At 34.8% G+C, this 112,713-nt stretch overlaps 2 protein-coding genes and 2 long non-coding RNA genes across 6 annotated transcripts; 3 read left to right on the forward strand and 1 right to left on the reverse strand.

Moving 5' to 3' along the window:
• The first annotated feature begins 1,423 nt into the window (after positions 1-1,423).
• LOC129000730 (uncharacterized) lies at positions 1,424-5,682 on the forward strand. The gene is made up of 3 exons (XR_008491354.1): positions 1,424-1,856; positions 4,190-4,279; positions 5,469-5,682. It is a non-coding gene; the product is annotated as an uncharacterized LOC129000730 (long non-coding RNA).
• Positions 5,683-8,293: 2,611 nt separating this feature from the next.
• Positions 8,294-44,942, forward strand: LOC128999550 (uncharacterized). Its single transcript, XM_054426121.1, has 12 exons — positions 8,294-8,626; positions 14,881-15,354; positions 25,687-26,189; positions 26,792-26,970; positions 27,567-27,731; positions 31,284-31,479; positions 31,889-32,017; positions 34,629-34,728; positions 35,443-35,582; positions 38,256-38,468; positions 42,167-42,279; positions 42,689-44,942. Exons 1-12 carry the CDS (start codon positions 8,527-8,529, stop codon positions 43,401-43,403), a joined length of 3,027 nt encoding a protein of 1,008 aa, XP_054282096.1. The 5' UTR covers positions 8,294-8,526; the 3' UTR covers positions 43,404-44,942.
• Positions 44,943-48,842: 3,900 nt separating this feature from the next.
• On the forward strand, positions 48,843-112,148 carry LOC129000151 (uncharacterized). Of its 3 annotated transcripts, XM_054427084.1 has the most exons (12): positions 48,843-48,910; positions 77,183-77,223; positions 94,548-94,659; positions 97,161-97,231; positions 99,777-99,883; positions 100,010-100,130; positions 100,790-100,972; positions 102,046-102,261; positions 107,840-107,939; positions 108,620-108,715; positions 110,484-110,611; positions 110,849-112,148. In XM_054427084.1, the coding sequence occupies exons 2-12, from the start codon at positions 77,188-77,190 to the stop codon at positions 111,683-111,685; spliced, it is 2,007 nt and encodes a 668-aa protein (XP_054283059.1). In that variant the 5' UTR covers positions 48,843-48,910; positions 77,183-77,187; the 3' UTR covers positions 111,686-112,148. The 3 variants fall into 3 exon arrangements, with proteins under 3 accessions (XP_054283059.1, XP_054283060.1, XP_054283061.1); XM_054427085.1 differs by lacking the exons at positions 48,843-48,910; positions 77,183-77,223; positions 94,548-94,659 and adding an exon at positions 95,437-95,452 and having other exon boundaries at positions 110,849-112,147; XM_054427086.1 differs by lacking the exons at positions 48,843-48,910; positions 77,183-77,223; positions 94,548-94,659 and adding an exon at positions 96,501-96,511 and having other exon boundaries at positions 110,849-112,147.
• LOC129000152 (uncharacterized) lies at positions 88,380-91,187 on the reverse strand. The gene is made up of 2 exons (XR_008491345.1): positions 91,056-91,187; positions 88,380-88,573 (listed from the first exon to the last, which is right to left on the reverse strand). It is a non-coding gene; the product is annotated as an uncharacterized LOC129000152 (long non-coding RNA).
• Positions 112,149-112,713: the final 565 nt, after the last annotated feature.

A 112,713-nucleotide genomic window follows, 5' to 3' on the forward strand; every position in this document is an offset into this window, starting at 1 on the left:
ATACGTAATGTACTCACTTATCTATTTTCACCCCACACTGTAAATAAAACATGTGATTTGAGTTTCTCCCATTTGTTTTGGTTTTCTGTTTATATTTCGTTGTTATTTCGTTACCAGCATGGCAACGCATAAGATCCATGTTAATATTTTCAAATTTTTAAACTCATTTTTTGTGCTTATCTTTGAGCCTATTTAAATTTATAAAGGATTCTGCACACCTACAGGAAAATAGTTTTCTAACGGTATGCGTAGATTTTCCCTACGATGAACACGAGCTGAGAAAAAAGGTTTTAAAGAAACATGCTTGCCTATTAATATATAGATAACATAGCAATTTAACATTTCCAAAAATAAAAATAAGTACTGTAAATTGGCTGTTACGTTAATATCGACGTTTACATGCATTGTAACATGTAAACGTGGAGACAAAGTTTCCAATTAAATATTTAGATTCCTCCATGTTAATCTTATGGGAGAAAACCTAACTTTGATGAATAATCCTGCCCAAACTAATAAAGATTTTAAAAATTTAAAAACACTTTGCAAAACTACAGATCAGGCCAATTTTTTTTACACTTTAATCATTAAAATCGAAATTCAATCTATGCCTGGCTTGTTCTCAGCCAGGTCTTTGCCCATGAGAACGTGACTTGAACTTGAGATCTTGCGATCATCTTTACTTTTCATTCCTATGAGGGGTCAGCGAACGTTTTGTATTGTTCATGAGTTTGTAAAGAAAATGATTTAATAATTTAAATTTTTAATTTCCATATGTTTATAAGGGCATTTAACAACTGCGCAATTAATAAGTACTGTAAACCATATCACTGTAAAAGGCCGGTCTTTATAAATTATATAGTTCTAAAAGAAATTTCTATTTGACCTCTTTGTCACAAAAACATACTTCTTTGTGTAATGATTGTTATGTAAATGCAGTTGTCATCGTAATTTACAATTATTGATCTGTCTAAGTGTAATTTTTTCAATAAATGTAAATATCTTGTTTGGTAAACAAAGGATGTAATTGAATCTGTAAGTTAAGACAAGTATGCGAAAACTACAGTTTTCCATTAGCTCAAGCCTAAATTATATTGTATGTAATGTAGCTTGTTATATTTCGTTATTTTGTCACGTAAAAACATTTAAATTATGTATGATGTATAAATATAAAAAAAATTTAACAACAAATCCATTTGAAAGTAAAGTTTAGACATTGTTACGGTCGACATTGGTACATTATCATTGGCGAAAATGCACGTGCACATGACATTAATGCGGCTATGTGTTTAAGTTGAGACACGTTTGTAGAAAACACTAAAAAGGCAATCTTCTAAACAATTTTAAAATATTTACAACTTTAATTATATAGAAATGTTCATAACACAGTAAGTAATTCCATCCCAGATAGCAAGGACCCTTGATTCAAGGTAAACTTTTCCCTACAATTTGCATTCACAATTCAAGGTTGCAAATATTAGGAACATTGTGGCTGGATTCAAGGACAACAAAATACTGCCCTTTTTGAGTTCATAGATTCCGCCCTGAAACAGAGTCAACAAAACAACAGCGCGAATTCCCATGATGCAGTTCGACCAAGCGACGCCAGCCAGACGCCAGGATCCACCCCTAAACAATCCTAACCTCTTTGTCTTTGTCTTTGTGTGTCTTGTCAGTTTGTCTTTTTGCGACGTTTGTTTCTCGCGTTATTACTATATCAGAGTTTTTAGACATAAAGTATTCATATTGAAGTTAGTTTTTGTCAATTTTCAATTTCTTTGTTCATAGTTAATTCCATAGTGTTCGATTTTAGAAGACTAACTGCAACAAAAGTGCTTGTGAGCCAACGAAACATAAAGGTGAGTCAGCTAATCTTTTCATTGTATTCATAATATTTTTTCCATTCTTATGATAAGATATGTGTGTTAGAATGCTAATCATACTGACATTAGAACCTCAAGTTACAAATGCTCTGAAAATTATCTTACAACAATAAACTGCCAAATTTGGACTAGGATCCAGAATAATTCTAGGCCTGTGCTTGCCCTAGGCCTCATGACTGGTGAATTGTTTTATAGTTGGCCTAGAAAGTATTGTGATCCGTTGGAATATTGTATCTGGAATTTTTCAAGACCTAGTTACTTATTTTTGCCAAATCCGGTGGGCTACAATATTATGAACACACAAGCCAATATGTAACTTAATGATGCAGTTTTTTATCAGCGTAGATTGTCTTAAGTTATCATAGGCCGAAGTTATGAAGTTTCATTTAAGAATGAAGAAATGATTTTTGATGGATTGGATAAATAGACCTAGGCCTATAGAAAAATATTTTAATTTAGCTTAGGCCTATGTCTTAAGTTATAGACTTGGTACTGTAGCCTAGGTCTAAGGGCTTATCCTAGTCCTATGTCCTGATGCTAGGGTTTTTCGGCAAACGTTTAGATGGGTTAAGATTAGCATCTCTCAAAGATTTTAAGTTTTGTACGCCATACCCATTGATTAAACTAAGTAAAGGTAGGCTACCGTAATGAACTAATTTAAAACAACCTTCTACAAAATGTCACTTGACTGGAGACCTGCCATTTTGGTTTTATGTAGCTGTTAACTTTAAATCATATCCTGGTAACTTGTGCCTATTTAAGTTACTAAAGATGTATATTGCCCATGCTGTAAGTTGTAAAGTTATTGTAACAAGGTTACCTAGGCTGCTGTGTTATTTTTCAAATTAACTAATTAGCTTCAGCGAACACAGATTTAAAACAAGTGGCTTGCCGTTTGAACAAACGTTACAAGATGAGTTGCCATCTTGCTTTGCATCGAAATTTGCAGAATTTAGAAATGTAATTTAGACATTATTATGAATAACTTGGTCTGTGTGCTGCAATTTAACTTACGGTACCGGTATTAACAATTTTGGAAAAATTCTGAAATTTTCTGCTTTAAATAAACCTTACCATTTGTAGGCCTATAGTTTTTAAATTTTATTGATGATTTGTAATTTAAAACAAAAAATATTAATAGCCTAAATCATAACTTAATATTATTAAAACCTTAGAGTAAGAAAGTTAGTAGGTTAAACTTACTAAAACTTTCGTTTGTTGGTCAAACAAAAATTCACTTGGAAGAAAGTTGTTTAAAAAAAAATTAATGCCAGACTTATGGTTTACTTCTTTTTCCATCTTGCTTAATTTAGCCAGAATTTCAGGTTGAACAGAGAGGCAAGACCATTGAACGAGTCTAAACTAAATTTTTTGTACTTGATTCATTTGGTAAATCCCACTGTACACCCCTGAAAACACACACTGACCAATTATGTCTATTCTGTACTTTACTACAGAAGTGAGATTGTCAAAGCTAGTTTGTTAAATACAAATACATGGCATATTCTCTCTAAAAGCTGATTGTTTTGTATTTTTCTTCCAATACTAGCTGTAACCCGCGGGCTTTGCCCCGTTTAACTTCTTAATTTTCAAGATGATCTCGTTCGCATGGCTCAATCACGTCCTGGTTGAAGTTTGTTCGCTACGCTCACTCACCTTTAGATTGGAGCTCGTTCGCTACGCTAACTCGCCTCCAGGTTGAAGTTTGTTCGCTACGCTCACTCACCTTTTGGTTGCAAATTAGCTGTTGTCATAAATGTAAAAGAAATAATAGTGCTGCACCCTGTTGGTAATCCTTGTAACTTTAATGCTAGTAAACATCATAGAACAGAACCAACTTGTTTAATTGAAACAGCTGTTAAGATTCAATAATTCCATTTCTCATAAGGTTAACATGGGAAACTCCAGAGCCACTGGGGCGGAGCCCAGAGGTCGGAGGGTAAAATCCTTTCTTAGTGATCGTCTACTACCCAAAAGGATGATGCCTGCCAAGATTCAGGTTCCTAGGTCTTATGGTTTCTGAGATTTCGTGATGAGTGAGTGAATGAATGAGTCAGTGGTATTTGAGCTTTATATAGATTTGCATAACAAATTCTTTTGTTATTGTTATCTATTATGAGCCGTTTCACTTAAACTGTTTCAGTTGTAGCCAAGAGACTGTTGGCTGAAGCCACTGAATTGAAAGTAAAAAAAAACTGCATCCGTGCATGGCTGTGACAAGCCAAATTTAGGGCCAGTACCTAAAAGGTTTGTAGAGCATATTAGTTATAGAACTGTTTATTTCATAAGGTTTACTTTTGTTGTTACAGTAGAACCTCGATAGTTCGACACTCCCTGTAGTTCGACACAGGCCGTGATGACAAGACATGGCATCAGTGGCCGATGACGGGTTCACCAAGGTTAAAAACTAGAGCATTCTTAGTGTTTTCGTACATGGAAAAACTCAATAGGTAGCCTACTTAAAATATCCCATTAACATACATTTTTTCTAAGATCCAAAGTCTAAAAAGCATGTGACGTAAATTATGAGGGGCGAATAAGATTGTATTTACTGAGCAGCCTACCCCTAGTACCAGCCACGCTCAAATTTCTTCCCCGGGGTGCTGAGAAGGATTCACGGTTTTGACTGATTAATTATTTTAATTTAATCTAAGGTTCAGAGCTCTAGAAGCGCTCAAAAGATCCTGCAGACGCCCAGGAGGAGAGCAATATCATCCTCGCCTTTGTTAAAATGTTATTGCGAATTTTGGCTAACTTTTATAATAACTGTAGGACAGACGAGTACTCTACCCTGGCCAATTCGATAAAACTACCTACTCGTTTAAACTGTTGCAACAACGGGTTTTAGAATTCTAATAACAAGTCTCGGGTTTGTTAATTTGGTTTATTAGTAAAAGGAACATACAAGGGTGGTTTTTCAAGTAAGAGCCAGTTTCTGCGTATAAATCCATAATTCGCTTAAGTACGCTGCAGCAAGGCTCCTCGCCACTTGCTGGTATCATTTGTGAACAGAATGACACAATTTGCAGCTCTGTAGCTGACATGTACCTACATTTCGCTGTGTGTTTCAACAATTTTTTAGACTTTTTGTCCCCGTACGCTAGGCTGGAGCCCGGGATTGTTTTTCACATTACTTCAGGCTAGACCTAGGGGTTACGGCATTATCACTTAGTTAAAATCCATTGGTGATTTGGCGGGATTTGAACCCTGGACCCCAGGAACCGGAATGACCGCGCTCTAACCACTAGACCTGCTCGCTCCCCAATTTTTTAGACTATTGATAATGTCAATGATAATCAGGGCCGGAGAGAGCCATCATGGGCCCCTGGGCTCAGCGATCCCGGGCCCCCCTATTTACTTGATTTAGTGTCCAGCCGTCTCCGTGCCGTTTTGTCACACAAATAACTATATTAATAAATGTTTGCTCACAGTTTCAGCTTTAATCACAGTCAAAACAATTCAAGTAAAAAATTACTTAGTGAACTGGAAAACCATGCTGAAGCAGATTACATGTACAGAAAAAATTTAAAAAAAATTAGATAAAACATACTCCCTTAGTCGATACTTTATGATTTTTTTTTGTTGCAGGAAAAGAGGAGTTATTGGTGCACAGAATAGGAACATCAGGCTGAGGTTATGCGACAGTAAATAATGTATAAGTAAAATGTCACTTAATTTAACTCATGTTCTAATTTTCAAGTTTGTTTTATACTTTATATTTTCATAAAATAAATTTACTATAACCAATGTCACTTGCTACATTTTATTTATACCCCCACAAATAGTGATATTTTGGCTATGTTTGAAGAACTGTTTTGAACTTTTAAACTTTTTGTTGATCACTGAGATGTCTTTTCTAAAGCAGGGTCTGGTGTAATTTGATGAGGCCTTATTAAAAATTAAATGCTCTCACCCTTCACTCGCAAGCTTGGCAGAATAGGCTTATTATTTTTAACCTAACTCAGTTATCCTATACAACATTTAAATAAAGTGTTATAGCATCATTTATAGGTTTCTAGCTGCCCCTCCCCTTGGGCTTCACAACAGAATTGAAAAATTTTCTTTGCTACAAACAGTTGTTTTGCATTGGTTTTGCTTAGAATTTTCCTAACAGCGGTTTGGTAGCTAATACAATTAAACGAAAGTTCTGTCAAAAGAAAAATATGTTAACATTGTAATTTTAAAGCCAGTGAGCCAGAGCCCTGATGGAATCTCTCAAAGCTACTTCTTGTACATATTAAGTGAAACCTATTATGGAGGTTAAGTGAAACCTCCATGCCACCAAGTTCTGAGTACATATGCATGGTAGTTTTTGAGGAATAGTGATCAATGAGTGAGTGAGTGGTAACTGTATTATAATATAGATTATAAGGTCAAATTATGTATCCACCCAAAGTTTTCTGCGTAGATTAAAGCTTAAGGTAATGTACCTTGCGTTTAATATTTTAAGGCTTAACTTACTGCCATAAAGCAACCAATATTTTGATGTCCTAATAGATAGCTGTCCCCGCGCTTAGTAGGCATCATTAAAGTTCTTGAGTTCACAAAGACAAAACAGCTAGGCTATCCACTAGGACATTAAAATATTGGACTACTTTAAGACCGTAAGAATGCCGTAAGTCAAGTAAAATTCCTTGTCAGTCAATCACTTGTTACTGTATGTACTGAGTTGATCATGATTATGCTTTTATTTAACCCGAATTCAACAATATATTTTGATTTCAGCCAAAAATCTTTACCTGAATTAACCTTAAATTTTCAGGTTATGAGTCCTGAATTGACCATGATTTTACCTTAATTTAAACATACTTATACCTTAATTCAACCTCAATTCAGCCTTGATTATGCATTACTGCCAGAAACGTTTACCTTGAATCAACCTAAAATTTTCAGGGTTGATTCAGGTTTCACAAGTGTTCAGTAGGACCCTTGAATTAGCCCTGAATTAGGCTTGATGGCTTGATATTTTAAGATTAATTCAGGCTTGCATCTTTGAAAGTTTAACCTTGATTTAATACTGAATCAGGAAAAAATTGCTATCTGGGATTAGTTGCATAAGCTTTTACGTGCGTCTTTTTAATTAATTGAAAATTAAGTCTGTAATAACTCTTAAAATAGCTCCTGTAATACCGGTACTTGATAATTGCTTGATTTCTAGCAACGAGTACACAAGTTAAAAATTCAACAATGCATTAACATAACAAGCTCTCTTTCACGCTGCAAGACTAGTAAACGGCAGAAGTAAGGCAGAACGGCAGAACTGCGGTATTGGTTTACCATAAACGCCTGCAACGATGTGCTGCAAACCGCGCGACGAGTAGCTAAATGAACCGTAGAGTAAGTGAGCCTTCTAATATTTGTAGAGGGTTCACTTACTCTACAGATCATTGTGCCAATGAACTGTAGAGTAAGTGAGCCGTCTTCTATTTGTGTAATAGTTATCATGAAATAGGCTCGTATAGTATACGAGCCTACTCCTGTAATTTATTTAAATTCAGTATTTTGGCTCGTATACTATACGAGCTTATTCCTGAATTATTCAAGAATTCATACGCTTGGCTCATAGGCACAATGATCGGTAGAGTAAGTGAACCCTTTTCATTTATTTGATATTTTAGATCGGCTCGTATAGTATACGAGCCTGTAGTGCAAGTGAACCTTCAATATTATTTACGAAGCTCGTATAGACTATGATTTGTAGAGTAAGTGAGCCATGTGTTTTAAGTATTACATATTTGGAGGCTCATTGTGTCAATGATTCGTAGAGTAAGTGAACCCTAACCCCTCTGTGTTTCTTCAAATGTTGTAAATAGAGTATTTCTGGCCTAAATACGAGTTTCATGCAGTTAGAACTGCTGTTGAAAATGGAAACATGCAAGCATAGATAATATTGTGATTGCTTATTAGTATCTTTGACCTTTGTATACATTGCATAAAGCCAATAATGATGATGCTGTCACCCAAACAGGGATTAAATCCGATTTGTGGTAATATTTCAAGTTGCTCATACAGTACAATCAGAATATTTGGGATTTTTATAAATGAGGCTCAAGGAAAATATACCTATTAGAGCTCTAAATAGTTTAACTATGCTATAACCTAATACAGTTGATATGAGTTTAACAGAACACAAAAATACTTAATATGCATTTGACAGAACACACTTTTTTCAACGACTGTAAGCTCCAAAGAATGTAGTATCATTTATTTTACATCTTCCACGAGGGAGACTTATAATCCATGACCGTGTTCAAGAATCAGCTGTATCAATCCTGAGCGTATGGCAACACTGATATTTCTTCTTTACAATCATTACAATTTCCTTCTTCTTCTTATCTTTACTGCTTGGCAGCACACAGAGCATGTGTTATACATAACCTCAATCTTTATCGTGATTAAATTTTGATCCATCAGACTAGGACTCATTGATTTATTATTAATTAAATACATTCCAGTTTGTGGTCGTATTAAATTTTATAGGCTTTAAGTTAATATTCTTATTATGGCTATTTGATTTTGGTTTTGTAGTTGCAGTTGAAAGAATATACCTACTACTGTACATAAGTTAGGCTTACTTTCGTAAATAGTTTGTAGTCCCTGAACTAGTAAGGCCTAGGCCTATTTACTGTTGACCGCGGAGTCCGTCATGGGAAGGAAAGCTAAATTTACTGATGAACAGAAGCCCAAAAAAGGAAAAGGAAGGAAGGCAAAGAAACAAAAGGATCCTATTTTCCCGGCTAGTTTAAGTAAGTTATGATATTATAGTCCCTAAATCCACTTAAGTTTTAGGAATTTTAGGCCTACTTAATTCCTACACCCAACCATGTTATTTTGTAAAGTATAAAGAGTTGTGGCTGCACTTTACTTGACGTCCTACACTCATTCGATTGTTTTTTCGATTTGATATTTTCATTCGATTGTTTCATTCGATATATCGTTTGAACCAAACGATATATCGAATGAAGCAATCGATTAATCGATATATCGATTGATATTTTCATTCGAATGAGTGTAGGACGTCAAGTAAAGTGCAGCCAGAGTTGTCTCTTGCACTTCAGTTTAACATATTAGAAGATAGTCGAATGCATGATTATTCTTTCAAGATTGTTCGGGTAGGCCTACAGTTAGGCCTATGCAGAGATCCAGATTCAGGGTGTCCACATTCTGGAAAGTCATGAAAAAAAATTCTGGTCATTGAAAGTCATGAAAATAGGCAAAAGGTCATGGAAAGTTATTAAAATCTCCAATGATGGATGAATTGTAGGGAACTTGGGTACACTTCCATATCTGTTGGCACAAACAACCGAATGAGTAATATTGATTATTTGATTGTTTAGTTCGAGTACCTGGGGACCGTGCTTTGCTCGGGGAAAATCATTAGTTCACTCTGAAAGCACCTTAGTATTGGAGATGCATAAATCCATTCCCAAACTCCACACGGCTCCCCTTTACTACGCCCTACACCATTTCCTACGTCATGGACTTGTTTCCCTCCATTCCCATTGCATTTAAAGATTGCAGATACCTTAATCTAATCGTCTTAAACAGTTCCCACACTCCGGACAGCTCACCTTGACAACTTCCTTCATTACTTCCTACGTCACGGACCTGTTTTCCTCCCTTCCCATAGCATTTTAGGTTTGCTGATACCTTAATCTAATCGTCATTAACAGTTCCAACACTCCGGACAACTCGCCTAGACTACTTCCTTCACCACTTCCTACGTCGCGGACCTGTTTTCCTCCCTTTCCATATCATTTTAGGATTGCAAGTTACCTTAATCTAATCATCATATCGAATAATCGATATATCGATCGATATTTTCATTCGGTTGTTTGTGCCAACAGATATGGAAGTGTACCCGGGAACTTTTCAATACTCTAATTTAGTCAGCTGTGACCCCGACTATTGTAGCATTTTTCAGGATTTTCCACAAATGTTTTTAGTACAAATTTATTACTGTTGTATCAAGTTAGGCCTAGTTTATGAGTTTTGAAGAATGAAAGTGGAGAGAACTTGGCCAGCTGTGGGGACGGTGGAGGCTGGGTTTACTTTTTTCCTTCCTTTTTTGAATGCATATTTGGGTACAGTTTCTTAACTGGGCTACGCTAATATTGATTGAAACTATCAATTTGATTAGTAAACCGTCATGCGATTTTTCACCATCAGCAAGTTTGGTTGGTTAGGTTGGTTATGATGTTTAAATTTATATTTAGATATAAGAGACCTGTCATCGATGATCGAGGGTTCGATGAGGTTTCATACATTATTAATCAATATTTTCAATTCGATAGTTTCAATCTTATTAGCGTAGCCCAGTTAAGAAACTGTACCCGCATAAGTTATTTTAGCAAAATGTACTCCATCTATATATTAATACGCAAGCAGTTTTCTTTTCACAGTCATAACTCAATAACGGCTTGATGGATTTTCAAGTTTGAGGTGTCAGATTAAAGGTATCTTCACGTAGATGTGCAAATACGTCTCAGAATATTTAGAAAGGGCACCACTTAAGTACACTTAAGGGCTTAAGTCTGGAAGGCGGCGCTATCTGTTGACATTTGATCAAACTAATTTCCCTTTGTTTACAAATAACATATGGACGTAGTTTGAAATAGTTTTTAAGGTTAACCACAGACGGCAGGACTTAAAACTTCCAGAGCAAAGCTGGAATTTATATTTTGTTTCAATCTGTTAACTAAGTCTGGTTCATAATGAAGAGCATCATATCAATACTAGACAACAAAGTGTTTAAGAATAAATATTTAATTCTTTTTAGTTTTTAAGTTTGACCATAGACTGCAGGACTTATTTATTCCAGAGCAAAGCCGGAATTCTATATTTTTATCTAAACATCTGTTAACTAGCTGTTTCTTAAGTTAAGAGTTTCCTAGCAAGACTTAACAACAAATTGTTTGTAAATAGTTGAATGTATTTACCTTACATCATATTTTACCGAATTATCGTGTTGTTTTGGTTACAGTTTGGTGTGATGAAACGAATGTTTTAAAGTGATTATTTCCAGTGCAGTTACATCACAATATCATGTAATTTACAATGTGTATAACAATTCCGTTGTAGTATTTTCTGCTGTTTTGTTAACTTTCGTAATTCATCTAAATTAAAAATAATATGCTACCAGTAAGACGAATACTGTGAGTGGCTGGAGGAAACATATTTGTACTGTTTATTTCAGGCCAAGGTCACCGTTAGTAGCATACCAAAGATTTTTTGATTGTTTTTTACAGTTAAATTCATTATCGAACTGTGATATTATTGTATTAGGTGATTTTAATATTTCAATCTATGGTCAGGACTTTTGCTTGGATCAAGGTGACAATATATGTAAAGAATTATTTATTTTTTTGAATTTGCATGGTTTAAGTTTAAAGAATGATATTCGTAACTTTCAAAATAAGACATTGGATTTAGTCATATCAAATTGTGAGGAAGTAGTGGTGACGAGAAGCGGTGAACAATTAGTTAGTGAAGATCTTTATCATCCGGCTTTGGAGGTAATTGTTGTGTCGGCTACTCCGTTATCTGGTCGTTCAAGGTCAACCCAGTCAGCTGGTTATTGTTTCAGACAAGCCAATTTTTTACGAATATACGAAGATTTACAACATGCTGACTGGTCAAATTTATATTCTATTTTGAACGTTGATGATGCTCTAGATCGTTTTTACAGCACACTTTATGAAATAATTGGTAAAAACTGTCCATTAAAGAAAAATAAAAAAGCAAAATATCCCTTTTGGTTTACTCCTTCTATTATTTACAATTTAAAACGTAAAGAAAAACTTAGAAGAAGGTGGAAAAAAGTAAACACTGATGAAGCTTATAACTTATTTAAAGTCCAGAGAACAGCAGTAAAAAATGAAATTGATCTAGCATATCGCAATTATGTAAATGGAGTGGAAGATAGTATAAATATTGACAGCAGTAAGTTTTGGAATTTTATTCAAAGTAAAAAATCTGAACGAAATAAAATTATGATAATGGAGCACAATGGAGTAAGACTGGATAACGGAGGAGCGGTTGTAAATGCATTCGCGGAATATTTTAGTTCTGTGTACGAGAGTTACACTACAGAGCCTAGTGTGGAGTGCGCGGTGGAGGGGCCGTGTCTGGGCGGCGCGTCTTGCCTCACACTGCCTCGCCTCAGCTGTCAGGATGTGCAGGACCAGGACGCCATCAAACATTTAAAATCAAAATGCACTACTGGTCCAGATTTACTCCCACAATATTTATTTAAAGGTTGTTCTGAACTTTTAGTTGGGCCTTTAGAATTTTTATACAATTTAAGCTTGAAAACTAATATATTTCCCGAAAGATGGAAAACAACCAAAGTAACTCCAATTTTTAAGAGTGGAAAAAAATCCAAAGTCTTAAATTATAGACCGGTAGCAGTGTTATCTGTACCGGCAAAGATATTTGAGATTATTATTCACAAATATTTATTCAGACATTTTCAAAAATACATTTCAAATGACCAGCATGGGTTTGTCCCAGGAAGATCAGTCAACACAAATTTATGAAATTTTACTAGTTACGTTTCCTCTGGTCTGGATTCTGGGGCTCAGACAGACACGTTATTTCTTGATCTGGCCATTGGCCAAAGCGTTTGATAAGGTTGACCATTCAATTTTGTTGCAGAAACTGCATTGGTATGGCATGTCAAATGATTTATTGCATTTTTTCAAATCTTACATTGTTAATAGGAAACAATTTGTTTTCTATCATGGATTTTCCTCTGCTGTATTCAATGTCCAATCTGGGGTTCCCCAGGGTTCGAATCTAGGGCCTTGTCTTTTTACAATACTAATTAATGATCTAAGTGACTGTATTTTAAATTCAAATTCACTTCTATTTGCCGATGATTTAAAAATGTTTAAGCATATCAATAGTCTTGATGATGCAAATAGCTTACAAGAAGATCTTGACAATGTTTATAGGTGGAGTGTTTCAAACAAAATGACTTTTAATGTTTCTAAATGTCAACTAATGACTTTTACTAGGACTACAAATTTTTTACGAAATGACTATTTTTTAAATGGCATTTTAATTAGTAGAGTAAACAAAATTAAAGATTTAGGTGTTCACATGAATTCTGCACTATCTTTTAATTTTCATATTGAAACATGCATTGCTGCTGCAAGTAAAATGTTGGGGTTTATAATTAGACAAAGTACAAATTTTAGAAACATTGAAACATTAATTATGCTTTATCATTCGCTGGTCAGATCAATATTAGAAACCTGTTCCATAATTTGGAATCCATATCATTTACAGTTTAAAGATGCTTTAGAGAAAGTCCAGAAAAAGTTTTTAAGATTCTTATTTTACAAATGTTTTAATATTTATACGTTCGATGTTCCATACCATGATTTATTACAACTGTTTGGGCTGCAGAGTCTAGATCTGAGGAGAACGATCATTGGTCAGGTGTTCCTGTACAAACTGGCGCGTGGAGAGGTTGACGACGCTGCTAGCCTGGCCGGCCTGTCTTATCGTGTACCCTGCTTCAATAGTAGAAACAAACATCTCTTCTCGTTGCCCTACAGCCGCACCACTGCCCATGCCTCCTCCCCCCTCTATCGATTAATGAAAGACTACAATTACGTAATAAAAAAGTGCAATAATATTGATATTTTCTCTGACAACATAAACAATTTCAAATTGAAATTAAAAACAGTATTAATCAATCAGTAAATGTCAATTTATATATTTTTCGTTGTTCTATTTATTTTTACTACTCAGTATTTATATATTTATATAATTTATCATTGTTAATCTTTTTTAAATATATATACATTGTTGTTATAGTTATTGATAATTTTGTTTTTATGTTAGTATTAAATGCATGGCATGAAAGTGTAAGTAAAAATGAAGTGAAAAGACAAGAAGAAACCCACTGAAGCAACAATATTATAAGTGCATGAACTGCTTCAATGTAAATGGTCTTTAAACTGTATTGAAGCATGTAAATAAAATAAAATAAAAATAAAATAAAATAAAATAAAGTTGTTTTTATTTACTTTATTCTTAGTTTTTTTTTTGTTATTGGAAGTTACGACTAAAATAGGCCTAGCAACATTCATTATTATCGATGATTTAACTTACTTTCAATATATCAATATTTTTGTTTTCCTATACCGTACGGATCATATTCCTTCCGTTTCCGTATTTTGCATTTTAATTGCGAATGAAGAATAAGCATAATCTTGTTTAGGCAAAAATATTATTTGGGCCTATGGATTATAAGAAATGAAACTAACTAGGCCCTAAGTTTATTCTTCACTAACCTAACATAACTAACCAATGTTGCTGAAGGTTAAGTTGCCGTTTAAAAATTCCGTTTGATAACTTAAAAGGCATGTGGGAAATAGGCTTTCAAACGGAAATTTGGAAATTTTACAACAAGTTTGGTTTTAAGTTAATTTATGACAGTTTTTTAATTTCAATAATATTGATAGTAGGCCTATATAATTTATTATTACATCAATAAAAATGTAAACAGATCATAACTCAATTTAATGTTTAGGTTACATAATAAATTATAATGTAGAAATGATCCATCAAACTGAATCAATATCAATTTGTTTATATTTAAAAATATAATACATCAGTTTCTCTGCGGAACTGTACCTGATTGTTAAATAGGTCATCAATGAGTCAGCTTAGGCTAGGACTATATGCAAAGATGCTGCATTTGCGCCCTGAAATGAGTTAGTCAATAAATGCACCCAACATACCAGTTGTGTGTCTCCGCATCCGGTTTAAAAGCCCTGACTTAACTCAGTTCACTAACCAAGCTGTATGTAACAGTTCAAACAAATATTTTTGGTTAAATTTGTGTATTATAGTAAGTTTTTCCTATCCAAAAATTGAATTTTTAGGGTACTGAGTGTGTGGCAGTTAAGTTATTTCAGTAGCAATAAATTAACTCACTTTACTTCCTGGCCTACCAAAAAAATGTAATGACTTGTATGTGTTTCAGCTGAAGGTGTCTCTAAAACTTTGAGCCATCGTCAAAAGCAGAGAGCTGCAAAACGAGCTATTAAAACTGCTTTGAAACAAGAGAAAAAAGCAAAGAAAAAAGAAAACCGCTTAGAAACATCTTTGAATGACGCTAAATCATCCCTTAACTCTCCACAAGATTCTAGTTTTAAGGAGAAGCAGAGTGACAAGTTGACGAATAAAAATTCATCCAGTGCAGTTGATCTTGTATCAAAACAGAAATTAAATGGTAAACAGAATAATACAACTCCCAAATTCAAGAAAAATGAACCAGACTTCAGCTCTATTTCTGGTAACTTCATCAAGTCAGAATCAAAAACGCCCAATCGCAAAAGTATTACCGGTAACCAATTTGTTGTTACTCCATCACATCTGGAAAATGTAAAGGACTCTAAAAAAAGTTTGGCCAAGGGTTTGAAGAGAAAATTGGACGATGAAGATTCTGCTGAAACAGGTTGGTACTAGGCCTAACTCAAATCCTATATATTTGGTAGTCAGCATAAATTATTATTACATTAATAACTAGCTGTTTGCCCGTTCTACTTACTGGAATCTTGTAGTAAGTTAAAACCTTATATTCAGAACAGGAGTTGGTTTGCATATTTAGTGTGCATTTTTCCAGGTATGATGGCAAAACTATAATTGTTTAGGAATACATATAAACCTTCTCAAATACAATATCTGACAGTTTCAAAGCCAAAACAAATGCTTCGCAATTAAATGTCACCCGATCGTGTTAGTCCATATTTTATATCTAATGATGGAAGGAATTGCTTTACAGTATAGATCTATGAGGCATAGCCCTAAGGTAGGCTTGTAATTGAAAGAAAGTTACTTTTCACACTGGTTAAAAGTAGTTAAAACACTACCTCAACCCAGACCTCAACCTCACTACTGCACACTTTATTCGGGTTGAATTTTGTTATTAACAATGGTGCTCTTGTCTTTTCCACGAAAAATAAGGACATTAATGCGACCAATAGACATACACACACAAATACAGAATTGAGTCCACACAACATTTTGGAGTCCACACAACATTTTGGAGTCCAGACAGAAAACGCTAAAAATTATACTGTCACAGCGGCCCTCTTTAGTCTTCGTAGCGGTTGGGAGCAGGAAGAACGAACATTAAAACAAGCGAATAGGGATCAACTAATTTTATTAATTATCGAATAATGAATAATGACTTTACATAACTACAAACACGATGGTACAAGAAAATACAACTAACACTTTGTACTCGCGACTAACAGAATATTAAATGATTTTAACACTGAATTTAGAACGTACACGGACTCATAGAAAGAGTAAGAGAAAGAAAGGGCGCGAGACCGCGCGCGGCGGACCTTACCGTCGTTCGCTACATTCCGGCGCGATCTGATTGTTTCAGCATCGTCCGAGCGAGAGCCTCAGCGTGGTCACATGACCATCGCCAGCCAATCAGCGCACGCTGAGCGCTCAGCCCATAATTCAACGCGTGGACAGTTGCTTGACAGGTGCTGCAGCCAAACGATTACAATGGTCGTTAATAAAACTAATTGAAGCGAGGAACCGAGTCTAGAAGTGTAACATCGCATATCGCGACACACGTGCATGCAAAGTCAGCACATTCCAGGGTACATCCGGCCAAGCCACGACGTCTAGTTAGGATTATTGTAGGGTTACAAAGTAATGAAATGAATTGGAATATGAGTTATAAGGTTCACTTGGAGACTTATTTGAAGTTAAATAAAATTCAATATTGCTAAATACGGTTAACACATCAACCTAGCAAATATTCGGTGATAGCCAACGGGCCAGGTTTAGGGAGTAAGGCCAATCAGCTTAAGCTCAAAGTTAACAAATTACAACAAAATGAGGCAAATATGCCAGGGCCGTCACACTCCCCCCACCTCAAGTTCATGCCATCCTCGGCATGCAGTCTGCCCTTCCAACTGGGCCCTCTGCCGCAGCTTCAATCTATTGAAGTACATTATACAAATTCTGTCGACGTAGCTTTCTCTGTCTCCAAGTTATGCCAAGATTTGGAAAGGTTTTTGGAAGGTATCTGTCATGTGGCTTGGGCGGATTTAAATTTTATCTATTCCCAAAAATTTAAACCCCCCTCAAATTTTGATAATACGTCTCTTACTCTTTTCTTCGAATACAATAACAAAAGTTACTAAACAATTTTCCAATACATTAAAATTAATAGTCCTCCCGAATTTACAAAGATTACTTAAGTAAATTACTACAAAGAAAAAAAAACTTAACTACAAGGTCCACTTAGCCATCAATCAGGACAACGGTAACAAAAAAAACGCTTACTACACTCAATACAAAACAAGACACCTGGACCAATTACCGTATTGAACAAAAAGAATTCACAGTTAAAATTTACAAGATACAACAACTTAAAAGGTAATATAACTTAGTAAAGCTTAACCCCTCATACTAAACTTAATAAAAAAAAAACATTTCACGCATACTCATTATGACTCGTTAAATTATGTCCCGACATTAAACAACCTAACGCCTACTAACCCCGACGGTGATACAACATGTATCCCTAACACTTAACATACACTTAACATGTATCCTTAACAAACATTTACCCGCAGCACACGGCAACAGTAGGTAAATCGAATTGAATTAACGCCCCAATTCACAAACAAAAATAAAATAACTAACAAAAGGAAACTTACGGTTGTCACTTTCTGTGCAAAACTTCCATATCAATTTAGTTCCCACCGAAATTAACATTCACAACAATTTACATAATACAACAATACAATAAATTGAAAATCATCGTTAACACATCAGTCACACCGTCATAGATACAACCAAGGGGAATTTAACCACAATTTATGCCAACGGTCCGGCTGAGGTACTGCTATTCCTAACTAACCTATTACAACGATTGGTCCCTTAAACTAATTTATCATGGAGAAGCAAAACTTTTGGTAGCGGTTAATTTTGTGCTTCCGCCATATACCTAGCTAGACACATTCTCCAGTACCTCAGTCGAAATTTGGGTGGGAGGTCTGGTACGGTATCCTTGCGGAGGGGGTTCCGGACAGTTCCCCTCAGCAAGTAGTTTCACTTATCTTAAGCTTAGTAATCACAATAAAAAAGATTTTCTATGCAAGTCGCACTAGGTGGCCACAAGAGAGGAGCACGGCCGTTGCACCTCCCTCCGTACACCCGGCTCGACTTGGTGTTGGTTCTTGCCCAACATCTCAACATCTAGGTCTTTGTCGATTTGTTTATTTATTTATCTTATTTTTTCCAACAAAACAAAACGAAAACACCTTTACCAGCCTCCACCTTGGGCAAAACAACTTACAGCTGAAAACTCTAAACAATGAAACAAAAGAAATACAATACAACACAAAATAAAATTACGACAGAATAAAACTAACACAAGAGAATAAAACATTAAAATAATAAAATAAAGTTAGCAACCCATGGGTACCCATTAAATAAGGAAGACAAGTCCACACTGCCTCTCCGAAGACAATAGTGTTCAGTAGTGCACGTAATGTTCGAGTTTTGTCGATGAACCGGTTACCGCATTTACACAACGTTCCGCTCTCGGAAGAGGTATTGTTCTTTAGTTATTCCAGAGCTTCCAACCGCGTTGTCAAAATATGACGTTTCAACGCACAACACCGTTCTACGTGTCCAGCACTGCGTGTCTTGGTTACTACTAGTGTTCCGAGTACTCACTTCTATTATGTGGCCACCACGTCTTTCGAGATATCATGGGGTTACCGGTTAGAGTGCCGTAACCCGCCGTCTCCAGGGCTGCAGTCCCTCTGTCACAATCAGGCCTTGGAGTTGTCACTAACTCCACATCAGGGTCGTTTGCATCTCCCCTCTCCGAGAACGTCTCAGGCACCCTGGCGAGTCTCGCAGTCCTACGGAGCAGAGAGCCTCGGCACCAGGTGGCAAGCACGTCTCGACACCTATAACAGGTGCACAACAGCATCAGGGCTACTAACACACAAGTCCCTATCCTTGCTAACAAGTACATCACAACCACGACAAGGGAAGCTCTTCGTTCCACCCCCCTTTACATCTCAAGCGCAGCTGGTAGCGGCTAACAGGTTATGCCAGGCAGGCGTACACAGGCGCGAGCAACAGTCAAAATGAAATTCTCACCAGGGGAAGCTCTCTCACCACTCTCCCCTACAGCTCAAGTACAACTGGTAGCTGCTAGCAAGTTAGGCTAGGCAGACGTACGCAGGTACGAGCAAAACACTCTCACACTCACAGCGCTAAACACATTAGCCTCAGGGGACGCCCTCTTACCACTCCCCTCCACGCTCAAGTACAACTGGTAGCTGCTAGCAAGTTAGGCTAGGCAAGCGTACGCAGGTACGAGCAAAAGTACTCTCACACCTCATTTACAGGGGGACCACCGGCAGAAAGATTTCTCGCCAAAATAAAAAAAACACCATCCTAACCAGGACTCTCAGGGTCCCACACGAGTTAATTGCTGCCAAATGAACAGGCCTAACTCAACAGTACAAATTATGCAGAGTCTTTAATGGAGCTCATGCTTACTTTGTGACTTCGACTTGATAAACGGTCCCCCACCAAAAAAAACACAACACTTTCACGACACCTGGACCTAGTCCACAGGGAATTTAGCATGTTGCTGTGCCTAATGTAATACAGCGCGGACAAGCAAGCAATCCCAAACGTGGTCAAACACCTGAGGCTCAGACCACACCTCCACCTCGCTGACCACTCACCATTGAATGATGCCAATATCCGAATGGGGCACGCTTCCAATGCACAAAAATTCCAGGCCAAGAGCCAATCCACTGACCCACGGTCAGCCAAAACTACACCAGAAATATACTTGATATACTTCCTTTCAAAATAAAATTTTCCTAACCGCTTCATCATTTTTCACATTTTCGAAATAATTTTCCCCCGCAAGTTACATTTTTCATATACTTTTACAACAAGGCTAAAGCGAGCATAATTTGACAACCCCAACTCAGTTCAGGGCCAATTACAGGTACTAATTTGGGTTATTTTACTGACTTATACACTAATCAAACCAGATCCATCACAGTGGGACAGTGTTAGCTGCTACTGCAACAGCAGGTCCGCAGCAAGGAGTCTCCATGTGTCCCAGTCAACAGGGACAGCAAGGCCTGGCTTACACTCCTATATAAAACTGTTCTTTAGGTTGACATTGTCGCAGTCAACCCCACCAGCTGACACCAGTTGTCACAGCAGCCTCTCTTCTAGTCTTTGTAGCGGTTGGGAGCAGGAAGAACGAACATTAAAACAAGCGAATAGGGATCAACTAATTTTATTAATTATAGAATAATGAATAATGACTTTACATAACTACAAACACGATGGTACAAGAAAATACAACTAACACTTTGTACTCGCGACTAACAGAATATTAAATGATTTAAACACTGAATTTAGAACGTACACGGACTCATAGAAAGAGTAAGAGAAAGAAAGGGCGCGAGACCGCGCGCGGCGGACCTTACCGTCGTTCGCTACATTCCGGCGCGATCTGATTGCTTCAGCATCGTCCGAGCGAGAGCCTCAGCGTGGTCACATGACCATCGCCAGCCAATCAGCGCACGCTGAGCGCTCAGCCCATAATTCAACGCGTGGACAGTTGCTTGACAGGTGCTGCAGCCAAACGATTACAATGGTCGTTAATGAAACTAATTGAAGCGAGGAACCGAGTCTAGAAGTGTAACATCGCATATCGCGACACACGTGCATGCAAAGTCAGCACATTCCAGGGTACATCCGGCCAAGCCACGACGTCTAGTTAGGATTATTGTAGGGTTACAAAGTAATGAAATTAATTGGAATATGAGTTATAAGGTTCACTTGGAGACTTATTTGAAGTTAAATAAAATTCAATATTGCTAAATACGGTTGACACATCAACCTAGCAAATATTCGGTGATAGCCAACGGGCCAGGTTTAGGGAGTAAGGCCAATCAGCTTAAGCTCAAAGTTAACAAATTACAACAAAATGAGGCAAATATGCCAGGGCCGTCACAATACAGTAGCCTAAGACATCAATTAAATTTAATAAGGTGCAGTGTTTATAAATAAATAGTGAAAATAGTGGTGTGTTTGTGTGTAAAAATGATTCTTACTGCTACCACCGGTTCTAAGGAAAAGTAGTAGTACCAAAAACCAACGTTTACATTTGAGAAAAGAACTGTAGTACTTACGACTAATTCAAACTGTCCTTCTAATCAAACTGTATTATAGGTGTTAATCTGTTGGCAAATATATAAATAAATAAATACACAGGCCACAAAACATGTAACATGTAACGTTAACAACGTAAAGCTTTGAAAACTCACTATGGTTTGCTAAAAAAAACTTTCACTTGATGTGGTGCAGTACCGAAGTTATTAATCTCCTTTGGTTTAAAATTTTTTTTAAGTTTTTGAAAATCAAAGTTATTTCCCATTAATAGCATTATTTGTAAGCAGCTTTTAATGTTAACATATTAATGACAGTTTGAAGAAACCACCTTTATTCAAACAAAGGTTTCTTATTTAAAAGATTACGTAATCTCTAAACAATAATCGGTACATATATATATCAAACATTCGGAGGAAATGTGACAAAAAACGCACAAATCTGGGGTTTTGTACGTTTGTAGTTTTATTTCCTAAGTAGGAAAAGTACCGATATCGTTGTCGAAATGTAAGTAAGTAGAAACCAAAAGTGACACATTGGAAAAGCAAGTTTAGCTACATCTGTTAAGTTAAACCTCTGTTACGGTACGATCACAGCGAAATCAGGAAGATCTTCCAAGATCGACATCCACGATCACCCACTGCAGTTGTGATTTTTTACTTTGCCTTTTAACACAACTATCCTTGAAGCGCTGTCAATGAGCTGGAAACCTTTGTAAGCTACGGTATTGGTGACGATGATTAAAAAAATGTAAGTTTCCTTGCACTAATACAACACTGATTCACGGTATTTTCCTCGGTTATCAATACTCAAGAACAATCGTTGCACTTGCGATTAATTAAAGCACAACGTTTTTGATCTCACTTGGTTTGGATGTGCTGACAAAACTTGATCGGAAATGGTTGCGGTATTTGTAAACAACTTTGAATGTAAACATATCATTGACAGCTAGAAGTGAACTAATCCAAACAGCTGATCGTTATTTCATAAAATGTAATAGTAAACATTGGGAGAAAATTTTACAAAAATCGAACAAAATTGTGTTTTTGGTGGTTTGTTATTTTGTTTTCATAGAAGCGAGGCCATGTTTTTATAGCCAAAGACACTCTCACCAATCCAGTAAATACAGAAAAATGATTAGAACCTTGATCGGTACTCTAGTTTTCTAGGAGTAGGCCGCGTAAAATGACATTTTGGCGTTACAGACGGAGTCACAGAATGGACAAACAGACATACAGACAGAAATTGAGATAAGACTTGTTTCCGCTTTCTTAGGCTATGAAACGTAAAAATAACCAAAAACTGCATGATTCTAAGCAATGTACAGACAAAACTGTAATTTTATTTAGGCCTATATAGATATTAATGTAATAATCTATATCTATATCTATATCTATTCTATACTTATTTAATACGCAAGCAGGTTTTTTGTGACAATTACTCCTCCGAAACTACTGAACCGATTGACATGTTTTTGGTGTCATTGGAAAGAGCGTAATGTGAAGTTGTGCAGGACACATTCTTTTTAAGGAAATAATTAGAGAGTGAGGCCCTGGGGCCCTTTAAAGTTTTGTATTTCTCCATAAGGATAACATGGGAGATAATTTTTATTTACAGAAACATAATATGTTTGTTACTTGAAAATAGTCAAAGTCTACTGCATAATAATTGCTGTGTATTATGATTGTTAATGTATACTACATTTCAATCAAGGATCGTGTACCTTAAAGTTTACTCACAATGGATCTCACTACTTTATTTTAATGCTGGGAATAGTAAAATTTAGTTGAGAATAAGTACCATGATTTAGAAAACTTTACTGTAATAATTGATGTATTAAAAATCACAAATCTTTGACATTATTAATTCATTAGAAACTAAACAGCTGATCGAGAAATCAAACAAATCATCTACTTCATGTGAATAATGTTTTTACACAAACATAGTTATTTTTAACCAATAACTTTATTCTTTTTTACTTGTGGGTGTATTTTGAGTTAGCAGTTTTGAAAGCACCAAGCCAAGTAACTTTTATCTAATTTTCTTTATAAACTAACGGTATTAATGAATTACTACATGAACTTGACAAGTTAGAATTAAATTGTCAGTATGCCAAGGGGAAGAAGAGTGAGTCCTCGAAAATAGACGAAGGCGGAGACACCCATCTAGAAATTCCAACTGAGTTTTTAAATATAGAGGTCACAGGTCAGTGGATTGCCAAGACACAGATTACACTTATTAAAGGGGGCAGTGGTTTTTTTGATATCAATACATCAAAAAGGGCCTCATTAATGGCACAAGGCTTCACGGTTAACAACAAATGTAAAGTAGAATGTAAAGTCCTAACTGGAAGAAGTGAGTAGGGACATATTTTGATTTCGAGGATAAAAATTGGCCCGTCTGAAACAAACTTACCTTTTAAAATGGAAAGATGCTAATTTCTGTTACAGTATCTTTGGCATTTGCAGCACAAGCACTTTAATTAAAGAGCAGCTCTGTTCTTAGCCAGACCAATTTCAGTCATGAGCAACTATATATAAATATCCTGTATATGTTGTTTTAAGTAGGCTAAGGCTACATCTTTTAATAGGATACGCATATTCACTACGGAAAATTCTGACCAGGGTAATATTCCTGAAGGTAACATTAAGAAGGAAGTGGTAAAGGTGAGCGTTGTGGAGTGTAAAAACCCTTTGTGACAGTTAAATTAATGAATCTATAATACGAAAATGCTATGGGAAGGGAAGGAAACAGGTCCACGACGAAGGAAGTGGTGAAGGAAGTAGTCAAGGTGAGCAATCCGGAGTGTGAGAACCCTTTGTGATAGTTAGATTAATGTATCTGCAATTCTAAATGCTATGGAAGGGAGGGAAACAGGTCCACGACGAAGGAAGTGGTGAAGGAAGTAGTCAAGGCGAGCAGTGCGGAGTGTGGGAACCGTTGGTGGCAGTTAGATTAATACATCTGCAACAAATGACATTGGTTAATTAATGGATGAGAAGTTAGGATTGTTGACTGAGATTTGGTTGATTTGCCCATACAAATTACATTGTGTTCACCAGTGACACCGGTAAGTAGGCTATGTGCGGGTGGACTTTTCCATTGTTGCGCTCACGTTCACTATCCCGTTACGCGCAGAATAAGCATACTACTAGTATTTAAGTTGTTCGAGAAGGTTGGGGGTGGGGCGGCAGCGAAGTGGGGGAAGAGCCATAGTCTGTCTCACTCCCACAGCTCGGTATCCCTCTCGCACCAATACTACAAGGAGGATGCTTTCTAACCTGCTGACCTATAGCAGCAGGTGTGGTTAAATACAACGGTCTCTAGAAAAATAACAGTTATGAAATCCATGTACCACTTTACTCACTAATATTAATGGTAAAGATCAAGCACATAACTTTAGAAACACATACATAACATAAAAGGAACAAACTTTAACCAAAAATGCAAATTGTGAACAACAACATTAAGGATTATCATATACTAATTTCAGTCAAAACCGGTTTCTTTAAAAAATATGATTTTATCTTATTTTATGGGGCTTTTTATGGGAAAATAACATAATATACAAAAACCTTTGGAACCGTAAATTTTACAGAAATGGGAGTTCTAGCATTTTGTTCAGAATTTAAAGGGCTGCTACTAACTAAATTTTTTATCAAAATCGTTCAGGCCATTTTAGAGAAAATTTGATTTTTCCGTTATTTTATGGGTTTTTATAGAGAAATCAGCATTAAAAATCATAATTTCAAAAAAATTTAAAAAAAAAAAAAACGCCTGGAGATATCATGGATTAGTTCCTACATATGTACGGTACCAAATTTCATCAAAATCGGACCACAGGTAGGCCTACCTACAGTCTGTATACATCCACACACACACAGAGACATCACTTCGAAAACCACTTTTTTGGGGGTCTAGAGGGACGCAAAACTGATATATCCACTCAAAACTCAAACTCAAAAATGTTTACGAAAACAATACTTTCCCCATAGGTATACTATGGTAAAGGGGAGAAAGTAAAAACTAACATGTTTAGAATAAATTAAGGGTAGGCCTACTTTGTTAATTATGTTATTAATTTTTATTTATGTTTTAAGTTTTAAGTTAATATTTAGGCCTAAGTGAAAATTCAATCAGGCAAACGGAAATTCTCTTTGTCTATAGGTTTGCTATGGTAAATCAAATGAAATCAAAAGTTAATTAAATTTATTTCATGCACATTTGTACATAAATAGTGTCAATCAATTACAGTAAAAATACAGCAATATTAAAACTTCAACTATTGAACACTTAATTAGTCCTTAAACTTTTAGTTCTATTGTGAACGAAGGTGGAAAAACTCATCTAAAGAATAACAGTTTGTTAAACATGAATTCTTTGAATTGGTTCTTAAATTGTACAATATTTTCAGATTTTATCTTTTTGGTAAATACCATACATAAAGAATTTTTTCCCCAAATATGTTGGTTTTCCAATACCTATATTTAAAAGCCCTCAGACATCTAACTTACACTCTTCTTGTCATATCATTAGGCTATTTTAAATTTGGTCATTCATTTTACTTTTAAAATTGTGTTTTTTGTCCCTACAGAAAAAAAATCTACTGTTGAAAGTAAAACCTCTCATCAAAACAAAAAACCGTTTGAATCAAATAAGAAAACAAATTCTAAAGTAAATAATTTTCAAAAGAAGGGTTCTAAAGAAATAATTCACGAAAAGAAACTGGATTCAAATATCAAAAATAAATTAAATGGTACAAATAACAAATCTGAAGTGAAAAACGTTCAGGTAGGCCTTACTAACGGCTCCCTGAAAGGAAAAAATAAAAAAATAAAGGCTGGATTTACCGATGATAACAGTAGTTGGTTGAAACCAAAAAAGAAGAAGGTTGACAAAAGTTTAGAAGACAACGAGGAAGAGATTGAAGATAATGAATTAGAGAGTGACGAAGCTAGTGATGCTAGTATGAGTGAAGAAGATGAAATAGATGATTATGGTGAAGAGGAATCAAGTGATGATTCTGAAGAAGATGACAGTGAAGAGGAAGAACAAGTCCAAAGTAAAAACAAAAAGGAGATCCAAAAAAAAGCAAAAGTAAGTTTTACACTGTTAATTATACATATAAGTTATCAGAATTTTGAAAATCCTTATTGTTTAATACACCCAAAAAGATTAATGTAATATCTTTGATGAACTCTTCTTGAAATTATATTAAGGCAGTAGCATACCAAAAGTTGGTTTTGAGGGGACGTTATGTTGTTTTTACTAAAGCCGGGTTACACAATGCCAATAGTTGAGACAATTGTCAGAAGACAACTGACTGGCATGAAAGTAGGCCTATTGGCTTTGTGTAAACACCTCAGGCCAATTGCCTTGCCAACTGCCCTCACATTTGCCCTGAAATTTGACTCTGAGAGAACACTGCCACGAGTAGGACTACTGGCCTCCGACAATCCTATAGTAAACCAGGTTTATTTAATCTTAAGCCTATTTTGTGGTTAATATTTTAAAGCTAACTTTCATTACTAATTATTAATCAACGATTGTTAGAGCAACAACTTTTCACTTTTGTTGGAATTTATGATTAAGTTGTTGTTACTTAAATATTTCTTTCATGTCAATATAGTCACTATTTTTTTCATTTAACCTGAAAAATAGGCTACTAAAAATTTATTTATTTATTTATTTATCTTTAGCCAAACAAGGAACAAGTGGATAAAGATGACGAAACCACAGAATCTGGAGATTCAGAAGATAGGGATGAAGAAAGCGATGAAGATGATGATGAAGATGATGAAGAAGATTCAGAAGATGAAGATCTGCTACCTGTCGAAAAAGCTGCTAAAAAGCTAAAGAAAAAGAAAATAAAGGAGGAGTTAGTATATGTTTTGATGTTTTGGTTAAGACATGCCAAACCTTTGATTAAAGCAAATGCAATCAAAAAGGCATAACCGTAAATATTCTCTCCTTATAAATAGGCGGGTGTTAACAACTTCATTTTATTAAACTCTACCTAAATAATTTTAGCCTACTGTAATACATTTTTGCAATCTAGTACCCTCATAATGGTCTAAAATGAATGATAATGAATACTGAAATAAAATTATATTTAAGTAACATCCATCCAGTAATCCGGGAACCTATCTTTAATATACTGTACGAATTGCATTGACTGCATATAGACGATTAGACACATACTAGGTAATCAGGAATCAGGTTGACCTTTTGTCTAGGTCAAATATGAATATCTAAAAAATTCTACTGTACTGGTTGTAACAATACTAATGCTCTTACATTGCTACCAAAATAAAACATTATTTTACTTTGCGAGACAGTCAAATTATGTTGGGTGTTTTTGTTTTAACAACAGTACAAAACATGAAATATACATGCATAAATTAATAAATTATATATATATTATTTGTAAAATAATAATTATGTGTATCAATTAAATATATATTCATTTTATAGAAAGCAGGCAGAAGAGGAGCTACAACTGAACGTTGCTAACCGTGAAGTGTTTGCATTTCCCAAGGAGGGAGAGAGAGAGAAAACATCGTTGCCTGAGGTTGAACAGCGAATCAAGGATGTCCTGCTAGTTCTCTCCAACTTCAACAAGTTCAGAGAGAAAGACAGGTATGGTAGCTATACAAATTTATTTTCATTGTTAACGTTATTGTTTGTGTAATTTTGCCTTCAAAAAGCATACTTTTATGGATAAACATATTATAGGCTAATGTGTTTGTTAGAAAAATGTTTGTGAATTTATGTTTTTCATCTGTTATTAAAAAAAAAAAAAAAACTTGTGATTATTAGAATTTTTAATGCGAACCTAATTTGTTTAATTTTTCTTTGCAATAGTTGCTTAAATTTATTGATTTACTTAAATTATTTTAGCCTTAAATGTAAAACATCTGTTTTTTCTAACAGCATCTTGTAATTATTTGAGATTTTAACTAAGTTACAACATTGACTATATACCTATAGACAACCCATAGCCATAGTGGACCTGTCGCCAGTGTTTTGTTGGCTAGGAGCGCCAGAAAAGCGCTAGCATGTGGTGCGATCTATCAGTAAAGATTAGAAGCAGTCTCGACGCATGCGCAGACAAGTAGAGGGGCAGTCGACGGTTCAGCGCTCAGCTCCTCCAGCTGACGATAGCTGTGAGGGGGGGGGGCGGGAGAGTGGAGAGAGGATACAATGCGTCGCTGTAACTGCAACAACAATATCCAGAAAGGTCAATGAGCTGAGCACTAACAAAACCATCTCTCGATCAGCTGTTAGTACTCACACTACTCGATGTCGTCTCACCGCAGCCACACTGCGGCCTGTCCTATCCCTGCTGGTCGCGGAATTTTTTAAAAAATTCGTATTCGAGGCTTACAATTGATTGAAGTTTGAGTATTTTTTTCTTTAACAAACATGTTACCAGGGACTAATTACTCCGTATTTTATTAAAGAAGTAAGAAACCATGACGATTTATCTGACGTTTTCAACCTAACCAACTACGTTAAATTTGACGTTGCTCGATATTTTACAAGCATTTTCAGCAAAATGTAATTAATAAGCAATAACGAGGATTAGAACTTGAAGTACCTATTAAATAATATGGGCCTACTTTGACTACGCAAAGTCTTATGAACATTTGATGTTTTCGATGATTTTTAAACTCAACAAACATATATTTTAAAAAATAAAAATTATCTGCATAACACTGATGAAATCGCAGAAGTGTGTTCCACAAACCATCCACCAATACGATTATAATACTATTTAAAGATTCTTCCAAAAGCATTCTTTATGTCATATTCATGAAAAAGAAGTTAAACCACTTAATATTGGAACAATAACTCCTATGACGGACGGTATAAGAAATATGTTATTCATTGAATGATCAACCATATTTTGTAACTAATGCAATAGTCATTATTGTTTCTACACTTATTACTCATGAAACAATAGTAATTTCTAAAAAACTGTTTAATTTAACTCTATTTATTGCAGTTAGATGAATTAGCGTAAGCCTTGAAAGTAGAAGAAGAGCCCTCAAAAGACAAACCTGAGACTACCAGGAGGTAAAATTGGAAATTTTTGCCAAAAAATTAATATACTGGAGGCAATGAATATACAAGCACATATTTGTCATCAAGCATCATCATTAATTTATCTAATTATCGACGAAAAATATAAATTTGATTTTTTACTTCAATTAAAGATGTATTCCAGCAGTTCTAATTACATTACCCTATATGTTTTGGTCTAAAAACCTTTAGTGAAATACCAGCTTTCATTTTAGCTATTGATTATTAAGATCTGACTACTTAAAGCACACTGCTGAATCACGACACAACAATAGTTATAATCATTTTAGTACTTATCTGCAATCAATGATACGTAACTCTTTTTTATTTAAGTCATTTTATATGCCTTGGTCTTAAAATACTTCTAGAAATAAAGGCTTTCATTTGAGATATTGATAGTTTTAATCAGTTAAGCTCAAGATACTGTATCGCTCAATCAGAAAACATAATTTGATTATATCTTGGATATGGAATTTAGTTTTATGACCAATGAGAATTTAGTAGATTTTTCATAATTTTGGATTAGCTGAAAACAATTCTTGTTATTTAAGGAGTATGTTTTATCTATTTTTAAACCTAGTTTATCCAAAATAAAACTATATAATCATCAACAATAGGTCGTCTCCTGTTTATATTACAAGAAATTAAAACACACATCATAGAACTAATCCTAAAATAATAGAAGCAAAATTACGTCAAAACTAACGTCCAGTGTCACCAACATGAGCTAGACATGAAACAATTTTGAATTAACAATGTCATAAGAAGTCGACTTGAGTTATATTTAATCTATAGTCGTACTGCATCTAGGTTATATTTCCAAAGCAAAACAGAGCAATAATCCGGCAAACCATACCGATCCTTAGGTCTGAGGAGAAAATGACAGCATTAATGGTGCTTTGGAGGGTATTGAATTTTTCTAAAATCCAATGCAATCTGAGATTAATATTTTTTTGTTAATTTTAAAGGTAAATTTATCGTTGTTTTAATCAACACAACTTATTATATATTTTAACTTGATCCTACAGATTGGTGTAATGTAAACTAATCAAAAGAATAGTTAATAACTTTTATTTGGTGAGGTGAGGGTGGTAACAATGTCTAACATGCATGCGCCCCTAATCACTCTGATCAGTAGTGCCGAGCCCGAGCCAGCATAGTGGCAGTGCATTGGCAATATGATGCGAACCCCTTGGGCGCTCGTCAACGTCAACATCCCTACAGCCTACTCCCGTATAATCAATGTTCGTTACGAATTTTGTAACGAAATTGATGCGTAATTCTTAAAAAAAGATTAAATTTCCTAACAATTATTTCTTTTTATGAACTTCAGAATCACAATGCTTTGGAGTTTTTTTTTTTTATCGACTATGACTATTTATTTTTATTTTTAGATAGCCTAGGTATAAAAAATTACTCTGGGACCTTGCGCCCATAGGCCCAGGCTTATTGGGAAATCCGGCCCTGGTAGCAGTGTCAGTCACGTGCACGTGGTCGGTTGGGAAGCGAAATAAAGAGAGAAGAAATGTGCGAGTGAGAGCGATGCAGAGTAGGCCGCGGGGTGAGGGGGGAATGTACGAGAGAGAGTGCAGATAGCCTACTATCGCGCGCCTACCGGCAGCTCACATCAACTACTTGCTCCCGAGACCTGGCTCACACTACTACAGGCCCATAAGCCTGGGATGTCTTCTGTAGGTATATATAGTCAATGGTTACAATTTACTATTATTTGCTACCTACCCGTACTTATTATTTACAATTAATTGAATTTGTTACAATTATTGAAAGATTTGTAGGGCTCATTTTAATCTAGTATCACAATATGCGATCAATTTAACTGGAAACAAAATTAAACTAGCTTCACATGGCTTAGTATTAAAGTTAAAGAATTTAAATTTCATAACTGACTATAAAGTTAACTATGATAAGTGTGTATTTCTTTGACTTCTGTCTTGCTGTTGGCATCGACATTAATTCAATATCACAACTGTAAAAAGTTTTTTACTCGCTCATTTGAGTAAGGCCTGCAAAAGTTTCTGTGTTATTTAGTAGTTTCAGCCCTGGTATACCTGGCAAGCAATTTAATGTTATTTCACTCTGTATTAGATCTCGCCAGGACTACCTAGAGTTGCTGCGGGAAGACCTTTGTCAGTATTTCAGCTACAACGAGTATCTCATGGAGATGTTCATGAAGTTGTTCCCTCTCACGGAGTTGATGGACTTCCTAGAGGCTAGTGAGAGTCAGCGACCACTTACAATACGGACCAACAGCCTCAAGACTCGGAGAAGAGATCTGGCTCAGGTACCGAACTATTCTTGCTTCAGAATTATTGATTCGTTGTTAAAAGTAAACTGTGTTATATTGGATAATAAACAGGTTTTAGCACATTCTACATAAAATAAGAAGTAGGTGAAGGTAGTGCAAATACAGACAGTACATAATACAGACATTTCATGCTTTCAGAGTTTTCTGTAGCAAAACAATGTGAGTTTGTGTTCAAATAAGGACTTGTGTTAGAAGGGTACGTGGCTGGATGTTTTGTTGTTTGGATGTCATGCCTCATAGTGCTAAGGAAAGTCAAAATACAAGGGAAGCTGCTCACACTAACCGACTGGGAAAACCTGGAATTTATTCTATAAGTCTGAGAGTTATACGAAAATTGTGTGGAAGACATTGAATGTCAGGTTAATGTATTGTTTGTCGGTTGTAGGCTCTGATTGCCAGGGGAGTCAACCTGGACCCGGTTGGCAAGTGGTCCAAGGTTGGACTGGTCATATACAATGCTACTGTTCCCATAGGAGCAACCCCAGAGTATCTGGCAGGGCATTACATACTACAGGTAAGAGATGTGGAAACACCTGCTTTAAGCAAAAATGAATTTTGTGATGTATTATATGTCAGTTCAAAAACAATCAACTAAATAGTATATTACGTTACTAGTCTTGAAAATAGGCGAAGACACTCCAATCATCTTCAAACCCAATAGGCGATGATTGGAGTGTCAAATCAAAATCGATCACCGCTTACCATCTTTTTTGTATATTTAATGTCTTGTGAGTAACAGTACAAGTGTAAATATATGTTTTAAGTGTTATAAGACGATTCTTTTATTTACTTTCCGTAAATTTAAAAACTTGTACAATACTGATCAAGAAGTTATTTAAATCCTTATATATTCCCACTGACTAAAGACCTAACAATCACTACTCTTAACCTCTAAGAGAGGTCATGTTTTTCTTTATAACCACTCATTGCCAAATATAATCAGCTGGTTGGTGTCCGGTAATAGTATGTTTCATAACAAAAGTAGAAAGTGAGTTATTACATATTTGAGACCATGTTTGAAGTGCAAGATTTATCGAGCACTTTAAATGGTCGAGACTGTTTTGACTGTTTTGATCGTTACTTTTTGCTACACTACAAAGAATAATATTTCCTTCATCACAAAACTCATAGAATCGTTTAGGTTATGCATTCAATTTAAAGTTATGTTTACTTCAGTCGTTGAAAATTGATATAGTTGATAAAACAATGACAAATATTTGTTTGTTTACAAAAAAAGATGGGAAAATCCAAAAAAAGATACTTAACATTACTTTTGCATAGTAAGCATTCTTTTGCCTTAGTAAACAATGTATGATAGATTTTTGCAGGTGATAAACATGCAACTAAAACATGTCATTTCATAGTAGTGGAGCGAAAAAGGTTCATTACAGTACTGTAGTACGTAATGAAACCCCATTTAATTAAGCTGGCGGCAAACAGCTGTTTTCTGGACTAAATCCTTGCGTGGGAAGTTCATTAAAACATTGTAGTGTGGCATAAACATTTTTACAAACTTGCAATTGGTTTTCTGATCAAATGTGGACAAGATAGAAACTACAGTAAACCTTCACTAGTTTGACACAGGCTGAGGCTACCCGTCTAAACATGATCGATATCTTGTTTTGACACGTACGCCGGTCAATGACCGGTACCAGTTCTTTCCAGTTATCAAAGTGAAAAACAATCAAAAATCACAAAATATTTTGTCAAGTGATATTAATGGTTACTATTGTGATGTAAGTTGATTTGAACATTAATTGGTCATTTATTATTGACTTGAGACTAATGAACAGTTAAATTGTTAAGCTTTTTAGTATTTAATAAATTAGGGTGATTTCTATATAAAACTTGTATTTTTACTTTCCTGTATATTCCATTTACCATTTACTCCCTATTGTTCGACATTTCGATAGTTCGACACCCCTTACGTCCACAAAGTGTCGAAATATCGAGGTTCTACTGTACTATCATAGTGAAGAAAGACTTTGATTTGACCAGACTATAAGTTAATGCAAACCTTGCCCCTTCTAATCTATCCTCTGGCTTTGATTGAACTGGCTGTGTTACCATTGCTGTAATTTCTCTCAAACCATTCAAACAATATTTTGTTTTTCAATAAATTAAGCAACCAACCATCCTCACCTTCTGTTTATATGACTTGAGTCTGATAACAAGTAAAACTACACACAGATCCCAGCCCAGTGGGCGTATCCCATAAGTAGGCCTACAGCCGCTTTTCATTTTTGTCATCATTCTGTTAGAAAAGGTAGCAAATAAAGGTACATTAAAACCTAAACTTTAATGAACCAAGCTAAAGGAGTTAAAGCCGTTTCAGGTAACCTATTTTTGATTTAATTAATGGTAAACATTTAAAAATATTTACAGCATCAGTTTTTTTATGTTATTTTAATTCCTGACTTTTTTAAACCTACTACTGTAAATATCTTAAATATGTTTCTTAAATTAGTTCACTGTCACTTTTGATTTCTGAACTTTATCTATATCAAAATATGAGATCTATGTCATCTTCTGCTCCATTATGTTCTGTTGGCCAAGACTGACCAACTACTTGTGCCACAACGGACTACACTCTTATCTAGACACTCTCAGACTCTCTCTTATCCGGACACCTTTTAACCGGACTAAACTCGGCGGAAATGACATCTCTATAACCGGACTATTTTTATCAGCACATCGGTAAAACTGGACTAGATTGGCAGGATGGTACTGAAACGACTGTTCTCGTGGAAAAGATTTGAGACCAGTGATCACGTGTCTAAATACAATGCTCTCCTAAATTTAAGTCAAATATGTATTCAATATGCATTTAAATGGTCCATTTTAACAAGTTTTTGGGAACGTCGGTTTAACCGGAAAAAACATTATCCGGACAGGTAGTATTAAGTATTAAAGTCCCGAGGAGTCGACATTTCATTGAAAAGTATTAAGTCCGGATAAGAGGGAGTCTACTGTATTCCCATCGCCTAGCCAACTTTCCAATTAATTTTAATTTGTTATGATGGTTGCAGACCCTGGTTCCAGATTAACGGATGTGATTAAAAGAGGTTTTACTGTATTTCATTTAATGTAATATCCAGCTGATTAATGTTTTACTGTGGATGTAGGGAGCGTCTAGTATGCTGCCTGTCATGGCCCTGGCACCACAAGAGAATGAGAAGATACTGGATATGTGTGCTGCTCCTGGCGGGAAAGCCTCTCACATAGGTAATCTACTTAATAATTATTATAAATCTGTATCACCTCTATGTTGTTAAGTAATCTTAAAGTTTATCTTTTTCTTTTGTACATGTAGTTAAAAGTATAAGTTGTTGTGTTATTCTGTTGTTTTCATCATTAATATTAGCTTTTTGGTAAAACCCATTCAGCCTTTTAAGTTTCACATGATGATCTGTAATAAAAAACATTTTTCGGTCCTAAGACTTAGTGTTACATAGCACACAAAGGGTACTTTAAATATATTTCTATACATGTTATCAGGGTTGGATAAAAAAGATCTCATGGTTCACAAAGGACCTGGGATTTGACAAAGAATGAGGACCTGTGAATGAGGGTGCACAATAAGCTGTTCCAGCTGCGCTGCAATCCCATGGTTACTTGTAAGCCTAGCCCTAAATTTAAAAAAGGGTTAAGTTCTCTTCTCTTTCACTATTATTTATAAGATTTTTTCACAAAAATTTCAATAAAGACACCCATTTTACTTCTCATTTCTAAAGTCATATAGTTTTTCTCATTTGGTGGCACTGTTTTGAGTGTTCATAAATCCTGGTTAATGAACACCAAAGTAGCAGCCCAGGATTGCTAATTCATACTATCCTACTTTTGGTTACAGCGTAGTTGTGTAGAATTTCAGAAGCTATGTTAAAGTGGTGGGATTAAATATATTTTACAGTTTTTATAATTGGACACCCTGTTTTATAGCTGCTGTCATGAAGAACACAGGTATGTTGTTTGCAAACGATGTGAACAAAGATCGAGGGAAGGCAGTTGTCGGAAACTTTCACCGTCTTGGGATCATCAACACTGTCGTCTGCAGTTATGATGCACGGAAATTCTCAACTGTAAGTTTTTAGTTTTTTATTTAGATAATGAAATGTTCAAAATGTTTTTAAGCATTTAAGTTGAACTTATCTATATCTATAAAATACAATGTATGTTTGTTTGTATGTTTGTCCTTTATGGACTCCAAAACCGCTCGACAGATTGTAATGAAGATTTCAGGCATTATTAAGCATTATTCAAGGATGGTTTGTGTGAAGTTTGGTGCAGATCCGTCAAAAGGGCTCTGCCCCAGTGGCTCTGGAGTTTCCCATGTTAACCTTATGAGTACTCATATTTAAATGGAATTAAAGAATCTCAACAGCTGGTTCAACTAAACTATCTGATTCTGTAATGTTCAATAACATTAAAAAGTTAATAGGTTTACCAACAGGGTGCAGCACTATATTTTTTTAAGTTATGAGAATAGCTAATTTGCAACCAAAATGTGAGTGAGGTAGCGAACGAACTTCAACCTGGAGGCGAGTTAGCGTAGCGAACGAGCTAACCTGAAGGCAAGTGAGCGCAGCGAACGAGCTTCAACCTAAAGATGAGTGAGCGTAGCGAACAAACTTCAACCAGGACGTGATTGAGCCATGCGAACGAGCTCATCTTGAAAATGAACGAGCATGTGACATAAAACCACAATAGGACAGGACGACGTCTGTCGGGCCAGCTAGTCTTTTATAAATTATATTTGGAACTATTCCCTTAATGTGGGCTCCGAACCAAGAGGTTACTGCAAGCACTTAGCAAAACATAAGAGATTATCAGGGGTATAAACCTGGGCCTCTAGGCAGATGTTCTGCATTCTAACAATCGCCCATAACCCTATCTGAAGGGAACATGATACAACTCCAGGAATGTTTAAAGCCCATTGCATTTTATGCACAATTCATTTCCGAGGTCACATTGTGGCTATTCCCTGTGTTGAACAGTAACATTATAAATTAGATATAGTATAACGTTACAAGATATAGTATATCGTTACAAGATATAGTATACTGTGGTGATGTGTCAAAACCGAGGGTGAGGTTCATTTGTCCGAGTTTTCAACTGTCCGAGTTTGTTAAAAATTACAAAATATTTGAAAAATCATTTGTCCGAGTTTTCAACTGTCCGAGTTTTGATAAATAACTAATAATAATTAGATAAATCAACTGTCCGAGTTTTCATTTGTCCGAGTTTTTAAATTATTAAAAAAAAATATCAAAATATCATTTGTCCGAGTTTTCAACTGTCCGAGTAGGGGCAACATCAAAATGTGACAATGCACGCCGAGACTAGCGTGTCTAAAGCGCCTGTTCAGAAGTCGATGTGAACCCCTTCTGTGAAGGAGTCGGGCATTGTGCGAGCCGCGAGAGGCCCTCACGTCGACTTAAGAAAAATTATATTATTTTTATTATAAGACTAATTTTACAATTTTTAATTATAAAATTAAACTGTCATCACCAAACACAACCAACCAAACTTGCTGATAATATAATAATGGCGGGGGTATTTTATATTATCAGCAAGTTTGGTTGGTTGTGTTAGGTGATGAGAGTTTAATTTTATAATTAATAATTGTAAAATTAGTCTTATATAAAAATAAAATATTTTTTCTTAATTCGACGTGAGGGGCTCTCGCGGCTCGCACGATGCCTGACTCCTTCACAGAAGGGGTTCACATCGACTTCTGAACAGGCGCATTAGACACGCTAGTCTCGGCGCGCAGTGTCACATTTTGATGTTGCCCCTACTCGGACAGTTGAAAACTCGGACAAATGATATTTTGATATTTTTTAAATAATTTAAAAACTCGGACAAATGAAAACTCGGACAGTTGAAAACTCGGACAAATGGTTTTTCAAATATTTTGTAATTTTTAACAAACTCGGACAGTTGAAAACTCGGACAAATGATGTGATCCCAAAACCGAATCTCAAATCTCAAAACCATCAAAATTTTGGAAAAGTTTTGGTTTCGAGATTCGATCACCGAGTTTCGATATTCAAAAGTTTCGAAAGTTAAGATTTTGGCAGTTTTATTCTTGAAACTGCTGACATATTTTGCATCATTATTATTGTGTCTAACAATGTTTCCACTTTTCACACAAGCTGTTAGCAATAGATCATACAGATCACCATTAACAGTAATGAAAACAGTAAATTGTATTCTGATTCTGAACTTCAAAAGGCATCTTAAATACTATAACTGGAACAACATACAACTCAGTTTCATAGCGATATATTTAATAAACTCAAATAAATATTGACCACTAAATGTTCTAATTAATCTAATATTAATGTTTATGTTGGTGTCAGGAGCTTAATTTATTTTAATGTTATAGGTAATAAAATTATGTTGTTTTGGGGGTTTCAGTCACATATTTATGTTATTATGTCAGTGTCAGGAGTCGACCTCTTTCAATTTGATTAAATACTTAACATTTTATCATTACCTGTATTTTTTTTTTTTTTTTGTAACCTTACCCCTTGTAACCAGCTAACTAAAAAGGTTTTGCGTCTTGGTTTTGAGATTCAAAATTTCTGGTTTTGACCATGTAGTATACTGTTACAACCAATAATATTTGCTTGAATGTTTTAATCTTAAGAATGTACCCAAACCAAACGTATTTTAATTTCTTTGGTGATAATTGACAATTCTACGAATATAAACAAATATCCAATTTCAATCGCCTCAACTCTTCCTAGGTAATGAAAGGGTTCGACCGGGTGCTGCTGGATGCACCCTGCTCCGGGACGGGAGTGATATCCAAGGACCCGGGAGTGAAGACGTCCAAAGATCCGCAGGATGTGCAGAGGTGTTTCACACTACAGCGGCAGTTACTGCTAGAGGCTATAGACTGCACCAACGCAAGGTCCTCCACAGGAGGATACATTGTGTACTCCACGTGCTCTGTGCTGGTAAGCTTGACAACACAACTACAGTAGCGCTTTGCTAAAATAAGACCCTTGTAAATGGATTTGTCTAAACAAACTGTTTGTTTTTAATCGTAATAGTTATTTGTGTAACTAGTGGGCAAAGTGGCACTGTGCTGCACACGAGAGCAATGTGGCTCGTGCGGAATGATACAATACAATACAATACAATACAATATTCTTTATTGTTAATTCGTCAAGAAGTACAATAGTGTCAATACAATAGTGAATTGTACATGTTAATTTTCATAAAATTCCTTTATTGAGTAGAAGGGTCTTGCGATTAGCCACTTCTTCAACTCCTGGTGTAGCTTGTTGCCAGTCAGGTCTCTCAGGTAGTCAGGTAGATGGTTCCTCAGCTTGCAGCCGGTGTAGGAAGGTTTTTTCTCCCAAAGAGTTGTTCGGTGAACTGGTAGTGCAAATTTGGAGCCATGACGGGTGTTGTAGTGGTGCAGGTTTCGGTTTCTTGGGGGGTTTATTTCATTCACATACTTTATAGATTCAAGTATGTAGAGAGACACCACTGTGAGGATTCCTAGGTTTGCGAATGCTAGTCTGCAAGTCTGTGGTGGGACAAGGTTGGCGAGGGCTCTTATGGCTTTCTTTTGAAGGACAAGAATTCGATTCATATTTTTTGTTGAAGTTCCTCCCCACACTGTCAAGCCATATCTAAGATGCGACTCTACCAGTGCGAAGTAAGCTGTTTTGGCCACGGAGAGTCCGCCTATGTAGTTTATTCTTCTGACGACATATATTCCAGTACTGATTTTTTTGCTTAAGTGGTTGATGTGCTCTTTCCATGTTAGTTTGTTATCAAGGATAACACCGAGAAATTTTGTGTGGTTTTCTATTGTTACATCCTCTAATTGAGGGACTATGTCTTTTTTCTTACTGAAATTCAGAGTTGTAGTTTTTGTGGGGTTTATTGCTAAGTCATTGTTCTTTGAGTAGAGGATAGCTTTATTTAGGATTGATTTTGAATTAAGGTAAATGTTTTGGGCTGTGTTGTCCTTGATCAAAATGGTTGTGTCATCTGCATACATGATTGCAACAGCATTTTCACTCTCAATTTGTTTGGGGAAGTCATTAGTCAATAAGATGAATAGAATCGGGCCTAATACAGAGCCTTGTGGAACTCCTCTCGTCAGCTTGCTTTTTGAAGATTTGAAACTTTCTGTGACTTCATTTGATGAGTTTTTCAGTTCCACGACTTGTGAACGTCCCATTAGGTAGCTTTTGAACCATTCTAGCGCAGAGTTTCTTATACCGAGTCTTTCGAGTTTCTTGCATATCAGGTCGTGGCCCAGGCAGTCAAAAGCCTTACTGTAATCAAGGAAGATGGCAGAAATGTATTGTTCTATCTTATCTAGGACGTACTCAATTAGTGCTGTTATAGCTGAGGATGTAGATTTATTCTTCCGAAAGCCATGTTGGCTGTCTGTTAAGAGTTTGTTATGATTAAGATGTGCCATTAATCTAGCCAGAGCAATTTTTTCTATGATTTTAGAGAAACTGGAGATGAGAGAGATGGGCCTGTAGTTTTGAGCATTTTCAGTTGGTCCTTTTTTATGTTTGGGGTATATTTTACTGACTCTTATGGCGGATGGGAATTTGCCTTCTTTAAATGATTTATTTATAAGATAAACCAGAGGAGAGATGAGTTCTTGAGAGCAGTGCTTTATCATCTTAGAGGAAAACTCATCTATTCCACTTGATGTTTTGGCTTTTAGGGAGTTTATTATCGTTTTAACTTCTTTATAGGATGTTGAAGTTAGGGTAAGGTGTATTGGGCAGACTGGTTACTCTCCATTCAGCACTGTTTCAGGGTCTATAACCATTGCTCTGTTTTGGTCAAGGGTATTTTCTGCTATATTTGAGAAGAATGTGTTGAAGTGTTCGGCCGTTTCTTTTGTGTCGTTTGTGAGTTTGCCATTTATTTCTAATTCTGTAAGGGTTTTCTCTTCACATTTTCCTTTCCTTTCCTTGTTTATAACTTGCCATAGTGCTTTTGGTTTGTTGTCAGCTTGTTCTATGAAGCTAGCTGTTGAGGACATTTTTAGGTTTCTTAGTTTCATGTCGTATATTCTTTTTCTATTAATCATTTCTAATTTGTCTTCATTTCTGTTCGTTAACTCAAACTTTTGCAGAGCTTTCAAAAAGTTCTCTTTAAGGTATTTTGCTTCAGGATCGTAGTACTTCATATGTTTTTTGTTTGTACTAATTTTAGTTTTCTTTAATGGGCATGTATAATCCTCCAGTGCTGTTTGAAGAATATTATGAAATTTGTTGTAGGAGGTTTCAAGATTCGGTGAAGAGTAAACATGTTCCCAATTTCGTAGATGGAGGTGAGCCTTTAGATTGTTTAGGTTTGTGTTGTTTAGGCTTCTTTTCATTACAAATCTTTGGGAAGTGTCTTCTTGGTGTGTTTTCAGCAGGCACAGCTGCGCAGTGTGGTCAGATAGACCAGTATGCACAACTTGTCCAGTAATATACGCATATGGTATGTTTGAGCATATACAGTCTATTGAAGTGGCTGTGTCATGGGTTATTCTGGTGGCCTCTAGAGGAAATCTCCAGATGTTTTGTGTGGTTAACTCTTCTTCCAGCATGGTGTTTTTGGAATCTTGGGTGAGCCTGTCGATATTTATGTCACCGATGAGTATGAGGTTTTTCTTGTGTACTTCTTGTAGTTCTAGCGTGTCTGATAGGAGGTCAAGGGCAATTCTTGCATTTTCGATTGGTGGTCTATAGATTCCCAGAATGTAGATATCCTTTTTCTTTGTTGTCTGCATGCGAATCATTGCTGCTTCGAAAATTAACTCCTGGCATGTGTTTGATATGTTAATAGCTGATACTGTATCAGCAAGGGATTCGAGTGTAGCAAAGGCCTTTTGCACTCATGTTACACATTATATTTTTCCTACAGTCACTATAAAGCATATAAATAATTAGTCTTTCAAACACTATACAACACGTTTTTAGGTTCAGCTAGCAACACAAATAGGTGCCCTAGAGAAAGTAGTGCCCGGTCCATATCACTCCGCTATTTTTCCTCGGCAAGAAATGTGCTCCGCGTTTTGAGAATATAGTTCCGTATGTTTTTGTAATTTGAAGTGGTTTCCGCGCCTAAAAAAGCTTTAAAGGCATTTTCTTGTTTATTAAGATCGTAGGAATGTTTCAAAAACGTTTAAAAGAAAAGTCCACAAAGTTCAGAAATACCGAAACTATTAACACAAAATGACAGGTTAAATCGTAGTTATAATAGTCAATCAGCTGCTCATAGTATTATATCTTTAAGTGTTGCCAACCTATTTCCAAGCGTACACGGATTACGTGCATAATAGAATCACGCTGTTTTGTGTTGTTTCGTTGGAATCCTTATGTGCGGCAAAGTATAAACCGTACGGCAAAGTATAAATATGCAGCAATTAGCAGCTTTCTGTACTATAAACAGTACAAGGAAGTCAACTTTGTCAGGTGACTATAGGAAAATAAATGTATCTTGAACTTTTTAGTTTTGATCAGTTTTCTGGTAACTTTCTGTATCTTATTGTTTAGTCCTTAGAGAGGCAACTTAATCCCTAATTATTTTATTCCATTACAAATTATGAACTTTTTTCCTGCATCTAAAATATTTTTACCCGTACCGGTACCTATTTATTAATTCAATTATATTTGTTTAGCCAGAAGAAAATGAAGCTGTAGTAGATTATGCGCTGAAAAAACGAGATGTGAAAGTTGTTGAAACTGGACTCGGCTTTGGCAATGAAGGGTTTACCAACTACAGGCATTGCAGGTTTGTAATTTTTATTCAGTATGTTCTTAGTATTTTCATTGTTTTTTATGTTTTGATAAAATGGAAAATGTTAAGGGTGAGAGAAGAAGAGGTGTATTATAATCACAAGTTTTTGTTGAACATACATAGAAACTTACTATGGTAGATTGAATTTTGAAAGAGAGGGAATATATTCTTTTTAAAATTTAAATGCTTTTCGGAACTTTTTTTGGTCTGGACAAAATGTTAATAAAATAAGAACATGAGCAGAGTTACTTTATTTGTATATTTGAGAAAAGATTTTGTAAATTTTGTGAGGAATGAACATTATGTTTGTATATTTAAATCACTATATTTGTTAAATTATGATAAGGTGTAAACAAGCTTATTCTTAAGGTTCCCTAATTATTGGTGTCTTGTTTAATTTCAGATTTCATCCATCTCTAAAACTGGCCCGTCGCTACTACCCTCACACGCACAACATGGATGGCTTCTTTGTTTGTAAATTGAAAAAGTTTTCAAATATTATAAAGAAAACAGAAAATGAAGATACTGAAGATGAGGAGGAGGAAAAGGAGGACGAACATGTAGAAAATGAGGAGGAAGAGGAGGAAAACAAGGAAGTTGAGGTAAAACAAAAAGAAAAGAAGAAAGGCAAGGAAAAAATATTAGAGATTAAGAAAGGCAAAGAAAAACAAGAAGAAATTACAAAAAGTAAGAAAAAGCAGGAAGTAACAAAGAAAGATAACGTAAAGCAGGAAGTAATTAAGAAAGAGAAAGTAAAGCAGGAAGTAACAAAGAAAGATAAAGTAAAGCAGGAAGTATCTAAGAAAGAGAAAGTAAAGCAGGAAGTAACAAAGAAAGATAAAGTAAAAGAGGAAGTAATTAAGAAAGAAAAAGTAAAGCAGGAAGAAACTATGAAGAGTAAGGTAAATCAGGAAGAGAAGACAAAAGGTAAGGCTAAACAAGAAGCAAACAAGAAAATCAAAGTAAAACAGGAAGAAAGTGAAGATGAAGAAGAAAGTGACGATGACTATGAAATGGAAGAAAGTGATGGTGAAGAAGTTACGGATGATAGTGAGAATGAGGAAGAAAGTGATGATGAAGAAGGAACAGAAGAAGAAACAGAAGACGACAGTGATTAAGCAAAGTAATTTAAGGCTGAAGTGAATAAGTCAAAGAGAAGTCAACTTTTAAATTGACAAAAGGTACTGTTAAAATTATATGCAAAAACAAATCAATTTTGTTGGTGACTATGTCACCAAAACAATTAAGTTTTAATTTTAAAAAAGATTTGAACCACACAAGCATGGTCTGAAACTACACAATAATCAATTCAACCTATGAACACAGAGGTTTAATTTACCTAACCTCTTTTTCAAGGAATTTAAGTAGGCCTACTGATCTGTCTTGCATTTTTATCTGTTGATGTATTATTGTTTTTATATTTTTTTATAAACCCAATCCTTATTAGGAGTAAGTGGATGGCAGTGGTGGATACTGGTAAGCGGGATGATAGTTTTATCACTTACAGCTGTGTAACAATCCTCCCACATTATGGCATTGTGTGTACTAATGCACAATGAAGTGTGGCTGACACATTGGTTACCTTGATGTGTGAAGGGAGTCAGTATAGGTGGAATTATAATTGCTATCCCATTATTTACCAAAATAAAAGCTAATGTAGTGGTTCGTGCAGGTCCGTATTCGACCGCGGCTTTTAAGTAAGGACCGGTTTTGTGTATAATTGGTGATTCGCTTGTACGTCACAATGAGGTTCCTGACCACTTCCTGGCATCATTTGTAAACAGAATGACGTAAATTTCAGCTTTGTAGCTGTCATGTATGCGTTGCTGTGTTTTTTTAATTGGTTAAACCATCAAATATCCTGCCGCGTATGAGGTAAGGTAAGGTCAGTGATACGTTTTTTGATGACAAGAAATATATCCAATGCTGACATTTATCACCAGATGACTGAAGGCTATGGCCCTAATATAGTGAGTTAGGGTAAAGTGCATAATTGGGTTATGGAGTGTAAAAATAGCCGTGAGATCCTTTTTCCTTTGTGGTCTTCTGTGAGAAGTCTGGATACCCAGCAAAAACACAATTCCAACCGAAATGAACATTTTCACAGCCATTTTAAAGCTCCCTAACCTATTTCTGCACTTTTTACGCTAAGAATGGTAAATAGGGCACTTTCTTATAATTCTCTTCATACCATTATAGGTACTCTCAAAGTCATAGCACAAACCACCAAGCATCAAGCATAAAAATAAGTCTTTTTGAAAGCAAGCTACTAAACTGTAAGCTGGTAAGATCAGAGGGTCAATGTTTTCTCCCTAGGTTAGGTACCTTGTCAGCAAGTATCATCCCGACTACCAGTGTCAATCCAGGCTTCACTATACCTAGGTACCCTGAGCTCTGTTCTTGTTGTATTACATTTTGTAATGTATAGCCTACTACTTTAAACATGTACAGAATCCTTGCTTGTTGTTTTGTTTTAGTAGCCCTTTTCACTATAAACTTATCGATGTATTTATTTATAAATGATTTCAGTACATTATCACATTTAAAACAAAACAAATCACAATGTTGCAGTTTACATGAATTCAGTTTATTCTTGATCAGTTAAACTACCTATGTATTTGTATGCACTAAAGTTTGTAATACAGCTAATTTGCAAATATTTACCATCAATTGATTATTCCTCTTGCTATTTTTATTCAACATGACTTCCACCTTTGTAAAATATTTTGTACAAAGAACATAAAAGATTTTGTTATAATTTTGACTTTTTCTATCAAATTACCTCTACCGAATCCCAAGTCCAAGAATGGGGTAGCTTTATTTTCATCGCCATTTATTAGGATTGACTAAACAAAAGTTATTAATCACTCTAAAACATCATGTCACTGATTTTATCTATATGTACTATGTATTGACACGAATAAAAGTTAGGCTGATGTTGAAAAAATATCTTCAGTACAATCTCTTAAATGTAGTATTAATTACATGCATAGTAACATAGGTGTACATATTTAATTAAAATAGAATTATAGCTGTTTTAAAAATTCATAATCAACCTTTAGATAAATTTGAGCAAACTCTTTGAAGAAACAATATCCTTATATATAATATGTGAACTCGATTTCTACGAAACACTACTCCTCCGTTAATAATTGACAGATTTTTACAAACGAGGTGTCAAAATTGAGTATTTTATGTGTAGACCCTCTTTCACAAATTCCTGTAATAAAAGTCTTTGGGCTTTGCCCCACAGGCCATCAAAATCCCAATGTATTTCTTATGAAGAAAAGATTTTGTTTACTTAAACGGACGAATAATTCGTATTAATTACAGCTGTTCATAGTAAACACATGATACACACAAGAGTATTCGTTTTCGAGTGAGTTCGTTTTCAGTTTCGATAGATGGAGTGGAGTGAGCGTTCGTTTTCAGAGTGAGTTCGTTTCCAGTTTCTATAACTGAAGTGGAGTGATTGATTACATTATCTTTGAGTTGACTTTTAAGCCAATGGAAATTGTGACCGTTATTCGTTTAAAAAAACGCCTTCAATATTTTGCAATGCTCAAATTCGAGCAACAGGTACACTAGTTAGTTGTACTGTACTATAATAGTGGTGCAATTGAAAAAAATAACAAAAAACTGTCTAAACTCCAAAGTGAAAGCTTACTTTTGACTCCTTACTATAGTCCCCATATTTTATGTTAAAAAGTGACACTCCATAAAAAATAACAGCACTAAATTAGTTTATGCATTATCTAGCTATGTAATGACGCCGTCTTCTGCTGAAGACGAGCTCTTCATTTTTTGGTTGCGGTTGCTGATGAATTTAAAAGTAAATGGCAATTCGACCACTGTCTAGGTGCTCTTGACGGTAAACACGTCGTGTTGCAGTCACCATCGTATACACACTTTTTTCGTGTCCACTCTTTAATTTATTAACATCACTCTGGAGTAGTGATATAGCATTCTCTAGTTGTAGGCACTTATTTCTAAATACATTTAATTCGACATGAGTACAGAAGTTCTCTGAAACAGTGACCCCATAATTTCCATCATCTTCTTTCTTCATTGGGACAACAGGGTTTTGATTCGAGAGTGCCTCGGTTTTTCCTTTTCCAAATGTTGTATTTTATTTTATAGCTCAGAAGGAAGGGAATTGTGTGTTTCATAACTCTGAATAACAGAATAACTATGTCAGTACTTCACCTATTCTGATCAAACTTTTTAACAGTTAAATTTGATAGTATTCAAAAGATTTTGGTCATCAAATTGTGTTAAAAATAAAATTAAAAGTTAAAGATAAAAAGTCAGAGATATAGGATTATTCCCTTATCTGTAAGAAAGGACCACATGTGGTCCCAATGTTTGACTAAATAAGTAAGTAACTTAATTTCGATTCATAATGGTTTTTGTAACTGTTCATCAACATTTTTGCAGTCCAGAATAATTTGAAAGGCCCTCCAATCGATGATTGAGGCTTGAATCGAGAAACGTTTACCCCCCCAAGTGTACATACATGAACAATGCTGAGTTTCGGGGAAATTAAATCAATAGCGCTTTTAGCAGCAGTTAGCTTGTTTGCACTACAATTAAGCTAAGTGCTCAGGTCTAAGTATCACAATTGAAGGCACTCTTTCATTTGCTTTTTGAATTTTCTTTTTACTGTTGCCTACTACATCAACTCTTTCTTAAGTATCTCTAATCATTGCACGTATTTTGTTGGAATTTTCACACAATATGATTATTTTTTATAATCTCGTACAACGAATTCATTTGCAGTTTTTTTTTATTTAAATTATTCGTATCAAAATATTGTTTTATGTTGGTAGTACCGGGGGACCATGGCTCCGGTTTAGTTTTTTTCAATTGTAAAAGCAATATAAAAGAAACTCAACGTTTTTACAACTAATTTTGGCTTTTATTAAATAAGTTCCGGCGGAATTTCAATTTATTATGAATACCTGTCCAAATTATGTAAAATATAAAAAAAAGAGTGGATACAAATTGTAAAATGTATAAGAGTGAAACATTGAGTTGATGCAGTGCATTAAAACGGCACCAACATGAAACACTCATCACTTATCAACACTGACTTGCTATATTTCCCCATTTTCCCCTATATCGAGTAATCTCCAATGTAATCTTTGCCCAATGGTTACTTCGACTGATGATTATCAGTTTGTAGTTTGTTTGTACTGTTCTGTATTTTATAATTTGCTGGTATACTGTGGGTGGCTTGTTATAAGCACATGTTTCAAGTCTTTTGTTTACTTTTAGCGAATTTCCCTAAAGGGGAGTAACTATTACCATTGGTGGCACGGTAATATTTAGCCCCGGGATCGATTTACTTTTTCATTTTGATGTCCCCAGAGGCCAAAAACACTATTAGTTCTAATTTTTAATGTATATACATTGTGATTGATATAAGTGTGCCAGCTTTTTTATTCGTAACTATTTATAAGAAATATCAAAAAAAGTTAAATGGTAAGTGCCTTGGATTTTTTTATTTTTTAAATTGTAGTCAAGTCGAAGAAAAATATTTTAGCCGCCATTTTTCCAATATGGCCGTCAACTTTGATTTTTCTTATGGAACACCCTGTATTTTATGATGTATTCCTGTAGAAAATGTAATTTTAAGACAATTTTGCTCTTGTGTTTTTTTTTATAAACCTAACCGTTTCAAAGATAATAATGGTTAAAGTTGTGAAATTTTGAATAGTTTTCGAATAAAACAGCTGGCATGCTTGCTTAGGCCTTTGTCGAAACTCTTTCTCATGCCGAAATTTGAAATTTCGCCGAAATTTGACTATACACCGAGTAGAGGTGTATAGTCAATGGTAATAACTATTATACATATTATAATATACAAAAATGTTAAACGATAATTCAAGGTAGGGTAACCCATGAGGCTAATAGTTTGTACAAAATAATTACTAGAATAGTGGCTATTGCCCCAACATTATATGAGTCTGTGAACGCGAATTTCCTGAGGTAGTGGCTGTCACCAATTACGTTTTTAGGGCTATAAGTCCCGTCCCTAATTTCAAAATTTAGTCAAAATCCTTCCGCTGGATGACGATATATATATATTACAGTACAGACAAATAGACATAGCTCGTATTGGAATATATGTTCCAAAATCTAGTCAAAATCCTTCCGCTGGATGTTGGTATATGTACCTATATAGACAAACAGGCATAGCTCGTATTAGAATATAGGATAGGATAGATTTTCATGTTGCTAGTACCATAGATGAAGTAATGTACTTTCGCCAAAAGACAATCTCAAGGCATTTTATAGCATTGAACGACGGACAAAAAAACGCCCAAACATAAATGTGGAATGATGACGGTTTTATTACATCGTAACAAATCTCGCCAAAGAAAGTCGATCTCCGAGCTTAATCTTTTGTTTACGTGTGTTGTTATCATAAATCATTGTAGGGGAAAACTAAGGAAAGTCGGGAAATTTGTTTGGCAGGAGCGCTGAATTGGCCAGCCTGCGAGTCGTCCAGTTCCTTTAGATTCAGATGGTGCGCGAATTTTCCTGTGTACGGATGTATCCCTAACCTACGATGTTGGATTATGTGTTGTTTACTTGACTGGAATTGGATTTACATAAAAAGGTTGGTGGATATTAGAAAATCTTCGTTGTTTTAGTAAGTGTTTCAAAAATTCAAAATGACCTGACAATTATTAAAATATTTATTTTAGTGGGCATATTTTTGTTTGAAAATATATGTAAAAACTGTCTAACTGTAAGAATTTACATTTATTACAAAATAATTCATGGCTTAAATTTATATTGGTTTCTTGTATACAGTGTTTGTATTTTTTTAATCTTTTTAATATGTTTGTATGTGCCGGAAATGTGTAAAACATTAAAATATTAAGTATTAGCTATGACTATTATCAAATAGTCAATGGTATTGGATTACGGATAAAACTAAAAAAAAAATATATATATATATATAACTAACTATTCAAGCTTTTGTTAAAAAATTTCGTGAACTATAAAAATAATTAACAGGATAACACTCCAAAACCATCTGGAACCGACGGTATTTTCTAAAGACTAAAAACTTACTCATTCGCCTTATGAAATAAATAGTGAAATGTCAACCATATCACACTACAGTAGTTAATTTATAAAACATGGTATTCACGAACGTGTTCTTTTTTGGGTACCTATCTATGATTATTAACAGTTTTGTGCTGTTTGTCGTTTAATGAAGCTGCATGGTCACCTATTTATTTGTTGACGAATAACACTGTATGTTTAATGTTTTTGTTAAAATTACCGGTACCTCCACCGTCGTCATCATCGTTAGATATACTCGTAGGTCCACCTCACTGTAATCTTTCATTTTTAAGTCCCCCAAAACCAAAGAACATCGTTCGTTTTAGTAGTTGCATTTGTATTACAGATTTGAATTTCGAAAACTGCATATTACATTAGGACAACTATAGCGAAAACGACATAACAATTTTCGAATCTCTTTGAATACGCTTACATTGGTGTCCTTAAGTAAAGACCTCGGACAAGAACTGTGTATTTGGTAACAAGTTTAATTTTAAGATCTCGTTGAGATTCTCTTATCGAGTTTGAATGATTTATTGTAGCTTAATGCCAGGATAACTCAACTATCCTCAGTAAATATACGATTCATAAAATTGACGACCGACATTACCTTGACAATTTCTTGATTCTTTGTTTGTTTAGTAAACAATGTTTACTGGGTGCGATGTTGTTTATAGGTACTAACCCTGCTATAATTAACTACAATTGATATAAATCCACTTAACATTACGTACTCAAGTAAATTCAAAATCTATAAAGTACACTTGTTTTTATGAGTGTTTCGAGGGTGTATACAATGTTATAGACTTGGTCTCAAATAAACTCCCACAACATGCAAACAGTTTTCATCACATCACCCCTACCAATCGAAGTGTACCTTAGTCGTTTGATAGAGCTTGAAAATTAAACAATTTGTTACCTCAATCAAAGTACTAATCATACCATACTACACTATTTTCATGAAAGACTTTTACAGTGTATAATGTACTGTGCCACGTAAATATACCTTCCCTTAATGATACAAAAGGTTAGTAAAAATTCAATGCAGCTTGCTTTTATCAGGGATGCTTTGTATTCCACCCTACAACAGCCTCCCGGATCAGGGTGTTTCGGGGGGAGGGGGGGTCACCTCATCTCCCACCACCCTCCACCTCACCCCTAGGCCCGGGTAAACAGAATCAGTGATCATACTGGAGATGGCCCCTACCTATTGAATCATATAGAACCTTAAAAACACGCAGTTATATAAAACCCGATTGGTCAATGTATTTTGTTTATGTAACTTATACCGATAGTTTATACTAGTAACTAAAGTATAATTTACAACAAACTGATAAACAGAATCATCAAAAACACGTGGTAAGATTTTAGAAAGGAAATTTAGTTTTCGATTATTGGTTACGATGGTAATACGGATAACACGGAACCTTTTTCCCAATCAGTATTGAAGCAAATGGTGTGACATGTTTTGGAGAAGCGCGGTTAAATGTAGACATATTCAAGATGTGCTCTTTGCACCCTCTTGGACGCATAGTTAATTAAACTATTAATAAGTGGCCTTTGTATTTCACCTTGCTGCTCAATTCTGCCATTGACTATATACCACAACGTTGTGGTATATAGTCAACGATTCTGCTAAGCCTAGTTCTAAAATAGAGATAAGTGTCAGAGTACGGTTGTTGTACGGCCCGTTTTCAACCGATGTCGGTTCTAAGAAAGATTCTCCGCTATTCGACCTTTCTAATAGAAATAGGTCTACCGAAAAAATATTTTTTGTTGCAAGAAGGGCGAGCAAAAATAGAAACTGTAGAACTCGTTTAAAAGTTGGCATGTAGGCCCGTCAGTTCTCCCTTCACAGAAATGTAAAGTGTTTAGCGATTTTTCCCATATAGGGAATAAGCTATTAGCGTAGTACTCATGGTAAGACTTGGACCCAGGACCGATTTTCTGTTTCGTTTTGAGGTCCCTAGAAGCCATCTGTTCGAATTCATAATTTATACTAATTTCAAAATATATAGTTATATAAATATGTGTGTCCGTAAGCACGATAAATTGGGCAAAAATGATCCAATTTTGATGAATTTTGGTACAAACGTGTAAACCTACATTTATTCGAACGAGATCGCGAACTAGGATGATCAGACTATGGGAACGGGGGATTATGGGGTAAAAATTGGGTTTCCCATTTTTTACCCTAAAAAAATAAAATTTGGCAATTTCCTTCCAAACCATTTTGTAGAGCTAAAAAAAACAAATAATTTAGTGCATTAAAGCGTTGATTTGCGTAAATTTCATCAAAATCGGAAAAAAATTACTGAAGGCTTTACCGTGCCACTTACGGTAATATCATTGACTATTGGATTCTAAAGTCAAATGTAATAGTTACTTCCCTATAGGAAAATTCGCTAAAAGCACAGTTTGAATTGATGGTTATGATAGAACGTATATACATTTTAATTTATTGATCAATCATATTAATTAAATGTTCGATTAGGCTTTGCTTACACGCCAGGAGTTTTAATGGAAATGCCACAACTGTCCTATAAAGACTAGTCTTAAAAGCCGTCTGAATCGTAATCAATAACGGCTCTCTGTCTCGGTCTTCATTGAGGGATTTATCCTTTATGAGTTTCAAAATTAATTTAAATTATTTATTGTATTTTAGGGCTAATAGTTTCATACGTTGATAAAAAATATCTCTTGGGGTATACCCATGGTAAATCAAACCATTTACTATATAACACTACTACTAGGCTACTACTACTACTACTACTAGTGTTATATAGTCAATGATCAACTCCACCTACTTTAATATCCGCATAAGTTTAATAAATTATAAAGCCTTTACATTTGGCCCATAGTTTATAGGACATATGTTTCTTTATTCTAAGTTCTAAGTTTGCATTCCTGGATCTAAAACTGTGACGTTGTCGTAGGTTGTAGTGAGAAGTTTCTCCAGCATCCTATTCTTAAGTAGTTGTCATCTTAATAAAAAAATCATTAGTTTTAATAAAATAAACACCGGCGATGTAAAAAATAAAACTGTAGGCTATCTGCTAAATGTTACTTAGAAAATACACGCAACATAATAGGTACCTTAACAACATCGAGGATAAAACATTAAATTAGATGGAAAAACATCAACCAAGTAATAAATAAAATATGTTTACTCGCTAGAAATTGAGAAAGTATAATAAAGTATACAAATATGTACTAAGAACTTACAACTTGGACAAAATCATGTAATCAAATAACTTTTTTTTGTTGGGGCATAATCCTTGTTCAGTTATAGTGTTTGCGTTCCTCATCTTCTCTACGAAACTTAAATATAGGGTTACTTTTCTTCATATTAACATAAAAAATAATGTTATCTCTGATCAGAAAGTTTGTACGGTTCATTTAATATTCTTCGATGGTTAGGGAAGTTTCTATGGATACTAAAATTATATGTTTCTTTTAGGGAGTAAAATAGTATATTTCACTACTAGTCAAAAAGCTCGATATTATTGTTTCCAATGCTCGTCTTCGACTGGCATGTAAATCGACCACTCTCTCGCCCCGAAATGGGACTATCGTGACGAGTATTGAACACTACTTTTCATCACGATGAAAAAAACTACTTCATCGAACTTAAAAAAAAATTAAAACTTCAGTTGTAGCTTTGTTGGTGTCAGGCAAAGTATTGCTTGTGTAGCGAAAGTAATGTTTATGTCAAGAAAAGTCAGCTGATCACTGTTTTTGGTGTATGGAAATTCACGATTTTCGAATATTTCAGCTGTATGGAAATGGGCTATTGTCGAATACAGAGTCATGAAAAATTTTGCAGTTTTCAAACCATTTAAGATCCGAAAGGGGGTTCTTACATCATAGTCGCGTAACTTACCTGTTTCAATCAGTAGGTAACAAAATTATAAGATATATTATACATTTTACAGTTTTGTCCATACACTTTGGTTATGATTTGTTTTAACCGCGTAACCATCAATACAAAACTTCGTTAAAAGTTTTCAATTGCTATGAATACTAACAACTAATGAAAGCGGGGCAATGTATAATAATTTCAAATAGAAATTACATTGTGAGTTAAGAATAATAATCTACAATCAGGTGATCCGAGAAAAATAATTGTTTATAAGCAAGCACTTTAATTTCAACGAACCTTCAATAGGAGTTTTGAAAAATCCTCTCTTATTCCTATCATTACCATGAAAGGAGCGTGAACCCAAACTTAGTATTATTCTAGGTAAATATTGAAACATAGTACAATATTAATAATAGATTCGTTTTCATCAAGGTATCAACAAAGCTAAATGTGTTGAGCTTCTGATGGCCTTATAAAGAGAACATTTCCCCGGTCTTGGTATTACTATTAATACCTCTGTAACTTATGTTTTCCGATAGGATAATTAGCTATATCTGCAACTATATCATGTCGAAATGTAAGAAAGTTGAGATCGTATAAAGAGAAAATGAGAGAGTGGTCTCAGTGTTAGCTGCTCTAATGAGTAAAGCATATTCGTCGTGACGAGCACAAGAAGCTATCTTACTCGAGCTTCAAGGCTGCCTACGTATGTTACAAGTAACAAAACATACGTCACTGACTCTATGACGTCATTCAAACTGTCAAACATAACTTTCCCTGACGTACTTACAGAATAAACACACATGCTGGTGGATGTGCGGTTTTATACTGCTTGGAGTTGCGAGACCAAACTAAAGCAATTGCCGTCGATTGGATAAGCGACTTGCAATTATTAGTTACAAAGTAAGTTATGAAATTGGTTCGAGTTTATGCGACCAGTACCAGCTACAAACCGTGTAGTTGGTTATAATTGAAAGAGTATTTATTTGCAAGAGGGGGGTTTATTATTTCAATTGCCTATATTTGTCAATTTTGGTAAATAGACTAAATTGTTTATTCCATTACAAAGTTGCTATTTGGTACAAATATTTGCAAAAACCTATGTGATGTATCAGAAAATAACATACAACTATTAGTTTCAATACTAAGCGTTGTTCGTATTGAAATAGGCCTACAATAAATTCAGAACATAAACATAAATAAAACTGAATACTTTTTTCAACAGTTAAAAATGTTGTTTGAAGGCTACCTACAGACGTAAATACCCGCGTAACTGTTGAGTAGTTATAATTTTTAGTATTACGAAATACAATTTAAAATTTCAAACGGTTGGATAAAATATTAACAAGTGGAGGTACGTATGCGAAATATAAGAGAGATTTATAAACTAGTATAATCAGCTAATTAATTTCAGTGGTACGCAAGTATATTTTAACTGGACATTTCTGTTCTAATATCAGAGGTGTTATGTTTGATTTTGGACCATAAATGCACTACCGTACTAAAGGTACAAACATTTTTTGTCAACAATAACATTTATCCACAATCTCTGTTTTAAGAGAACCGGAGGATTTCGCTCGTGTCATGGTTCCAATCTCCTGGTCATGGAGGTCTATTTTTAAAGATTCTCCTACAACTTCATTGAACCACCCAAACGTCAATTCACCCCTCCCACCTCACTACACGTCACTGCTTCATTCTTGATGCTTTATACTTGAATTTTGCACCTATTCTTGATGATTACTCAATTCAGGCATCATACGAAGGTTATAGAAACAATAAACTATGACGACACGTTATGGTTCAGTTTTAAAATTAATAGGTATGCTGCTATAGTGTTGCAAGGTTTTAATAACTGATTTTTAGAATGTAAGCATGCAGTGTTTGCGGAGTGAGCTTTTCTAGTGGTTGAACACAGAGTTCAAAAAGGTCACGGAATCAACTCCCACCAACCAAAAATGGATTTTATCTAAGTGATGCCACGACCCTCTTGGCCAAGTCTGAAGTAATTTTATAATGGTCCCGAGCTAGCGCCTAAGAAGGTGGTACATTGGCTCTGAACAAAGATAACAAGTGTGTCCTTTAAAAGATAAATTTTTCTAGGTTGCATAAATTAGAACGACTTGACATTAGAACTACTTAGTATTCATTACCAGAATTGAATTTAGTTAAGGTGTCATCAGCTTAAATCATTACCATATAAGTGTGTACGTTTTAAAACTGGAATAACATTTAGTCCTTGAAGAACTGTTTGTCCGCAGTGTCTGCTAATTATCAAGCTATACACTGTGGTTTTCACGCGTAGTTTAACGTTGCAATAGCAGGGAAAGTAATCAGCTGATTATTTTTCCTCACTCGAATGTGGTTCTGTCCAATTCGCACGTTGTTTGTCCCTCAATTTAATATTGTTGTCCTAGGCAGCGTGATTGATACTATTACGGTTGACAGCTGATTAGTTCCTCAAGGTTAAATAATCAGCTGGTTACTTGTGATTAATTAATAATGACCACGGTAACTAGAATAATAACAATTTAGTATGAAAGTGAGCGACACGAACCTGCACACTGCGCTATACGAGCACTGATCAGCCAGTCGTGAGTAAAGTTGGCTAGTAAACAGAAGGTGTGTTTCATACTGAGAAAAGCCACTATTTTTTGGATGGTAAAACTGTACCCAGTTGGCCCCTCAATTGTTCTTTTTAATTGGGATTTTTTTAATTATCAAAGAAACACTTAATTTTAGTCAGTAAATAATTACAAATAATCTCTCATTACATTCTACAGTACACATCACTCATTTAGGTTAATACACCCAGTTGTCTCATGACAATTATGATATGGTGATATGTACACCATAACTAACGAAAAATAATAACCATAAGTTACCTATTTTACTCCTATAAGGTGTTAACGAAATATACCCAAGGTACTAGGAAGTTACATTATGAACATAGATAGTTTAATTCATAGTTTATAAGATTGATTATATGGTTTTAATGATAAAACCAATACAGTATTACGAGTCGTTGAGCAAGCTAGGCATATTCATGGAAAAAATAAAAATTAGAGACACTTGAGAAATTTATTCAGATTTATTGCATAAACATAATCTAATGATTCATAAACATATTTTTTGTAGATATTAATGTTAAAAACTTGAAAATGTGTTTATGGAATTATTATTTTAGTTGTTTATGACCTCCCTACAAATATTTTTAATATTTTCGGTGAGCCAAATATGATGATAGGGACATGTTGACAACATTTTGCTTGATCCCTCCAGCGTTCTGCACTAATGGTTACTTCCGTATAGGGGACTTCGGTAACTGGCTTGTCCCTCCTCGTTGAGGTATTTCACCTTAATTGAATTCCGAAAATGTTTGGAAACACACCACAGTTCCACTGAACTAAACCGAACTAAACTAAAAGTGTCCTTTCTTTAACAAACTTAGCAAGGAAAACTATTTTCAAAGATTAAACTAACAAATGGTTTTTAATATCAAATATCTCAATATCTTTAAATAATCAATAATTTTCTAATATGCAAACCACTTCCGAAAAATCTTTGCTATCAAAGAGCAAAGCTAACCCATAAACTTTGATGAGTGAGGGTAACAAAACCTTGCTCAAATTGCGATCCTGCGTTGATTCTAACTGATTACACGGTCCGATACTCTTGTGGCGTCATCAGCTGTGCACATAAACAAACTTCTTCTCTCAGTTCATGGTTTAGGACAAACACGACAACTCGAAACACACGAAACTAACACTAATTGTATGATCACGGGTGTCTAAACATATTGTGTGCTGCAACTCGACTCAACCCTTTGGTTGGTTGTATAAATGAAGATTCTGTTAAAATAGTTATTTCTGTAACTAGTGTGCAAAGTAGTCTTTCAAACACTATACAACACATCTTTAGGTTAGGTTAAATCCAAGCTTTGAACGAAATGGGAAACGCTGCACCATCTGATCGTAGTCGTAGTATCTTAATTGTTGCCAACTTCTTTTCAAGCGTACACGTATTACGTGCCTAATAAAAGCACACTGTTTTGTGTAGTTTGGCTAGAAAACTGTAGTGCGAAAAAATGAATGTGGCAAAAGTAAAATGAGTGCGGCAAAAGTAAAACGAGTGCTGCAAAAGTAAGTAAATTCAGCAATTAGCTACTAAAATCAGTACAAGAAAGCCCACTTTGTCAGGTAGCTGTAGGAAAAAAACCCATTGTACCATGAAAATGAACTCTCCATAACCCACTGACAACTACGATCATAGGGACGAAAACAGAGAACCGTTTGCAAACTAGACTCGAAGAATTACAAGTCCTCCATATTCAAGGTGAGGCTGGCACTGCTTAGAATACCAACGTGGTCTTTATGGTGTGTAACTTAGCTGTAACTGTTGAATCTAATTATACTAATGTAGCTTTAACTATTCCTCTGAGACATGCTTCAGTAAAAGCATTTACTGTATACCAGCACCATAAAATAATACTATACTAGCCTAATTATGGTATTAGTCAGTGGGAGTGGTACAATTCACGATTTTTATAGTGAGTTAAAATCAGAACACGATTCTATTAATGGAAGTAAACGTAAAAAATCCATTAAAATTATTAAGCTGTTGCTATTTTTAGACGAAACAAATTAATGTAGTTGAATTATTGAGTTCGCGAGGTACACACAAAAGGAATCCAAAGGACATAAATAAGCCAATTTTTTATGTAAGCTAGGTTTTTCCTCAACCTTCATGAAAGATTTCAGCCCAGATTTCTCAGTTGTTTTTGTGTAAACCCTTGAACGAATATTTACACAAGTGCATAAATTAATTTTTCCTGTCACCATTATTGATAACTGAAGAATAAACAATGTTTCAAGTACAAACCATTGTCCATTGCCCTTGGCTTAAGTGATAATTGTGTGGTACAGTGGTAAACCCATCTTAACTAAACAACCTTGAGGTGTGCCAGTTCTATGAGAACAAACGTTAATCAAGCGAATCAGTCAACAAGTAGTTCCCTATAGTTGTTGGTCAAGGAATTTAAATACTTACGTAGGAAAAAAACTTCTTATATCTTCTGCCCAATAGATTTAGTTATTTGATCTTGCGCTAGGTGGGATGTAACCATTTAGAATAAAGAAATACTGTATCTATGTTTATTTTATCCTAAAACGTACCTTACCAGTATATCATTTTGATTACCTACCCTGGTTTGACATAATCTCTAGTAAAAGTAAACGTGTTTAATCCAAAACCTAGGTAGTTAAACTGGGAGAGTTGACTAGTTGAGGTAAACAGATTGAAACCCACTGATTCATTTCTTAGACCGGGTGAAGTTCAATACCGCAGACGTCACACTTCCCTGTATCTAGAATATAAAGTTTTGCAGAATTAAATACGTTAGTACATTTTAGTGCGATTTTCATGAACTAATCTGGGGTTCGCTATGTGGAGAGGTTCTTTTACCTACAAACAACTTGTATGGTTGATTCGTTTCTAAAATTTTTGAGGGAATTTAAAATCTAATGAAAATAAGGATTGTACACGAAATGCTCTCGAGTTTTGTTGTGTAGATAGATAGATAGATTACAAACTCCCCTGTGCAACGTGGTATTTACAGTGTCGAAACAAACAATTCAACTGTAAACACAGTACGGTTCAAATTAAAAACCACCTAAAAGGAAATTGATTCTTCACAGTTCTGGCCACAAATCCGTCCAAGGACGTTGCTTCTCTTATCAGGACGGAACTTATCAATTCCGCCCAGCAGGCACCGGAACTATTGACTGTGGTTGTTATCACTTTCACTCTCATGCGGTCTGTACTTATGTACTGCGGTAATCTATAGCAGTGTAGAACTTGCGCAAACATTTCCAATCATTTTTTAATTACCATTTCATTTTGTTAATTAATTTTTTTATTTGATGATAGTTAACGAAATTTGTTTAATACTACTGCACTTCACATATTAATAGCACCGTAGACAATAATTATTATTATCTAAATTACAAACATTTTACCCTTTTTACTTGTGATACAAACGCAAATTACGACCATCTAAGGGTACATTTGATTTTGCTGGAATTAATGTACAACATATAAGAATGTTGTAAAGTGTGTTACTTCTCTACATACTTACATTACTTCTCCATAAGGAGTGTTGTGGCCTCGTCCCAAGGATGGGAAGCTACCATTATTTTGGGAACACCAGGAAATATTTAGTATTATACCCACGCCTCGTTTCAGTCCGTGGGTAGTTTTCACAATCATTTAAAGACATTTTATCAATACTTTTTTATCGTAATGAAATGTAAACTTAAAATAATATTTCGTTAACTGCAGCGGACACGGCGAAATGCGGTTTAGGGATAAAATAGAGAATCAGATGGAGTTGGGAACATCATATGTACATTTTCCGACTGTAAAACTCGTCCGCTAATTTTGTTGAATCAAATTGGCCCAAATTGATTAAAATATTATCGTACTATAATTATGTTTTGTATGTTTTTATCATCATGACGTATTGTATCATTTTAAATGACATTGTAATTTAGGCAAATTTAACTATCGCGCTGTCAAGGGAATACCTGTAACCTCTAAATAACGGAAACGGATTTTAATTAACTTGATCAAAACATCATACACAATTAATTTATTTGAGTTAACGATTTTATTCACGATTGTTATTAACAAATTTATTAAATGTAAATGGTTGACGAAATTTTTTTTAAATATAGCTCATCACGGGTCAAAATCTCTTTTCTTCCGTCATTATTTATTGCCCAGAGTAACGCAAGGCTTTATATATTGATAAAACGTAAATACGATATTAGTTTCAAAGTACGAGGGAAATAATTTCCCTACGAATGGTAGCACTGGCAGTCTGGCTGAGACATGAAGACGTTGACGTCTGTGACATGCCTTCTGGCGCAAGTTGAATCAGCTGCTCCGTACAATCAGCCGGCGACAACAGCTTTCATGAATAATAATTATGACGCACGATCAAGAGCTGTTGTCTTCTACGCTAGAATTCTTCTGACCCAGTGCTTGGCCAAGCTTGACATACCCTGTTAGGCCAGGCCACTAGGCACAAAACTAAACAGATAGAACATAATTATATAACCATAAAGTATCAAACAATTTCATAACTAATTAAGGTTTTAATTAATATTAATTAAATAACATTTCAAGCATTTGAAGCAAATTTTATCAAACTGTGTCCTCTCCCATTGCAAACTCAAAGCTTGAGTATAATAAGCGTTTTAAACTTATATGCCAACCCCGTACGAAGGACGGGTACTCTGCTAGTTCCCTATAAATATGAATACTCATAAGGTTAACATGGGGAACTACAGAGCCACTGGGGCGGAGCCCGAAAGGATTTTTGAGATAAGAATATGCCTATATGTTAATCGGGAATGTGAGCTATCATCATGCAAAATTTCAGCCCAATCCGTCCAGTAGTTGCGTGATTGAACTTCAAACAAACAAACAAACAAACGCACAAACTTTCACATTTATAATATTAGTAAAATATTTTTACAACAGTTAGTTAATTGTTGACAACGATTCTTTTTATGTCTTCTTTTAAAGTTTTCCTCTAATATTTGTATGTTTGTAGCAAAAACGTATATAAATAAAGTAAGTGCGGTAAATAGCTTGGAACCGATCTTTTTCCAGTTATACATATTTACACCTATGTGTACTTTTTCATATGTAAAAAATTGCCTCGGATGGTTCAGAGTACATTTCTACACAAGTTCTATCTTTGTATATTTGTTAGTTATGGTCGTGTGTGTGTTTTGCAACATTCCTCATAAAAAATAATCGTTCACATATTCTCTACAGTCACGCGAAGTCACTAAAGTAACTTCTGTGGAATTTTACGTCATCGCTTTTCTAGAAGCATTGGCGTCATTTAAATCTTCCGTTGCATAATTTTATTTTCTTCTTCTTTTTCTCAAGAGAATGCTTCATTGACTCCAGGTTCACCCAGGTTCATCACAAACATATTGCAGATCTTTTGCTTAAAATACAGGACTGATAACCTTCTTTACGATTGAATTGGACATCCCCCCAATACCAAAAATATTATATAAAAACACCTTTGGCTTTATATCATAGATAATACCTAAGTATATGGAAACGAAGCAGATTCACCTATGAAACCTGGTGATTACGGACGTACGGCGAGTTAAAAAAATATTTTCCCTTCATGCTCGTATTGCCTTTTACCACATAATAAAATTCTTTAATCTGTGGTTTACAGACGAGTATGTTATTTTATAGGTTCAAGACACAACTAAGCCAGACCCAAAACTGTAATGCGGGAAGTAGTGTGATAACTTTCCTTATCACCTAGCTGACAGCCACTATCAGTGGTATCACCGTTTGTTCAAACTTCCGCCCCTATACAACGATGACGGTTGCTGAGGCTTAATTTCAGCTGTTGTAATAATAGTTGCCTGAGGAATCAGCTGATTTTACACAGTGGGACAAACCATTTATGAACAAACCCATCGTCTCAACTACTGTACCCATTCCATGAACACCTCTATAGCTTGTATAGTATTACTGCACATTTTCACTGAAATGAATTAAGCCTATGTTGATTTGACATAACAAACCAACCAAAAGCAATAACTTAATGTAAATAATCAAAAGTTATCAAAATTACAACAAAGTTTAAAAACATACAGGGTGGTAAAAAAGTCCCAGGACAGCTAAATATTTAAAAAAAATAATATAGATAGAGCTACAATACTTGGTACAAAGTTACAGGGCATAAAACTCTATTTTAACACATATTCAGTGATCCAATAACTCTTCAGGGGGACGGCCCACAAGGAGTCAGAATAAAATCTTAAATAGAAGCATGGGTCAATATGCACATCAAATTAAAGGTATTTTTTAGTAGAATACAATGCCGCAAACCGCACTTCAAAAGGTTGATCCTGCGCAAAATGGCAGATGTTCAAAATTTCTTGATTCCGCCATTTTGAATCTTTGAACGACTGCCATTTTTTACTCAGGCATTCTTTTGAGCTTGAATTTACGGCATCGTAAGTAGATATAATACCAGAATATGACCCCACTTTCGGCGTTTTAGAGGCACTTTTAGGGCACTTTTTATAGGGGAAAAATGAGAAAAAAATGGAAGAGCTTTTTTTGGCCACTTTTTTTAAAGACCCAGCTCTCGACCTATACACCCCTATATAAATTTTCTACTTTTGTTAATACTAAAAATCACGTCTGGAAATGGTGAGCTTTTTATGGCCACTTTTTTAAAGACCAGCTATATTTAGATCTCGTCCAATACAAGCCTATATAAATGTTCAAACTCCATTAAAATTTCAAATCCACATCCATTCCCATGTATATTTTCAAAATCATGTGAGGTTTGTGCGTGAACTCGGGCATGCTCCCGGCTCATGATGTGCTCCCTTGGACATCCTTAGTGGAAATCCATGAGTTCTGGCTACTTGGGAACCCAAGCCATTTGACATACAACGAATCACCCTTTCTCCTAATTACCTTCTCTACCAAATACATGTCCTTATACTTGGTCTTTAACAACTCCTCTGTATAGAAGCCTCCCCTGATTATATTGCCATTTTCATCTTTCAAGATATAAGTCACAGGCTTTGTATTCTTAACTTCTGCTATTGTAAATAGTTCCCCTGTCCAATTTGGAGTATAACCTTTACTAAAAACATGTTTATACTTGGAAATCCTTACGCTATCACCTACCTTATATCTTGGCTTTTTAACTTGCACTACTTTAGAAGTCAACCTCTCATGCACATATTTACTATTCTTAACATTCACTTGGTTAGGCTTCATTCCTATAGATCTATGCACTTTATTATTATATTTTCGAATTAACTTTGGAAGTAAATCCAACCATTTATAACTCCCCTGAGCACTAAATTCTCTATATAACCAATTCTTTAAAGTTCTCTGAAACCTCTCCACAATTGCAGCCTTAGTTGTAGAAAATGTGTGATAGTGATTAATATTTAATTTTTTCATTAGTTTGCTAAAATATTGATTAAAAAATTCTTTTCCATTGTCAGATTGAATGTTTTTAACCCCCTTTGGTAGAATGGTTTTAATGGCTTCTGTAACCACTAACCCTGTCTTATTCTTTAGTGGAGCAGCATAAGCTTTTTTAGAAAATGTATCTATTAAAGTTAAAATATATTTATTGCCAGAATTTTCTCTAGCATAGTTTTGCATATCAACTAAATCTATTTGTATGGTTTCGTTTATACCCAATACTTTAAAAGACCTTCTAATGAAATTCTTTCTTGCAGGCTTATGAAGCTCGTATGCAATTTCATTCATTTTTTATAACATCATCCTTTCCTGTAACTCTAAATACATCACCATTAGCCCCAATCAATAGATTATCTTCCATTCTTTTAAATACATAGTTTTCTGGTATATATGGTCTATTATCTATATACTTAAATCCACTCAAAGATGTGGGGTCAGCAACTAATAAATCAGGATTATATTCCATCAAATTAAAATTTTTTTCTCCATATACAAATTTTGATCCATCGTAATGCATAGATTGTGACATTAGACAAATATCATCCAAATGTTCCCCCTCTGGTAGATTTCTTATAAATTGTTTTTTGGCATCCCAACATTTTTCTTTTTTATCAAAAGTTATAGTCTGTTCTTTTATAACACAGTCAGTGTCATCAATGGCAGGTTTAACACGTACTAACCTTTTACTATTAAAACTCCAATAGCCTGCTTCCATTTTTGGAACTTGTGAAACATTCACAGCATCTTTACTATCTGTACCTTCCATCAAATTACTAATTTTCTGTTTCTTTGCATTCCAAACACCATTCTCTGATTCTAAAAATTCATAATTATTATCGTCTTGTACAAATTTACCATCTTCTTTTCGTATTAAAGTCTGTTGTAAAGTGGGCACATCATCTAAACTTTCGCCCTTTTCTACATTAGTAATTTTCCGTTTCTTAGCATTCCAAATACCATTCTCTGATTCTAAAAATTCATAATTATTATTGTCTTGTACAAATGTACCACCATCTGTTCGTATTAAAGTCTGTTGTAAAGTGGGCACATCATCTAAACTTTCACCCTTTTCCACATTAGTAATTTTCTGTTTTTTAGCATTCCAATTTTTATTCTTAGATTCTAAAAACTCATATTTAGTTCTACCTTGTAAGAAGACATCACCTTTTCTAGTTAATGTCTGTCCCAAAGTTGATACATCATCTACAAACTCCCCATCTTTAACGTTACCAATTTTACGGTTTAAACCATTCCAACTATCGTCTTGTAAATTTAAAGTAGGTTCACTACTAGCCCTGGGTTCTGCAGGCTTATTATATGGATTATATAAACGATAAAATTTATCTATAAACATATTTTTATTTAGTAAATAATTCCACTTTCTCTCAATTCCTCAATAATGGAATCTATTTCATTATCCACTCCTGAGTTACCGGCTTGGCGACTTAGCCAAAGAAGTCTTAACCTATCTACAAGCTCATTAGGATCATCCCAATAAATATAGTCTATTTTATTACCAGTCACTTGTCTCAAACCTTCACCAACAGACTTAAATAGAGGTTTAATTATATTAAGATATTTAGTATGTCTATTACTTGAAATTGGTGCACCATCTTTGTAACTCTTTAAATGTCCATTTGTAGCTTCCAAAATTTCTTTATAATTTTGCAAATCAGCCGGAGTATAATCCTCAGGTTCTTTTAAAGTTAACAATTGCCACAAACCTTTTGTCCCCTTGTAGGTTTTATTTGCAATTGTAACATCATCATTGGCAATGTCAACTTCCTTATTTCCAATAAAAAATTTATTTGCTTCTCGTCTAATACCATATGTAGTGTCTGTCATACTACTTTTACTGAGGTAATTTCCTAAATAGTCTGATGCTAAAAGACCAAAATCTAATTTCTGTGGGGTGGATTGCTGTAATGGTTGTAATCTTGGTATTATTGGTATTCTAGATGGAGTCATTGGGAGAATCTCCATTCGAGGCCTCTCTGTTTTGGCGATTTTTTTTAATTCTTGTAATGGCTCTATTAAAGGTTGGAATGTTTGAAACCTCTCTTCAGCCTCTAGAAACTTGCCACGTTTTAAAGCTCTATATTTCTCTCGTATTTGATTTGCAGAGTCAACCAATTCTTGTTGAATGTTTTTCATCTTTTATTTACATTTTATTTATCTCATTTGACAAAGGATTGTACTCAAACACTTTATCATGTATTATTAAACAATATGCAGATGTATTTGCTGGTACATTTTCTGCAGTTTCAATCTCTAATTTAATATCAACAATTCCTTCCTTCACTGTTTCGTTCTGTCTAGAACAGTCTATTACAATTAGTGGATATTTCTTCATAAACTCAGCCCTACTAATCATAGGATCTGGGATAGTATTATAGTAAGTCTCTCTAAACCTCATAAACATCTCATAAGCTTTAGAGACATCTCCATTTTCAAAGTCGAGATTTAAATCACTATAAGGATAATATTCAGAGTTTAGAAATACTTTGAGATTTTTTAACTTACAGTGATCAAATTCATCAGTTCTTTTTCGTGCACTATTATCCCTAGCTGTTTGGAAACCAAATATAATATACCTAGGCTTCTCCAAACTTGAAGATGTCTTTACTGACCATGTATGTCTTGTAGTATTGGGATATGATGGAAGTTCATGCAACTCTAAGCTTCTAAATGCAATTTGCAAATTTTTATTTTGCAATAACATCTTTTGTAATTGTAACTTCTCCCCATCTGATGGTATTACATGTGGCATCACCCATTGAATTGAGTTAAGTATAATTTTGGGAATTGCATCAGCAGTACCACTGGCTGGAGCACTAGTGGTTGTTAATATACAATTCAAATCATTTTTGGATCTTTTCAACACCAATTCTTGTTTGACATTTACTAATACCTTATTAAAATCCTCAAATACACCCATTAACAGTTCTAATGGCAAACAAGTACTAAACTTGCCACTTTTATGGAACTCTTTTAAATTCGTGTCAGAATCAAATGCCACATTTGACAATTTAGTTGTTTTATTGTAAGAGCTCAATATTTTCATAAGACTAGAAATTCCTGGGTTTCTTACAATGTCTATTTCTTTACCTGCGACTTCATATCTAATTTCATCAAATAAGAATGCAAATGCATTATTTATAAAATGACCTTTATCATGATTTTCAATTTCTCCCTTAATATACAGATAACTCCTACATGGGAGAGTTAGCAAATCTTGATTATTAATACATATTCGAATTTCATCAGAATTATTTATTGCTAAAGTGTTATGGGGAACATAGGAGTGATTTGTAATTTTAACCACACTATCGTCGAATTGGGATTTCCCTGTAACGTCTAGAAAATCTTCCATTTTTATTAATAGAAAATTTTAACTTTAGTCCTATTGATCGTAGGAACCTAGCATTTTGTATACTTATAGATAAATTCTTATAAATTCTCATATCTTTTTTATATGACAAGTAATTGTAGTTTCTTCTCCATTAAAGTCAATTGCCTTGTCATGCTGATCGGCAAATGTAATACTGACAACATCTAAACTTCTCTTATTTACAGGAAAATATATAATATTTCTTGGAACTTCAATAATTTTGTAGCCAGGAGGAGCTTCTGGATAAAAGCTATGTATGGTGTGATTTGTTTCCATTTAAATAGGACCCGTTTGCAATATTACATTTTACTCTAATCACATTTACATTATTAATGTTTATTTTATTTGTAGATTCAAACTGTACACCAGGAGTAGAAACACCTTTAAATCCCAATAAAACAGACCCTAAACATGGTTTTGTAAAATCAAACACGTGGCTAGAAAGTAATGTCGCTTTCATAGTTTTATTATTAGCTGTAAGGAAAAAGTCTGGGATTTGCTTTTGAATTTCCTTTGCAAGCTCAACCACCTCATATGTTCCTTCAGAAATTTCTATTGTAACTGGAGCTTTGTGGTCATAATAGAAAACATCATCACCTTCTCCAATGGTTAATTTGTTGCCTTTAAGTTTATTTAATTTTGGAATAAGCCCTTTGAATAAAAGTTTGACTTTAGTATTAATTAATGCTTCTCCATTTTTATGTATTATAACTTTAAGTTTACCATCTAATAACTGGTTTAAATCATCAACTAAGATCTCTCCCTTTGGTAATGTTTTTTTCTCTACTTTGTAATATGTTAAAGTATTTAGAGGTTTTTTCACATTAAATATAGAATTATAACTTTGAAAATCAACTAATCCAATTACATAATCATCATTTAATTCTATGGGAGGAAAGAACACTGACTTTAGCTCTGGCTCTGTACCCGAAAATGTTATTGTAAATGAATCCATTTTTATAAACAAAAATTTTTTATGAATGATAAACATAAAATTCCACAAATAGAACTATTTAAATCTTGTATTTGATCGGTTGTATAGAATATTTTATGTCCCTCAAAATATTTAATTACTTCTTTTGGAGGTTGGATTCCAAATGGGTCAAAATAAATTACAATATCTTTATTTTTACGATATGCTGTCCAATGTGTGCCAGATGAACTGTCTAAATTAACTATTCCGCACTCTTTTACTTTTGGTGTTAGATTTTTTAGCTCGTTTTTTAGGTACACCCCCCGGAAGTGAGGCACGTCTTTTGCGGCCTCTAACAGCTGGTAGTTGTCCATCTTTTTTATTAAATTTTAATCCCATTCCCATTTTTGCTTTTGCCTTCATCAAATTTGTCACCGCATAAGCTGCAGCTCTTTCAGCAAGATTTGCGTCATTCGCCGTTACTCTAGTCCAAGCTAAGTCTGCTAATCTCATGTCTGCTTTGTTCCGAGCAGTGGTATCGGGATTATTCATGTAGAATATGTCATGCTCTTTACAATAAGAGTCTAACTTATTTTTTGGAGGTACATTTTTGGCTAGATTTTGACGTATATTCGTTCCAGGTCCACAGTACCGATATGATGGTATGTGAAGTGGAAATGGAAGATTATTTATAAGAGTATTCAATAGCCCTCGACCCCTGTAAGGCTTTAAGAATAAACCTTTGCCTTTTTTACATGTTTTCTTATTATCATTTTTCACCATTTTTATTATATAAAAAATGTCTTTTATTCAACAAAAACATAAATTTAAAATAGTACATACTAAGGAAAATATACCAAAGAAGTTGGGTCTATTTCCTACCAATATTCGATGTGTTATTTGTGGTCCAAGTGGAAGTGGGAAGACGGTTGTAATTTACAATTTAATTGTAAGAAAGGAAGGATTAAAATTTACAAACTTATATTTAATATCTAAATCTTTAGAACAAGAAAAATATAAAAAAATAATTGAAATATTTAGTTTGTGTGACGAAGTGAAATTACACACGTGTACTGACTGTGAAATCACACCAAATGATGTAAAATCACAGTCAGTTGTTGTATTTGATGACATAAATAGTCAAAATATTACACAATTTTTTTCAATGGGTCGACATAAAAATATTAACTGTTTTTACTTGTGTCAATCTTACAGCAAAGTACACAAACATTTACGTGATAATGTAAATTTCCTAATATTATTTAAACAAGATGATTTAAATTTAAAACATGTATATAACAATCATGTTGGTAATGACTTTTCATTTAACCAATTTAGAAATCTCTGCCACCAATGCTGGGATAAAACTAAATATGGCTTTTTTGTAATAGACAAAGAAAGGTCAAAGAATAATGGCAAATATAGATTTATGTTTGATCAATTTTATAGTGACCAAGCGCAAGCGTATTGATGCCATCTTCTAGAATAAACCTCTTGTCATCGTCAAATGATAGTACTTTCTTGTTCATGGTTAAGGTTTGAAGATGATGATTTGTAGATTTAATTCTTGTCACATTCTCATAGTAATCTTGCCCAGTTGCAAGACAGTTCAAATAATGTTGATGTCTAAGGAGATGTTTAACTGTAGCACCATCAGCTCCTTTAGCTTTCTTCACCTCTAAAGCTTGCTTGTCTTCTTCATATAACCATTTTAGAGGAATATAAGAATATAACTTTGGTCTTAAACCACAATATTCATACATAATATGACCATCTAATTCGTCTTTGAACTTGCCTGTGACTTTTTTATTTTTATCAGAGTATAAGAAATGGTCTTTACTATATCCAGAGGTATCAAAATAGTGCAAGTCACTTTCTATTTCCTTGTAAAAGTCCTCTGTAACTATAGAATACATTAAAGAATCTGTATCAGTCATAAGAAATCTTTTGTTCTTAAATTTTGACATATAATTATAGTGGAAATCATACATTATTACTTTACTAATATCCAAAATGGTCATTCCCAAATATATCGGCTTATTAAACTTTACAACTAATTTATTTAAATGTATAGCATGTAAATTGTTATCGAACTTTTTGCTACAGTCAAACCTTGGATTAGTGACATATTTTGTTAATAGTGACTCATCCTTGAGATATATATCACGAAACTTGCGTTGGTTCATAATTGTTCGACCAAAGAGACTATTATTTAACAATTTGTAAAAGTCTTTTTCAAAATCATTTTTAGCACATTTGCGTTTTTCAATATTAAAATTAATATAGGGTGCAAGCCATTTTGATTGTCTAAATTTTAAAATTCTATAGTATTTTGTAGCAACCAAACCTAATTCCTCATATTTTTGTAATGCTTTATAATGTAAAATATATTTAGTTTTGTCATTTAAATTAGATATTAATTTGCCATTCATTTTCTCAGGTGCTAATGGATAGTCATTATGTAAATCATGTAAGCTTTTATCGTATTTTAAATCAACTTCTAAGATATATCCAAACTCATCATTTTGATTGTTTTTGTAGTCTATCTCATTCGTCCAACGAAATCCATCCACGGGTAGTGTCTCACACATAGCTGTGGAGTATAGCGAGTTACAATCTAAATATATTAAATACACACTTTCTTGATTGGGATCATAATGTTTGCCCATATATCTATTATTGGCTTTAGCGTAACGTGTAGAAATCATACTGACTCCTCCTCTGATTGCACTTTCTATGAACAAATGCATGTCAATATCTTGAAATAATTGTAATTTTATACCAGTCATTCTAAGACAAGCTTCCCATGTTAGTCCTGGAAGTGAATACATATGTACGGGGTCAAGTTTGTAATCCTTTAAACACAGGTCTCTAAATGTCTCAAACACATCAGCCAGTAGCAATACATCTGTTTTAAGATATAAATCATGATATTCTTGTAAATTATGTATATTAAAATGGGTCCAGACATTTTTAGCATGTTCATATTCGATGGGAGAGATATGTTCTTTAGTTAAAGTACTGTAAAATTTTTCAATTGGAGGTAGAGACTCTGCAAACTTATCTGGTCCTGTCATATATTCATAGGGAAATACGCCTTTGCGTTGTAGTAGTGGATTGTCTATGAATCTAAATGTATTTAAATTGGAAGCTAATTTGTATAATGGAAGGGACAGAAAGTTATAGGAATCTAAAAATACTAAATCATCAACAGAGAATGAAATGTACTTTTCCATATCTTTGGCTATGCAATTTAATTTACGATTAAACTTTCCCAAGTGTTGCATAATTAAATGTCCATCGTAATTTTTTAAGTTATGAAAGAATACTGGTATTTTCTTTGTTACTTTATAGTTTAAATTGCAATCATTGTGGGCAGCTCCACGGTATTGGCCATTTGAATGACAATGTTCCCGTACCCTATCAAAATATAGAGGCTTTTCACAAATATGACAATGTGTTGAGTTTTGGAAAGATGCCTCTTGCTCAGGAGTCATTACAAGGGGGATATATATTGCCATTTGATTTTTAATGAAGTCATAAGTCTCAAACAACCTTTCGAAAAACACATCCATAACATTTTCGCCACTATATAACTCTTCAGAAATAATCTTAGAATCTTTTACTACGACAAATGCAAATCCAGATGGAGTATGGTTGTTAGAGTTTATAAAGCACTCAAAATCAGCATAAATTACAAATGGGGCTTTAAGTTGATATTTATAATTTTTAAATTGTAATGTATCTTGTTTAGACATTTCCACTCGTTGGACATCAAAGTTTTTACAATATGTTATATGACACTCCAATTTATCTTTGGTGTAAAAATGTTGTAAACAAAACTTGCAAAAATGCTTTTTACTGTTATCTTTTGTTGACCGTAGCATTAACCTATTAAAATCACGAATTAAACAGTAATGTGATTTACGACCTTGTTGTAATAATAATAGATCTATATGAGTGTTACTATTCAGTTTGGTTCTTCTTAATGGATATATAAATTTTTGGTCTTCAACTCCAAATACATTAACACTTATATTATTCTTTCTTTCAAATTGATCTATGTCAGATATTTTTACGGGATATTTTATATTTGTCATGTTCAACTTACCTACGTAGGGTGCATAGTTAGAGACTCTATTAGCATGTTTAGCATTCCTTGGATGTAAAGCTGCTAAAATTGACCAAAGGAAGCATTTATTATCAACATTCTTTATATTTAAAACTGCTTTTGTCAATTTAATACTTTTTGGTGTGGGAATGTATGACTTTGGAGTTAGGGGCTTATACTTGTAAACGTGCAACTGCCAATATTTAGTATGGTCATAAATCCATCCACTGCCTTCGGCTTGATATTTGTGTATGGAAGCGTCAATCTTTAAAAGGGCATTTTCAATTTGAGGCTTTAAATCTCTCTTCTCAATGGTTAAGGTAGTAAGGCTTCTAAAATCTGCAATACATTCTTTCTCATTAACTAATTTTCCATTTTGATCTATTGTATATTTTAAAAATTTGATTCTCCTTACTAAAGTCCATTTTATTGGTAGAGGACAAGACTGAAGAGTACTTTTAAGTTCAGTTTTAATCGATTCACCAACAAATTTAATCATTGTATATGGACATTTGTTACAAGAATTTACATGTCTTTTAAAATGGCCAACAACATTTCTTTTACAGAAATTACAAGTCTTATGAGTTTGTAATATATGAGATTTTAGAGCCATGTTATTATCACAGATTATATCACAAACTTTGCACAGTTTCACCTTCATTTTATGTATTACCTTGTAGTGGCGAATCAGGTTGCTTTTTTTGGAGAGCGATGCAAAACAATGTTGACATGTAGTCTTCATTTTTATATATGTAATTAAAAAATAGGTTGGAATCTTCTATATAGTAGAAATTACATTTTGACAATTTCAATTAATGAGAAATAATAATTTGAATTAGAATTTTATATTTTAATATTCAAAACAATTTTATACAATAAGATTTAGCAATTGTAATTTTCTAAATCAAAACTAAATCCAAAAACTTAAATAAAAAATACTTTTTAGCAATTCAGATTGCTGAGTCTACATATATACAGAGTGAGTGTTACCTATTTTAAAGGAGACTTGACAAAATTATATAGTGAATATAATTCGGCTAAGTTTTTAAATAATAACTTGTGCACACTTTTGACTCAAAGTCCCCCGGTGCATGAAGTTTGGCTAAGTTTTTAAATAATAACTTGTACACACTTTTAACTCAAAGTCCCCCGGTGCATGAAGTTTGGCTAAGTTTTTAAATAATAACTTGTGCACACTTTTGACTCAAAGTCCCCCCCCGTGAGTGAATTTGGCTAAGTTTTTAAATAATAACTTGTACACACTTTTAACTCAAAGTCCCCCGTTGCATGAAGTTTGGCTAAGTTTTTAAATAATAACTTGTGCACAATTTTGACTCACTTAAAAATAGTAATAACAAAATAAGTTATTTTTTTGGATAGAGAAGCAGCACACAGTTGACATGTAACTAAAAAACAAAGTTAGCATCTTCTATATGATGGAAATTACATTTTAGACAATTTCAATTAATGGGAAATAATAATTTAAATCAGAATTTTAAATTTTAATATTCAAAACAATTTCATACAATAAAATTTGGCAATTGCAATTTTTTAAATCAAAACTAAATCCAAAATCTTAAGTAAAAATACTTTTTAGCAATTCAGAATGCTGAGTCTACATATATACAGAGTGAGTGTTAGTTATAGAGAAGACTATGTTACCTATGTTAAAAGGAACTCGACAAAATTATATAGTGAGTATAATTCGGCTAAGTTTTTAAATAATAACTTGTGCAAACTTTTGACTCAAAGTCATGAGTGAATTTGGCTAAGTTTTTTAAAATAGACTTATATACATTTTAAGTTCCTTAGTGACTGTTCAAAATACTCTAAGTGTTTAAAAATAGACTTATATACATTTTTTACAAGTTCCTTAGTGACTCAATTCGGCTAAGTTTTGAAAAATGGACTCGGGAAATTAGCTACACTCCTAAGTTAAAAGAAATACAGAGTAGGCCTATGAGTACAAGCATCAATTACGTCACCAATTGATCCCATGACCCGACACGCGACAACATATTACAATAGTCTAGCTTAGATGTCAAAGACTTACCAAAACAAGAAGATCCAGGTGGAAGAGTTAGTGATGATTCCGTAGAATGCCCCCCTTATATACCACAAAATTGTCTAAATTAATTTAGAACTTAACAATGGAAATTGAACAAACTGAAATTGAACAATTGAATAATTGAGGTCAATCAATCAAACATATTTGGTAATTGTCTAAACCTGCCCCAGACAGACTGGCGCCAGACAGACAGAGAATGTTGACAATTGGTTTTGATTGGGGTCATTAGGTTACACTCACAGTCATTCATTTGAGTCAGGCATAGTTTACACATAGCCATAAGCGTGCCCAAGTTCGCGCACAAACCTCACATGATTTTGAAAATATACATGGGAATGGATGTGGATTTGAAATTTTAATGGAGTTTGAACATTTATATAGGCTTGTATTGGACGAGATCCAGGTCTTTAAAAAAGTGGCCATAAAAAGCTCACCATTTCCAGACGTGATTTTTAGTATTAACAAAAGTAGAAAATTTATATAGGGGTGTATAGGTCGAGAGCTGGGTCTTTAAAAAAAGTGGCCAAAAAAAGCTCTTCCATTTTTTTCTCATTTTTCCCCTATAAAAAGTGCCCTAAAAGTGCCTCTAAAACGCCGAAAGTGGGGTCATATTCTGGTATTATATCTACTATCGTAATCTACTAGTGAAGACCTTTAATTTGATGTGCATATCGACCTATGCTTACGTTAACAATTTTCTTCCGATTCCTAGGGCTGTGCCCCCTGATGAGTAAGCGTATAATAGCAATGTAAATTGAATGAATCTTTGAACAACTGTCATTTTGCGCAGGGTCAACCTTTTGAAGTGCGGTTTGCGGCATTGTATTCTACTAAAAAAGACCTTTAATTTGATGTACATATTGACCTATGCTTCCATTTAAGATTTTCTTCCGACTCCTTGTGGGCCGTCCCCCTGAAGAGTTATTGGATCACTGAATATGTTTTAAAATAGAGTCTTATGCCCTGTAACTTTGTACCAAGTATTGTAGCTCTATCTGCATTATTTTTTAAAATATTTAACTGTCCTGGGACTTTTTTTACCACTCTGTATATTTCTCGATGTATGAGGATTGAAATTACTTTTGAAATATATTGTAACTGAGCTTTGAACAGGACATAAGACTGCCTTATATTTCTGTTTGTACTACAACATTTTAATACTAGTGCACCTGTTGCTCGAATTCGAGCAATTGCAAAATGTTGCAGGCGTTATTTCAAGACGAATAACAGTCATAATTTTCGATTACTTAAAAGAGTCAACACAAAGATAAATAATCAATTACTCCACTCCAGTTATCCAAACTGAAAACGAACGCTCTTGTTTGTATCATGTATTTACTACGAACAACTGTAATTATTACAAATTATTCGTCTGTTTAAGTAAACATAATCTTTTCTTAATAAGAAATACATCTGTGGGGCAAAGCCCGAAGACTTTTATTACAGGAATTGGTGAAAGGGGGCGTCTACACAACAAATAATGTTGACACCTCATATGTAAAAATCCGTCAATTATTAACGGAGGAGTAGTGTTTCGTAGAAATCGCCTTCACGTATTATATATATAAGGATTCGATTACATAAAATTTGTCAGTCATTTTAATTGAACTATTATCAGACCGGCATTTTCGAAGTATTTCGAAGAATAATTATGAAAACACAAGTCCTTCAAGTCAGTGTAATATGTTCTATTAGCAATAATAATACCTATGCCTACTTTGTCCTGCCAGTAAAAATGTCAATGAATTTAATTGATGCTCGCATAATGTAATACACTCGCCACAAACTTAGTTGATATCATATTCAGTGCACGTGTGGCATGTTGAGACACTTGAGACGAAAATAGCTGATGAAACGGTGGTCTTTAGTTTTTGTTTATCACGTCCTCTTTATTGAAGTTGGCGAGTGGATAAAGTGCGGACGCGCTCTCAAAATAACCTGCAATTTAAACGTTATACGTGTTGGTCTTTGACATGTAAATTTAGAAAATGTATTTTAATTTATATATTATAAACAGAACCAATGATTTTGAAACATGCGAATCTATCTAGACAATATTACGTTTTATCCCGGCTCGTAATTTACACACTACACCATGTCACAAAGGATATCCAACTATGTATTCAATGTCAGATTAAAATGGCAAATTATGTTCAAAAGTTTATGAAGTAGTATCAGAAAAGTAATAGTTTCCTTATAAACGATTATCATACAGTACAAGGAATGTTCGAGGCCTGCGCAAAAACCTAAATGCTGCATGGTTTTAACCGAAGCCCAGCGCTCTACGCAACGACCAACATTATTTTGAAGTAAGCTTGCTTATTCCCTCTCTGCGTGAGTTAGAACAAGTTTTCCATATGTTTTCCAACACCTACGTTGCCTCCTACTGCTAAACCTTTCAAACACATGTTCAACAGTAACTGTACAAAGGAGAAAGTAGAGTATATCACACCAAGATAGCCCAAATCACGTTAGCTACAGTGCCTCTGGTCATGGCAAATTCCATTGTTTGTTCAGAGTATACAATGAAAGTTGTCAAGCAGCGTAGAGCTCGCCTGTTATCGATGTGGACCCAAATAGTGAGATTCCCGCCAATATAAACATGCACGCCCTTTTTATGGCGGGATATGTTTACTTTAAACCTTATATTATTTTGTAAAATAAGTGAGAGTGTAGTTTTTTTGGCTAGCGTAATTTTTGTAGCACCACTCTCATCGAGTTGTTTTTAGGAAAAACAAAGAGTGCATAAAATTTAAGTGAACAATTAATTGATATCATTGCCAGTAATGATTATTGGTATTATCTTTATTAGTATTGTGAATAATAACGATTTTTATAACGTTCCTTCCAATAATGGTTTTGAACCGTAGATATGGAACCTCTATGTACAAGTGTTGTTATTTGTGAGTTTATGTAGACTATAGTTGATATACTGTACATAAACTCTCAATTACATATAAATAACGAAATTCCGCAACATGTCCGTTTTTAGACGAACAAAAACAGAAAAAAATCGTAACCGACGTTAGGTGAAGCAGGATAAAAAATGTATTTTCAATCTCAAAATATAATAGTTTGAGTTATGTAGGCTAGCTGAATAAGATTCCTTGATCATAGAGTTCTGCATTATATTTATTGCTTATCAGTTATTGCTTATTGCAAATATTGTAGTAAACAACCACTTCAGGAAGGTGTCAAAATACCTCAAATAAATATTCAAAGAACTTAGAATCTTCATTATATTTTGTATTGCTTTTCCAATCTTATAAACTTTATTTTTAGCTCCAAATTTTGAAATCGAGTTCTTGTAAATTCTTGTAAAGCTGTAAAAAAACTGTTAGTAATTTAAATTACATTAGTATAGTATATAATATGGTGTGTGTAATCTGCGTAGCTTATCATGTTTTTTGTTTCAGTTTTCATGTTGGAAAAGGATCTTCGGTCATTGAAAAAATCTGTGAGTAAAAGTCCAAGTTATATTAGTCTAAGCTAATTGTTTTAATATTTGGTGTGAATTTATCAGATTTAGACTACTATTTAGCGTTTCTTGTCACTATATTCAGCGTTGCTTGACGCCAACGGAAAGCGACGCAATTTCCTATTAGCGAATTTCCCATATAGGGAATAAGCTATTACCGTAGTACTCATGGTAAGACCTGGACCCGGGACCGATTTTTTTTTTCGTTTTGAGGTCCCTAGAGGCCAAAAACACCATCCGTTCAAATTCATATATATATATATATATTTATATATATATATTTATATATATATATGTGTGTGTCCGTTAGCGCGATAACTCGAGAAAAAATGATCCGATTTTGATGAAATTTGGTACAAACGTGTAAACCTACGTTTATTCGAACGAGTTCGCGAACCAGCATGATCGGACCATGGGAACAGGGGTTTATGGGGGCTTTTATGGGGTAAAAATGGGTTTTTCCCATTTTTTACCCAAAAAACATAAAATTTTGCAATTTCTTTCTAAACTATTTTGTAGAGCTTAAAAAAACAAATAATTTAGTATATTGAAGCGATATAATGCACCTAATGGTTACGGAGAAAATTCCAAAAAATTGTAAATTTAAAATTTTCATGTTATTCTTATGGAGAATAATTAAACTGTTGTAGTTTGCTTGTTTATTAACATATTTTGCCCAAATTTGGAAAATGTTTTTATTTCTTACCAACTATTAACATTTTACATAAAAAACACTTTTATCCTCCCTGTTGCAGCAAACCTAAGTATGTTTTAAACTGATTCTATTTAAATAGGGTATAAATGTGATATTTTTAAGGAGACATTTTAGTGTAAATCCATTCAGGGAAATGGAAATTCGCTTAGTATGCAGGTTTGCTGCGGCGGGGGTATTTTCAGCTCACTACCGTGACCAAAATCAACTCTTTTGTTCAAACAGAACCGATCACAAACAAGGCCACCTCTTAGACTAAATTACATCAGTCAATAGCTAGAAAGACCCTATCAAATGAGGTAAATTTCTATTTTTTACTATAGTTAATTTACCATCAATGTGATGAAAAGGGTGTCTGGAATTAATCTTACAATAAGATGTGTATGTAAAATACGATTTGTTGTTCTAATATATATTTTTGAATGTATTTTAATGTTTCTAATAATTATATCTTTTTGTTAAATTCACTATTTTTGCAACGTAACAGTCTATAGTACGTGGGATTGTCAGTTTTGCCATACGGACCTGTCATAACGTGCCTTCACAATAACCTGTTGGATACGCGTTATTGTAGTCCAGAACTAATTATAATTCGAAAGTATGGTCTTTGAACATGTTTTTGACAATTTAGACAGACTGTCATGCCTACCATGAAAATCATTTAGTAGTTCTCAAGTTTGTATGGTTTCGTTGTATTTAAGTCCATGATAATCCTATAGCTACTGTATTTTTTTACGAATATGGAAGCATACTATTGCTAAAGTCTTCATTGAAGACCAAGACCTAGGTATAGCACCACTGTATTATTTCGTGTAAGCTTAATTAGGACCAAACATGTTAATAATCACTATTTTAATGATTTTGGGAACCAGTCCGACAAAAAAAGGTAGGATTGGGGATCAATTCATCATAAAATCAATATTTTAGTCCTGTACATATCCTTGCAAAAATATAACGTTGCTATTTAAATCAGTTTAAGAAGACGAACAATAGTCGTATGACTCACTTGCGGACGTTAATCATCCTACACTCATCTCCATTCATACTTGGCTTAAACTACCTACTTTGTATGGTCGCCATGTCAATGAAAAAGTATTAAAAGTATTAATCCACATCAGGGTGTATTGCATCTACAGATTATGCCTATAAATATTCACAATTCGTGACCTCTAAGTAGCTGGATTACAGAACGAAGCCCCAAAGCACATTACAGTTGTCCCTAAAGCTATTATCTCATACATTCAACATTCATCTCGGACTTAAAACAAGTACCCTTGTCGTACCCTTGCCTTCGTCGTAAAAATCGATTCGAAAATATCGAATTAAACCGAATTACATACGTTTTTTTAAATAAATTTATCATTTCGTTTAGACACGTGAGTCACATGTCCAATGTTTAACGCATAAGTATTTAATGCCCACTAGAACCGCACTATAATTTGGATTGATACAAAGTCTGATCAGGGAACGAGTGGCAGTAATAATAGAATGCTATCGTCATCAATTACAGGTTGTTTTCACGCTATGGTCAGTCGAGGTGTGTTAATCATTTATGACTTAATTCGTCAACGCTAGTTTAATTTCTTCCCGCATGAATGCAGATATTAAATCAACTACTGTAGTGCTATCGATTTCGCACTTTTTTACACAAATGCATAACACTTTGTCACTTTAATATGATATTAATTTGAAGGTGCAAAGTGTCTACAAAGTGTTTAAAAATAAAATTGTAAGTGGAATAAAACATGTCACGTGCTTGTAATCGGTTTTTCAAACTTTCGCTAGTTGATTTGGGATAGAATAAGTAAAGTCTTTTAAACAAAGATCTAAATCTAAATAGTTTTTTTACATATTAGCATACGAGTATTAGTTATATGGAGTTCGCTTATGAAATCAGCCTACATAAAATCTCCATTAAAATCGATCAAAGTATCAGGGGTTTTCTGGTTTTCATGTTCATCGAATGAAATATCACCTCGTACACGCCATGGAAGCAAATATTTAATAACGCTCAAAATTAGCAGAAGCACTGCACTATTTCAAAGAGATTGATTTTTACTTCAAATATAATAGTTAATATTATCTAGATTGTAATTTTTCAGTCTTAATAACGTTAAAGAGAATAGTGAAATTAAATTAGTTTACTGAATATATTGAATTCCATCTTTAAAGTCTGTTTGTTTTTTTTTTTATTTAAGAATAAATTTGGTGTTCCATTTAATTTTAGTTTAAGAACTAAATGCACGATTTAGTAAAATGCTAAATTTAGTAAATTACTGCTAATCAAGAAACCGTAACGGAAAACAGTATAATTTTTCTTTCCCAAATTCAGCATATCTATAAATAAAAGTATATTAATACAATTTTCAATATTCGTATGGTATTATTAAATTTTGCAATTCAAAACACATTTTTGCGGTATATTCTTTGTGTAAGGGAACATGCTTCTTAAATCTTAGTCGAAATAAATTATTTGTATTAATGAGAACCATCTTATACTTTTTTTACTGATCATATCTCATTATTTTGAGGGACACTTTTTATGTAAGTTTCTTTTTGGAATCCACCATCGCGTGCTCTCTCCACAACAATTAGAATGTTGAACATTGAAACACGATGAATAGCAGCCATTAGCCTATTAGCTTAGAGAGATACGTAGCAGGGCTTCGCTTCACTTATCTTGTTACTAGAGTGAGCTGTCCCCGAGTACAACGTTGGCCTATTTTGACCATTCACTGACACTCTAGTTTTATTTAAGCTTATTTAAATGTAAGTAGTATGTTTACAAAAGTCATTTACACATTACTAGAGAATCCAAGTGGTCAAAAACTCGACCAAAAATATGTATTGTGCAAACTTATCTATTTTCACCCTACGCTGTAAATAAAACACGTGATTAGAATTTCTTCCATTTGTTTTGATTTTATGTTTTTTTTTTGTTGTTGTTTCGTCACCAACATGGCAACCCGTAAGAGTTAGTTTTTTTTTTATTTTTAATCATTTTGTGTGCTTATTTTTTGTCTATTTTTATTTATAAAGGGATTCTGCTAATTTAAAGGCAAACATCTTTCTTAACAGTATGCGTAGATTTTCCCTGCGATGCACAGGAACTGAGATAAAATGTTTATTAGCCCCTTGTTAAATCTCCATAAGAAAAGTTTAATATCCATTTTTGACCTAATTAATATAAACATTTTCTAAATACAAATTAAACCTGCACAAAGAGGACTGATAAACTTTCTTTTGGTACAACCCGCGTGTAATTCGGTCAGGATAGCTGTCATATGTTTTGCAAAAGTTTGTTTTTTGTTTTTAATACATATTAGAAACGTTAGAGTGATGATAAATCACCTCTCACTTCTACATAATGTCCACATTTACAAACAAATCCTTTTGGCATTAATCCCAAACGCCGGCCGACTGCCAGTCAATGACAGTGACGTAATATAATTGTCAGTTGGAACGATGCTTACTAGTAACGGTGACATCCGTGTCACTGATTTAGGAAACTACTATTTCTTGTCACCGACTGATTACCGCAATCAATGCCATTACAGTTGGAGGTTCTATCGTTATTAAAATCCTAACTCAGAACGACACCAATTGACACTCGGGGAAAAAGTTGAATAAAATAAAATCATTACCAATAAATTATTGTACTGAAATTTTATTTAAACATAGCTTAGTTGGATAGCAATTTGCTATAACAAAATGATTTGCAAGGTTCCAATCCTTGCAATAGGCTACCAGCCAAATGATACGTCTGAAATTTGAAACTGAAGAAAACTCGTTCTTGGAAAAATGCTTTTCCACCAACTGACTCCAACATGTTGAGACGGAGGGTAATTAAAATTAAGAGCTGAAGTTTTGTTGGGACGGGGCGTTTAGAGTGTTATGTTTATTGACGTGTGTTTAGACCTCAAAGGGAAGTGTGGGGGGAGGGGGTGGGTGGAAAACACCCCTTTTCAGCTCTCGTCATCTCGTGTGTTCTCGAGGTGGGCAACCTGGTACAGAGTAACGTTTTAAATAAACCTTTGAAAAGAAATGTGGCGATGTGGTATAATGAGGCAAGAGTTTTTAGGCCATAAACATTTTTAATAAAACATATTTCGTAATTTAATTGCACCTTATATTCAAAATACTTGTACATACAGTAATTTAGGCAAATTTACCAAGTTAATTCAATGAAAAATGAAGGGAGATGAAGGGGGCGGGGGGTCTGAATTTAAAATATGCAACAGGGAATAACATGTTACATGTTTAAAAGTTAACACATTTTAATAATAGGAATACTCTCAAAATTCAAAACTAATTAGGTAGGCCGAGCCCCAAAAATGTGAAATGTGTCATATTGAAGATTTAAAATCAAACCAAATTGAAGTATATTATTAAAACACTGTATTGGTATTAAAATAGTAGCTGTAAATATACAACACATACAAGCTCAACTAGCTGATATGTTCTCATTATTAAATGTTTCAACTTATTAAAACTAAAGACTCCGTAAGACTAATTTTTAACTGTTGTGAATACAATATACGTAAAATTACAAATTAATTTGCAAAATATTCAACGAAATTCTGCTTGGTTGTGAAGATTGTTTATGGTGATCAAATTTAATTTTATTGAAACGAGTATTAATTAATGTGTTTTAAATCTTTTTTCATAAATATATAAATTCTACAACATTTATTTTTCAGAGCTACGGACATCGAAATGCTTCCAAACAACTACAGTGTAAGCATATAGCGAGAAAATGTTAAGTAAATGGGAAACAACAGGGGGAGGACATTAACCCCATTTCACCGATTCTCGTGGTTTGGGGGGGGGGGTGGGGGGGTGGGGGGGGGGGGTAGGAGACTGGGGGTCGAGAGAGCTCTGAGTAATAATGTGATCGAGATACAAAACAACGTAAACACCGAAATGACCACTCGTTTTTTTCACGCTTGTATTGCCTTAGAATCAAACTTACTACAAATATCACTCTTTATAGCCAGATTTACTGTAAAAGTGTATTAATATTTGTTAAGGATCTTCCATGATTCATAAACTTAATAACAAACAGACGAATGTGTTGTTCATTGAGACGATTTCTGGCGTTATTTTTCCTCGAGTGGTTACTACGTTTGGACATATTTATTTGTTCACTTATTCATATTTCGCAAATTTTGTTAAAACCTACGCAATCATAAGTTTATTTTAATAGATTACGTTCAGATAGGTTATCACATTTTAGAAATCGTTTGCAGCTGTAGGCCTAATACTAGGCGTCTGGAACCCATTACTTTCCGTACATGTAAAATATCTTGACAAAAATGTCAACTATTTATACATTCAAAAGGTTTTATACCGTCTTTAATTCTACCAGAAACTGAGAAGTTTTGGCGCAACTGCCAATGTTTGCAGGAAGCCATCTGGCGCTGTCACAGAGTTATTAATCATCTGAAGAATCAGCTGGTCTTAACAAAGTAACAGACGTCTTCATTACACTCTTTCCCATTGAATTTAATCTAAAATGCGCATACGTAAAAAGTTGACCAGTTTGAAATGAGTAACATCACGTTCCAATCACAGTAATCATTGTCATAATTTGTAATCATTGTCATCTCGATATTGTTGTTACTCTTTGTGCAGTCAAATTAAAAATACTTAAGACAACAGAAATTAAGCGTACCGTCTCTTGTTGTGGTTATACTTATATCATCCCAGAAATTTGACTATTCAATGAGTTTGTTTGTATGTACGTGACCAAATGACGTTTGTTGAACCACTCAGTGCATGACTGTATATGTCTGGCTCGTTCACTGTTACTATACACACAAGTACATACACGCTATGGGCCTCCCTTACCCCTTTACCACTCACATAATTACAATAATATTACGATTACATTAGGTGTCCCTCGGAGAGTTAATCTGTGTGAGTTATTACCCATTGAGAGAGTGAACAAATTACCCAACGAGACACGAACTTGCTCATCGCAAACTTAACACGCTTATGCTTGTTGCCTATCTTTCTCTCTCATACACAAAGAAACAACGCAATCCAAACATGTCTGTCTATTATGATCAGCCACCGCACTTAACAATGTTTTAAACAATGAATGGTTCCAACACTTGACTTAACAGACTAACATGTCAAGTATACTATCGACTTGTATGCTACCGAGTAGGATCACCAATTATACACACGTTTTATCTCTTACTTTCACATCCTAGGACGCAAGGCCCTCACCCGGAACAGTTTCACACATTACTTCAGCTTATGCATGGAGAGTCGCGGCATTAACTACATTGCCAAAGCTGATTGGTGGTTGGCGGGATTTAAACCCGAGATCTTGACGACCAAACCTCTGCAATATACCAGTAGGCCAGCTGGTTAATGCTGCTCATCAACATATCAGCACTTAGTCATATAAATAACTTCAACCAGGACGTGATTAAGCCATGCGAACGACCTCATCTTAAAATGAACGAGCATTTGACATAAAACCACATTAGGACAGGACGACGTCTGTCGGGCCAGCTAGTCCATATATAAATTCTAAAGTAGCCATGGACGTTTGAGAAAAATAAAAGTCACACCCCAATAAACCGTATACTTAAAATGTTTGTCATGACGAGAAACCTTGCGCAAAACTATCAATTATTTTCAATTTTTTGCTCTTTAACACGTTGGGTGCTGATGACGGGAATTCCCGCAATTGCGTAACATTGAAATAAATGCAACTTTTATGTTCAAACATGTCGATAGCACGAATAGTGTTAAGGTCGTAATTCCTTTCTAAAGCGAACTTTCCATATGACTAATGTCAAAAATACCACAGATGTACATAAATTAGTAGTTTTGTTATTCATTTACCTTTTCTGTTTGGTGCTGTACGATAAACCACCAACTTCTAGTTTATATATATACTTTTATGAATTATTCAAGCATTAAAATTATACATGTGTATAAATTAATGTAATTAATTTTGAACATTGTAGACTACCAATTTAATATAGTTAAATAGCCTTTTGTATTTTTGTGTCAAATTATTTTATTGGTGATAAAATTTGATTTGCTTTTAAGTTCTTAATTACTTGTATGTTATTTAAAAAACAAAATAAACTATAGGCTATGAACAACCGTATTCATTGCTAAATGTTGTACAAGAGAAATTGGTCATGAATCTGTAATAACAAACATAATATTAATACATCATGGAACTATTGATCAAGTTTCTTAGATGACTAACTTACCAACATAAAATTATTGTGTTTCTGTCTGTTTTCAATAATTCGTAGTTTCATTAACTTTCTGCCTAAATTTAAATAAATTTTACTCATTCGTTTTTTTCATTTGAAGTGCTTTTGACAATTAAAATAAGCTTAAACCCCTCTTTTTTGTTTCAAAACTGCAAAATTTTCCGGGGGGGCCCTTGTTTGCTGGGGGGTATTCCCAGCATACCCCCCGGGGTTTGCCCCCCCCCAAGGATTTGGTGAAATGACGCCACTGAATGCCTCTAAACTTACAATTAATCATTGTTACTCACTCAATAAAAAAATATCGTTTCAAACTTAATTTTATGACCATATGTACAAAATATAAACACAGTAAAAATATACACAATAAAAATTTAAAGACCCTTTAGGTTATATATTTACCGAAGCGATACTCACATCAATGGAATTCCCGAGATAGCTTAACAAGATTTAACTGAGAGCTTGAGGTTTGTGGTGAATCTAGGACTTGGCATTACCGTGGTATTACCTTGATCTGCCTAGTTTAGGTTTATGTTCTTGGGTACAGATTTATTAAGTATTTAATAATGGTAATATGTCAATGTTCAAATATGAGATAAAAATTAAGAAATAATATAGTAAGCTCATAAACTTTTTTTATTATCTCTGTTTCCTCAACCAAATCTACAGTTCTACTAATCATACTAATGGCTGACTATCAAATCCAGAGAATATTTCGACCAAAATATCAGGTGCTAGAGTTTATGCTATATTGGACCTTTCTGCAGCAAATTTACAGCTTAAGGTTGACGAATCATCACAAGAATTATTGACAATTACTACCCACAAGGGTTTGTTCCGATATCGCAGGCTAGCCTATGGAATAACAAGTGCAGGCGTGCTTTTCCAATCAATAATGGACCAAATACTAATGGGTCTTGAAGGATATGCTTGTTATATTTATGAAATTCTGATTTACGCTGAGGACATGTCAGAAATGAAAACTCGTGTTGAGGCTGTCTTAAATAGGTTAATGACACGTGGTGTCAAAATCATTTCGTTTCGTATCGTTTCGTTTTGTTTCGTTTTGATTAGTTTCGTTCAGTTCCGTTCCGATTTGCTACGACCCGTCCCAATCCAATCTGAACTGGTCCGATCCGTTCCAGTCCGATCTAATCCGTTCTGTTCCGATCCGATCCGTTCTGGTCCGATCCGTTCTGGTCCGATCCGTTCTGGTCCGATCCGGTCTGGTCCGATCCGGTCTGGTCCGATCCGGTCTGGTCCGATCCGGTCTGGTCCGATCCGTTTCGGTCACTTCCGATCTGTTCAGTTACGTTCCGTTCCGATTCGATCCGATCCGTTACATTTCGTGTCGTTACGTTATGTTTCGATTCGAAATTATCTGTTATGTTCCGTTTCGTTACTCTCCGATCCGATCCTATTGGCACATTGTTTCTTTTGACCATTACGTTATTCATTCCCACCGCTTACCACTGGTAAGAGTTGTAGCTCGATAAAGAGAGAAAGTTCTTGTCAGATTGGTGATACCGTTTATTTGCTTGATTAAAATGTAAGATTTGTAACTAACTAAAAACCAATAAGCCAAAGAAGGCAGAATAAATTGCTATTTTTTTACTTAACATAGACATGAAAAGTTAAATCTAAATGTAACAGCTTATCAGCTTTTGTAACAAACATTAAAATTTCAATGCCTCTAAACTTACAATTAATCAACGTTACTCACTCAACAAAAAATATCGTTTCAAACTTACTTTTATGACCATATGTACAAAATATAAACACAGTAAGTAGTTCAAATTGTAAGTTTAGAGGCATTCAGTGGCATCATATCACCAAATCCTTGGGCCCCCCCCTGGTATTTCATACCCCCCATACCCCCCGGTGTTTGCCCTCCCCCAAGGATTTGGTGAATTGACGCCACTGACTACTGGCCGGCTTGCGGCATTATCCCTTAGATAAAATCCATTGGTGATTCGGCGGGATTTCAACCCTGGACCTTTAGGGACCGATGAAGTCCCGCGCTCTACCACTAGACCAGCACGCTCCCCAAATCAATAACTTTTTAAACTTTCTGTTTCTACAACTACAATGCATTTGTAGTAATTAGTCCTTGCGTTATCCCTACTCCAGTGCAGGGCAGAGAGTTGACGGAAGTTGTAGCGATAGTTAATTAGTAAGTCACCACCATTATCTGTGACGAACGTTCGTTTCTTTCCCTTTTATCAGAGCTGATAACAACTGTGCACTACTAGTCTAGTTTTCCTTTTGAACAATAACGGAACCTTTCTCTTGTTTTGGAGATTTTCCTTCACAGACTTTGGTGTGGCGCGTAAAAAACCTAGTGAAACCGTCTACTGTTCTGTTTGAACACGGTGATTGCTGTTGAATTACAGTGAGTAAGATCTTTGATTATAACATTTTGTAATTGAAAAATTGTAACATTCATAATTGCACATCACCGCGATATATGCGTAAGTTACTTGTTTGTAAATGTAACAGTATACGTTTCAACTTGATTCCAAACACCTTAATTCTTCAATTTGGCTTTTGTTGTTACCACGGGACTAATAATTAAATTTCTGCATATTTGTTCAAGTCTCTGTTTCCCTCTTTAAGTCTAAGCAATGAGAACTATACATAATTTACCTTCCCCTAGACATTTGAATACTAGTAAACCTCACTTCTCTTCTTTTATGACAATAAGTCTTCAAAGAAGATATTTTCCTAAACATGTCATTACAACCAACTCTATGGGGAAACTAAGTTTAGTTTTGTAAATGAACTCAACATTTTGAAATGTTCTACGCTTAACGTAAACGAGCCTTTCTAATTCCCCTAAGCATTCTTGATAGAAAGTAGTTTCTCACCACGACACTTAGATCTACACTAAAGCTAACAAACATATTTTATTACAATTCAGTAACTTTTGATGGTTGGAGCCCGCGATCCTTGATTACTAGAGCAAACTAATGGTACCGACTAAAGAACCTGGCGACCTTAGTAACAAAGCTTCCACTTGTTCAACTTTATCCTTCCGTCATCTCAACTTGAAATAAACACCCTGCTGTATCGCTATAGAATCTATTCTTGAGGAAAACGTTCCAAAATTTGTACTATTCCCTCCTTCAACCAACAGCTCTGACACATGTTAGACAGTAGGCTATATAATAAAAGTGACACAGAGTGACAAGTATTTATTCACAACATGTGACGTGACAGTTTATGGCTGGGGTGTGTTTGCGCCATCGGTGGGTGGTCGGTAGAACCAATTGTGAGTCAGCCTGAAATCCCTCAAGTCCACGGCGAAGGGGACGGTGAGGGTTGACGCCCCCAGCAAGAGTGGTGTGAAGGCCCCCAGACCGATGAATGCCGTCTGAAACACCATAAACATTAGAATACAGGGATAATTACGAGTTTAAGTAGATTCCATAGAGTAGCACCAACGTTTTGTCTAACTACCAACAACACAGTATCAAACGTCTCTCAAATATATACCATTTAGAATGAAAATGCAAAACTAAAATATTTGGTCTAGTTACAATAAGTGGGAAGTTATTTAATGGCATATACCTGGTTGATTAAATAATCTTATAAAATGTACAAGTTCTTTTAACTTTTAGTTTGTTCTTATAAAAAAGTTATTAATTTTTGTCCCAAACATACATGTTTTTTTTTCTTTTTTTTTTATAAAGTCTATGTGGAGATCACGTTTTGTACCTGGTATTGTAAGAATGTGTTGGCAACTTTAAAGCATTGTCTGAAAACGGCAATTATGACAGTAAACAAATTAAAAGATATTCCCATAACATACACGAAATGTTTGTAGTTATACTAAGAAAACTGCTATTTAATAAAACCCTCTGAATCGGGTGTTTATACAAACGTGGCTAGTTTTTGCAGGTTATTTATAAAAAGAAAATACTGTACACAAATTCATTGTTGGCAAACATTTACGACTAATGTTACAATAATTTCTAAAACTGGTACATATGTTTACTTTGTCAGTAATTTGTCTAATGGTGTAATATTATTTTTTTTGTCCATTTAGAGTAACGCCTAATACATTAGGTATCCCAAGCATGTTTCGATCCTTCTATTCAAACCTATTCCAATCCAATCAATCCCAATCACAGTCTTTTAATCGCTTTTCCATTAAAACATTATACATCTTACGCACGATTACTATATAGTATTCGTGATCTTACGTAATCATTTATTCGTAAACTTCTCACTTTCTATCATACTTTCAAAACAGTTTGCGAATACCGGTACATTTTCCCTAATTTAATCTGTATTCTTTTGTTACGAATTCCTTGCAAATTCAGAAAGGCGTTCTGAATCAAGGTTAGTTGATTGTGTGGAAATAAAAATACTTACAGAAATTGCTGCTGCGAATAAATAAAACAAAAACACACATCCAGGAGTGTTATACCCCATTCTGAACTGAATATAAAGTCACTGAGTTGTTCTGAATGTTGTGTAAAATGTGGTGTAAACGTCAACCCACGTCAATTATCTCTGATAATTGCTGTTCACTGACATTTGGGAATTAATTGAATGGTATGGTTCGACAGTGATGTGATTCTTCTGTACAGGGTTTGCCTAAAGAATATTTTCTATTTAATTTACAAATTTAAATTATTTAAACGTCATTGGAATGAGTTTAAACAAGCCTGGAGAGAGAATCAAAAGTATAAAAAATATGAACAAACTTTTACACGTATAATATATTATTGAAGTAACCAACGGCTTGTTCACATCAGTTAACTGCTTTAACCGTTAACCAGAATATTCAGAGAAATCTGACATAGTGAAATGTTATGTAGTTTCATAAACAAAATTATTTCTCGTTTTCAGAAACAAAAGAATCCTTTCTACCACATATGTAATTGTAAATTCTTTTGTTATGCACCATTTTGTAACGCCTTTTGAAATTCTCAGAATATGTCGTCGGATTAATTTAAGACAGTTAGACATAGTGTTCATATCAAAGCAATGCTTTATACCAACTTTGACAAATGTTGTCAATATTGTATTCTAATAACATTAACCTGTCAAAATACAATGTTAACCGCATCAAAGTTTCCTAAGATTTCCCTCAACAATCGCTGAGGAGCGTGTGCCCTAAAGTGGGCATTTATTTACTCCGACAAATGCCACTACTCACATTAATGTACCTGTCAAAACTATTTAAAATGCTAGACTTTTGATTTGTGACAATATTAACAACATTAACTTCTCCTCAATATATTTTACTAAAAATTCTAATACATCTTTCATAAATTCTTAATAATTGGTGTTACCAACCACTACACAAAGGTATTTGTGAAAATAATTGAGTGTGGTAATAGTATTGTATAACTTTTGTAGGAAGAGGTGTCAAAGATAAATGAAATAAATAATAAACAATATAAAAAACAAAATCAAAGGGCCTCATGATTCATTTGTTCGTAAATGCTGTCCCAACAAACGTTTTAATATCCAAGGCTTGTATTCCATTTCCAGTCATACATTAGAAGTGACGTTATACATTAAGAATATAAATAGTATACTACAAATTCTTGGAAAGCTGCTTCCTCATGAGTCCTCATAATGGAAATCATATTTTATGATCAAATCAACTCTAATCATATTCATGAACAATCACGAAATGTTCACCTGAAATTTCTGATAGACAAACCAAACCAATTACGTCGTAATCCCTTTGAGAATCTTTTATTACTAGATCTACTAAATATAAACATAAAATGCCACAAAAGCAATACCGGTACCGTATATGTAGGTAATCATTTTAAGATATTTCTTTTAAAACCACACCAAGGATCATATAAAATGTGTGTAAACATATTACTTACCGATACAGCCGCAGAGAATGCAACAAAGAGGAATATATAGGCACCTGTGTTGGCTCCCATTTTGTAAAAATGTCAAAACGACTAAACCTACTGTAGCATAAATATGCAGCATCAAACATCAGTCTACATCAATCCACGTCAGGTATTGCCATAACCAACCATGTGTTAGTAATTAGTTAACATCCATTTGGATGCTACTGAAACTCGCAAAGTAGTTCTAACATGAAGTAACTAACATAAGGGTGATATTTTGGTTCGTTTTAAATGTTTTGGAAGATTTTGAGACACATAGTGGTCATAAAACACGTCTGCCTATATTAACTCCATGTCAAAACTATCTTCAAAGTTTGGAGAACTTACTAAAATCCCAAAATTAGTTGGAGAAGAAATACAAAAGGCAAAATCAAAATACAATAGATGCGAACATCTAGCGTAGTTGTATCCCAGAATAAATGAGACGATGTTCACTCACTATTGTGGGGTTGTAGATAAGCACTGGGGAATGAGGCGTTTTCATTCATCCCTAAAAAGCTCAAATGTAAAACAACTTTTTGCAATACCGGTATTTAAACAAACTCAAAATAACATTATCTATGTGTCAGAATAGGCATCCCTACACCATATCTTTTGTGTAAAAACCAGTTTGTTGTTCTTCTTTGTTTGCTTTTGTTGATGTCATTTTCAATAAATAATTTGAATCACTCCAGTGGTTTAACATGAAAAGGCAGCAAACATATCATTGTTTGTGAATAAATACTGGTTTACTAAGGTAGCTTTGGTCTTGTGGTTAATGAGGATAAATAAAAACTTCCCTGTTTGGAATTTTAAAAATTCAGTGGAGGTTCGCCTTCAGATGAATTGAAGACGCCTGCAATTTCATCTGCAGTAGGCTTATTATACCTACGACGATCCATATTTATCCTGTCTACAAACCTAAGTTCTAATTCACTGTCACATTGTACAACCATTTCTTCCGAAGCTCTTTTGTAAATTTGTGCAAATGGATTTTCTAATAGAATTTCAGCTAGTTTTGACAATATTTCAGGTTTTAAGTCACTATTTTCTCGACGCCTTTGACGAATTTCTGTTGCTGTTGATATGTCAATAATGTACAATTGGCCATACACGGGGTCTTCATCATGTTGAGGCAGCAAATCTGAGATTGAACGATAAATCTGTCCTTGAATTTTGAAACAGTATGGTCCGTTTCCTGGAATATCTTTCTTACTGGCTGAAAAATAAGCAAAAGCCATCGCACTGTTGCATTGTCGAATGAATTTATACAGTTGTAGGCTCTCTTCAAACAAACTTGTAAGTTCTACATTAGTTTTTGACTGAGGAAGGTTAATAAGTCCGTTATGGCAACATGTCATAAAATGATTATTCGTTAGTTCTTCTCTAAAATGAAGAGCACTATATTGAATGCACTCTTGGTCCAGTAATCGTGCATCATGGATCTTTACATTTCTCTCGTCTACCATGGGTCTCCTAAAAAGGGGTTGTAACATATCTTGATTAAATTCGTCATTATCTATTCTTGCTCTCCTACGCGCACTGTCATTCCTATGAACAGCTCTCCGCCTTTGTGGTCTTCCCCTGGCGTTATCTTTCCCCTTAATTACAGTACTTATAATGAAAAGAATATATATCCAGCAGCCTACATACCAAAACATCTTGAATCCCTGGTGATTTTATAAAAGTATGATCGAATATGATTACTCTACGTTGTATATTCACTGCACTAAAAAAATTTACTTACAAAGGAATGCAAATACACCATTTTAGAACCAATAACATTTATAGGTTATTTTAGTTGTATATATTTACACAACCTTAACCTTAAAATGTGTAGAAATATAAAGAAAACAACATCATTTAAAACAAACTTGAACATATGATTTAAAAATAAAAACAAAACAGAAGTTAGATTTAATTTCGACTCTTTGATTATTTATACAGAATATTTATTCTATGTCGTTTATTCCTTTAACACGACAATAACGTAAAAGCATGAAAAAATGAAACTTGAGTATATGATTTAAATATAAACAAAGAATTTTCCGACTAATCTTCAATATTTCAGTTTTATTATAGTATACATTTCATAGTTGACTGGCTAAAAGTAAACCAAATGCGTGTATTGATCACTGTTTTCAAATCTGTGGCACAGCTGTTTCAATTTCAAAAGATGTAAACAAATTAAACCCCATGTTGTTTTAATGGGAAAAGTTTTATTCTGTTGCGAAATTATGGTAAAAAAAATAAGAAAAATGAATAGTTTTCCCTCAAAATTCACGTCAAGACCTTTAAAATAAGACCCCTCCCATCCTTCTACGGCCATCCAGTCACTCACAATTTCTTTACAAAAATTTGACTTACGGAATTATATATATAGATTTCTTAATCTTGTGTTCCGACCATTCATCCGTTCATTTAGTCATCCCTTTATGCATTAATCCATTTATAATTTACTAATAGTGAATTATATACATAACATTTTTATGTATTTTTAATTATAATACTCTAAAATATCTCTCGGAAGTTTTCAGATACCATAAAATATCCGTGTCAGTTAGACACGAAACAGAACGGAATCCAATCCAGTAAAGGGCTTGAACAAATTAGTGAAATAAAACAAGACCCAAGTACAACACTTATTATCTGCACGAATGCTAAACCACTGAAATAAAATATAGATGATTCGTTCAACAGATTGCATCTAACATAATGACTGAGACGCCCGCGATTTAGCGATGTGATACGGCAGACAGCTGTGTTCGCGTGTTGCATACCTAACAGCTGGGGGCAATTCAACAGGCGCTGCCAACTCTCGTCGGGTACAAAACTAAAATTCCCTATTTGCCCGTGATTTCCTTCGATTTGAAAAAGTAAGCCAATTATTTTAGTAATATAGGTAAATATTAACGAGGGTTTACCCTGAAGATTGCATCTATTTAAAGCAACAAACAAATTAAACCACATCCATGAACTATTTATTTTGTCACAATTTTAAAGAAAATAGATTTCTCACAAGATCCTGGGAGTAACTTCTTTAACTCATTTTCGACACCCTCCAAAGGTCTACTAATCCTATCCTGTTAAACTTAAATATTATAAATACATACACCATAGAGTCTCAAACTATAGTATACACAAACTTAATTATGTAAGTTACATTTTATTCTTGGATGTCAATAACGAAGCTGTAAGAGAGCACACTTGGAATTTAGCTCCAGCCTCAAATGAAGCTGACCAAAACAAATTATAGAAAGTCTTAGGGGTGAATGAAAAGCGTCTCGTCATTCAAAGCTCGAATGAAGATGCTTTTCATTCATTCAAGGAAGGAAGATGCTCAGTCATTCAAATGCTTTCTGACACAACAGTTTTTGTTATTACAAAATAAAAAATAAAACCCTGGAGTTTACCTCCTTCATGAAACCTTCAGAAGGTTACAATCTTATTGCTTTTCTGATTAATATCTTATTGTTGCAGACCTGTCAGCCATGGTCCAAGTCCCTGACCACTACAGCGTCCCTCAGGAGTCACTCAGGTGATACTCTCAACATGAGGCTCAGATACGCCCTCATCTTCCTCACTGCTCTCGGTAAGACACCTTGAACCTGCCCTCATCTTCCTCACTGCTCTTGGTAAGACACCTTGAACCTGCCCTCATCTTTCTCACTGCTCTTGGTAAGACACCTTGAACCTGCCCTCACCTTCCTCACTGCTCTCGGTAAGACACCTTTTGAACCTGCCCTCATCTTTCTCACTGCTCTTGGTAAGACACCTTGAACCTGCCCTCACCTTCCTCACTGCTCTCGGTAAGACACCTTTTGAACCTGCCCTCATCTTTCTCACTGCTCTTGGTAAGACACCTTGAACCTGCCCTCATCTTCCTCACTGCTCTCGGTAAGACACCTTTTGAACCTGCCCTCATCTTTCTCACTGCTCTTGGTAAGACACCTTTTGAACCTGCCCTCATCTTTCTCACTGCTCTTGGTAAGACACCTTGAACCTGCCCTCACCTTCCTCACTGCTCTCGGTAAGACACCTTTTGAACCTGCCCTCATCTTTCTCACTGCTCTTGGTAAGACACCTTGAACCTGCCCTCATCTTTCTCACTGCTCTTGGTAAGACACCTTTTGAACCTGCCCTCATCTTTCTCACTGCTCTTGGTAAGACACCTTGAACCTGCCCTCATCTTCCTCACTGCTCTTGGTAAGACACCTTGAACCTGTCCTCATCTTCCTCAATCCTCACTGCTCTTGGTAAGACACCTTGAACCTGCCCTCATCTTCCTCACTGCTCTTGGTAAGACACCTTGAACCTGCCCTCATCTTTCCCACTGCTCTTGGTAAGACACCTTGAACCTGCCCTCATCTTCCTCACTGCTCTCGGTAGCACACCTTGAACCTGCCCTCATCTTCCTCACTGTTCTCGGTAAGACACCTTGAACCTGCCCTCATCTTCCTCACTGCTCTCAGTAAGACACATTGAACCTGCCCTCATCTTCCTCACTGCTCTCAGTAAGACACATTGAACCTGCCCTCAGTAAGACACATTGAACCTGCCCTCACCTTCCTCACAGTTCTCGGTAAGACACCTTGAACCTGCCCTCATCTTCCTCACTGCTCTCAGTAAGACACATTGAACCTGCCCTCATCTTCCTCACTGCTCTCAGTAAGACACATTGAACCTGCCCTCACCTTCCTCACAGTTCTCGGTAAGACACCTTGAACCTGCCCTCATCTTCCTCACTGTTCTCGGTAAGACACATTGAACCTGCCCTCATCTTCCTCACTGCTCTCAGTAAAGATACATTGAACCTGCCCTCACCTTCCTCACTGCTCTCGGTAAGACACCTTGAACCTGCCCTCATCTTCCTCACTGCTCTTGGTAAGACACCTTGAACCTGCCCTCATCTTCCTCACTGCTCTTGGTAAGACACCTTGAATCTGCCCTCATCTTCCTCACTGCTCTTGGTAAGACACCTTGAACCTGCCCTCATCTTTCTCACTGCTCTTGGTAAGACACCTTGAACCTGCCCTCACCTTCCTCACAGTTCTCGGTAAGACACCTTGAACCTGCCCTCATCTTCCTCACTGTTCTCGGTAAGACACATTGAACCTGCCCTCATCTTCCTCACTGCTCTCAGTAAGACACATTGAACCTGCCCTCATCTTCCTCACTGCTCTCAGTAAGACACATTGAACCTGCCCTCACCTTCCTCACAGTTCTCGGTAAGACACCTTGAACCTGCCCTCATCTTCCTCACTGCTCTCAGTAAGACACATTGAACCTGCCCTCACCTTCCTCACAGTTCTCGGTAAGACACCTTGAACCTGCCCTCATCTTCCTCACTGTTCTCGGTAAGACACATTGAACCTGCCCTCATCTTCCTCACTGCTCTCAGTAAAGATACATTGAACCTGCCCTCACCTTCCTCACTGCTCTCGGTAAGACACCTTGAACCTGCCCTCATCTTCCTCACTGCTCTCAGTAAAGATACATTGAACCTGCCCTCATCTTCCTCACTGCTCTCAGTAAAGACACATTGAACCTGCCCTCACCTTCCTCACTGTTCTCGGTAAGACACTTTGAACCTGCCCTCATCTTTCTTACTGTTCTCGGTAAGACACCTTGAACCTAACTTTTCCTATCAAAACTGAGCAAAATTGCCAAGTATACACTGCTTCTGTTTTTGATTTGACAATTCTTGCTGGGTGACTATTAAAATTGGAGGTCTTGGATTCAGGATGTTTTTCTTTTATAGCAGACTCTTGAAAATGTTGACAAATTTTAGTAGATGGCTGACAAAAAGCATAGCAGACAGACTTCTCAGAGTTTGTGTCTTTTGTAAGGTAGAGAGTAATCGGTTTAACTCACAATTGAACTACCTATCATACGCTTTACCTACTGTTACAATGTTGAATTTAATTCACGTAAGATTTAGAAAATATAATATTCACCATTATGCACCACAATATTCACCAGGGCTTAATATTCCAGTACCTTGAAACCGGTATCTTGAAAATCACATACCAGTAACCCTTTTTAATGAAAAAGATTGATTAAGCCTTTAACAATGTCATTATGTTTTTACAGCAATTGTAACAGTCCATCATGTCCAGAAGGAGTTCTTTGGGCCTCGATTGGAATCTATGGTCGTATACAAGGTAATTCAGTGGCCCAATTTTAAGCACTTAAAATACACTATGTTGATTTTGTTTCGTTGTGTTTTTATCTAATTTTAATTGTTAAAGGCTTGTTCACACCGGCGTCGACAGACTTCCTACTAAGTCTTTGGTATATGTCACCCACGCACTGTTCAAATCGCTTGCTACAACTAGCTACGTAGCTGGCGTGGCGTCGCTATTTTTTCTTCCACCAGCCAGCACCACACCCCATCTGCTCACAGATCAAGATCATACCTTGCACCCATAGTAGATCCTGTAATGGTGTCCTATTCAATACCATGATGCGATCCTACAAATGTAGATACTCTGCCATGGATGGAGAGTGATGTGATGGCAGTGATAGTGACAACGAACTGTTGCTGTTATACTCTGCATCCCAAAGAGCTAAATGGATCCATCCAATTAGTCAAAGAAGAAACCAATTGGGTGAATTTCACCATTTAATGGATCGCCTAATGAATGATGTTGAAAAGTTTAGATCATTTTAGAAGGGTGACGGTGACAGCTCAGGCTGCTAGTGGGCATACGCATATTCGGCAACGAGAGCCCTGTGTAGCTAGCAGGTGTAGCGGCAGCGACTGCCACCCCCCCTTCGCTTGCGAATTAATACGCCGGTGTGAACATCCACATTTAAATAACATTAAGAGCTCCAAAGGTGTAGTAAGACGTCGGCCGACACTGGTGTGAACAGCCCTTAACAAAACCAACTTTTACTTATGGCACAATCAGAAACACTAGTTTCTTAATGCTAATTCGCTGAAAAGATTCCTTGTGTCCTACAGTACAATGGAAATACTTTAACACGTTCGCTACTGCAATAGTACAAAATTTTTCATTCACATGGACCAGCGACGCACATATGCGACGGCCTGGTTTCCACCCATATGACTAGCTAGTCACATTAAAATAGAATGCCGTCGCATATTTGCGTCGGGGTTTGAATGTTATTAAAATGCTTATATCTTTGTAACGGTCTATTTGAAGGCACTGAATTCCCTGTAGTGGTCTACAGAGATGTCTGACGCACAACTGTGTCGCTTGGTCTGTGGATATGATGATTGGTGACATCATATGATAGTTGGAAAAACTGGTCATTACTTTTCTGTATCACTGTATGTATGTATGCAGTATGTATGCTGAATTATCCTACAGTATGTAGCTTTTATATTTGTTCAGTTATAAACTGTTCTTGAATAATTTTTAACTAATTTTTTTTTTACTTACTTTCACCTCAAAACACAAAAAATGAACTGTCGCATATATGCGACGTATGGTCTATTTCAAGAAAACTATGTTAATTTTTACTATTGTCTTCGCTGTAGACCGGGCGTCGCAAATATGCAACATAACAAAAGGTTATAAAAAATACAAAAAAACAAGAATAAATTATTTACATACACTATTGTAGCGTATTACAATGTAGATGAACACCGTTTTACAGGTTTCCCCCCCGTGGTCTGTGATAGTGATGGGCGATACGGACGCGTATCGCGATACAGCGATACGATACGTATCGGAAAAAATACCGTATCGCCGTATTGAATCGGGCGTCTGTATCGCGATACGCGAATCGTATCGTCAAAAATATCAAAAAACGATACGTATCGTATCGTTTCCCCCCTCCCCTACCTAACCTAGAAACGGCAAATTTATATAAGTACCTGGGGACCAAGCTTTGCTCGGGGAAAATCATTAGTTTACTCTGAAAACAGTCTTAGTATTGCAGATACATTAATCCATTTCCACACTCCTCACTGCTCGCCTTTACTCCTTCCTTCACAACTCCCTTGCGTCTTGGACCTGATTCCCTATCCTTCCCATATCATTTTAGGATTGCAGATACATTAATGTAGTGCCACAGACAGTTCCCACACTCTGCACTGCTAGTGCTAGATTGCACGCTAGTGGAAATGGACTGGACTGGGATGGGACAGTGGATGGGACTGGGACATTATCAAGTAAAATATGGTAAAATCCAAAAATAAAGACGTCAAAAATTCCTATTTCAAACTACACATCCACAGAGCACAGATTTTGCAGTTTGCTCGGCCTGCGCAAAAAGAGCTTAAAAATATCGTTTTGACATGAATCGTATCGCTCTATGTGCCGATATAAATACAAATATCGTTTTAGGCGATACGATACGCATCGTTTTTCAAATATCGTATCGAAATATCGTATCGTCCCTCGCGTATCGCGATATTCCGATACGATACGATACGTATCGCACATCACTAGTCTCTGTGAGTAATGTTATCCAAGTGACAGCCGGTCTATGTGTAAGATTCAAATGTATACCTCGGTCTGGCGTCGCATATATGCGACGCTCAGTAGCAAACGTGTTAAAAGGCAAAGTCAGCACATAAAAAAATCACTCACAGTGTGTTGTATTAGGCTTTTTAGGTAAATTTAAAAGTTAAACATTTTGTACCATTTTATGTCTATTTAATAACTACTGCTATACACATTTACCAACTATCAAATTTAATGTTTTTAGTTTTTAAACAAGTGAATGATTTTACAGGACTTCTACGCAGACGAAAGAGATCCCGAGGTGACCTGTCAGTTTCCAATATTACATCCCTTCGATGAATCAATCCTTCCGCTCGTCAAGATAGCTAAGCCCATCAGGTAAACTAAGAGTATTGAAATAATCTAGAGCATACGTTTTCTGGAGAAGCACTACCTATTCAATCAATAGAAAGTGTTAACCTTGAATGTAAAATTATGAAATATCTAATATTAATATCTTGACAGTTGTTTTGCGAGAAGCAACATCTTAACTTTGATGGATGAGGAAGGCTACTTGCGTTTCAACAAGACTGGGTTGGGTGAGGCTGGATATGACGAAGAATCACCACCTTACTGTTTTTATCAGGTAAGACATTCTTGATTGTTTAGAGACATACGTTTCATGCATGTAATAAAATATTAGGGTGGATACTGTGTGAGTGGTACTTACAAATAATGGTCAGGAAAAGTAGATTGTCTAATCAGGTACAATTCACCATAGCCATTTGAATGACATTGTACTATCAGGGAAAATATCATTTACTCGGACTTATAATGTGAAAGAAATGCATGAGATGGATTTTTTCTCATATATATAAAATTCATACAATTCCAACTCACCAGGGATTGTGATTGCACTCGTATTTCAAAGCAAATACAGTAGGACTGCAAGGTTAGTGTTGTAGTAATTAAATAATGACATTGTCATTGACTATGATCAGCTGATCCATTGACTAGAATCGATGATTAAAAGTCCAATAACCACAAAGACCTTGGTTTAAGTTTCAAACCACCAAGAAGGTAAATTAAATGGATAATTAAAGCTGATGTAGCTATCCAAAACTATAATGTTCTGTACAAGGATGGTAGTTCGTCATGCATTATTATTTATAACATTGAGGGTAGTATGCAGCATTTTACTATAAACAATGAAATATTAAGATATTAAACATCCCATAGTATTTTGGTTCTTAACATTTGTGGGTGTTTCACATTTGTTTTGCTACATAATTTTATTATTTTTAGGAGATATTCAGGCCTCCTGAGGATGATTTTAAAGTCATATACGGCGAGCAAATACAGATGTCTGGTCGAGACAGACCTCGCTCCGATTTCATCTACGTAGAATGTCAAAACTTTGCAGGTTTCCGCACATACTCCAATTTTCACGCTTTCGCTCAACGCAACGAGACTGTCCGGAGATTTAGGGTAAGTAAAAAAGGCTATGGTGGTAATGCTATAACAAGTCCACTAGGTGCTTGGTTTAAAATCCATATTCAAACAGGGAATTACTGATTAAAAGTTATCTTGGATAGAAATCTAAGAATCCCTAATAAAGTATGTAATAATTTATTGTAGCCTATGCCTTCTTCAATCAGCCAGAGGTTACTGAATCTGTAAATAAACAGTACAATGGACTTTCTTAAATTTGAACTTTATTCATTGTTTTGAGAATATTTACAATATAACTTTAATTAAAATATAAGAAAATTGTCTGTTTTTCAAACACAAGTAAAGATAAATAACTTTTTAATCAGCATAATAGGTGTTATTAATTTTACAGAGAGTAAATAAAAAATACATCTAATAACACTTGAAACATATATTTACACTTATACTGTTTGAACAAGACGGTAAATGTATACATTATAAATTAAGGTAATGGTAATTTCTCTTATTTCTGGACAAGTAGAGATAACATATAGTTGTAGATCTTGTTAGTGATAGGTGTCTTCACTTTCACTGTTTTTCAATAAATATCACACAGTTTTAAGGTATTATGTTAATTGTCATCTCTCGAGTATTTCAGTTGTATTTCTCTTCCGGCACATGTTGATGGCCCTTTGTCTCAGACCATTACAGCATCCACACAGGCTTGTGCAGGTATATTCCGCAAGAAATTTGGACTGCCGCCATTTTGTAAGAGATGAACCTTTTTTGACGCGGTTTCCAGCAATGAACTCCACTTAACTAACCCTTTAAAATTATGTGCATATCAACCTATGCTTACATTAAAGATTATGTACCTACTCCTCATGGGCCGTCCCCTGGTGAAGGCAAAAAATTGTAATGCTTGCAAAAAGTAGCTTTCATACATATAAATTGATGTGAAAGGTTTGAATTTTCTAACGAATTTAGCTAAAAAGATATCAACCAGTCTCCAGACTTTTTTGTCACCCTGTATAGATTCACATACTATCAGACTTATATTCCACACAACTCATCTACCCCCTAACACTTAAATTCTAATCCAAACTATTGGGCTTTAATCTTTTTTCCAGAACGACAGGGAGCTGAGTGTGGCAGTTATTGGAATTGACTCCATGTCTCGGCTCAACTTCATGCGTCAACTGCCGCAGTCTTATCGCTTCATCACAGACACGCTGCAAGGGACAGTGCTGCTTGGCTTCAACAAGGTGGGGGAGAATACATTCCCAAACCTGATACCTATGTTGACCGGTCGACCTTGCGCGTGGGGCGAGTTTTACTATTACCAGGTCAGTCGCAATACATCTCAGGTTCTACCTTCTACATATGGTAAACAAAGTATTAACAGTAAGACTCTTCATTATCAGATCTTCTGTGTTATCTGAAACTCCCTGTGGCTGATTGGAGTATTGTGAAGTTGCATGCTACTGTATTTCCTTATCATGCCTGTACAATTGCTTTATGTTGTACAGTTACTTGATGCTTGATGGCAAATCTGTACTTTCATACCTTCAATTTGAGACCTTAATCATGAAAATCGGTCGGGTAGAAGAGCCAAAGGAGCTCGGAAAATAAAAACCAAATTTAACTCCCATAAGAACTGCGTGGGGAGCAAATTTCGTTTACGTATAAGCCGAGTAGGATTATATATAAATATATGCCGATGCTTGATGGCAAATCTTTGCTTGCATACCTTCAATTTGAGACTTCAATAATGAAAATCGGTCGTGTAGAAGAGCCAAACGATCTTGGAAAATAAAAACCAAATTTAACTCCCATTAGAAATGCATGGGGAGCAAATTTCATTTACGTATAAGCCGAGTAGGATTATATATAAATATATGCCGATACTTGATGTCAAATCTTTGCTTGCATACCTTCAATTTGAGACCTCAATCATGAAAATGGGTCAGGTAGAAGAGCCAAATGAACTCGGCAAAAAGAAACCAAATTTAACTCCCATAAGAAACACATGGAGAGCAAATTTCGTTTACGTATAAACCGAGTGAGACTATAGATAATTATATGCCGATGCTTGATGGACAATCTGTGCTTGCATAGCTCCAATTTGAGACCTCAATCATGAAATCGGTCGGGTAGAAGATCCAAACGAACTCGGCAAATACAAACCAAATTTAACTCCCATAAGAAATACATGGAGAGCAAATTTCGTTTACGTATACCAGTAAACCGATTGAGACTATAGAGAATTATATGCCAATGCTTGATGGCAAATCTGTGCGTGCATACCTTCAATTTGACACCTCAGTCATGAAAATCGGTCGGGTAGAAGAGCCAAACGAACTCGGAAAAGAAAAACCAATTTTTTTATATACTGTATGTAAGACTAGTGAACCCATGCTGGTCCGCAGCGTTAAAGTGAATATAATATCCAAGAAATAATCAAATTTATGATTTTTGATTGAGTAATACAGTATCTTGAGCTTAACTGATTTAAACAATCAATAGCTCAAATTAAAGCCTATAATCTATAATATTAAAACGAAACAGTGTTTTTTTATTTCACGATTCTGAATCAACCACTCGACGGATTTTCATGATATTTGTGTTGAAAGAAAGATAATTTTGAGAGCTAGGGAATGTCGAAGCCATAATTTTAGTTTAGGGTCCCAGTTTTTTATAAATTAAGTTTTAATTTTTAAAAAGTCTAGCAGCCGACGCTAGCAATTCAAAGTATTTTCAGTGCTGGTTAAACTAACAGCTGATTATAAACTGTCATTGAAATGTTTATGTTACAAGTTGTTTGTATACAAAAATATTGTTCTTTGGTGTTGGCCTGCATACTATTTCACTTTAAAATTTAGTTTTTTTCTACCGTGAAGGATCTGCTTTATCAGGAAATGTGTTATTTTGATCTATACATCTCAAACAGTTTAATCAAGTTTTGTCGTAAATGCAAACTGTGTAAGTAAGTTATTTAGTTTATGCCATGGAAATTTCATCTGATATTTGGGAAATCTTTTTTCAGAAATTTATTGCTTAATCGTTTAAGATATAAGTGGTTTACGTGTTGATACTTCTTTTTCTGTATGTCCGAATGTATGTGAGTCATACTATAATTTTGGTTTGTAATGAAAGCGTCAATTGGTGTAGTAGGTCTCTACAAAACTGTCTAATGAGCTGCAAGGTGCAGTAGAAACCAAAGTCGACTCATACCATACCATAATTCTCCCCGTAGTATTGAAAAGTGCAGACAAAATATACAGACCAGTTCAAGATAACGGAGGTCGAGATAAAAACAAACAGAGAGCTAAGAGAAATGTGTAAACACCCAGATATAGGGGTGCTTTCCAGAAGTAAAAGGCTTGGATGGGCAGGCTATGCGTGGTGGATAGGAGATAAATCAACTTTTAAAAGTATATTCCATCGTACCACAAGATAAAAGACCACTTGGAAGACCAAGAATTAAGTGGAAAGACCAAGTTATGAAATACATCCTCAGACCGGGATCTAAATTAGAAGAGACAGTGGATGGAAGAGAATGGGTGGCCAGAATCCTCATAAGGTGTCAGTCTGTGGTCACGGAGGTAAAGGTGCAATAAGTACATATATATGCAATTGTTGCAACTCTACTCAATACCAGTGTGTGTGAATCGGTCTCCAATCTCGCTTCAAGTTTTTTCAAATCGACGTAACTGCTATTTTATGGTAAAATTATCGCATTTAAAATGCATATCGCTATATTTTAGGTCTATAATCGGATGGAAGAAAGACGAGGTAGTCACGTGACATTTGTTAATAAGGTCAACAACTAAAAAATAACAATTAATTGTTAATTAGGTTGTTTTGGGGCAGTTGGCCCCCATTAAAACTGCCAGAATTTGTCACTGTGCGTGTAAACTAGATGTTCTGAACTATTCCGTTTTAATTGACAACTCGATTCCCGTACGTAGGACGGGCCAACAGCTCGTTGACTGATTATTTTGAGTCTAAAACATATAAATAACATGAACAATACTGGAGCTATTGATTTTTAATCATAGAAAAACCACATGAAAAATAATTTGTATGTTGGTTGTTCACCTATTTTGCTTGAAACTGGTCCAATTTGAATAATTAATAGCTTAAATGAAAGCTGGGTTTTCTCTGAAGTTTCTTAGACCAAAATATGTAGGATTATATAATTATAACTGGTGAAATACATCTTAAAATGAAGTAAGAATTTGAAAATGAATCAAATTATGTTTTTTGGTCGAGTAGGTAAATATATGCCGATGCTTGATGTGAAATCTTTGTGTGCATGTCTTCAAATTGAGACCTCGATCATGAAAATCTGTCGGATAGAAGAGCCAAACGAACGCGGAAAAGAAAAACCAATTTTTTAAAATATATAAGATTATATACAGGGTGTTTCAGAACTCGTGATTGATAATTGATAAAAAAAGACACTTTTAGGGTTATGTAATATTTTATTATTGTTTGAAATAATCTAAAATCGTTTAAAAATAACTTGCAAAGCGGACGCAGACTGTTGCATTGTTGCGGCAGACCTAGGCCGCATGCCTCGGCATGCACTACATCTAACCTCCAGCGGTCACGTATTACTAAAGCTGCCATATCTCAGTTAATATTCATCCAATCTTAAAGATTAAGGAAAGTTATTCTTGTAAATTTTTTGTAAACTCAACGGTTTTTGAGTAATTTAAGAAACAAAATTTTAAATGGCCGCAATTTTGTTTTATAAATTTTAAAAATGTTCATAATTTTTTTGTAGCTTTGTCTAGTTGTCATAAATGTTTTTGCAAAGTTTCAATTTCGTATCTCTTACTATTTTTTAGAAAACAATTAATAAGCGAAAAAACAAAATGGCGGCTGTGTGAGTAACTAAGGACTTCCGGTCAATTTAAATATGATATTTGGATTTGTTTCTTACCCAGGAACAATACCCTAAAATATCCTACACGAATTCTGAAACACCCTGTATTCAGGCAATGAATCATTTCCATATATGTAAGGGTATACAAATATCAGGAAATTTGGCATGTCCTGATATTTTGGAAAATTGGTTTTTCTTTTCCGAGTTCGTTTGGCTCTTTTACCCGACAGATTTTCATGACTGAGGTGTCAAATTGAAGGTATGCACGCACAGATTTGCCATCAAGCATCGGCATATAATCCTCTATAGTCTCAATCCGTTTACCGGTATACGTAAACGAAATTTGCTCTCCATGTATTTCTTATGGGAGTTAAATTTGGTTTGTATTTGCCGAGTTCAATTAAGTAGGTAGTTGTTATACAAAAAGAAACTAAAATAAACGTTATCTTATGTTGAGTTAAATTTTGGGTAGGTGTTGATTGAAATGTGCTGATTTATAAATACTAGGTGAACCCGTGCGAATTCGCACGAATAATAAATAAGGATATTAAAGCAACGTCGTTAGAAGTTGCGTTGTTGTATCGACGTTGGTCTTGAGCTCGATCGTTGAATATTTGCATTCTAGGTTATTCTTTCTGTTCTATTTGGCAGGACGGAGCTCATCATCCTGAAAACTTGCGCGTATGGGTTAATATCAACCAAATGATGAGTAAAAATATGCATGAGTTCAGTGCTGGAAGAGCCATTAGCTTTGTTTAGCATTCTTCCTTGAACGGTTTCGTGAAGCGGCAAGCGGTTTTGACGTACGGAGATATACATTTGGGCATATGTGGGATGATCCCCTTCTGACAGTTTGTTGTAAGGTGCCAATTGAGTTTTAAATTGTGTCGTGCACCTTATACATGAAAGGCCCTCCACTGTTATGTTCTTCAATTTTAGCTCGAGTGCTGACCATTGCGAGCGCATTTAGATAACGATCTAAATGTTATCTTTGTAGTTTCTGCTTAAATGATTTGCTAGGTACATTAAGTAAGCTCTGGATATAATAGATTTCTTGATATGGTGGTAAATTCACTTATCCTTTATGGCAGCAGGATGAAAATCCTTCGTCTCGTCCTCTTTGTTCTTCTTTCAACACATTTCTGACATTTTAATGCCATCTCGCCAAGTGAATGCTGCTGAGTTCTTGTATTTGTCAGTGTAATTTTGTAAGTACACGTTGCCACTAACTGTTCCGCAGCTCCTCGTCTGGGCTCCTTACGTTTTGCATTGCTTGCCGTATGTTGACTGGCCGTGTCCGACCAGCAATACTTCTTTGTCATCGGGTCCTTGACATGTTTAAACAAAAATAAAATGTAAAACTTTTCTCCCGTTGTGTCTTATCAGTAACATTTCGTTGCCGGGTTTCTAATTATTTTTCAAAACATGCAAACTGTTTACATTTCAAAACCAAACAAAACAGCTGGGATTTAATTTTTTTAAGCTAGTGTATTGACATCTGTTTCAGAATATAATAACATTCAAATCAATCACAATGTTATCCTTATGGAAGGAACTTTGAGGGCACCCCACGCCCTTAAAATGATATATTTTGAAAATCTAAAGCCAGTTTGCAAATCTACACACCTAGACGAACATTTTGGTATATAATATGTGGGGTTAAATCTTAACACAAAAAAGCCTTATTGTTCACAAAGTTTCATGTCGCGTATTAAATATATAGATGAATGCAATCCAGGTTGAAAAATATAAATACTAAATAATAAATTTAATTAGTTTTGTGTAATAAATTAATTCTATAAAATTTTCAGTTTATAGTAGTTTTTGAGAAAAAAACGATTAGCCTATATATCTTGAGCAATACATTGTTTGCCAATAATACAAGAAACATTTTAAATCTAATGTTTTTTGTATAGGCTGTTACTCAAAACTAATTTAAGTTTTAGGAAAGCAGGATATTTTGAATTTTGGTGGCAATGCATCTAACATTGTGTTTTGGGACAGAACCAATTTTTCTCTTATGTTTTCAGCACTGGCCTCTTGTTTGGGGTCAATTTGAAGCCGAAGGAGCTGCTACAATGTATTCTGAGGACTTGCCACAGTTCAATATGTTTGACTACGTTTCTACAGGTAAGGTTTGTTCCATCATGATTAATTCAGGACCAGCATTTGTTTTCTATTTCCAAGTGCTGCTGAGAAAACCTTTAGAAATAGAGGATTTAGGCTTTGTAAAATTGAATACTAATATTCTTTGTTTGAAATTCATTGTTGGTGATGGTGAGTTAATGTTGTTTACAGGTTTATTGCGGACATTTTCCATCACGATGGTAAAAAACAATACACAACAATTTTCAACACCTAGGTGGGTACCTGAGGATCAGATTCCAGATCCCGAAACGTTGTGTATTGTTTTTTACCATTATGAATAAACCTTTGAACAACATGAATACTAATACTTTGAGTATGCAAATTCAGCTGATCATAAACTAAAATTATATTGATTTCTCATTCCTATTCCTAAAAGTTTAGTTAAGTTCTGTAAGCGTTTCTTGTTATTGAGCGATGCAAACTCTAATTGTTTGAGTAAAATTCTTTGGGAGTAATCAATACACTCATATAAAAAAATATACAAACAAGTCTATTTTTAGGGCTGCACTCACTTTTTAAAGATAGGTTAACAAAGCTAGATCAATCAATTTTAATTCTCAGTAAAGTTTATGTGTAAATTAACCATTCATTTATAAACTGTAAATTTTAGAACAAAGATAATAAAACACTCTATGCCATTAATTTTATATTTTATATTTCAGGCCTTAAGCAACAGCCCACACTTCACTACATGAGAACATTCTGGCTGGCTATTGAGGAGTCCCTGCTCTATCGCATGTCTTCTACATATTGCCTTGGTAACCTGTGCTCCTACTAATTTCCAACTCCAGACATAAGTACTAAAATCAATCATCATGGTGAAAAATATGAACAAAAATACTTAGTCGTGACTGGAAATGATGATTAAAACTTAACAATAGTTTTGTTTCAGCATTTCAGAAAATATTTTTGAAATATAGACACATTTCTTCATAAGGCTATCTCGTGAAGGCTGTTTTTTGTGAACAAAACTCCTCCGTTATTTCTGGACCGATTTTAACGTTTAACGTTTTAACGTTTAACGTGAGGTGTCAAATAATTTGTCTCAATTCGTAGTTTTGCATAAAGGTTTTAGAATTTTAAAACTCTTACCCTTAAGGGCACGATGCACACTCAAAGGTCACAATTTCCCCATAAGAATTACGTTGAAAAAAAATTTAAAAACAAAAACAGCTGTATATAAAAAAAAAACTCACCAGCTTTTTGGGAGTAAATATTGATGTTTGTAGTATTTAGGAGGTTATAGACAAATCTAAACAGTCAATCAGTTTTGTTGGAATAACAGACAATTTCTTCAGTTTAAAGGAGAAATATTGAAAACAGGAGGAGGAGACAATTAATAGGAAATCTTATACGTATAAGAAGAGTACTGTAGAGGAGAGGCCTGGTTTCACAGTAAAGAATCAAGGTACACAATCACTTGGGGAAATGAATCATTCTGTGTCAGTTATGCTAAGCAACTTATTTTGGAAGTAAAAAAAAACCATGAAGAATATACACATCGTGTTGTCATAGTGGTAAAGTAAACCTACCTTAAGTCAGATCAAATAAATACATGCAAGAAATGTTTACTGGTAACAGCTTTAAGTCGGGAAACATTTGTAGAAAACACTAAAAAATAAGGCCGGGTCCAAAAAATGGTACCATATTTTTACAAGAAGCGTTTATTATTTCAAAGCCCTATTAAATAGCGTGAGTATTTCAATTAGTTACATAAGCATTTAGTCGGGCCTTTTAAACTCATCGAAAATTATGACTGTTATCACTGTAGTTTTAAATTAACTTCTGTATAATACCAGTACTTGACAATTGCTCGATTTCGAGTATCAGGTACACTAGTATCTTTTATGATGTGTTCTTTCAAGTTTATTGGCATAAACAATTTTATCATTCAGCTAAACTGCCAAGTAGGAACTGGAAGTAAAGAGTGTTAAGGGTAGACACATTTTTTTATCTCTAGATACAGTAGAGTCTTGATTATCCGTCCTAAACTGGCTGCAGAAAGGTTTGATATATAGGTTTATAGCCCGGTAACCACCAAATAAACCAACCAGTATCAAACACCTTTTTAAGGCTTTAAGTTTGTTTTCCATTAAAACCAGTAACTTTTAAACAGCCATCAACATACATATGCTAACACACAACAGAAAAAATACCACTGTAGTAACACCATTACTGTAACCGTAAAATATTAAAGGTACTTTTCAACTCAGCCAAATTTCTCCATCTACACTGTGACTAAGATGTGAAGTTTAGGAGTTGAAAACTATGCGGTACTCAGCACACTAAAACAATCTTAAATGACTGTTTAAAGCATGGCTCATACCTTTCAAGTATTGGGGTGAACACCACACACGAGTAGCAAATGGTTTTTTTTATACTAGATGTACATAGGGAGGGTCGGATAACATAGAACGTCAGATAGCTGAAGATCGGATAATCAAGACTATACTGTATAGGGCCAGTATAGCCACCTAAACCTGATCCATTAAAAATATCTGTATTACAACTATAATTTTTTTATAGGTCCAAAACCCAAACACATTGTTTACTTTGAGTATCTCCGCTCTTTCTTACGAGTCTATAGAGATTCACCAGCCTTCTTGTTTTCATTGTTCAATGAAGCAAGTCATGATTACGTCAACACCGTTGGGGTGAGTAAATGTGAAATTATTTATGGTTCATTATATTTCATTTGATATTTATAAATATGTGTGTTCACTGTAAACCAGATGTCAGTTGGTGTAATTTATTGGATACAGTAAAGAATAGGTTTAGTTTTCTTTGTGCTTGAACTGTTTATTACTGGTCACCATCAGTTGATGTGCTTCATCAATGGTGTTCATAGTTTAGTTTCTGTTCCAAATTAATTTACCCGTTTACTGTTTCAGGCTATAGACGAAGACCTGAAAGACTTTTTGAGCTCCAGTTTTGAGGAGGGCTTGTTCAACCGCACTGTAGTGCTGATTTTGGGTGACCATGGTAACAGAATCGACTCAATCCGCCTCACAGATGTAGGCAGGGTTGAGGATAGAATGCCAATGGTGTCTGTTGTGTTGCCACCGTGGACAAAGAAGGTGTATCCGGAATGGCATGAAGCACTCAAGAAAAACAGCAAGAGGCTCTTATCTAGTTACGATATTCACGGTACGTTCCTTGACGTTTTATCAACACTGACAGATTCGGTGCCTAACATTTACGAGTTTGAAAAACTGAAAAAGACTGGGCTGAATATGCGATGGGCGAAACACTTCAGTCAGAAGAGCCCTGAGATGTCCTTCTTCCGAGAAGTTCCTACGACAAGAGAGTGCACTGAAGCTGGAATACCCGATTGGTTCTGCGTTTGTCAGACTGATCAGGAGAAACTCAGCACGGATGATCGGAGAAGTGTTGAAGCGGCTAAAGCCGTTGTTAAACACTTCAACAACGATTTGCTCGACGGACTCGTAGAGTGTGCGACTCAAGAGTTAACTAAGGTGGAATCAGCAGTGTTGACTAGGAGCAAACGACACCCAAGTGAATACCAAGTGCAGGTTATGTTCCGGACACAGCCAGGTGATGGGGTGTTTGAGGCGAGTGTAGACGTGCGAACGGTTGATGGTACGGAGGTACATCAAGTGGTGGGGGAACTGTTGCGGATCAACAGATACGGGTCACAAGCGGATTGTTTGCCCCCAGCGGTGAGAGCAAACTCTACAATACTGCGGGGAGTGTGTTACTGCACATAATGCATTCCAGCATTGTCCTGTTTAATGTACTTGTAGGTTTAGTATAGATTTAAAGAGCGATTTTAATTTGTAAGAAACCTATTATTATTTTCAAGTTTTTTTCAACATATCAAGGAACTACAAATCAAACTTGCTGTAAGACAAAGTAAAACTTATTATTTTGTTAAAATGCAATACCTTTAACTTACATTTGTCACCTATTGTTATGTTTATGTTTATATGTTAAGTTTTTGTACTTGATACCTACTGTGTTTTTAAGACTGTGTTTTTTTCTCCATGGTGTATGTTGAATCACATAATTAAATTAACACATACACTAATATGGTTATTTTAAGCAAATTTAGGTTTTTACTTATAAAAAATAAAATTTTTTTTCTTTTAAAATCTTGTTAGTTGTTTGGAAATAATATTAAAGGTAATTCTAGTTAATAAAGAACAAACAAGGTGTTACAACTCAACTTTACTTTAACTACGATTACCAACTTAAGTGGATTTAACTTTACTTTTATGATTTCCAATGGATTACCAGTACGATTCGATTACCAAGTACCAATGTATCACCCAAATAGCCAAACAGAATTACCATTAACTAGTAAATGATTATTGTTGTAGTGTGTTGTAGTGGTTTTTTGTTTATGTTATTTTCACCTTCATTTTTACAAAAAAGAACTGAAGAAAACCTCTAGTCTGTAAGTTAGGGAGTTGTTATTCCAATGCTTAGTTATTAAGACTGGTAGTTTGCAGTGATTTATTTTCTTATTGTTTGTATTTCCAAAGTGTTACAACTTGTACTCTTGTCCTGATTCTCAATCAAACAGATATACCTATTTGAAGTTTATAATAAACTTCAATGTATGTTTCATGCATGTTTGTAATGTGGCTATTTTTATAATGTACCTTACTATTTTATATAGTTTTATAACAATGTAAATAAGTGATACGTGTATTCATAGTTATTTATAGTAGCCTAAAAGTGAAATACATAGCCGAATTAATGCTGATGATAGTATTGGAATAACATCAGATAA

The sequence above is a fragment of the Macrosteles quadrilineatus genome, unplaced genomic scaffold (assembly GCF_028750875.1).
Source record: "Macrosteles quadrilineatus isolate MER2022 unplaced genomic scaffold, UCM_ALF_1.0 Scaffold_8__2_contigs__length_117827958, whole genome shotgun sequence".
NCBI classification, from domain to species: Eukaryota; Metazoa; Arthropoda; class Insecta; order Hemiptera; family Cicadellidae; genus Macrosteles; species Macrosteles quadrilineatus.

What these genes read in the sequence shown, in the direction of transcription:
- LOC128999550 (XM_054426121.1), top strand. Translation starts at nt 8,527, where the DNA reads ATGGGAAGGAAAGCTAAATTTACTGATGAACAGAAGCCCAAAAAAGGA. An exon ending in AAAAAGAAAATAAAGGAGGA is followed by an intron (nt 26,971 to 27,566) that starts GTTAGTATATGT and finishes TTCATTTTATAG; the next exon opens with AAAGCAGGCAGAAGAGGAGC. An exon ending in ACCAACTACAGGCATTGCAG is followed by an intron (nt 42,280 to 42,688) that starts GTTTGTAATTTT and finishes GTTTAATTTCAG; the next exon opens with ATTTCATCCATCTCTAAAAC.
- LOC129000151 (XM_054427084.1), top strand. Translation starts at nt 77,188, where the DNA reads ATGTTGGAAAAGGATCTTCGGTCATTGAAAAAATCT. An exon ending in AATCTATGGTCGTATACAAG is followed by an intron (nt 97,232 to 99,776) that starts GTAATTCAGTGG and finishes ATGATTTTACAG; the next exon opens with GACTTCTACGCAGACGAAAG. An exon ending in GCGAGTTTTACTATTACCAG is followed by an intron (nt 102,262 to 107,839) that starts GTCAGTCGCAAT and finishes TTATGTTTTCAG; the next exon opens with CACTGGCCTCTTGTTTGGGG.